Here is a 144,179-nt window from a genome sequence, read left to right as displayed (position 1 = left end):
AAATTACATCCAGACTGCATCAAACATGATTTAGACCTTGTTTTTGGAAAAGTGTTTTTTTCTGTATTTCAATGTATAAATTTGCTGAAAATTGTCCACCAGTGTTCATATCATCCTGTATAAACAGTACAGCAAAAAAATATATCCAGAGTGCATCAAACATGATTTAGACCTTGTTTTTGGAAAAGTGTTGCTGAAAATTGTCCACAGTGTTCATATCATCCTGAATAAACCACAGCAAAAAAATTACATAAAGACTGGATCAAACATGATTTAGACCTTGTTTTTGGAAAAGTGTTGCTAAAAATTGTCCACAGTGGTCATATCATCCTGAATAAACTACTGCAAAAAGAATTACATCCAGACTGCATCAAACATGATTTAGACCTTGTTTTTGGAAAAGTGTTTATTTCTGTATTTCAATGTTGAAATTTGCCGAAAATTGTCCACAGTGTTCATATCATCCTGAATTTTACAGTACAGCAAAACAATTACATCCAGACTGCATCAAACATGATTTAGACATTGTTTTTGGAAAAGTGTAAATTTCTGTATTTCAATGTTGAAATTTGCTGAAAATTTTACAGTGTTCATATCATCCTGAATAAACTACTGCAAAAAGAATTACATCCAGACTGCATCAAACATGATTTAGACCTTGTTTTTGGAAAAGTGTTTATTTCTGTATTTCAATGTTGAAATTTGCCGAAAATTGTCCACAGTGTTCATATCATCCTGTATAAACAGTGCAGCAAAAAAATATATCCAGAGTGCATCAAACATGATTTAGACCTTGTTTTTGGAAAAGTGCTTATTTCTGTATTTCAATGTTGAAATTTGCTGAAAATTGTCCACAGTGTTCATATCATCCTGAATAAACAGTACAGCAAAAAAAAATATCCAGAGTGCATCACCCATGATTTAGACCTTGTTTTTGGAAAAGTGTTTATTTCTGTATTTCAATGTTGAAATTTGCTGAAAATTGTCCACAGGTTCATATCATCCTGAATAAACAGTACAGCAAAATAAATTACATCCAGACTGCATCAAACATGATTTAGACCTTGTTTTTGGAAAAGTGTACATTTCTGTATTTCAATGTTGAAATTTGCTGAAAATTGTCCACAGTGTTCATATCATCCTGAATAAACAGTACATTAAAACAATATATCCATAGTGCATCAAACATGATTTAGACCTTGTTTTTGGAAAAGTGTACATTTCTGTATTTCAATGTTGAAATTTGCTGAAAATTGTCCACAGTGTTCATATCATCCTGAATAAACAGTACAGCAAAAAAAATTACATCCAGACTGCATCAAACATGATTTAGACCTTGTTTTTGGAAAAGTGTACATTTCTGTATTTCAATGTTGAAATTTGCCAAAAATTGTCCACAGTGTTCATATCATCCTGAATAAACAGTACAGCAAAAAATTACATCCAGACTGCATCAAACATGATTTAGACCTTGTTTTTGGAAAAGTGTTTTTTCTGTATTTCAATGTTGAAATTTGCCCAAAATTGTCCACAGTGTTCATATCATCCTGAATAAACAGTACAGCAAAAAAAAAATATCCAGAGTGCATCACCCATGATTTAGACCTTGTTTTTGGAAAAGTGTTTATTTCTGTATTTCAATGTTGAAATTTGCCGAAAATTGTCCACAGTGTTCATATAATCCAGAATAAACAGTACAGCAAAAAAAATACATCCAGACTGCATCAAATATGATTTAGACCTTGTTTTTGGAAAAGTGTTTTTTTCTGTATTTCAATGTTGAAATTTGCTGAAAATTGTCCACAGTGTTCATATCATCCTGAATAAACAGTACAGCAAAAAAATTATATCCAGAGTGCATCAAACATGATTTAGACCTTGTTTTTGTAAAAGTGTTTATTTCTGTATTTCAATGTTGAAATTTGCTGAAATTGACCACAGTGTTCATATAATCCTGAATAAACAGTACAGCAAAAAAATTACATCCAGACTGCATCAAACATGATTTAGACATTGTTTTTGGAAAAGTGCTTATTTCCAGTATTTCAATGTTGAAATTTGCTAAAAATTGTACACAGTGTTCATATCATCCTGAATAAACAGTACAGCAAACAAAATTACATCCAGACTGCATCAAACATGATTTAGACCTTGTTTTTGGAAAAGTGTACATTTCTGTATTTCAATGTTGAAATTTGCTGAAAATTGTCCACAGTGTTCATATCATCCTGTATAAACAGTACAGCAAAAAAATATATCCAGACTGCATCAAACATGATTTAGACCTTGTTTTTTAGAAAAGTGCTTATTTCTGTATTTCAATGTTGAAATTTTGAAAATTGTCCACAGTGGTCATATCATCCTGAATAAACAGTAGAGCAAAAACAATTACATCCAGACTGCATCAAACATGATTCAGACCTTGTTTTTGGAAAAGTGTTTTTTTCTATATTTCAATGTTGAAATTTGCTGAAAATTGTCCACAGTGTTCATATCATCCTGAATAAACAGTACAGCAAAAAATTACATCCAGACTGCATCAAACATGATTTAGACCTTGTTTTTGGAAAAGTGTTTTTTGTCTGTATTTCAATGTAAATTTGCTGAAAATTGTCCACCGTGTTCATATCATCCTGAATAAACCACAGCAAAAAAATTACGTAAAGACTGGATCAAACATGATTTAGACCTTGTTTTTGGAAAAGTGTTGCTAAAAATTGTCCACAGTGGTCATATCATCCTGAATAAACAGTAGAGCAAAAACAATTACATCCAGACTGCATCAAACATGATTCAGACCTTGTTTTTGGAAAAGTGTTTATTTCTGTTTTCAATGTTGAAATTTGCTGAATATTGACCACAGTGTTCATATAATCCTGAATAAACAGTACAGCAAAACAATTACATCCAGACTGCATCAAACATGATTTAGACATTGTTTTTGGAAAAGTGTAAATTTCTGTATTTCAATGTTGAAATTTGCCCAAAATTGTCCACAGTGTTCATATCATCCTGAATAAACAGTACAGCAAAAAAATATATCCAGAGTGCATCACCCATGATTTAGACCTTGTTTTTGGAAAAGTGTTTATTTCTGTATTTCAATGTTGAAATTTGCTGAAAATTGTCCACAGTGTTCATATAATCCAGAATAAACAGTACAGCAAAAAAATACATCCAGACTGCATCAAACATGATTTAGACCTTGTTTTTGGAAAAGTTTTTTTCTGTATTTCAATGTTGAAATTTGCTGAAAATTGTCCACAGTGTTCATATCATCCTGAATAAACAGTACAGCAAAAAAATATATCCAGAGTGCATCAAACATGATTTAGACCTTGTTTTTTGAAAAGTGTTTATTTCTGTATTTCAATGTTGAAATTTGCTGAAATTGTCCACAGTGTTCATATCATCCTGAATAAACAGTACAGCAAAAAAATTACATCCAGACTGCATCAAACATGATTTAGACATTGTTTTTGGAAAAGTGTTTTTTTCTGTATTTCAATGTTGAAATTTGCCCAAAATTGTCCACAGTGTTCATATCATCCTGAATAAACAGTACAGCAAAAAAAATATCCAGAGTGCATCACCCATGATTTAGACCTTGTTTTTGAAAAGTGCTTATTTCCAGTATTTCAATGTTGAAATTTGCTGAAAATTGTACACAGTGTTCATATCATCCTGAATAAACAGCACAGCAAAAAAAAAAAAAATACATCCAGACTGCATCAAACATGATTTAGACCTTGTTTTTGGAAAAGTGTTTATTTCTGTATTTCAATGTCGAAATTTGCCGAAAATTGTCCACAGTGGTCATATCATCCTGAATAAACAGTAGAGCAAAAACAATTACATCCAGACTGCATCAAACATGATTCAGACCTTGTTTTTTGGAAAAGTGTTTTTTTCTATATTTCAATGTTGAAATTTGCTGAAAATTGTCCACACTGTTCATATCATCCTGAATAAACAGTACAGCAAAAAAATTACATCCAGACTGCATCAAACATGATTTAGACCTTGTTTTTGGAAAAGTGTTTTTTGTCTGTATTTCAATGTATAAATTTGCTGAAAATTGTCCACCGTGTTCATATCATCCTGTATAAACAGTACAGCAAAAAAATATATCCAGAGTGCATCAAACATGATTTAGACCTTGTTTTGGAAAAGTGTTTTTGAAAATTGTCCACAGTGTTCATATCATCCTGAATAAACCACAGCAAAAAAATTACGTAAAGACTGGATCAAACATGATTTAGACCTTGTTTTTGGAAAAGTGTTGCTAAAAATTGTCCACAGTGGTCATATCATCCTGAATAAACAGTAGAGCAAAAACAATTACATCCAGACTGCATCAAACATGATTCAGACCTTGTTTTTGGAAAAGTGTTTATTTCTGTTTGTCAATGTTGAAATTTGCTGAATATTGACCACAGTGTTCATATCATCCTGAATTTAACAGTACAGCAAAACAATTACATCCAGACTGCATCAAACATGATTTAGACATTGTTTTTGGAAAAGTGTAAATTTCTGTATTTCAATGTTGAAATTTGCTGAAAATTTTACAGTGTTCATATCATCCTGAATAAACTACTGCAAAAAGAATTACATCCAGACTGCATCAAACATGATTTAGACCTTGTTTTTGGAAAAGTGTTTATTTCTGTATTTCAATGTTGAAATTTGCCGAAAATTGTCCACAGTGTTCATATCATCCTGTATAAACAGTGCAGCAAAAAAATATATCCAGAGTGCATCAAACATGATTTAGAACTTGTTTTTGGAAAAGTGCTTATTTCTGTATTTCAATGTTGAAATTTGCTGAAAATTGTCCACAGTGTTCATATCATCCTGAATAAACAGTACAGCAAAAAAAAAAAATATCCAGGGTGCATCACCCATGATTTAGACCTTGTTTTTGGAAAAGTGTTTATTTCCAGTATTTCAATGTTGAAATTTGCTGAAAATTGTCCACAGGTTCATATCATCCTGAATAAACAGTACAGCAAAATAAATTACATCCAGACTGCATCAAACATGATTTAGACCTTGTTTTTGGAAAAGTGTTTATTTCTGTATTTCAATGTTGAAATTTGCTGAAAATTGTCCACAGTGTTCATATCATCCTGAATAAACAGTACAGCAAAAACAATATATCCAGAGTGCATCAAACATGATTTAGACCTTGTTTTTGGAAAAGTGTACATTTCTGTATTTCAATGTTGAAATTTGCTGAAAATTGTCCACAGTGTTCATATCATCCTGAATAAACAGTACAGCAAAAAAATTACATCCAGACTGCATCAAACATGATTTAGACCTTGTTTTTGGAAAAGTGTTTATTTCTGTATTTCAATGTTGAAATTTGCTGAAAATTGTCCACAGTGTTCATATCATCCTGAATAAACAGTACAGCAAAAAAAAATACATCCAGACTGCATCAAACATGATTTAGACCTTGTTTTTGGAAAAGTGTTTTTTTCTGTATTTCAATGTTGAAATTTGCTGAAAATTGTCCACAGTGTTCATATCATCCTGAATAAACAGTACAGCAAAAAAATTATATCCAGAGTGCATCAAACATGATTTAGACCTTGTTTTTGGAAAAGTGTTTATTTCTGTATTTCAATGTTGAAATTTGCTGAAAATTGTCCACAGTGTTCATATAATCCTGAATAAACAGTACAGCCATCCAGACTGCATCAAACATGATTTAGACCTTGTTTTTGGAAAAGTGTTTATTTCTGTTTTCAATGTTGAAATTTGCTGAAAATTGTCCACAGTGTTCATATCATCCTGAATAAACAGTACAGCAAAAAATTACATCCAGACTGCATCAAACATGATTTAGACCTTGTTTTTGGAAAAGTGTTTTTTCTGTATTTCAATGTTGAAATTTGCTGAAAATTGTCCACAGTGTTCATATCATCCTGAATAAACAGTACAGCAAAAAAATATATCCAGAGTGCATCAAACATGATTTAGACCTTGTTTTTGGAAAAGTGTTTATTTCTGTATTTCAATGTTGAAATTTGCTGAAAATTGTCCACAGTGTTCATATAATCCTGAATAAACAGTACAGCAAAAAAAATACATCCAGAGTGCATCAAACATGATTTAGACCTTGTTTTTGTAAAAGTGTTTATTTCTGTATTTCAATGTTGAAATTTGCTGAAATTGTCCACAGTGTTCATATCATCCTGAATAAACAGTACAGCAAAAAAATTACATCCAGACTGCATCAAACATGATTTAGACCTTGTTTTTGGAAAAGTGTTTTTTCTGTATTTCAATGTTGAAATTTGCTGAAAATTGTCCACAGTGTTCATATCATCCTGAATAAACAGTACAGCAAAAAAATATATCCAGAGTGCATCAAACATGATTTAGACCTTGTTTTTGGAAAAGTGTTTATTTCTGTATTTCAATGTTGAAATTTGCTGAAAATTGTCCACAGTGTTCATATCATCCTGAATAAACAGCACAGCAAAAAAAAAATACATCCAGACTGCATCAAACATGATTTAGACCTTGTTTTTGGAAAAGTGTTTATTTCTGTATTTCAATGTTGAAATTTGCTGAAAATTGTCCACAGTGGTCATATCATCCTGAATAAACAGTAGAGCAAAAACAATTACATCCAGACTGCATCAAACATGATTCAGACCTTGTTTTTGGAAAAGTGTTTTTTTCTGTATTTCAATGTTGAAATTTGCTGAAAATTGTCCACAGTGTTCATATCATCCTGAATAAACAGTACAGCAAAAAAATTACATCCAGACTGCATCAAACATGATTTAGACCTTGTTTTTGGAAAAGTGTTTTTTTCTGTATTTCAATGTATAAATTTGCTGAAAATTGTCCACAGTGTTCATATCATCCTGTATAAACAGTACAGCAAAAAAATATATCCAGAGTGCATCAAACATGATTTAGACCTTGTTTTTGGAAAAGCTGTTGTCCACAGTGTTCATATCATCCTGAATAAACCACAGCAAAAAAATTACGTAAAGACTGGATCAAACATGATTTAGACCTTTTGCAAAAAAGTGTTGCTGAAAATTGTCCACAGTGTTCATATCATCCTGTATAAACAGTACAGCAAAAAAATATATCCAGAGTGCATCAAACATGATTTAGACCTTGTTTTTGGAAAAGTGTTTATTTCTGTTTGTCAATGTTGAAATTTGCTGAATATTGACCACAGTGTTCATATCATCCTGAATTTTACAGTACAGCAAAACAATTACATCCAGACTGCATCAAACATGATTTAGACATTGTTTTTGGAAAAGTGTAAATTTCTGTATTTCAATGTTGAAATTTGCTGAAAATTTTACAGTGTTCATATCATCCTGAATAAACTACTGCAAAAAGAATTACATCCAGACTGCATCAAACATGATTTAGACATTGTTTTTGGAAAAGTGTAAATTTCTGTATTTCAATGTTGAAATTTGCTGAAAATTGTCCACAGTGTTCATATCATCCTGTATAAACAGTACAGCAAAAAAATATATCCAGAGTGCATCAAACATGATTTAGACCTTGTTTTTGGAAAAGTGTTTTTTTCTATATTTCAATGTTGAAATTTGCTGAAAATTGTCCATAGTGTTCATATCATCCTGTATAAACAGTACAGCAAAAAAAAAAAAATATCCAGAGTGCATCACCCATGATTTAGACCTTGTTTTTGGAAAAGTGTTTATTTCCAGTATTTCAATGTTGAAATTTGCTGAAAATTGTCCACAGGTTCATATCATCCTGAATAAACAGTACAGCAAAATAAATTACATCCAGACTGCATCAAACATGATTTAGACCTTGTTTTTGGAAAAGTGTTTATTTCTGTATTTCAATGTTGAAATTTGCTGAAAATTGTCCACAGTGTTCATATCATCCTGAATAAACAGTACAGCAAAACAATATATCCAGAGTGCATCAAACATGATTTAGACCTTGTTTTTGGAAAAGTGTAAATTTCTGTATTTCAATGTTGAAATTTGCTGAAAATTGTCCACAGTGTTCATATCATCCTGAATAAACAGTACAGCAAAAAAAAATATCCAGAGTGCATCACCCATGATTTAGACCTTGTTTTTGGAAAAGTGTTTATTTCTGTATTTCAATGTTGAAATTTGTTGAAAATTGTCCACAGTGTTCATATCATCCTGAATAAACAGTACAGCAAAAAAAATTATATCCAGACTGCATCAAAAATGATTTAGACCTTGTTTTTGGAAAAGTGCTTATTTCTGTATTTCAATGTTGAAATTTGCCGAAAATTGTCCACAGTGTTCATATCATCCTGTATAAACAGTGCAGCAAAAAAATATATCCAGAGTGCATCAAACATGATTTAGACCTTGTTTTTTGAAAAGTGTTTATTTCTGTATTTCAATGTTGAAATTTGCCGAAAATTGTCCACAGTGTTCATATAATCCAGAATAAACAGTACAGCAAAAAAAATACATCCAGACTGCATCAAATATGATTTAGACCTTGTTTTTGGAAAAGTGTTTTTTCTGTATTTCAATGTTGAAATTTGCTGAAAATTGTCCACAGTGTTCATATCATCCTGAATAAACAGTACAGCAAAACAAATTATATCCAGAGTGCATCAAAGATGATTTAGACCTTGTTTTTGTAAAAGTGTTTATTTCTGTATTTCAATGTTGAAATTTGCTGAATATTGACCACAGTGTTCATATAATCCTGAATAAACAGTACAGCAAAAAAATTACATCCAGACTGCATCAAACATGATTTAGACCTTGTTTTTGGAAAAGTGTTTTTTCTGTCTTTCAATGTTGAAATTTGATTAAAATTGTCCACAGTGTACATATCATCCTGAATAAACAGTGCAGCAAAAAAAAAAATACATCCAGACTGCATCAAACATGATTTAGACCTTGTTTTTGGAAAAGTGTTTATTTCTGCATTTCAACGTTGAAATTTGCTGAAAATTGTCCACCGTGTTCATATCATCCTGTATAAACAGTACAGCAAAAAAATATATCCAGAGTGCATCAAACATGATTTAGACCTTGTTTTTAGAAAAGTGCTTATTTCTGTATTTCAATGTTGAAATTTGCTGAAAATTGTCCACAGTGGTCATATCATCCTGAATAAACAGTACAGCAAAAAAATTACATCCAGACTGCATCAAACATGATTTCAGACCTTGTTTTTGGAAAAGTGTTTTTTTCTGTATTTCAATGTTGAAATTTGCTGAAAATTGTCCACAGTGTTCATATCATCCTGAATAAACAGTAGAGCAAAAAATTACATCCAGACTGCATCAAACATGATTTAGACCTTGTTTTTGGAAAAATTTCAATGTATAAATTTCCACCGTGTTCATATCATCCTGAATAAACCACAGCAAAAAAAAATTACGTAAAGACTGGATCAAACATGATTTAGACCTTGTTTTTGGAAAATTTGCTAAAAATTGTCCACAGTGGTCATATCATCCTGAATAAACAGTACAGCAAAAAAAATTACATCCAGACTGCATCAAACATGATTTAGACCTTGTTTTTGGAAAAGTGTTTATTTCTGTTTGTCAATGTTGAAATTTGCTGAAATTGACCACAGTGTTCATATCATCCTGAATAAACAGTACAGCAAAAAATATATCCAGAGTGCATCAAACATGATTTAGACCTTGTTTTTGGAAAAGTGTTTATTTCTGTATTTCAATGTTGAAATTTGCTGAAAATTGTCCACAGTGTTCATATCATCCTGAATAAACAGTACAGCAAAAAAATTACATCCAGACTGCATCAAACATGATTTAGACCTTGTTTTTGGAAAAGTGTTACATTTCTGTATTTCAATGTTGAAATTTGCTGAAAATTGTCCACAGTGTTCATATCATCCTGAATAAACAGTACAGCAAAAAAATTACATCCAGACTGCATCAAACATGATTTAGACCTTGTTTTTGGAAAAGTGTTTATTTCTGTATTTCAATGTTGAAATTTGCTGAAAATTGTCCACAGTGTTCATATCATCCTGAATAAACAGTACAGCAAAAAAAAATATCCAGAGTGCATCACCCATGATTTAGACCTTGTTTTTGGAAAAGTGTTTATTTCTGTATTTCAATGTTGAAATTTGCTGAAAATTTTACAGTGTTCATATCATCCTGAATAAACTACTGCAAAAAGAATTACATCCAGACTGCATCAAACATGATTTAGACCTTGTTTTTGGAAAAGTGTTTATTTCTGTATTTCAATGTTGAAATTTGCTGAAAATTGTCCACAGTGTTCATATCATCCTGAATAAACAGTACAGCAAAACAAATTATATCCAGAGTGCATCAAAGATGATTTAGACCTTGTTTTTGTAAAAGTGTTTATTTCTGTATTTCAATGTTGAAATTTGCTGAATATTGACCACAGTGTTCATATAATCCTGAATAAACAGTACAGCAAAAAAATTACATCCAGACTGCATCAAACATGATTTAGACATTGTTTTTGGAAAAGTGCTTATTTCCAGTATTTCAATGTTGAAATTTGCTAAAAATTGTACACAGTGTTCATATCATCCTGAATAAACAGTACAGCAAACAAAATTACATCCAGACTGCATCAAACATGATTTAGACCTTGTTTTTGGAAAAGTGTACATTTCTGTATTTCAATGTTGAAATTTGCTGAAAATTGTCCACAGTGTTCATATCATCCTGTATAAACAGTGCAGCAAAAAAATATATCCAGACTGCATCAAACATGATTTAGACCTTGTTTTTAGAAAAGTGCTTATTTCTGTATTTCAATGTTGAAATTTGCTGAAAATTGTCCACAGTGGTCATATCATCCTGAATAAACAGTACAGCAAAAAAAATTACATCCAGACTGCATCAAACATGATTTAGACCTTGTTTTTGGAAAAGTGTTTTTTCTGTATTTCAATGTTGAAATTTGCTGAAAATTGTCCATACTGTTCATATCATCCTGAATAAACAGTACAGCAAAAAATTACATCCAGACTGCATCAAACATGATTTAGACCTTGTTTTTGGAAAAGTGTTTTTTTTCTGTATTTCAATGTATAAATTTGCTGAAAATTGTCCACCGTGTTCATATCATCCTGAATAAACCACAGCAAAAAAATTACGTGACTGGATCAAACATGATTTAGACCTTGTTTTTGGAAAAGTGTTGCTAAAAATTGTCCACAGTGGTCATATCATCCTGAATAAACAGTAGAGCAAAAACAATTACATCCAGACTGCATCAAACATGATTCAGACCTTGTTTTTGGAAAAGTGTTTATTTCTGTTTGTCAATGTTGAAATTTGCTGAATATTGACCACAGTGTTCATATCATCCTGAATAAACAGTACAGCAAAACAATTACATCCAGACTGCATCAAACATGATTTAGACATTGTTTTTGGAAAAGTGTAAATTTCTGTATTTCAATGTTGAAATTTGCTGAAAATTGTCCACAGTGTCATATCATCCTGAATAAACAGTAGAGCAAAAAAACAATTACATCCAGACTGCATCAAACATGATTCAGACCTTGTTTTTGGAAAAGTGTTTTTTCTATATTTCAATGTTGAAATTTGCTGAAAATTGTCCATACTGTTCATATCATCCTGAATAAACAGTAGAGCAAAACAATTACATCCAGACTGCATCAAACATGATTTAGACCTTGTTTTTGGAAAAGTGTTTTTTTCTGTATTTCAATGTATAAATTTGCTGAAAATTGTCCACCGTGTTCATATCATCCTGAATAAACCACAGCAAAAAAAAATTACGTAAAGACTGGATCAAACATGATTTAGACCTTGTTTTTGGAAAAGTGTTGCTAAAAATTGTCCACAGTGGTCATATCATCCTGAATAAACAGTAGAGCAAAAACAATTACATCCAGACTGCATCAAACATGATTCAGACCTTGTTTTTGGAAAAGTGTTTATTTCTGTTTGTCAATGTTGAAATTTGCTGAATATTGACCACAGTGTTCATATAATCCTGAATAAACAGTACAGCAAAACAATTACATCCAGACTGCATCAAACATGATTTAGACATTGTTTTTGGAAAAGTGTAAATTTCTGTATTTCAATGTTGAAATTTGCTGAAAATTGTCCACAGTGTTCATATCATCCTGAATAAACAGTACAGCAAAAAAAAAAAAAATATCCAGAGTGCATCACCCATGATTTAGACCTTGTTTTTGGAAAAGTGTTTATTTCTGTATTTCAATGTTGAAATTTGCCGAAAATTGTCCACAGTGTTCATATAATCCAGAATAAACAGTACAGCAAAAAAAATACATCCAGACTGCATCAAATATGATTTAGACCTTGTTTTTGGAAAAGTGTTTTTTCTGTATTTCAATGTTGAAATTTGCTGAAAATTGTCCACAGTGTTCATATCATCCTGAATAAACAGTACAGCAAAACAAATTATATCCAGAGTGCATCAAAGATGATTTAGACCTTGTTTTTGTAAAAGTGTTTATTTCTGTATTTCAATGTTGAAATTTGCTGAATATTGTCCACAGTGTTCATATCATCCTGAATAAACAGTACAGCAAAAAAATTACATCCAGACTGCATCAAACATGATTTAGACATTGTTTTTGGAAAAGTGTTTTTTCTGTATTTCAATGTTGAAATTTGCCCAAAATTGTCCACAGTGTTCATATCATCCTGAATAAACAGTACAGCAAAAAAAAAAATATCCAGAGTGCATCACCCATGATTTAGACCTTGTTTTTGGAAAAGTGCTTATTTCCAGTATTTCAATGTTGAAATTTGCTGAAAATTGTACACAGTGTTCATATCATCCTGAATAAACAGCACAGCAAAAAAAAAATACATCCAGACTGCATCAAACATGATTTAGACCTTGTTTTTGGAAAAGTGTTTATTTCTGTATTTCAATGTGAAATTTGCTGAAAATTGTCCACAGTGGTCATATCATCCTGAATAAACAGTAGAGCAAAAACAATTACTTCCAGACTGCATCAAACATGATTCAGACCTTGTTTTTGGAAAAGTGTTTTTTTCTATATTTCAATGTTGAAATTTGCTGAAAATTGTCCATAGTGTTCATATCATCCTGAATAAACAGTAGAGCAAAAACAATTACATCCAGACTGCATCAAACATGATTTAGACCTTGTTTTTGGAAAAGTGTTTTTTTGTCTGTATTTCAATGTATAAATTTGCTGAAAATTGTCCACAGTGTTCATATCATCCTGTATAAACAGTACAGCAAAAAAATATATCCAGAGTGCATCAAACATGATTTAGACCTTGTTTTTGGAAAAGTGTTGCTGAAAATTGTCCACAGTGTTCATATCATCCTGAATAAACCACAGCAAAAAAATTACGTAAAGACTGGATCAAACATGATTTAGACCTTGTTTTTGGAAAAGTGTTGCTAAAAATTGTCCACAGTGGTCATATCATCCTGAATAAACAGTAGAGCAAAAACAATTACATCCAGACTGCATCAAACATGATTCAGACCTTGTTTTTGGAAAAGTGTTTATTTCTGTTTGTCAATGTTGAAATTTGCTGAATGTTGACCACAGTGTTCATATCATCCTGAATAAACAGTACAGCAAAATAAATTACATCCAGACTGCATCAAACATGATTTAGACCTTGTTTTTGGAAAAGTGTACATTTCTGTATTTCAATGTTGAAATTTGCTGAAAATTGTCCACAGTGTTCATATCATCCTGAATAAACAGTACATTAAAACAATATATCCATAGTGCATCAAACATGATTTAGACCTTGTTTTTGGAAAAGTGTTTATTTCTATATTTCAATGTTGAAATTTGCTGAAAACGGTCTTTTGTCCACTTTCGGAGCATTTTTGAGGAAAAAAGTCCACAATTCACTTTCTTGTCCTCTTTTCATCCTCCTTTCACTTTCATTGGATTTCTCAAGATACTAAAGTGCCCCATTGTGACATCATCACTTCCAACTGACATTCTCTGTAAGTGAAATCAACCAACGTTTGACACAAATCAGCTAATAACTCCACTTTGTAGCCACTTAGACAAAATATGTCAAGTTTTCCAGATTCGTCTACTTCTCTGCTACTCAAATCTGGAGTTTGGAGAAAAAAAAGGAGATTCGCATCAAAGCTATAGCAGTTTAAGTAACTGCACCCACATCATTTACTGTAACATTTTGGCAAACAGTGTCCATTTTGACCAATACTGCAACAAGTTAGACAAAAGGTTAGAAATATATGGGATATTCATCTACTTCTCTGCTATTCATAGCTGTGTACAGAATCAAAATACCCATACAGAACTTATGGTACAGCTGTTTTTGTATCTGCATTACCACATGTTTTTCACACTATCACAAACAACTATCGTTTTGACCACTTTCAGAGCATTTTTGAGGAAAAAAAGTCCACCAAGTTAAAATCTTCCCCCGCTTCTCTGCTCTTCATAGACAAAGTCGGATTTGAAATCGGGGCTACCAATCTGTAACTATAGCTGTTTCCGTAACCTATTGCCTCTCTTTCAAGTGTCTGCAAATCATGTCAGCTGCAAGGCAATTCATTACTTTCCAAACAACTATCGTTTTGACCACTAAACAAACAGTTAGACAAACATAGCTTAAAATCTTCCTCTACTTCTCTGCTTCTCAAAGGCGGAAAACCCTTTTTAAAGTGGTTCTACCGTTCTCGAGAGAGAGCGATTTAATTAACTCCTCACCTGCTCTTCACTAACATCTCTCTGTCAATACTGAATTTCCAAAACGGAACCATTGGCTTGGAACCTCGCAGATGCTGCAGGGCCAAAATCATGAGGAGACACTCCTCCTACACCATTTAAGCTAGAAATGCTTTTTCCGTTATTCACTTTCTTGTCCTCTTTTTGTCCTCCTTCCACGTTCATTGGATTTCTCAAGATACTAAAGTGCCCCATTTTGGGGTGCAGGGCGCCAAATACAAATCAACAGGAAACTCATGAATCAAATTTCTCAAACATACAAGTGTTTCACATCATTTTAAAGATAATATTCTCATTAATCCAGCCACAGTGTCTGATTTCAAAAATGCTTTACAACGAAAGCTCCACAAACGATTATGTTAGGTCACCACCAAGCCACAGAAAAACCCAGCAATTTTTCCAGCCAAAGAGAGGAGTCACAAAAAGCACAAATAGAGATAAAATGAATCACTAACCTTTGATGATCTTCATCAGATGACACTCATATGACTTCATTTTACACATTACATGTATGTTTTGTTTGATAAAGTGCTTTTTTTAAATCAAATTTTACATTGGCACATTAAGTTCAGTAGTTCTAAAACATGCGGTGATTGTGCATAGAGCCACATGAATTCACAGAAATACTCATTGTAAATGTTTATGAAAAATCAAGTGTTATGCATGGACATATAGATACACTTCTCCTTAATGCAACCACTGTGTCAGATTTTAAAATAAACTTTATTGAAAAAGCATAATCTGAGAAAGGTGCTCAGAGCCCTAACCAGCCAGAGAAATATCCGCCATGTTGGGTAGTCAACCTTATTAATAAATAGCATTATAATTGTTCACTTACCTTTGATTGTCAGGGATTTCCTCCTCTTCTTCCGAAGAGGAGAGGCGAAAAGGATCAGAGGACCAATATGCGGCGTGGTAAGTGTCCATGGTTCTTTTAATACGTAAACGTACACATGAACAACTGATTACAAAAACAAGAAACGTGTGAAAACCTAAACAGTCCTATCTGGTGCAAAACACAGAGACAGGAACAATCACCCACAAACACATAGTGACACCCAGGCTACCTAAGTATGATTCTCAATCAGAGACAACTAATGACACCTGCCTCTGATTGAGAAACATACTAGGCCGAAACATAGAAATACCCAAATCATAGAAAAACAAACATAGACTGCCCACCCAACTCACGCCCTGACCATACTAAATAATGACAAAACAAAGGAAATAAAGGTCAGAACGTGACATTGATGATCTTCATCAGAATGCACTCCCAGGAATCTCAGATCCACAATAAATGCTTGTTTTGTTCAATAATGTCCATCATTTATGTCCAATAGCTTATTTTGTTAGGGCGTTTGGTAAACAAATCCAAAATCGCGTTCAGGTCCAGTCGGACGAAAAGTTCAAAAAGTTATATTACAGGTCGAAGAAACTTGTCAAACTAGGTATAGAATCAATCTTTAGGATGTTTTTATCATAAATGTTCAATGATGTTCCAACCGGAGAATTCCATTGTCTGTAGAAAAGCAATGAAACGAGAGCAAACTCTCTCGTGACCGCGCGTCACAAGCCTGTGACACTCTGCCAGACCACTGACTCAAACAGCTCCCATCCGACCCCCCTTTACAGGAAAAGCCCAAAACAACGTTCTAACAAACCTCAGATTTCCCACTTCCTGTTTGGATTTTTTCTCAGGTTTTTGCCTGCCTTATGAGTTCTGTTATAGTGGCAGACATTATTCAAACAGTTAGAAACATCAGAGTGTTATCTATCCAATACTACTAATAATATGCATATATTAGCACCTGGGACTGAGTAGGAGGCAGTTCACTCTGGGCACGCTATTCATCCAAAAGTGAAAATGCTGCCACCTATCCCAAAGAAGTTAACCTCTCTGGGATATGTGGTTGCGCTAGCCCACCTGGCCAAAATCCAGTGAAAATGTAGAGCGCCAAATTCAAATAAATTACTATAAAAATGTAACTTTCATGAAAACACACTTGCAAGATACCTAATTAAAGCTACACTAGTTGTGAATCCAGCCAACGTGTCAGATCTCAAAACGGCTGTTCGGGCGAAAGCAAACGATGCTATTATCTGAGGATAGCAGCCCAGTAAACAAAGACAGAAAAGCATATTTCAACCCTGCAGGCTCGACACAAAACGCACATATAAAGATATATTTCGTGCCTTACCTTTGATTCTTCTGTTGGCACTCCAATATGTCCCATAAACATCACAAATGGTCCTTTTGTTCGATTTATTCCGTTGCTTTTTTTCCAAAATGTCCATTTACTTGGAGCATTTTGATCCAGAAAAACACTGGTTCCAAGTCGCGCAAAATGACTACAAAATGTCTCATAAGTTACCTGTAAGCTTCGTTCAAACATGTCAAACTACTTTCCTAATACAACTTTAGGTATTTAAAGTAAATAATCAATAAAATTGATGAAGGGATGATCTGTGTTCAAGCCTGGAGGAAAACAAAGTGGAGCGAGCTTTTCAGGTCACGCGCCTCTATCTAAGAGTACACTTCACTCTACACTCATTCTGAACGGTGTTACTTCTTCATTTCTCAAAGGAAAAACCTCAACCTAAAGGCTGTTGACATCCAGTGGAAGCGATAGGAATAGCAGGAAAGTCGATTCGAAATCTGGATTCCCAATGAATACCCATTGAAAATAGAGTGACATCAAAAAAAAATCTGAACGATTTGTCCTCAGGGTTTTGCCTGACAAATAAGTTATGTTATACTCACAGACAAGATTCAAACAGTTTTAGAAACTTCAGAGTGTTTTCTTTCCGAATTTACTAATAATATGCATATCTTTGCTTCTTGGTGTGAGAAGCAGGCTGTTTACTTTGGACACGCTTTTCATCATGATGTGAAAATACTGCCCTCTGTCCTAAAGAAGTTAAACTAGATGATAGAAACACTGGACAATTTTCAGCAAGTTGCAACTATGTAATACAGAAAAAAAAGTTTTTCCATAAACAAGGTCTACATCATGTTTGATGCATTCTGTAAGTATTTTTTTTGCAGTACTGTTTACTGTGAGATATTTGTCATTAGGATGTCTTCTTTTTGGATGATACTGTTGGCAGTTTGCAGTTATCCCTTCTCTGCCAGGGCTCAGTTACTTGGGGCCCAGAGAGGGGAGAGGTCAGGTTAGTCTTATCTGTGAATGTGTCTGTAACTATTCCTAAACCATGTGAAGGGATGGTGTGATTAAAGGGGAACCAGTTAGTTGGCTCCACAATGTCTGTGTGCCAGTCACTCCTCTCCATGATCTTGTCCAGGAGGGGTTGTATCTGAAATGGGAGTGTCAGAATTGACAATTGATATATGTTATTGGATGAGGTAATGTTTTGGTCCTAAGTGGTACCAAGAACGAGATAGGAACTTCTTTAGGAGACCAAACTGAATGATAATTTATAGCTAATGCTGTCTGGCTATGGGATACTCCTCTCTCAAGGAGAGACTTTATGATAACTCTGACTTGTGTGTGGTTTGCTCTCTTATGATTTGGTAATACAGGAAATTTCCATGACAGACTGATTATAACAATATTTCATGTTTCAATGTGCTGAAAATGGTCCCATAGTGTTTTTATAATCTTTACTACCTGTACTGAACCAGTTTTTACTTATAAATTGCATCAAACATGTTTTAGACCTTGTTTATGGAAAACAGTTTATAACTATATTTCACAGTTGCAACATGCAAAAAAATAGTCTCATAGTGTTTTTATCATCTATACTACCAGCACTGAACCAGTTTTTACTTCAAATTGCATCAAACATGTTTTAGACCTTGTTTATGGAAAACTGTGTATAACTATATTTCATAATTGCAAAACGCTAAAAATGGTCTCATAGTGTTTTTATCATCGCTACTACCAATGCTGAATGAGATTTTACTTACAAATTTTATCAAACATGTTTTAGACCTTGTTTTTTTAAACCTGTTTATAACCCAATTTCACAGTCGCAAACTGCTGAAAATTGTCACATAGTGTTGCTATCATCTCTTCTACCAGTAGTGCAGCAGTTTTACTTATAAATTGAATCAAACATGTTTTAGACCTATTTTATCGAACATTGTTTAACTATTTTTCACAGTTGAAAACTGCTGAAAATTGTAACATAGTGTTTTTATCATCTCTTGTCACGCCCTGGTCTTAGTATTTTGTGTTTTATTTATTTATTTGGCCAGGCCAGGGTGTGACATGGGTTTATTTTGTGGTGTGTTTTTGTATTGGGGTTTTAGTAGGTATTAGGATTGTGGCTTGGTAGGGTTGTCTAGAAAAGTCTATGGTTGCCTGAGGTGGTTCTCAATCAGAGGCAGGTGATTATCGTTGTCTCTGATTGGGAACCATATTTAGGCAGCCATATTCTTTGAGTGTTTTGTGGGTGATTGTTCATGTCTCTGTGTTTGTTTGCACAAGATAGGCTGTTTAGGTTTTCGCGGTATGGTTTCTTGTTTTTGTATTGTTCGTGTTTTTCGTTTATTAAACATGTATCAAAATTACCACGCTGCATGTTGGTCCGACTCTCCTTCGACAGAAGAAAACCGTAACATCTCTACTACCAGTACTGCAACAGTTTTTACTTACAAATGCCATCAAACATGCTTTAGACCTTGTTTTTTGAAAACGGTTCATAACTATATTTCACAGTTGCAAACTGCTGAAAATTGTCTCATAGTGTTCCTATCATCTCTACTTACCAGTACAGTACTAACTTTTAATTACAATTTTGCATCAAACATGATGTTGAATAAATGTGTAATGAATGTGGTATGAATGATCCTGCAACATTCATTAAAGTGTCATGACTGGTTTAATAAAAGTGTTATCAATGCCTTCCTTACGTAATACCCCTTTATATAAAGTGTTACCACTGTTTTATAGTATAAATTAATAAGGGAATGCCATACTTATGTGACTAACCACTCTTTGTTCAATGCTTTTTTTGCATAATTTTAATCTCTCAGCTTCTTGCCGTGGAGATTGACACACCAGAAAGATTCAGAGCCACGGCGGACATCATCATTAATCTCCTCAACACCAATGACAACACTCCCAAGTTCTTCCCCCGATTACTACAATTCCAGAATTCCCGAAAACTCTCTGGCGGCTCCAATGTTGATTCTGTGACGTCTCGTCCCAGTCCCACTCTATCCCGTCTAAAAATACATCCCAAAGCCCATGTACGTCATTCACTCGACATGTAGATAAAAGCTAGGGGAGGTAAGCTGCCAGATGGCTATCACTTTTATTTTGTTGTGTAACACTTAAGTCCCAGATTTGTTTCTCATGCTCAGCAGCACATGCTGCTGCTACAGTCCAGAATTATTTGCTTTTTTATAACAAAGCATGACTGCATTGCTTTAGGACAGGGGTTGCCAAACTTTTTTTTTAATAAATAGCTCTCTAAGGTATGCAATGACCAACATGACAAGAGGAACTGATGATGTACTGATGATGAAATTGCACCCTGTGAATTTTACTATTGTAACTTTCAAGAGTAAGTTTAAAGTCCAACTGAGTTCGTTAAAAAAATACAGATTTTTGTTGGGGGGGTATACAGATTGGGAACTAGTGCTTTAGGATATGGCATTATTAATGTGTGACTATACACGTTCACTCTTAGTCTTCTATCTATCCATCCTCCGATTCCAAAGAACAAACCAACATTTCCATTGGTTTCCTATTTCCATTGTGAACGTCAGCATTATAGATTTTTGAATTAATACTGTTTTAGTTTATATCCTTTTCCAATATCCTTATATACATGTGCCTTGCATAATAGACAGTGCAAGAGAGCTCAAGGGTGTTTGTGCTTGTGGAGGGGAGTAATATTTGAGGGTAGTAGGGTGTTTGTGGTTCATCTGTACACTGAAATTGAGAGCACTGGGTGGTGGGGCTTCACTGGTAAATCCTGCCTTTGTGTGAACGAGACAAAGGCGCACCACTGTGATCACAGGCAATTTCAAACAGCTAAACAAGCAGCTAGCCAGTAACCTTGGCCACATGGAGACAGGCCGTGAACAGAGCAGGCACTCTTGCAATGAGAGAGAAACAGACTAGCCACATAGGCTACTATATGTTCCAATAGAAATGTTCTATTTAGAGATATTCTTTATAGGTGACCCTATGCACATTATGGTCTACCTTTTTTTGTTGATTTTGGGGTCAATACCATTTTGGGGTCAATACCGACTCCTTACAGGAGAGGAATTGAAAGAAATTAATTGAGAAATCATTCTAGAAACTCATATGGTATATTTCTTTGAGTGGAATTGTAATAGTAGTAGTTCCAGTAGTAGTTCCAAATGCTGGGCCTAGTATAAGGTGTCATACAATAACGTTTGTAGTGATTCCTATGTTGATGATGTAAATAATATTTGCTACTCTGTGGTGTGTAATGAGAAGCAACCAGATGCTGTAGTTATGAAATTGCTTATTCCAGTTACTAATAAGCATGCACCCATTAAGAGAATTACCAAAAATGTTGTTAAATCCCATTGGATTTAAAAAAATGTGGTTGAGAGGGATAAGGCAAAAGGAATGGTAAATAAGTAAAATCAAATCAAATTTATTGGTCACATACACGGGGTTAGCATATGTTATTGCAAGTGTAGCAACAGTTCCGACAGTGCAGCAATATCTAACAAGTAATATCTAACAATTAGACAACAAATACCTAATACACACAAATCGAAGTAAATTCATGGAATAAGAATATATAAATACATGTACATGGATAAGCAAGTCTGGCTGCACAACCGATTGGCAAATGTACTTGCAAATTGAGAAATCACGTGACTAAACTGAATAAGAAGAAGAAACTATTCTATAAAATTATATAAAAAATGATAGTAAAAAGCTTTGGAGCACCCTAAATAAAATGTTGAGCAAGAGAGCAAACTTAGCGCCATCATTCATTGAAACAGATGGCTCATTCATCACAAAACTCACTGATATTGCCAACTGCTTTAATGATTTTTTAATTGGCAAGATTAGCAAGCTTAGGCACGACATGCCAGCAACAAACGCCGACACTGCACATCCAAATATAACTGACCAAACTATGAAAGACAAGCATTGTAATTTAGAATTTTATAAAGGGAGTGTGGAAGATTTGAAAAAATGATTGTTGTCTATCAACAATGACAAACCACCAGGGTCTGACAAGTTGGATGGAAAATTACTATGTATAATAACGGGCAATATTGCCACTCCTATTTGGCATATCTTCAATCTAAGACTATTTGAAAGTGCATGCCCTCAGGCCTGGAAAGAAGCGAAAGAGATTCCTCTACTCAAGAATAGTAAAGCCCCCTTTACTGGCTCAAATAGCCAACCTGTCAGCCTGTTACCAACCCTAAGTAAACTTTTGGGAAAAATTGTGTTTGACCAGACACAATGATATTTTACAGAAAACAAATTGACAACAGATTTTCAGCACGCTTATAGGGAAGGACATTGAACACGAATGACTGGTGAATGTCTGACAGAAATTGATGATAAAAAGGTGGTGGTGTCTGTTTTCTTCAGTGCGGCTTTTGAAATTAACGATCAGTCTACTGCTGGAAAAACGAATGTGTCTTTACACCCCCTGATATATTGTGGATAAAGATTTACCTGTATAACAAATGCTTGTCTTGCTTTGGCTGTAAAGCACAATTTCAAAATCTGAGATGGAAGCCTCTCCAACATAGTCCAGGTAGAATCAGGAATACCCCAAGGTAGCTGTCTAGGCCCATTACTTTTTCAATCTTTACTAATGACATGCCACTGGCTTTGAGTAAAGCCAGAGTGTCTATGTATGCAGATAACTCAACCCTATACACTTCAGCTACTACAGCGACTGAAATGACTGCAACACATAACCAAGAGCTGGAGTTAATTTCAGAATGTGTGGCAAGGAATAAGTTAGTCCTAAATATTTCCAAAACTAAAACCACTGAATTTGGGACAAATCATTCACTAAAACCCTAAACCTCAACTAAATATTGTATTGAATCATGTGAGAATTGATCAAGTTGAGATGACAAAACTGCTTGGAGTAACCCTGGATTGTAAACTGTCATGGTTAAAACATGTTGATACAACAGTAGCTAAGATGGGGAAAAGTCTGTCCATAATAAAATGCTACTCTGCTTTCTTAATAACACTATCAACAAGGCAGGTTCTACAGGACCTATGTTGGTTGCACCTGGACTGCTGTTCAGTTGTGTGGTCAGGTGCCACAAAGAGGGACTTTGGAAAAGTATAATTGGCTCAGAACAGGGCAGCACAGCTGGCTCTTAAGTGTACATGGAGAGCTAACAATAATACTATGTATGTCAATCTCTCATGGCTCAAAGTGGAGGAGAGATTGTCAAATGGAATTGATCACATACACATATTTAGCAGATGTCATTGCGGGTATAGCCGAAATGCTTGTGTTCTTGGCTCCAACAGTGCAGTAGTATCTAATAATTCATAACAATACACACAAATCTAAAAGTAAAATAATGGAATTAACTCTTAGAACTACCCCTCCCGGATCCGGGAGAATTGTCATCAACTGACACTAATTAGCATAACGCAACGCACCAAAAATATTACTCGAAAATATTCATATTCATGAAATCACAAGTGAAATATATTGAAACACAGCTTAGCCTTTTGTTAATCACAGTGTCATCTCAGATTTTGAAATTATGCTTTACAGCCAAAGCAAGACAAGCATTTGTGTAAGTTTATCGATAGCCTAGCATACCTTAAGGGAAAATTTTGACATTTTCCATATGGTTAGTGAGAAAGTCCACATTGCAAATGTACGGTCCCTTACTAGACGTCCGAAAACGTTTATAAAATTTGTGGACGGCATCGGGCCGTGTGGCAGGGGCGGATCTTCCAGGAAGTCATCAAACGAACTCCCTCCGACATTCGGTTTCCATTTTATAAACTAATCAAATGTTGGTCATTTTTCCGCTGTCCTGGTAAATCCCACAAGAGGGCGAATGGAATCATATTGCAAATGTACAAAACATCACGAATCACGACGTGGCCTTATCTCCTAAATGGAAAATATTTCGAAGCCGAGCATAGGTTTGGCATAATGGGCAGTTGGCCCCGAACAAGATGGCGTCTAGGCCTCAACGGTTTTTGAGTTATGGCCATTTTTCTGGGATTAAAGGTCCAAAATGAAAATAGTGCAATAATGTTTCCGTTTCACGTCAAAGTAAAGGAACCTATGGTGTCAATAAAAAAAGAACCAGCCATTTATCTATCGTCATTTAAGAGAAATCGTACAATGTCAAATTGGTGATGTTCAAAAATAGTTGTTTTTTTAAACAGTTACAGATCCAATAGCAGCGTGTTCATACGAATCTTTTTAAAGTGTGCTTCGGAGTTCTGCAAGATTTCTGTGATTTTCTGAAATAACACACACTCACTAAACCCTCCGTAAATAAGTCAGTTCTTAACGTAAAGACTTAAAACTCAAAATTCTATAATTGCCTACCCCAAGGAGGATATGTGTTCAATTTCAGCTTCCTGTGTAAACCGGACGTGCCATAAAATGGTGTCATAGGTGCTGTTTCGAAGGGTTAAAAAGGTCAGATATTTTCAAAACGTCATCAAATCACATTTATTTATATAGCCCTTAGTACATCAGCTGATATCTCAAAGTGCTGTACAGAAACCCAGCCTAAAACCCCAAACAGCAAGCAATGCAGGTGTAGAAGCACGGTGGCTAGGAAAAACTCCCTAGAAAGGCCAAAACCTAGGAAGAAACCTAGAGAGGAACCAGGCTATGTAGGGTGGCCAGTCCTCTTCTGGCTGTGCCGGGTGGAGATTATAACAGAACATGGCCAAGATGTTCAAATGTTCATAAATGACCAGCACGGTCCAATAATAATAAGGCAGAACAGTTGAAACTGGAGCAGCAGCACGGCCAGGTGGACTGGGGACAGCAAGGAGTCATCATGTGTGATTAGGCAACCCTCATGAATTGTAAATCAGTCATTTCTCCAAACAGATGTCAAAGAAAAGCTCTCACACACACACACACAAACAGCAAGGATGGAGTGACAAAGTGTGGTGCTTAAAGACACACAGAGCCTGCATTGGCATTTCCATATTTTCAAGGCCGTGCCGAGTTTAAGGAGATGCCCCGCTTGACCGTAGCTCGCTCTGAGTGTAGCGACCGTGAAAAAAGTAGGCCCAAAATGAAGCCTGGCCCTAAATGTCATTTGCTTTTGGGTGACAGTGAGAGAACCGTTAGGGTGAGAAGGACAATTCGACCCCAGGTACGTTCCTGAGGTCCGCCCGATCTGTGCAAGCCTAACCTTGACTGTGTGGCATTAACCCTTAACAGTTAATCAGGGTTTTTTGATCTCACAGATTACAATGACATCTCTCCCCATAGGAATACATTGCCTGCTCCTCTAAAGTCAACCTGAAGCCTATGTGGGTTATGAATGCATTATGAACCTGTCTTCAATGACAGTGTATCAGGACACTATGAGGTCTATCTATGTCGATTCTAAGCTTCCTGAAGCAACCGGAAGTAGTTAATATCACCCTAAAATGTTTTCCCATGCCCAACCAGCAGTTTGCGATAAATAGTGCATTCAACCCTGTGTAAATCGTTCAGTTCTTAATGTAAACACTTAAAACTCAGGATTCTGGAAAGGCATACCCCAATCAGGATATGTGTTTACTTATAGCTTCCTGTGCCAACCGGAAGTGCCTTAAATGGTGTCAAAATGTTACTTTTGGATGTTGACTTGTGTTACATTTGCAATATGAAAAACCACAGTGGAGCGCATCTGTTGGATTTTTAAAGTGTTACACCTGGCATTTGCCATATGGCATTTGCAATCAACTTTGAATGAAACAACGCCGAATTGAGTGGTATTGGACACCGTGTATATGGTCCAGTGCCAATGACTTCCCAATTCATTTTTGTACATTTCAGGGGGTGTTCCCTTACATAGCATAATGTTCAGCTAGCAGCAGGCAACTTGGTCATGAAAATCAGAAAAGCAATCAAATTAAATCGTTTACCTTTGATGAGCTTTGGATGTTTTCACTCACGAGACTCCCAGTTAGACAGCACCTTACTGTGAAGAGACACACACAGGTACAATCACTAATCAGCACACACACTCGTACATTGTAATGTTTTGTATGGTGGTATTATACATTTTGTATTGTAGATATATAGTGGTGTAGTAATAATGGTATATGATGTACTGTTTTATCTTTTATTTTATGTGTGATGTGAGTGCCTTAATGTGTATGGACCCCAGGAAGAGTAGCTTGGCAGCAGCAAATTGGGATCCCTAATATGTGTCAAGAAACATTGGTGTCTAATCACTTATTCTCGGTCATCCTGTCATGCCCTGACCATAGTTTGCTTTGTATGTTTATAGGTTTTGTTTGATCAGGGTGTGATCTGCGTGGGCATTCTATGTCTAGTTTGTCTGTTTCTGTGTTTGGCCTGATATGGTTCTCAATCAGAGGCAGGTGTTAGTCGTTGTCTCTGATTGGGAACCATATTTAGGTAGCCTGTTTTGTCATTGTGGGTTGTGGGTGATTGTCTATGTTAGTTGCTTGTGTCAGCACATTTGGTACATAGCTTCACGGTCGTTGTTCATTTATTGTTTTGTTCAGTTTACTTCGTGTTTTCGTCATCCATTAAAATGATGTATTCACACCACGCCGTGCTTTGGTCCACTTCTTACGACAATCGTGACACATCCATTGGTTTATGTGGAGTGATTATGTAAATAAAGAGCCGACAATTTATCAATAGGGAAATAAATAGGCCCAGGCTCACCACACAAAATGGCCCTTGTCTGGTATTTTTTGTATTTAACCTATTTTAACAGGGAAGACAGGTCTCTTTTTCAAATGCGCCTTGAATAATACAACATAAATAGAGTGCATTTGCAACGTATTCAGACCCCTTGACTTTTCACAAGTTGTTTAATTACAGCCTTATTCTAAAATTGCTTAAATATTTTTTTTTGCCATAATCAATTTACACACTACCCCATAATGACAAAGCAAAAACAGGAACCTGTGATCTATAAATCTCAAATTAACTTAAAATCAAGTGATTTCCCCTTCATAGAATGTATCACAAATTAGGGTTTAGTCAGGAATAGCCATGGACCAAAAGAGAAAATAAACTTTTTGGATGACAAGATCACTGGTAGAGGAGATTGATGGTAGAGGAGATTGAAGAATGGCAACACTTATTATTCGGTGGACAAAGTAGTGGGTTGACAAACAAAGCCACACAGGTAGCTTGGGAGTGTGTCACCACTGCAGTGAGCGAGGTGGGGTAGCAAGACAGAACTGTGGCTGATTTGAAAAAAAAATGGTCTGACCTTAACCTCTTGGAACAACCCATCCTGTATCCGGGAAAATTGTCATCAACTACGCTAAATAGCATAGCGCAACGGTCAAATAATCTTACTCGAAAATATTCATATTCATGATATCACAAGTGAAATATAGCGAAACACAGCTTAGCCTTTGTTAATCACCCTGTCGTCTCAGATTTTGAAATTATGCTTTACAGCGAAAACAATATAAGCGTGCGTTTGTGTAAGTTTATCGATATACCAGCAAAACATGATGTACAATTATGTACATTAGTTTGATGCGTTATGCCTAGGAATCCACCGGAAATAGCGGTCATGACAACGCAGACAAAAATTCCAAATTATATCCATAATATCGACAGAAACATGGCAAACGTATTTTATAATCAATCCTCAAGGTGTTTTTCAAATATCTATTGGATAATATATCAACCGGGACAGTTGGCTTTTCACTAGGACCGGGAGGATAAATGGCAACCTCGCTGTTTAGCGCAAAAATCACACTGAGAGCAAACAACTGACCACCTACACAATGTGGACGTTTACACTCATTCTTCAAAATAAAGGCCTGAAACTAAGTCTAAAGGCTGTAGACACCTTAGGGAACCCAACCTCCACAGATGAGCCCATCGAAAACGTAGTGTCTGTGTGTTACATAGAGGCCGCACTATGTCCAAAGCATCATTAAATACCTACTATTTGAACCGGCCGCTGCCGTCAGACCGAGCTAGCTATGGTCAAGTGTGGCATCTTGAACTCGGCACGGCCTAGTGACTAGGTTCATGGAATTTGTTTCCCTTTCTGTGATGATTTAAACCTGCACATTTCTGGGTTTCAGCCCAATTTGATGGTGAATTCATACATCCCCTTTAGGATATGAAGGGGACCATTCAATCTTTTAATAATGATATCTGTAGAGGTACAGGTGACCCTGAATATGTGGCAACAAGAATTTTGAAAATGTCCTAGACAGAAGCAGAGTTAAATAAAGTTCACCTGTGTGCAATCTAAGTGTCACATGTTCTCAGTATATATACTTGTACCAGAGAGGATAAAGCATAACCTGTAATTCCATGTTATCCTTAGGGAGAAACTTGGATGTGTCAGACTACATGAACTGACACGCTCAGCTAGTATAAATCTTCTTATGGCTGGGTGGAAGTATTGAGTAGCTTGGATGAATAAGGTGCCCAGAGTAAACTGCCTGCTACTCAGGCCCAGAAGCTAAGATATGCATATCATTAGTAGATTTGGATAGAAAACACTCTGACGTTTCTAAAACTGTTTGAATGATGTCTGTGGGTATAACAGAACTCATATGGCAGGCAAAAACCTGAGATAAAATCCAACCAGGAAGTGGGAAATCTGAGGTTTGTAGTTTTGAACTCATAGCCTATCGAATGTAGAGTGTCTATGGGGTCATATTGCACTTCCTAAGGCTTCCACTAGATGTCAACAGTCTTTAGAACCTTGTTTGAGGCTTCTACTATGAAGGGGGAGAGAAAGAGAGCTGTTTCAATCAGGTGTCTGGCATGAGCTGATCACGCTCGCTCCCGTGAGAGTTAGTTGCGTTCCATTGCATTTCTAAAGACAAAGGCATTCTACAGCTTGGAACATTTATTGAAGATTTAGTGTTAAAAACATCCTAAAGATTGATTCTATGCATCGTTTGACAAGTTTCTATGAACTGTAACAGAACATTTTTACTTTTGTCTGGACGTAATGCTCGCTCCTCATGAATTTGGAATTGTGAACTAAACGCACAAACAAAAAGGAGGTATTTGGACATAAATAATAGACTTTATCGAACAAATTTTTTTTATTGTGGAACTGGTATTCCTGGGAGTGCATTCTGATGAAGATCAGCAAAGGTAGGTGAATATTAATAATGCTATTTCTGACTTCTGTTGACTCCACAACATGGCGGGTAACTGTATGGCTTGTTTTGTTGTCTGAGCGCTGTACTCAGATTATTGCATGGTGTGCTTTTTCCGTAAAGTTTTTTTGAAATCTGACACAGCTGGTTGCATTAAGGAGAAGTATATCTATAATTCGACGCATAACAGTTGCATCTTTCATTAATGTTCATTATGAGTATTTCTGTAAATTGATGTGGCTCTCTGAAAAATCACAGGATGTTTTGGAAATTACATGCCAATGTATTGTGTATTTTGTAACATGAAGTCCTATGAGGGTCATCTGATGAAGATCATCAAAGGTTAGTGATTAATTTTATCGCTAATTCTGCTTTTTGTGACTCCTCTCTTTGGCTGGAAAAATGGCTGTGTTTTCCTGTGACTAGGCGGTGACCTAACATAATAGTGTGGTGTGCGTTTGCTGTAAAGCCTTTTTGAAATCGGACACTGTGGTGGGATTAACAACAAGTTTATGTTTAAAATGGTGTACAATACTTGAGGATTTTAAATTATGAGATGCACTTTCACTGGCTGTTGTCATATCGATCCCGGTAGCGGGATATCAGCCATAAGAAGATAACTCTGTGGCTTATCCACAACAACCACCCCCCGATGAGCCCATCGAAACGGCATGTCTCTGTGTGACACAATGGCCGCAATATGTCCAAAGCATCACTAAATCACCACTAGTCAGGCTTCATTCCAATCATACTATTTGCACAGTCGCTGAGGTCAGACCGAGCGAGCTACTGTCAAGTGGGCATCTCCTTGATCACTGCACGGCCTAGAGATTAGGTTGATGACATTTGATTCCTTTTCTGTGATGATTTAAGCCTGCCCTGTTCTGGAACGCATAGGAACGCAGAGCTTTCTAAATAAGAGTCCCTTCCTGATTGGATTTTTCTCAGGCTTTCGCCTGCAATATCAATTCTGTCATACTCACAGACAATATTTTTACAGTTTGGAAACTTTAGAGCGTTTTCTATCCTAAGCTGTCAATTATATGCATATTCTAGCATCTTGTCCTGACAAAATAGCCCGTTTACTTTGGGAACATTATTTTTCCAAAAATGAAAATAGTGCCCCCTAGTTTCAAGAAGTTAATGAATATGATGTCAGTTCGGTTGTCATCTGAGACATTCTCATCAATCATTAGATGACATAAACTCTACAGTGGAAAGTCTACACATCAGAGTTATCGGATTCACATGGAATTGTTGTTCAATTTAAATGTTTGAATATTAAATTATTTGTGATGGGATGAAATGTGATTTTAGCTTCTAAAATGTGAGATGTGGATTTTAATAAGATATTGCTGCTCACTCAGTGGCCTGCCCACGTGAAGACACAGAGGTTGTAAACTATGACACACACCCCTTTTCTCCCTTTCTATATAAAGCCTTGACGACAACATAACTTCCTGTTCCGATGAGGTAAGATGACGGTCCTATGTCAGAATGTTTCAGATAATAACTACAGAACGAAGCCAACATCAGCATGAGCTTTGGTTGCGAATGGTATGAACTTTGAACTCTTATTCACAACAGAAGTGATACCTCCTAGCTGTTGAGTTAGTGACCACAGCTGCAAACGCAAGGTTAGGAAGGAACAGACAGAGTATCCCATCTACCACACAATGACGTTACTACAACTTATCCAAGTGACCACCAGAGACATTCTTCAAATGACAGAGGACTCGGTTTGGCAACACGGTCTACCATCTACCACCAACCTACTGAAGAGTAAATATTTATTGCATTTTCCTTTACCAAATGGAGGGTCATTTAGAATGCATAAGATACTGTATTTACGATAGCCCAGCTTCTACGATAGTCTTCCCGCTCCTTCACTCAAACCCAGCCCCTTTTCTTTTGTGTAACAAGCTGTCACATCTGTTCCGCCCGCTTGGGGCGTTTTTCTTTATGATGTCATTTGTAATCAATTTATGATTAATTGTGTGTATGTGAATTCTGTGTGATTAGTTAGGTATTTCGTAAATAAATAATTCAACCCAATTTTGTATTGCTGATTCAAATTGTTAGCCAGGGTTCTTGCAGATAACCAAGAATTTACAACTTTCAGATTATGAGACTGAAGTAAAATGAAGATTAATGTTGACTGCTATTGATGTAAAATATTACGAGGTCTTTACGAGTTTATTCAGAAGATAACAGCTCTATAAATATTATTTAGTGGTGCCCGACTCTCTAGTTAATTACATTTACATGATTAGTTCAATCAGGTGATATTAATTACGGAGAAATTATTTTATAGAATAGCATGTCATATCACTTAATCCGGCATAGCCAAAGACACGACACTGCACAGAAGCATAGTTAGAGCATGACCTGTAAGCCCTCTTATTCTTAGGGAGAAACTCGTATGTGTCAGAGAACTTGACCGGCGCGCTTAGCTAGAATAACTCTGTGGCTTATCCACCCCAACCTCCCCCTGAATAGCATATTGAAAACGGTGTGTCTCTGTGTGACCCAGAGGCCACAATATGTCCAACATATCATTAAATCACTACTAGTATAAGGCTTCATTCCGGGCCTACTATTTGCACGGTCGCTGCGGTCAGACCGAGTGAGCTATGGTCAAGTGGTTCATCTCTTTGAACTCAGCACGGCCTGGAAACTAGCATGATGCCATGTTTCCCATCCTGTGATGATTTAAGCCTGCACATTTCTGTATTTCAGCCATATTTGATGGTAAAGTTCATACTTCCCCTTTAGGATATGAATGGGACCATTCCGTCTTTTAATGTTGATATTTGTAGAGGTACAGGTGACCCTGAACATGTGCTTGAAAATTGCCTGCACAGAAGCAGAGTTATTGCATAACCTGTGAACCCGTGTTACTCTTAGGGAGACATTCAGATGTGTCAGACTACATGAACTGGCATGCGCAGCAAGAATACCTCTGTGGCTTATCCACACCAACCTCGCACCGATGAGCCCATAAAAAATGGCGAAACTCTGTGTGACCTAGAGCCCTGAATATGTTCAAAGCATCATTAAATTACTATCAGTCAAGCTTCATTCTATGCCTACTATTAGCACGGTTGCTACAGTCAGACAGAGCATGTTACGGTCAAGTGGGGAATCTCATTAAACTAGGCACTGCCTAGAGACTAGGTTGATGCCATTTGTTTCCAGCACAATTTGATGGTAAAGTTAATGCATCCCCTTTAGAATATGAAGGGACCATTAAATATTTTCATGCTGATATCTGTAGAGGTACAGGTGACCCTGAATTTGTGCTAAAAGGAATTTTGAACATTGCCTGCACAGAAGCAGAGTTAGAGCATAACCTGAAAACCCATGTTTTCCTTAGGTAGAAACTGGGATGTGTCAGACTACATGAACCAGCATGTGCAGCTAGAATAACTCTGTGGCTTATCCACCACAACCTCCCCTTGATGAGCTCATCAAAAACGGCATATCTCTGTGTGACCCAGAGGGAGCAATATGTCCAAAGCATCACTAAATCACTACTAGTTAGGCTTCATTCCGGGCCTATTATTTGCACGCTCATAGCAGTCAGACCTCGGTGAACTCGACACATCCTAGAGACTAGGTTGATGACATTTGTTTCCCTTTCTGTGATGATTTAAGCCTGTACATTTCTGGATTTCGGCCCAATTTGATGGTAAAATTCATACTTCCCCTTCAGGATATGAAGGGGACAATTCAATCTTTTCATGTTGATATCTGTAGAGGTACAGGTGTCCCTGAACGTGTGCTATAAGGAATGGGAAAATTGCCTGCTCAGAAGCAGAGTTCGAGCATAACCTGTAATGGAGAAACTCATATATGTCAGACAACTTGTCAAGAGCGCGCAGCTAGAATACCTCTGTGGCTAATCTACACCATCCTTCCACCGATGAGCCCATCGAAAATTGCGTATCTCTGTGTGACTTAGAGGCCTGAATATGTCCAAAGCATCATGAAATCACTATTAGTCAGGCTTCATTCCAGGCCTACTATTAGCTTGGTCGCTGCAGTCAGACAGAGCGAGTTACGGTCCAGTGGGGCATCTCATTGAACTAGGCACTGCCTTGAGACTAGGTTGATGCCATTTGTTTCCCTATCTGTGATGATTTAAGCCTGCACATTTCTGGACCTCATCCCAATTTGATGGTAAAGTTAATACTTCCCTTTTAGGATATGACCTGGACCATTAAATATTTTCATGTTGATATCTGTAAAGGTACAGGTGACCCTGAACATGTGCTAAAATTAATTTAAAAAATTGCCTGCACAAAAGCAGAGTTAGAGCATAACCTGTAAACCCATGTTATCCTTAGGGAGAAACTTGGATGTGTCAGACTACATGAACCGGCACGCGCATCTAGAATATCTTTGTGACTTATCCACCCCAACCTCCCACCGATGAGCCCATCGAAACGGCGTGTCTCTGTGTGACCTAGTGGCCGCAATATGTCCAAAGTATCATTAAATCTCTACTTCAAATCAAATCAAATCAAATTTTATTTGTCACATACACATGGTTAGCAGATATTAATGCGAGTGTAGCGAAATGCTTGTGCTTCTAGTTCCGACAATGCAGTAATAATCCAACAAGTAATTTAACTAACAATTCCAAAAAAACTACTGTCTTATACACAAGTGTAAGGGGATAAAGAATATGTACATAAAGATATATGAATGAGTGATGGTACAGAGCAGCATAGGCAAGATACAGTAGATGGTATCGAGTACAGTATATACATATGAGATGAGTATGTAAACAAAGTGGCATAGTTAAAGTGGCTAGTGATACATGTATTACATAAGGATGCAGTAGATGATATAGAGTACAGTATATACATATACATATGGATGAATAATGTAGGGTATGTAAACATTATATTAGGTAGCATTGTTTAAAGTGGCTAGTGATATATTTTACATCATTTCCCATCAATTCCCATTATTAAAGTGGCTGGAGTTGAGTCAGTGTGTTGGCAGCAGCCACTCAATGTTAGTGGTGGCTGTTTAACAGTCTGATGGCCTTGAGATAGAAGCTGTTTTTCAGTCTCTCGGTCCCAGCTTTGATGCACCTGTACTGTCAGGCTTCATTCCGGGCCCATTATTTGCAGGGTCTCTGCAGTCAGACCATGCGAGCTAAGGTCAAGTGGGGCATCTCCTTGACCTCGGCAAGGCCTAGAAACTAGCATGATGCCATTTGTTTCCCTTTCTGTGATGAATTAAGCCTGCACATTATAATGTGGGTTCAAATGGCAAGTCATTTCAGTAATTCATGATCAGTAACTGGTCAAAAACTGTCATTTGATCTAATGAGTAATAACAGTTTTGTAATTGATAAAAAACAAGTTGGATATAAGCCATATTTTGATTCTGGAATTAGTATATTATTGTTTGTGAAACAACAAAAGTTAAGTATATTATACATAAGAATACCTAATGTTGGAAATATTCAAAAAAGCTGATGCAAATAGTAACCTATTTTTTTTTAATAGAACTCGCACAATATGTTTTACAGTTTTGACAGAATAGTGATTTGTCACAAAAAGCACTTGGGGAAGTCCACTGAAAAGTATCAATAATACATCAATAATAATTTATATGAAGCTGTTTCAAAATACAAACAACTATAGATCAGAGACATCCACAGATCTCATGGGTGTTCACAAGTCACTTGCACCTTTCACTGATTAGACTGTGGGGTTTAAAATTTCAATGCACAAATACCTAATATGTCTCAAATATTTCTTATAACTATGATTTTTACAGTTGATTCAATTCAATAATTTAAATGGACTTTGTTTGATGGCAATTACTCTTTCTTTATACCAATGTGATTCTATATATTGATATTTAACCTTTATTTAACTAGGCAAGTCAGTTAAGAACAAATTCATATTTACAATGATTGCCTACTGGGGAACAGTGGGTAAACTGCCTTGTTCAGGGGTAGAATTAAAGATTTTTACCTTCCAGCAATCTTTCGTTTACTGGCCCAACGCTCTAACCACTAGGCTATAAACATCGTGATGCAAACATTTGAGTGAATTGTACGTAACAGGGAGTTTTACCTCCCCACAAAACACAAAAATACAGCTACTATAAATGTTGCTGTTTATGTTTTGGAATTCTAAGAAGTTGCAATCTTATTAGAAAACAGCACGTAATAGCACTTAAATCGTATTAATGGTTGATTTGGAAAGGTCAGAGTTTGTGAATTTCCAAATGACTGTGCTATTCTGATGATGTCACTGATAACACACGTGACATTGTATAGATGATTGTCAATCAAGGACGGGAATGGAAAGAAGGACCATTTTCACTCTGCATTTTAGATAGTTGAACAGCTTATGTGGTTTCTATGTATTGATGCTTACACATTGCTTACATTTCTCACCCTAGATACCTGAATGAGACTCATAGATACCATAATTTTAGGCCTACACTCTGCATTAGGAGTTATTACAATTGCAAAGCAGATCATCTGAGTTTCTCCTATAATAACAAAAGGATTTTATGTTTGATTATCATCATTGTCATTGATTATCATCTGCTATGGTAACTGTCTCTCTCTCTCAGTCTGACCTATGTTACCCTATCAGCCTGGAGGCATGGTGCATCATAATGGAGTTATAAAACATTGTAAGACTTTTCATAAACATGTATGATAATAATCTTGACTACATAACACCCATTTTTATTCAGTTGAAAGGTTGATATAGAGATATAACATATTATAAGACATTAGAAAGCCTCTTACATGTTATAAAGCAGGCTTTAAGTAAAGTGTTACCACTGTATCAATGAGGTCACCTTATATCTTACTACCTTGTTAGTCTTTATTGTATGTATCTTATCTCCCATACTCTCCTATGAAAGTATTGTATCCATTCTTTCTTTTCTGAGCATCAACCATCAGACAAGGTACGTACGAAGTGTTGTGGGAATAATGTTGAAAAGGAAACAGATGTTAACTGATGCTGGCTGCTAAACTGTTCTCTCCACGTAAACTGAATCATACATAAAACTCGAAGAGTTGGATGGAATGAACGGGTCTCAAACACTACCTTGTGCTCTTTCGTTAGAATCAAGTAATGTCAAGGGACTTTACCTTAGTAACATCACCTTAATCAATGACGTGCAAGGTTTAATGTCACATTTGGTGCATCATAATGAAGGTGATTGTTTACTTTTACTGACCAATTATAACCTCTCTGACCATTTATCACCTGTCAACAATGAACATCTATTTTAGTAGTTTACTTTCTAACAGGAATGATGTGCTAACAAAAAAATACTTATATGTGAAATAGGACAACATTTTACATTACTGCCTTTGAAACTAAGCCTGGAGGAGAGAAGAGCATGCAAAATACATTTCTTTCTTTCTTATAATCTCAGGGTGGCCGGAGGGATGTGTTTTCATGAAAAGCACCCTTTTTGGTAGGATTGCAGAGTGTAGCTGCTCTACTAATTCTGCTTTGTAGCTCAACCAGGACCTTTGCCTGTAATAACCTACAAAGCAAGATTGGAATGCCCAATCTCTGGATGACCATATGGCTTCTACTGGGACTAGAGCTCTAAAGGATTTCTATCAGGGGAGCTCTACTCTTTACATTAACTTATTCAGATTCAAAGGAATGCAAAGTAGTATCATGTTTGATGAGTGAAGCCTGCAAGTATGATGCATTTTGATGTGGTTATAATGTATTGTTAGAGCAACAGTTGTTATACACATGTATGACCCATTATATTAGCATCTCATAATATTAAATGCACATTGCTTTGGGAACCAAAGGACCATGAGTTACAGTGCATTTGGAAAGTATTCAGACCCCTTGAATATTTTCCACATTTTGTTACGTTACAGCTTTATTCTAAAATTAATAAAACATCATTAATCTACACACAATACCTCATAATCACAATGCGAAAACAGGTTTTTAAAAATGTTTGAACATTTATTACAAATCAAAAACAGAAATACCTTATTTACATAAGTATTTAGACCCTTTGCTATGAGACTCGAAATTGAGCTCAGGTGCATCCTGTTTCCACTGATTATCCTTCTACAACTCGATTGGAGTCCACATGTGGTAAATTCAATTGATTGGACATGATTTGGAAAGGCACACACCTGTCTATATAAGGTCCCACAGTTGACAGTGCATGTCAGAGCAAAAAGCAAGCCATGAGGTCGAAGGAATTGTCTGTAGATGATAACAAGACATCATAAAGTGATGAAGCATTATACCTGTCGACTAAAGAAGTGTTAAAAATATATATGTATTTTAGTCAATTTAGAGAATTATGTTCTTGGCTATTTGAGCTGGACAGGAATTCATCATTATATGTCATAATTTATAATATCAATATCTAATAATATAGTTTTTCACCAGTCTGGCATGGCGTGTGTCTACTGCTCATCCTAAACTAGAGGCTGAACATAAATATATCCCAATGCCAGAACAAACACAACACTCCATGTTAACCCCAGACTAAAATGCCACACACACACACACACACACACACACACACAGACAGAAGGCCAGGTCCAGTGACTTTAATGAATCTACAACAACATTCGTACCTTTTGGAAAACCAAGAGGACAGTTTGTGTGTGATTTTCACATGCTTAGTTTATTTGAACTTGTTCTCAATTTGAGGTACTTCAGTCTTTTCCCCAGTGAGGAACTGCCAGATGCCTCCTCTGTAGTTCTCATTGCCCAGGGCGTACACGAAAACGTTGAAGGTGGGAGAGGTCTTTGCCAGAATAGGAGCCAACTTCAAACAGAAGACCAAACAGAGCAATGTCAATGTCTCAGTACGAGCTCAAGAAGAAACAAATGGTACATTTGTGTCAAACTGTACAACAAGTTTGTTAAAATACATATATACATAAAGGGTTGAATGACTCAGGTGATTGGAAACTGACATTTGGCACATCAGAGTTGTGAGTTTGATTCCTGAATGGGCAACACACTATACAAGTATGTGTTAAATGCACATTGCTTTGGGAACCAAAGGACCATGAGTTACAGTGCATTTGGAAAGTATTCAGAACCCTTGAATTTTTCCACATTTTGTTTACGTTACAGCTTTATTCTAAAATGAATGAAACATATAAAAAATCTTCTTTAATTTACACACAATACCTCATAATCACAATGTGAAAATAGTTTAAAAAAAAAATTTGAACATTTATTACAAATCAAAAACAGAAATACCTTATCTACATAAGTACTTAGACCCTTTGCTATGAGATTCAAAATTCAGCTCAGGTGCATCCTGTTTCCACTGATTATCCTTCTACAACTCGATTGGAGTCCACCTGTGGTAAATTCAATTGATTGGACATGATTTGGAAAGACACACACCTTTCTTTATAAGGTCCCACAGTTGACAGTGCATGTCAGAGCAAAAACCAAGCCATGAGGTCGAAGGAATTGCCTGTAGATCACCGAGACAGGATTGTGTCGAAGCACAAATCTAAGGAACGGTACCAAAACTTTTCTACAGCAGGGAAGGTCCCCAAGAACACAGTGGCCTCCATCATTCTTAAATTGAAGAAGTTTGGAACCACCAATACTCTTCCTAGAGCTGGCAGCCCTGCCAAACTGAGCAATCAAGGGAAACGGGCCTTGGTCAGGGAGGTGACCAAGAACCCAATGGTCACTGACAGAGATCCAGAGTTCTTCTGTGTAGATGGGAGAACCTTCCAGAAGGACGACCATCTCTGCATCATTTTATGGATGGAAGCCATTCCTCAGTAAAAGGCACATGACAGCCCACTTGGAGTTTGCCAAAAGGCACCTAAAAATGCTCAGACAATGAGAAACAAGATTCTCTAGTCTGATGAAACCAAGATTGAACCCTTTGGCCTGATACCTAAGCGTCACAGCCAGAGCCCTGACTTGAACCCGATCGAACATCTCTGGAGAGACTTGAAAATAGCTGTGCAGTGACGCTCCCATCCAACCTGACAGAGCTTGAGAGGACCTGCAGAGAAGAATGGGAGAAACTCCCCAAATACAGGTTTGCCAAGCTTGTAGGTGCTTCAACTAAGTACTGAGTAAAGGGTCTGAATACTTATGTAAATGTAATATTTCAGTTTATTTATTTTTTTATAAATTTGCAAACATTTCTAAAAACCTTTTTTTGCTTTGTCATTATGTGGTATTGTGTGTAAATTGATGAGGGGGGGAAACATGTTAATACATTTCAGAATAAGACTAACATGACAAAATGTGGAAAAAGTCAAGGGGTCTGAATAATTTCTGAATGCACTGTATATAATCAAGCAGTGCGATTAATGACTACTATATTACACAGAAACCCTGAGTATTGCATTTGGTAAATGGAGTAAAAGACCTTTGGCATACACAAAGTCATATGACCTTGAGAAATCTATATGAAGTTTTCTGTCAGATTAGATGCGCTGTGTGCGTGTGTGTTGTCCTTACCATCCTAATTTTGGGAGAGACCAAGTTGGCATTCTCAACAGCAGCGTAGAAGGCAAGGACTCCATAGGGTCCCCAGCAGAACAAAAATGTCTTCAGGGGAGTGGAAGTGTTAAACTGTAGAGAGATTGACAGTATATTACTTACAATGCCTTCAGAAAGTATTCACACCCCTTTACTTTTGCAAAATGTTGTTGTGTTACAGCCTGAATTTTAAAATGGATTAAATATGTTTTTTTGTCACTGGCCTACACACAATACCCAATAATTTCAAAGTGGAAATGTTTACAACTGTATTTAAAATGAAAAGCTGAAATGTCTTTAATCAATACGTATTCAACCACTTTGTTATAACAAGCCTAAATAAGTTCATGAGTAAAAATTTGCAAGCCACATAATAAATTGCATGGACTCTGTGTGCAATAGTGTTAAAATAATGTTTTATGACTACTTCATCTCTGTAGCACACACATAGATTTATCTGTAAGGTCCCTCAGTGGAGCAGTGAATTTCAAACACAGATTCAACTACAAAAACCTGCAAGGTTTTCCAATGTCTCGCAAAGAATGGTTGGGTTAAAAAAAGCAGACATTGAATATTAAACCTTTGAGCATGGTGAAGTTATTAATTACACTTTGTATGGTGTATCAATACACCCAGTCACTACAAAGATACAGGTTGGATAAATAACATTGTAGTTACTCCACAATACTAACCTAATAGACAGAATAAAAAGAAGAAAGCCTGTACAGAATAAAAACTTTCCAAAACATGCAAAGGGAGAAAGAGAGAGCAGAGAGATGGAGAGAGAGAGGGAGAGAGAGAAGGAATTGTTACTGTTCAGCCATGAAGAGAACAAAAAAAGAAAGAAAAACATCTCGGATCATGGGGCTTACATGCATGTGACGGTCTGGTCACAAGCATGGGATAACGGCTGGGATAGAAACACAATATCTAGCTTACCATAATTTCATAAAGAACTACATTCCGAGTTCAGCTCGTAAACAAAGACATCATGCACCAAAACAGGTACACAGGGAAACGTTGTTCACTGACCATTGAGTAATCCCATGTTTCATATTCATACTGCAATATACTTGGGGGTAACAGGTTTGTTTATGTATGTGTTATTTGAGTACACATGACACAAAGATTGGATTGCCATGTGTACAACTTTTGTATCCATAAAGGAATGTTAATTACATAGTTTACAGTTTTGTAGACTTTTCTAGAAGAAACCCAACACTCTGTTTGTCAGGGGAGTCTGAGAGGAGAGGGGGCTTTGTTTTTCCAAAATAGTGATAAGGTGATGTGTGGATTTCAGGTCTTGGATGTGTGTGTGTCTGTGTGTGTGTGAGAGAGAGAGAGAGACAGAGAGAGAGCATGTCTGTGTGTGAGTGATGCTATTTGAAGGTTACATAACAGTAACAGTGCTGCCTTAGTGAGAAGAGCTCACGCTTTCCTGCAGCATAGTCACATTTGTGCACCGACTAGCGCGGTCTTAGACCTAACTACAGCACCATGAGTAAATGTCTTATGCAACATATAGAGGCAACCTGATTCAGTCCCTCCAGTCCCGCGGGACGTATGTATAGTGGCTTCCTTTACGGCACAGTGGTTGCTTTTCAAACCAACTCACCTAATCCCTTCTCCCGGGGGCCTTGATGCTCTACACCTTGCATGGGCAAAAAAACTAAATAGATTAACATTGGAACTATAGGGATTGTGCATGTTGACAGAGGGTGTTCTTTAATGGAAGCCTCTCCAACATAATCCAGGTAGAATCAGGAATTCCCCAGGGAAGCTGTCTAGGCCCCTTACTTTTTAAAGTCTTTACTAACAACATACCACTACCTTTGAGTAAAGCCAGTGTGTCTATGTATGCGGATGACTCAACACTATACAATTTTTTTAATTAACTAAATAAATTATTATTTACAATGACGGCCTACCCCGGTGTCATGACGTTGGCTTGGGGGGTAGGCTTATGACAGTCATAAATACCTCTTCCCCCCTTTTTCCTCTCTCTACCCTACTGAGGTTACCCTTGGTTAACATAGAGATTCTGAGAACGTCAGAATGTGAGGGGAAATTAACTATATTCTGGTAATCCGAACGATTGAAAATATGCAGTCGGTTGTCATCTGAGACGTTCTCATCAATGATAAGATGACATAAACTCTACAGTGGAAAGTCTACACATCAGAGTTATCGGATTCACATGGATTTGTTGTTCAATTTAAATGTTTGAATATGAAATTATTTGTGATGGGATGAATTGTGATTTTAGCTTTTAAAATGTGAGTTTTCATGTGTGGGTTTTCATGAGATATTGCTGCTCACTCAGTGGCCCGCCCACGTGAAGAGACAGAGGTTGTAAACCGTCTACCACACAACGACGTTACTACAATATATCCAATTGACCACCAGAGACATTCTTCAAAGGACTCGGTTTGACAACACGGACTTCCATCTACCACCAACCTACTGAAGCTCAGCTCAGAGTAAATGCTTATTGCCCATTTTCCAAAGGGCGGTAATTTAGAATGCATAAGATACTGTATTTACGATAGCACTGCTTTTTCCCTTTGTTCCTCAGTCTCCCACCTTTCACTGAACCCAGTCCCTTTTCCTTTGTGTAACAAGCTGTCATATCTGTTCCGCCCGCTAGGGACGTTTTCCTTTATGACGTAATTTGTAATCAAGTTATGATTAATTGTGTGTATGTGTAATTAGTTAAGTATTTAGTAAATAAATAATGAAACCCAATTTTGTATTGCTGATTCAGCTTGTTAGCCAGGGTTCGTTCAGATAAAAGGATTTAGAACTTTCAGGTGAGACTGAATTAAGGTGACGATTGATATGGACGGCTATTGATGCAAAATATTACTAGGTCTTTAAGAGTTTATTCGGAAGATAACCGCTCTATAAATATTATTTCGTGGTGCCCGACTCTCTAGTTAATTACATTTACATGATTAGCTCAATCTGGTGATATTAATTACAGATCAATTATTTTATAGAATAGCATGTTATATCACTTATTCCGGCATAGCCAAAGACACGACACCAGCCAAACCCTAATGAGGCTGGGCCAATTGTGTGCCGCCCTATGGAACTCCTAATCACGGCCGGTTGTGATACAGCCTGGAATCAAACCAGGATCTGTTAAGACACCTCTAGCACTGAGAAGCAGTGCCTTAGAACGCTGCGCCACTCGGGAGGTACTACGGTGATTGAAATGACTGCTACACTTAAAGCGATGCAGTTAGTTTCAGAATGGCTGGCAAGGAATAAGTTAGTCCTAAATTAGTGACCCGATTCAGTAAACTAGGCATATGTTGCAAGTAATGACTTCGCAGGAGAGCCGTTTGAATGGTAAAAAAATGTTTTTAGCAAAATGCGTTTTTTTTGTCAGAAATGCTTTCTCGAACATGTGCCGTAATATCAAACTTGTACGCTAGTTATTGAGTGTAAGGGGGAATTACTTTTTCAGTAACCTGGTTAAATTATGAGCCTAGTTGGTTTAGCCACAGAAAAAGTCAGCAACCTTCCCGCTAGTCAGGATTGGCTGAGATAAGTGGGCTGGACATGCTGAGAGATGAGGTTGGATTGGTCTGCCATGTAGCAAGCACTTGTCTATTGGAGCTGGTCATTATTTCTAGGTAATCGTGTTGAGCAAGTCTTTAAAAAAATGTATCACGTAGTAAAACTGCATAAACCTAATGTCAAGTTAAAGTGTATTGTTCGCTAGCTAACATTAGCTGGCATGCTCACAAGCTAATGTTGTGTATGCTCTCCACTTTCTGGACGACTGAGTTTTGAAATCAATGGAATTCGAGTATGATAGCTAATGAGATGGAGAAAGCACCCGTCTGGATTACATCTTCAAACTAAGGGCAAACATGACTAGCATCAGACAGAAGACGCATCCAACCATGATGTAAGATAGTCTAGCTAGCTACATTCAGATATTACACATTTCTAATTTTGACAGTATGTTTTAATTTCAAGTGTACTGTTAGCTAGTTAACATTAGCTGGCTGGGTCGCTATGTAATGTTATGTGTATGATCTTATTCTTTGTATCTCAGACACATTTGCTTGACTAGTTATAGCCATAGAACTGGTTGGTTTGCTACCTGCAAATTCATGCAGGGTAGTAATGTCATGAGTTGTGATTATGGTCCGTTGTTTAGCTAGCTACATGTCAAGACTCCACTATGCAAGTATCCATTTCAGTACAATATCACTGCAACTGTTGTTAGACGTACTAGCTGGTAAATTCGCTCTGGCTTCCTACTCCAATTTCAGACCATGGATAAGATATTGTAGCTTGCTATATTTTCAGATTTTACTCGTTTCTAATTTTGACAAAATATTTTTTTCAAGTTACAGTGTACTGTTAGTTAGCTAACATTCGCTGGTTGGCTTGCTAACTAACATTATGTCATGCGTTGGGATTCATTGTTTACCTACCTAGGTATCTAGCTACATTTCTTAACAAAAAACTAATCTTAGTGTGCCAGAAACCAGAATAACTGATACATTTTTTAATGCTGAACACCCATTGAATATGTCCGGTGTCAGTAAACGTAATTCAAATCGTAATTCAATTGTTGCCAGCAGCACTGTTAGAGTCACCAATGCTCTGAATAACATGAAAACAGCCTAACCAGCTCTGCTAGGGTGAGTAAAATGGTCAGAGTGCGGTGTTCTCTCATTATGTGTCTGGAAGTAGCTAGCTAATGTTAGCCAGTTAGCTTGGGTGCTTTCGGCTCAACCCTACTTATTGGCCTGAGCGTACAGTGTGCACCTTGAATGCGAAATGCTCTGCATTTACCAACTGACAATCTGACTGCACAGTTGAAGTCACCAACGCTCTGGATAACATAACAGCCTAACCAGCTCTGCTAGGGCGAGTAATGTTCAGCGAGCTGTTCTCTCTCTCTCTCTTAAATGTCTGGAATTAACTGGCAAGTTAGTACAGAACGCTCGGATCAACCCTTAAAGAGATGGGTGGGGCTAAGGCTTAAGAGGGTGTGAACAATGCTGAATGGGTGTACACAAAGGGCTCTCCAATAGCAGTAGCAAAACATTAAAAGACAGTTATCAAAAGTTAGTTTACATGTTGATCAACTTTCAAAGCAGAATTACTTTCCCATTTTTTCCTCAGATGCAGTGTATGATATTTCACTTTGTAGCTCTGAGTCTCTACTTTTATCCAATGTAAAAAAAAAGAAGGAAATTCCAACGTTGCTCCAAAAGACCAAATCCAGGTGGTGAGTCACATGTATCAAAAACTAAAAGCATTGCATTTGAGAAAAATCATTAACTAAACCCTAAACCTCAACTAAATCTTGTAATATGGAAATTGAGCAAGTTGAGGTGAGTAAACTGCTTGGAGTAACCCTGGATTGTAAACTGTCATTGTCAAAACATATTGATACAACAGTAGCTAAGATGGGGAGAAGTCTATCCATAATGAAACGCTGCTCTTTACAGCACTTTCAACAAGGCAGGTCCTACAGGCCCTAGTTTTGTTGCACCTGAACCACTGTTCTGTTGTGTGGTCAGGTGCCACAAAGAGGGACTTAGGAAAATTGCAATCAGCTAAGAACAGGGCAGCATGGCTTGCCCTTGGATGTCCACTACCGTTCAAAAGTTTGGGATCACTTAAAAATGTCCTTACTTTTCAAAGAAAAGCTTTTTTTTTGTCCATTAAAATAACATAACATTGATCAGAAATACAATGTAGACATTGTTAATATTGTAAATGACTATTGTAGCTGGAAACGGCAGAGTTTTTATGGAATATCTACATAGGCGTACAGAGAACCATTATCATCAACCATCACTCCTGTGTTCCAATGGCATGTTGTGTTAGCTAATCCAAGTTGATCATTTTAAAATGCTAATTGATCATTAGAAAACCCTTTGGCAATTATGGTAGCACAGATAAACTGGTGTAGCGATTAAAAAAGCAATAAAACTGGCCTTCTTTAGACTAGTTGAGTATCTGGAGCTTCAGCATTTGGGTCAGCATTTGTGGGTTCTTTCTTCTGAAACTCGTCAGTATTCTTGTTCTGAGAAATGAAGGCTATTCCATGTGAGAAATTGCCAAGAAACTGAAGATCTCGTACAACGCTGTGTACAACTCCCTTCACAGAATGCAAACTGGCTCTAACCAGATGCTGGCCTTCTAAGCAGAGTTCCTCTGTCCAGGGTCTTTTGCCCATCTTAATCTTTTCTTTTTATTGGCCTATCTGAGATATGGCTTTTTCTTTGCAACTCTGCCTAGAAGGCCAGCATCCCGGCGTCGCCTCTTCACTGTTGACATTGAGACTGGTGTTTTGCGGGTATCATTTAATGAAGCTGCCAGTTGAGGACTTGTGAGGCGTCTGTTTCTCAAACTAGACACTAATGTACTTGTCCTCTTGCTCAGTTGTGCACCTGGGCCTCCCACTCCTCTTTCTATTGCTTGGAAGGCAGCCACTGTTCGTTTAAAAAGAGGGAGATCAAGCTGATCATGACTGTTATAGGCCTATTTCTAATTTACCCTGTTTTTCAAAAGTGTTCGAAAAACTTGTCAATAATCAACTGACTGGCTTTCTTGATGTCTATAGTATTCTCTCTGGTATGCAATCTGGTTTCCACTCAGGTTATGGATTTGTCACTGCAACCTTAAAAGGTCCTCAATGATGTCACAATTGCCCTTGATTATAAGGAATGTTGTGCTGATATTTGTATTGACTTGGTCAAAGTTTTTGATACTGTAAACCATTCCAGTCTTGTGGGCCGGCTAAGGAGTATTGGTGTCTCTGAGGGGTCTTGGGGCTGGTTTGCTGACTACCTCTCTCAAACAGTGCAGTGTATAAAGTCAGAACATCTGTTGTCTCAGCCACTGCCTGTCACCAAGGGAGTACCCCAAGGTTCGATCCTAGGCCCTACTCTGTTCTCAATTTACATCAACAACATAGCTCAGGCAGTAGGAAGCTCTCTCATCCATTTATTGTCTTATACTCAGCTGGCCCCTCCCTGGATTTTGTGTTAAAGGCTCTACAACAAAGCTTTCTTACTGTCCAACAAGGTTTCTCTGCCCTTAACTTTGTTCTGAACACCTCCAAAACAAAGGTCATGTGGTTGGGAAAGAAGAATGCCTCTCTCCCCACAGGTGTGATTATTACCTCTGAGAGTTTAGAGTTTGAGGTAGTCACCTCCTACAAGTAATTGAGAGTATGGCTAGACGGAACACTGTCCTTCTCTCAGCACATATCAAAGCTGCAAGCTAAAGTTAAATATAGACTTGGTTTCCTCTATCGGAATCGCTCCTCTTCCACCCCGCCTGCCAAACTAACCATGATTCAGATGACCATCCTACCCATGCTAGATTACAGAGACACAATTTATAGATCGGCAGGTAAGGGTGCTCTCGAGCGGCTAGATGTGCTTTACCATTCGGCCATCAAATGTGCCACCAATGCTCCTATACTCCTCTGTAAACTGGTCATCTCTGTATACCTGTCGCAAGACCCACTGGTTGGTGCTTATTTATAAAACCCTCTTAGGATTAGGGTATAAAACTCCCCTTTTGGTAGGCCGTCATTGTAAATAAGAATTAGTTCTTTAATGAATTGCCTAGTAAAATAAAGGTTAAATAAAAAGAGTAGCTGCTGCCTTGGCATGGGATCCATAATAAATACAAATAAAAATACAGTATTGGAATAGGGCTTAGCCACGAATGAAAATAATAGCAGACATGCTTCTTACCCTGGGGTTTCCAGTCTTCTTGAATTTCTGGCCGATGGACTGGTAGGAGGACATGACAACAAAGGTCTGGATGGCCATGTTGAAAATGGCCATGGGGATCAGGTAGGATGTATAGTTGCTGTTTAGAAGAAAGAACACAGGATGTTATGAAACAAGTGCACCTGGGGAGCAAAGACGAATGTTTTACCATACAGAAATAGACAATACTCCATAGTGGCTGGCAAAAGTATTAACCCCCCTTCGCATTTTTCCTATTTTGTGGTTTACAACCTGGAATTAAAATAGATTTTTGTGGGGTTTGTATCATTTGATTTACACAACCTGCCCAACACTTTGAAGATGAAAAATATTTTATATTGTGAAACAAACAAGAAATAAGACAAAAAACTGAACTTGAGTGCGAAACTATTTACCCCCAGAGTCAGTACTTTGTAGAGACACCTTTTGCAGCAATTATTGGGGTATGTCGGGGTATGTCTCTATAAGCTTGGCACATCTAACCACTGGGATTTTTGCTCATTCGTCAAGGCAAAACTGCTCCAGCTCCTTCAAGTTGGATGGGTTCCACTGGTGTAAGGCAATCTGGGCTTTGACTAGGCCATTCCAAGACATTTAAATGTTTTCCCTTAAACCACTCAAGTGTTTCTTTAGCAGTTTGCTTCGGGTCATTGTCCTGCTGGAAGGTGAACCTCCGTCTCTCAAATCTCGGAAGAATGAAAAAAAAGTTTGCCTCAAGAATTTCCCTGTATTTAGTGCCATCCATCATTCCCTCAATTCTGACCAGTTTCCCAGTCCCTGCCGATGAAAAACATCCCCACAGCATGATGCTGCCACCACCATGCTTCACTGTGGAGATGGTATTCTCGGGGTGATGAGAGGTGTTGGGTTTGCGCCAGACATAGCATTTTCCTTGATGGCCAAAATGCTCAATTTTACGTCTCATCTGACTAAATGTTTGGGGAGTCTCCCACATGCCTTTTAGCAAACACCAAACGTGTTCTTTTTTTTTGTTGTTAAGCAATGGCTTTTCTTCTGGCCACTCTTCTGTAAAGCCCAGCTCTGTGGAGTGTACGGCATAAAGTGGTTCTATAGACAGATACTCCAATCTCCGCTGTGGAGCTTTGCAGCTCCTTCAGGGGTCACTTTGTTTCCTCTCTGATTAATGCCCTGCTTGCCTGGTCCGTGAGATTTACTGGGTGGTCCTCTCTTGGCAGGTTTTTTGTGGTGCCATTTTCTTACCAATTTTTAATAATGGATTTAATGATACTCCGTGGGATGTTCAAAGTTTCTGATCTTTTTTTATAACCCAACCCTGATCTGTACTTCTCCACAACTTTGTCCCTGACCTGTTTGGAGAGCTCCTTGGTCTTCATGGTGCCGCTTGCTTGGTGGTGCCCCTTGCTTAGTGGTGTTGCAGACTCTGGAGCCTTTCAGAACAAGTGTAAATTTACTGAGATCATGTGACAGATCATGTGACACTGTTAGAAATATTATGAATAAATGAATAAACAATATTCTAATTTTAAATAGAACTGTAACTAAGTAAACTTATATTCTGTTTTATTATATCTGATTCACAATATCAGTTCATAAGAAGGGATTGTGAGACACAGACAAGGAGTAATTAACCTTTTATAACTAGGGGGCGCTATTTAAATTTTTGGATGAAAACGTTCCCGTTTTAAACAAGATATTTTGTCACGAAAAGATGCTCGACTATGCATATAATTGACAGATTTGGAAAGAAAACACACTGACGTTTCCAAAACCGCGAAGATATTGTCTGTGAGTGCCACAGAACTGAAGTTACAGAAAAAACCCAGATAAAAATCCAATCAGGAAGTGCCGCATTTTTTGAAACCGCCTCATGGCAATGACTCCTTATATGGCTGCGGAGGAGCTAGGAGTCAGCTTACGTTTTCCACATTTTCCGCAAGGTGTCTGCAGCATTGTGACGTATTTGTAGGCATATCATTGGAAGATTGACCATAAGAGACTACATCTACCAGGTGGTCGCTTGGTGTCCTCCGTCGCAATTATTGCGTAATCTCCAGCTGCAGTATTTTTCCATTTGCCTCTGATGAGAAACCCACTGCCACGAATGATTTATCATCGAATAGATATGTGAAAAACACCTTGAGGATTGATTCTAAACAACGTTTGCCATGTTTCTGTCGATATTATGGAGCTAATTTGGAAAAAAGTTTGGCGTTGTAAGTAACTGCATTTTCCGGTCTTTTTCTTAGCCAAACGTGATGAACAAAACGGAGCTATTTCGTCTACACAAATAATATTTTTGGAAAAAATGAACATTTGCTATCTAACTAAGAGTCTCGTCATTGAAAATATCCGAAGTTCTTCAAAGGTAAATTATTTTATTTGAATGCTTTTCTTGTTTTTGTGAAAATGTTGCCTGCTGAATGCTAGGCTTAATGCTATGCTAGGCTATGAATACTCTTACACAAATGCTTGTGTAGCTTTGGTTGAAAAGCATATTTTGAAAATCTGAGATGACAGTGTTGTTAACAAAAGGCTAAGCTTGTGTTTCAATATATTTATTTCATTTAATTTGTGATTTTCATAAATAGGAAACATTGCGTTATGGTAATGAGCTTGAGGCTATGATTACGCTCCCAGATACGGGTTTGGAGTCGCAAGAAGTTAAAGTTAATGAACACCATTCCAACCTGGAAGAAACTAATGGGTTGTGGATTAAGTAAATAGATAAGGTAGTTATCCTATGGTTGAACTGACGAAACTGAGCTCTGGGGTGTTTTAGATAAGGCTGTGAGTGCATTCCTAGGTTTTCTGTTAATTAGAACTGTCAGCTAAGTTGTGATCGATAATGGTGACGAGTCAAAAGTTAATTCAGTTGTGTTGTATGTCCTGTGCATGTGCTAGGGGGGTCAGAATGAACTTAGAATTAACTTTTAAAGTTCCCTTTGTCCCAGTCGAAAGGAGGGGATTCTGTTAAGCAATGAAATGATGTCATGTTATTGTATATAAACTGTTGCTCGTGGTAACATGGCAGCGCGCTCCAAGAATAAATTCTGTTTGCTATTATTGATAAGACTGGTCTCCGTCTATTTAATGCAAACAAGAATCTTACAAATTCTCATAAAATAGATTAAGGTAATTCAATTAATGAAAACACATTGGTATATTTAAATTACAGTAACAATTGGCCCTTCGAGCGGATTCCACAAACTTGCCTCTGTCGTCCAAAGGGAAAGCCGAAAGCCGTGCACGGACGGGTCTGGACTCGTTATTTAAAGACCTGGCCTCTGAACGAGGGTTTAAAAGACCAGGCCGGTATAGGATCTAAGGGCGACAGAGAAGGTGACAGAATCGAACCGGCATTGCTTTTCCCAGTCTACAGGACGATGGTAAATAGTCTTTATTCTCGAATTTGGGAGGGATTATTTAAGATATTTTTGATTGAATGTTCTAAAGGAGTTTGGATTTAATCAATGATAGGTGCTTGAATATTCTGGACAAATACACTAGGTTTCTACTGTGTTTTAACCAAAATCGATAGGAAGGAAGGGAAGAGATGTCCGAAATGACCTTGGTAACGAATTCTACCACAAATAAACATAACGGAAGGAAGGGATATAGTAAGTTTTGTTAGATAGGACGGTCGTTCTGTACAAATAGGATAGCCATTAATTCAAAAGACATACCTAAATATAAATTAGGCTTGGTGAGAAGGTAGGGTAATCCTAGGCGAACGAAATAACTGAACCTATTCAATACTGAAAGAAAGTCATATCCATGGAGGTGGTGAGGGAAACATAGTCTAAAGAAGTGAGATATGAGATATTAACGTTGAAAGTCCCAAGGAACAATAGTTTATAATGAGCTTATAATTGTATACGGGTGAAATTTAATGTCCGATCAAAAGTCAAATCTATAGACGAAGTTTCCAGAAAGGAGAAATAAATATAGAAACCCATACACATTGATTATCATTAAAGAGACACACACATAGTCAGACAGGAGAGCAACTAAAGTAACTGAGTAACGGTAAATAGCAGATTCATAGAAATACACACACATAGAAGGTAAAAAAAATTGAAAGGCATAGATAAGTGATTAAATACCATAGCTACTAGTAACGGTAAGGATTTAACTAACATGGGTAGTAAATCCTCAAAGGAGGAATTAACGGGAGAAGGGAAATAATGCAGGGAAGAGATAAGAGAAACACCTATTTTAGCCCGACATGGAGGAGTAAGTTTAAAGAAGGAACGATAATTTGCTCACGTGTGAGACCTAATAACTTATCAAGAGTCACAATAGTAACTATTCCTAATTTCTGATAGAAGAGAGCGAGATTAATGAGAATCCTCGCTGAGGAAAAGCTTGGGCTTTAAAATTAGGGCTATTTTCTGTTGTCCCGATGCCGGAGTTACGAATACAGACAATTTTAAAATGGGTCTATTTGCGGAGAATCTTAGTGATTTACATAGCGTTGGTGGTATAGTGGTGAGCATAGCTATCTTGCAAACTGCAGTCCAGGGTTTGGTTCCCAGCCAAGGCGTTAACTAAAAAATCTGTGTTTTTGATTGTAATTAAAGTAATTGTTTGTTTTGCAGAGAAAGTTATAGTCACTAGTATTGGTATAAGATATAAACAGAACGTTTTAAATAGGTTGTTTGGTTCAAATTGAAAGACTAATTCATTCAACTTAAAATAAGGACGGAGCGAATTGAGGTAAGACGATGTCTGTTCAAAAAATGATCTGTTTGAATAATGTATTGGGAATAGAGTCGTAATTAAAATGCTGAATCAAAGACGAGAGAGTTATTTAAATCTAATGAATTCTAAATAATAATGAAGAGACAATTACGATAGATTTGTGCCCATTGAAATGTTCTTAAATATATTAGCGAATTGAGAGATGAGAGATGTTGATTGTTGTTGTAAGTTCTAATTCAAGATTCAACAGATGTGATAAATTGGGTTTGGTTTATCGAACCTATCTACTACTGTTGCTGTAGACAGTCAACAATGATTTACAATTCATTGAAAGTCGTTGCGGCTTGGGTCTAGGTTGAGCGCTTGTTGATGACATCGCTCGCAAGGCACTTTTGTCACCACAGAAATGATGTTGTGACTGGGGGTGACGGAGAAAATGGTTTGTCTTTAAGAAGAAAAATGCGTGTATTATTGTTTTGAGTCACTTTTCAGAAGTTGATAAAAATTTCCAAATACATTTTGAAAAGTAGCTGTAAGTCGTCAGGGTAGTCAGGAAAGATGCAAAAAACTAGCAGCAGATTCGCTAGGTGGGCATCATTGATTTGTGGCATTTATTTGGACTGTATTTGGCTATGAGAAAGGGAGATCTGAATGTCTGAATCGTAAAACATAGTGATAATGGATTCTGATGGTTATTGATTCCTGGTTTGATTGTTTAAGTAACACCAGTTAATTTGAGCAGGAAAGTTCATGTAGTCTAACATTAAAATCTGTTTCCATTATCTGGAACAATGTTCGGGTATTAATGTTGAAAAGCAACCTCTATAGTAAAAAACAATTGCATATGTTTTGGGAAATTAGCTAGGTTGAATTTGGTTATTTGAGCTTTTCCCCTGATACATAGACATCTGTAACAGGGGCAAGTTGTTCTTTTTTGAGGAACATGCAGACTGTGTTTTGTTTATTTGAGATGTAAACATGAGTCTCTGAGTAATATTGTCATCTGAAGCATTATAGTAGGGAGTTTTTGTATAGTTTGTTTTTTGCTGATTAAAGTGGTTTGTTTATTTGGTTACTGTTTATAGTTTATTTTAGGAGTTGATTTAACTTAATTAAACATTGTATTCTGGTGTGTTTAAGTAGGGTTCCTTCTTCCGGGATGGATGGAAGTTATCTAAAATCTGTACGTTGAAGGAGCCATGGGAGAATACGTTTACATTTTTATTAAATATCTGGCATTAAATTACTGATTTCTTACACTGAGAAATGTACGACATTTGCGACAGAGGGAAAAAGTAATACATTAGATCATAATGTTTTCAGGTTAATTGTATCTAAGGGTAGCATGTTTAGTTAAGTATACATATACATTGACGTTGTTTAAATCTTATGATTAAAGATTTGAGGTAAGAGGAATTATCATTAGGTTTGGTTTATAGTTCACTTTTGAGTTTCTGAATCGATGTAGCATAGTGAATGCTAGTTACGTGTTTTGTGTTCTTCTGGGAGAATGGGAGTTTATTGTCTCTCTTTTAGATGTTTCCTGGGACCATAATCTTGGGGAGAGTGGGTGAGATTGAGGCCATAAACGACCAAATTGAAAAAGGCCTGGAAGTTTTTGTTTATTCATCAAGGTTTGCAAATATACACATATAAAACATTTGTTAGGACTATTTGTTTTAGTGCAAAGGTATTTAAAGAGGCACGCACACATATGGAACTTTATGAGTTTTTATTTTATGAATTTTAATTACACAAGTAATTTTTTTTATTTTAAGGATAAAGGGTTCTTTAATATGTCTAATGTGGTATGGAACATGACTATAAAAGGGTGGTATGACCTTTGACCTTATCATGGCTCTCTCTTGGGGTCTGATCAGCCTCAGGGGAGAGCCATTTGTATAATGAATTTGTGGTCATTTGGGTTACTAGTTTTAAGGTAAATTCATTATAATGGAGTTATAGTTTAGGGTTAGAATTATTGTTTGAACCACAGATAAGAAAGTGGTTCAGGATTCTGTTTTACAACATTAGCTGTGAAGTTTTTGAATTGGCAATTATTGATTTGGTTTTACAACAGAAAAAAATCCTATTTATCATTGAGAATAAATAGGGGGAGATAATATACATTGAGGTATGGATAGGAGATATATTAAGCCAATAGGGCAGGAAATTATATAGAAAAATAAGTTTCAGTTCTAAGGGGTGATAAATTACTGTATATAAGGTATTCCACACGATGCAACATATATTAAATTATTGATGAAACTGATTTTAAGGTTAATTCATGTTATTGTCAGATAAGATATTGTGGATCCCTGAAGGAAAGAGCTTATTAGTGTTGGAAGGATTTGATATGGTTAGCATTTGTTTTGGCTTTGTTTGACTATTAGGAGTTTAAAAAAATAGTATTACATTTAACAGGAATATATGACATCTGTGATGATTTAGGATTATTGTTAGGATCAAGATAGATTGATTAAGGAAATGTAAGGACTTTAGAGATTGCCACTCATAGACATGTTTTTTCTAAAATCAATGATTTTAGATAAAGTCAAACTGTGAGACGCTTAGTGGTATTTGAGAAATAGGAGGGAAAAGGGTTACTGTTTAAATTGATAAATATATATATTTAAGAAAATACATAAGGAGCACAGATACTTCTTAAAATAGATAAGACACTTGACAGAGAATTGGTACAGGATTGACATGAATGGACACCCAAGGGAGAATTGGACATGTGGAGAATGAAAGGGGCGCTCCTACATGATGATGTCAGACATAAGGATAATTTACAAATCTTACCTAAGTCATTGTTTAGAGTAGGCAAGGTTGTTACCTGGGCAGAGCCTCTGGTGGCATATCTTGTGGGGTTTGCGTGGGTGTCCGAGCTGTGTCCCAGTAGTTCAAACAGACAGCTCGGTATATTCGGCATGTCAATACATCTCACAAATACCAATAGTGAGGAAGTCAATCTCTCCTCCACTTTGAGCCAGGAAGAGCTTGACATGCATGTCATTAATGTTAGCTCTCTGTGTACATCCAAGGGCCAGCCGTGCTGCCGTGTTCTGAGCCAATTTCAATTTTCCTAAGTCCCAGATTGTGGCAGCTGACCATACGACTGAAAAGTAGTCCAGGTGCGACAAAACTAGTGCCTGTAGGACCTGCCTTGTTGATAGTACTGTTAAGAATGCAGAGCAGCACTTTATTATGGACAGACTTCTCCCCATCCTAGCTACTGTTGAATCAATATGTTTTGACCATGACAGTTTTACAATCCAGTTACTCCAAGCTGTTTAGTTTCCTCAATTTGCTCAATTTCCACATTATTAATTCAGTCCCTCCAGGATTCTGCGATCGCATAATTCAATGCAAAATCAACCATCAGCGCATATTATGCGAGAGCTCCCAATTTTGACCAATTCCAGCACTTTTAGCACGTAAAAGGGTCCAATAAAAAGCGGGTTTGTAATTTTGACGAATTACTGCACTGTTGCCATGGAAAATGGCCCAATTCAACCACAGAGTTTTCCCCCCCTGGCCTGTAAGCGTATTCACATGTGAAGATGATTGGTGATTGTTGATGGCTGACAGGCAGTACAATGAACAGAAATTTACCAACAAAAATAACAGCTAACGACCGTGCAAATCAATTTCCAAATGTTTTTGGACACTAGAAAAGTCGACAATCAACAGTCCCTCTGAATCAGCAAAGCATATGAGAATGTCAGAACAGTTACCACAGCAGCGGCAGATCACAATGACTGAAGTGGTAGCAGGGAAGACTGTGGCAAGCACTGAAAGAATCAAGGTGAGTGCCGTTTTTACTCAAACTTTTACTCTGCTAACCTTGGCTTAAGTAGGGTGGTCTGCACTCTGCTCTCCCCATTCTGTCTATGGAGAGCGCTGCTCAAATCACAGAGTGCAATTTGTCAGCATTGCCATTTTAAACTCTCTGTAAAACTTAATAAGGATCACGAAAGCACAATCTTTCTGGATTTTTAAAAATTGAGTAATAATCAACCACAACTCTATTATTCTGTGTTCTGTTCTTTATCTCCCTTACAACCCTTTCAGAAAAACAAGACAATTTATTAGAAAGAAATATCGATCCTCAAATTGAAAGTGATTCATCAGCTTTGAATCTATTAGTTTAAGAGAGAGAGAGTGAGTGAGTGTGTGAGACTTTTTGTCTATCTTTAATGAAACTTTCCCTCTACCACACGATACAAAACACAGCACATCACAATAACCAAAAAAAATAAAAAAAATTCTACAACCGTATGTCCAATACACCTTCCCCAGCTATACAGACAGCTCCCCCCAACACTCCATATCTCCTGAAATATCTCCACACTTATCATTCTATAGAACTCAAATTCTACCCTAAGGCGCGCAGAGACTATCCCATTAAATAATAGTAAAGGGTCTGTTATCCCCCCACCTTTGACCCTGTTCCTCCTTGTTAGCCAAATAGCCAACTTCGCCTGAGCAAACAGAAAATTCAACAAAATACATTTGGCCTTCTCCTTATTTGAATACCTGTACCCATTGTAAACATCCCAACAGTAAAAACTACTCCCAACCTCTTACACAGACATTCCAACATAGACATTAATTGCATTAACTTTTTATGGCTGCAGGGGCAGTATTGAGTAGCTTGGATGAAAAGGTGCCCATTGTAAACGGCCAGCTCCTCAGTCTCAGTTGCTAATATATGTATATTATTATTAGGATTGGATAGAAAACACTCTAAAGTTTCCAAAACTGTCAAAATATTGTCTGTGAGTATAACTGAATTGATATTGCAGGCGAAACCCTGAGGAAAATCAAAACAGGAAGTGGCTTCTATTTTGAAAACTCCATGTTCCATAGCCTCCCTTTGCTGGATTTTAAGGGATATGAACCAGATTCCGTTTCCTATTGCTTCCTCAAGGTGTCAACAGTCTTCAGACATAGTTTCAGGCTTTTATTTTGAAAAATGAGCCAGAACGATAACATCGCGTCAAGTGGTCACATGAGTTTTGCTCGAGGCAACAGAATTTGGACAGCCATTGTTTTCCCCTCTCCTACTGTGAAAGACATTTGCGGTTGATATATTATTGATTATATATTTTAAAAACATCCTGAGGATTGATTATAAAAAAACATTTGACATGTTTCTGTGGACATTACAGATATTATTTGGAATTTGTCTGCATTGTCGTGAGTGAAAACATCCGAAGATCATCAGAGGTAAACGATTCATTTGATTGCTTTTCTGATTTTTGTGACCAAGCTTCCTGATGCTAAGTGTACTTAATGTTTTGTAGTGCGATCGATAAACTTACACAAACGCTTGGTTTGCTTTCGCTGAAAAGCATAATTTCAAAATCTGACACAAAAGGTGGATTAACAAAAGGCTAAGCTGTGTTTTCCTATATTGCACTTGTGATTTCATGAATATATTTGTAGTAATATTTATTGAATGTAGCACTATGCTATTCAGCGGTTGTTGATGACACTTATCCCGATATCGAGATTGCAGCCATAACAAGTTAACCTGGCGCACACAGAAAACACATGGATCACAGTTTCTTTCATAACACAGAAAGGACACCCCTGCCCAATTCCCAGTTCAACCTCTACCAACCAGCTGTTAGTGGCCAGGGCTCCATGAAGAACCCTCCACTGAAGGTACCCTGACCTCTTTGGTACTGGGGGTCTGTAAAGACCCCTCCATCTAAAACCCACCATACTCTCCGCCCCACATACCCCCTGCCAATGATGTGCCTTCACTCCTGTTAGGCTCCTAATGTTCCTTACCTTAACGCAGAAGTTGTAGAGGGCTTTACCTCCCACCCCTTCAAACTCCCACAGGTTCAGAGTGTTAAAATCTAACAAGTCCTCCAGACCCCCTTGCCAGTCTCCAGTCTTTGCCGTCACCTGCAGTGGCGGAAACATTGGTGGCCCCTCCCCCTTTGGCCGCTCAAACACCCCCCTTACCGGCTCAGACAGTGCCCCCTGGACCTCCTCCAGGAATCTCTCCAGCAGCCTAAGATACGTTATTCCTGTTTGTTGTGCCAGGACTTCTGGGGTTTTCCACCCCTCCTCTCCCATTAGTCGCAGGTCACCCAGCCTTTGTAAACCCACTGCCATCAGTTGCCTCTGCAGGGTGGCCGACTGAACCGATCTCAAAGGGATGGCTGGGTTGTGGTAGATAGGCTCCTCCCACACCCACAGCTCGGCTCCCCACCCCCTTCTCGTGTGGGCCTTAGCAGCTGCAGAGTAAAAATCTGAGAGACCTGCTGTACTCAGCCTCTCCAGCTTCATGAGGAACAGGTGCCGGTCCAACCCTAATCCGCCAGCTCTCCTCAGCAGTGCGCATGCTGGTTTCCTCCAGCCAACATCAGTATAGTACAGCAGTCTCTGCGCCGACTTTAGTCAGTAAGCAGCCACCCTGCTCTCCAGTTCCACCAGGCCCTGTCCTCCTTCGTGGATGGTCATGTACAACACTGTTGTGGCTCGACCAGAAAAAGTCCACCAACTTGCGTTGCAGGTCTGCGAGCAGACAGACAGTTTATGCCACAGGGAAGATGCCACCAGGTTGTTGATTATCAGCACCCTCCCTCTATATGACACTTGGGACAGGAGCCACCTCCACCTGGCCAGTCTTGACACCACTGCCTGTGACAGACCCTCCCAGTACTTCGTGACCCACCTCTCCGAGCTCAGGTACACCCCCAACACTTTAAGCCCTTCACAACCCCACTGCAAACCCCCTGGAAGCAGAGGGGCCCTATCCCCCCCATAACAGAGCTTTGCTCTTGCCCCAGTTTACCTTAGCTGATGAAGCTCCCTCGTACACCTTCAGACTGGTCTCAAGTGCCTGCATATCCTGACCATCCCTGACCATCACAGAAACATAATCTACATATGCTGACACTGCTATGCCTGTCACCACATCCATGCCTGTCCAGCACACTCCCTGCAGTCTCCTGTGTAGCAGTCCCAAAAAAGGCTCAATGGCTAGTGTATAACTGCCCAGATAGAGGGCACACTTGTCTAATGCCCCGTCTCACTCACTGGCCTATTGAGCCCTCTCCCACCTTGACAATACATGACACCCCAGCATACAACAGCTTCACACAGGTCAAAAAAACTCTACCCAAACACAGACATCACATTAAACAGATACTCATGGTCCACTCTATCAAAAGCCTTCTCTTGATCTAAAGATACCAGTCCAAAGTTCACATTAGAATCGCTCGACAAGTCCAACATGTCCCCGATTAAGAACAAGTTGTCTGTGATTGAGTGTCCCGCTACACAATATGTTTGGTCCTCATGGACTATCGAGTCCAGATGGGACTTCAGTCTGTTAGAGAGGACCTGGCAAATATCTTGTAGTCCGCACAGAGCAATGCCACAGGCCTCCAGTTCACACAAGTCCCCTTTTTTGGGCAGGAGAGTCAGAGCCGCCCGACGGTAGCTCATCAGCTACTCTCCTACCCCGACACATTCACGCAACACGCAAATAAGTCCAGTCCAATTATTCCCCAGAATTTTTTATAAAACTCCACTGGGAGTCCATCGGTGCATGACCAGGGGACATCTGGGTTACGGCCTCTGCCAGCTCATGGGACAACAGAGGAATGTCCATTTCATCCCTCTGTGCCAGAGAGAGCTTAGAGAGTCCTGCAAACAAGACCTGAGCACACATATGATCACACATTTCTGCCCTATACAACTCAGTTGAACCTTTTGTGACTAGGGGGTAGTATTTTCATTTTTGGAAAAAGAACGTTCCCGTAGTAAACAGGATATTTTGTCAGGACAAGATGCTAGAATATGCTTATAATTGACAGCTTAGGATAGAAAACACTCTAAAGTTTCCAAAACTGTAAAAATATTGTCTATGAGTATAACAGAGCTGATGTTGCAGGCGAAAGCCTGAGAAAAATCCAATCCGGAAGTGCCTCATGTTTTGAAAGCGCTGCGTTCCAGATTACTTTTTCTCCGTATTCCCCAAGGTGTCTACAGCATTGTGACGTAGTTTTACGCATTTATGTTGTAGAATACCCGTAAGCGGCTACATTGCGCAAGTGGTCACCTGATGCTCCCAAAGTGATTCTTGCGTAAAATACAGAGGTAGCCATTTTTCCAATCGGTCCTACTGAAAAAATAATTGTCCCGGTGGATATATTATCAAATAGATATTTGAAAAACACCTTGAGGATTGATTATAAACAACGTTTGCCATGTTTCTGTCGATATTATGGAGCTAATTTGGAATATTTTTCAGAGTTTTCGTGACTGCAATTTCAGGGCGATTTCTCAGCCAAACGTGAAGAACAAACAGAGCTTTTTCACCTACAAAAATAATATTTTTGGAAAAAAGGAACATTGGTTATCTAACTGGGAGTCTCGTGAGTGAAAACATCCGAAGCTCATCAAAGGTAAACAATTTAATTTGATTGCTTTTCTGATTTCCGTGACCAAGTTACCTGCTGCTAGCTGGACAAAATGCTCTGCTAGGCTATCAATAAACTTACACAAATGCTTGTCTAGCTTTGGCTGTAAAGCATATTTTGAAAATCTGAGATGACAGGGTGATTAACAAAAGGCTAAGCTGTGTCTCAATATATTTCACTTGTGATTTTCATGAATAGGAATATTTTCTAGGAATATGTATGTCCGTTGTGTTATGCTAATTAGTGTCAGTCGATGATTACGCTCCCTCATGCGGGATGGGTAACTAGAGGATAACACTCCACAGTTTGCTCCCGCATCTCTCCCACCACAGAGGTCACCCGCCCATTAGACAGCTGTAGACAATGCATACCCTTGGCTTCACCCCTCTGTCTTTCCAAACCAAAGAAGAAGGAGCTGGAAGCATCCATCTCATTGAGCATGGAGAACCTAGCTCTTACAAGTGCTCCCTTTGCTTTAACCTGGAAAAAACTACCCAGGTCCCTATGTAGTTCAGATAAAATTAGTCTGGAGGCCTTCATTGCCTTCCCCCACCATCTCTACATCCATCTCACTAATACAATGATCTAGTTCCCCCAATAGTCTCCTACCCTCTGAGAATGAGAGAGCTGTGTACTGTTGACAGAAAAGCCGAATTTGGACTTTTCCCACATCCCACCATTGACTCAGACTCATACTCCTCTCTTCGCTGCCCCCACCGTTCCCAAAATGTCTGGAAACCTTAACAAAAAGTGGCATCTTGTAAGAGCTTTACATTAAACTTCCAATAGGATGCATGCCGGGGCCCTGGTGAAATAGACAGTCAAGCCATGGTTATGTGGTGATCCGAAAACCCAACCAGTAGAATGGTAGCGCCCAACAGCCTATTGCTCAGATTCCTGGACATGTAAAACCTTCATCCATGTATACTGTCTTGTGTTGGGATGTTTAGTTCTCCAAACATCCACTAGATCAAACTGATGAATGATGTCCCTTAACACTCCAACGGACACTGAATGAGGCTCTTCCCCATTTCTGTCTTTCATAAAAATCCATTGTACAGTTCCAGTCCCCGTCAATCACCAGGTGCTGTGAGATTTCCTGTCTAAGACACCCAAATAGAACCCTCCTCTCTCTCCCTGTGTTAGAGGCATACACATTTATAAATGTGTAAATGTGTATTGTTGATTTCTACTTTTACAACAAGCAGCCTACCCCTACATACCTCCTTTGAGGAGCAAATTTTTCAGACAGAACTGATACAAACAGGACTGCCACCCCTGCACTAAAATGTGTCCCATGGCTAGACACATTTGCCCCTTTCCACCAGAGCCCCCAATCGACTTATTCAACACATCACTATGCGTCTTCTGCAGAAACAACACCAGTACTTTTTTGGTTTTACATATTCACCCAACACACTCTTTCCCGCATCCCTGGCACCATTTATATTAAGCGAGCCTACCCGAAGAGTCTCCATAAGAGGTGGGAGAAAAGCCAGCAAAGAAAGAGACCAATAGCAAAGCTCAAAAAGCCCCAGTGTCAGAAAGAAACTATACATCTAAACAGTGTCTGAAGGTAGACCCTTACGCACTGTTGTGACCCATTTCCTCAACCTAAACCGTTTCCTGGGTGCGAGGACACCATGCCCCTCGTTTTTTATAGCATTTGTACTGATCTTACAAACTTTCCCAGATAAGATAAAAAGCCTAAAGATTAAATTGTACCCCTTGGTCTCATTCAAGAACCTTGTCAGTTCTCTCAACATGTACTTTGACCCCTCTGCCTGACTGGCTGTCAGCTCCCATTGAAGAGGAGTTTGAAAAAAATAACTCTGTATCCTTTTTTTAAATTTAATTTTTTATTTATTTCACCTTTATTTAACCAGGTAGGCTAGTTGAGAACAAGTTCTCATTTACAACTGCGACCTGGCCAAGATAAAGCATAGCAGTGTGAGCAGACAACACAGAGTTACACATGGAATAAACAAATTAACAAGTCAATAACACAGTAGAAAACAAAGGGGGAGTCTATATACAATGTGTGCAAAAGGCATGAGGAGGTAGACGAATAGTTACAATTTTGCAGATTAACACTGGAGTGATAAATGATCAGATGGTCATGTACAGGTAGAGATATTGGTGTGCAAAAGAGCAGAAAAGTAAATAAATAAAAACAGTATGGGGATGAGGTAGGTGAAAATGGGTGGGCTATTTACCAATAGACTATGTACAGCTGCAGCGATCGGTTAGCTGCTCAGATAGCTGATGTTTGAAGTTGGTGAGGGAGATAAAAGTCTCCAACTTCAGCGATTTTTGCAATTCATTCCAGTCACAGGCAGCAGAGTACTGGAACGAAAGGCGGCCAAATGAGGTGTTGGCTTTAGGGATGATCAGTGAGATACACCTGCTGGAGCGCGTGCTATGGATGGGTGTTGCCATCGTGACCAGTGAACTGAGATAAGGCGGAGCTTTACCTAGCATGGACTTGTAGATGACCTGGAGCCAGTGGGTCTGGCGACGAATATGTAGCGAGGGCCAGCCGACTAGAGCATACAAGTCGCAGTGGTGGGTGGTATAAGGTGCTTTAGTGACAAAATGGATGGCACTGTGATATACTGCATCCAGTTTGCTGAGTAGAGTGTTGGAAGCCATTTTGTAGATGACATCGCCGAAGTCGAGGATTGGTAGGATAGTCAGTTTTACTAGGGTAAGCTTGGCGGCGTGAGTGAAGGAGGCTTTGTTGCGGAATAGAAAGCCGACTCTTGATTTGATTTTTGATTGGAGATGTTTGATATGAGTCTGGAAGGAGAGTTTGCAGTCTAGCCAGACACCTAGGTACTTATAGATGTCCACATATTCAAGGTCGGAACCATCCAGGGTGGTGATGCTAGTCGGGCATGCGGGTGCAGGCAGCGATCGGTTGAAAAGCATGCATTTGGTTTTACTAGCGTTTAAGAGCAGTTGGAGGCCACGGAAGGAGTGTTGTATGGCATTGAAGCTTGTCAGACTCACTTTCTTCCTCATCTCCATCTCCCATCCTGACCACCTGCCCTTCCTCTCTGGTCAGGGCCTTCCCGCCAGCACCAGGCAAAGGTTCCATGGTGCCTTTGACCACACCCTTTTTCCTTTTCTGCTTGACACCCTCCTCCTCCCCCCTAGTCTCTTACACTTCCCCACTATACTCTCCTCATCAGCTAGCATAACCTGACTAGACCCAGCCTAATCTACACCACCCTCCATAGCATGACTACACCCAGCCTCAGCTACCCCACCATCTCTAGCCTGACTAGGCCCAGCCTCATTTACACCACCATCTCTTGCATGACTAGGCCCAGCCTCATTAACACCACCATCCCTGGCATGACTAGACCCAGCCTCTGCTGTCTGCATCTCATTACCCCCTGCATGTTGATTTCCCCCACAAGGTGCCCTCACCTTGTCTACAGCCTTTATGATGGCACGCAAAGCTCTTATGCCCAAATTCCTCACACTCAAAACATCATAGACTATCTGTGCTGGCAAACCCTGCATAGACCTTCCTATGCATCACTTTAATGAGCTGTTGCTCATTGTTATTCAGAAGCATAAACACTTGCCTTTTTGCACTTTTTATATTATGTATTCTGCTTAAAATCAACCTAAAATTGAGCACATTTGACTTTTATTGCTTTATGTCAAAAAAACATTGCAAAATGTATTGCAGAATTTCAGAAAAGCTGCAGCAAAATCAAGCATTTTTGGCCGCAGAAATCCCAAAATGTAGAAATCCCAAAATGTTCATAAATCCTGGAAGGACTGTTCATTACAATATTTAGTTGAGATATGGTTTTGTGAATGATTTGTCCCAAATACAATGCTTTTACTTTATGAAATAGTTTGGACAAACTTATTCCTTGCCACCCATTCTGAAAGCCAGTCTCATGTCATTAGTAAAGACTGAGAAAAGTAAGGGGCCTAGACAGCTACCCTGGGGAATTCCTGAATCTACCTGGATTTTGTTGGAGATGCTTCCATTAAATAACACCCTCTATGTTCTGTTAGACAGGTAACTCTTCATCCATAATATAGCAGTTGGTGTACAGCCATAACACTTTTGGTTTTTCAGTAGTAGACTATGATCGATAATGTCAAAAGCCACACTGAACAAAACAGCCCGACAATCTTTTTATCATCAATTTCTCTCAGCCGTCATTTGTGTAAGTGCTGTGCTTGTTGAATGCCCTTCGTGCTTAAAGTCTGTTACTGTAAAATGGCATTTTATCTGGTGAAACACCATTTTTTCCAAAAGTTTACGAAGGGTTGGTTGGCTATTTGAGCCAGTAAATGTGGCTTTACTATCCTTAGGTATGGGAATAACTTTTTCTTTCCTCCAGGCCTGAGGGCACACACTTTCTAGTAGGCTTAAATTGAAGATATGGGAAATAGGAGTGGCAATATCATCTGCTATTATTTTCAGTAATTTTCCATTCAGGATGTTAGACCCAGGTGGCTTGTCAGTGTTGATAGACAACAATATACAATCTCTTATACACTAGATTAGGCCCAGTCTTTGGAACTTTGGTTTTCCTAGATATGGCTACTATATTGTCATCACTACATCCGATGGATTTGAATACTGCTTTCAAACAAATTTCTGCAGCATTAGTAAAGATGTGATCAATACATGTTGATGATTTAATTCCTGTGTTGTTTGTAACTACCTTGGTTGGTTGAATGATAACCTGAACCAGGTTGCAGGCACTAGTTACCGTTTGAAGCTTTCTCTGGAGTGAGTAGCCAGAAAATCACCGAGAAAATATAACTCTATTGTTTTCACACACACTACCAACCATTTCACACATGTTATCCAGATAACACCAACAGGCTCCTGAAGAGCTTCTATTCCCATGCCATAAGACAGCTAAGTAGCTAACGAAGTAGCTAACAAAATGGCTACACAGACTGAGTCTACCTTTGTATTTTATTCTTATTTTTGCACTCTCTATGCACACTCACAGGGCCCTATACACTTCGCACACAGATACTTCAACACTCACTACATAATTTGCTCATACGCACATATATTTGTACTGACTCTACACACACCCACTCACATGCAATCATCATATACACTGCTACTATCCTGATGCCAAGTCACCTTACCCCTATACATATCTACCTCTATCACTCCAGTATCCCTGCACATTGTAAATATGGTTCTGGAACTGACCGTGTATATAATATGCTTACTTACATAATTGTGTTATTATAATTATTATTTTTATATTGTGTGTTTTTGTTCTACCTTGTTATTTGTAGTATTATATTGTTATTGATTACTGCAATGTTGGGTTTAGAGATTGCAAGAAAGGCATTTAACTGTACTTGTGCATGTGACATTAAAAACTTGAAACCTGAAACTTGAAACATGGGTGTCTTTGTCACCTGTCTCCTTTGCTGTAGTCCAGGGTACAGCATGTCCTGAGGGGTTCGTAGTCATACTCTCCCCAGCCGATGAGGGGCATGGCTGACCAGAAGGCGGTGAACAGCCAGATGAAAATAGCCAGAGTGATGGCACTGCTCCACTGTAGCTTTGTCCCTGATGAAAAGCACAACCATAGAAATACAATAATTATGATAGAATATATTACAATAATCTATAGAAGCCATGGAAGTAGAACGATTAGACTAGATTCTATTTCCAATTGAAATGGAGAGGGAGAGTAAAAGTGTGTGCTATGCTATTAGAAACACACAGTTACTCTCCATCATTCCAATGGAAAAATGAAATATCCCATCAGGCTTATGATTTTCCAGGACTAGACATATGTACAGTGCATTCGGAAAGTATTCATACTTTACAGCCTTACTCTAAAACGGATTAAAAATACACTACCGTTAAAAAGTTTGGGGTTACTTAGAAATGTCCTTGTTTTTGAAAGAAAAGCACATTTTTTGTCCATTAAAATAACATCAAATTAATTAGAATGTAAATGACTATTGTTGCTGTAAACGGCAGATTTTTTAAGTGGAATATCTACATAGGCGTACAGAGGTGCTGTCACGACATCTGCCGAAATCGGTGCCTCTCCTTGTTCGGGCGGTGTTCGGCGGTCGACGTCACAGTTCTTCTAGCCAACTTTGATCCATTTTTCATTTTCCATTTGTTTTGTCTTGTCTTCCTACACACCTGGTTTCAATCCCATTCATTACCTGTTGTGTATTTAACCCTCTGTTTCCCCTCATGTCTTTGTCAGAGATTGTTTTTATGTCAGTGTTGTATATGTATTTGTATAGGTGCGCGATGGTTCCTCGTACCCATTTTTGTTATTTATGTACATTTAGTGTTTGGAGTATGTTTAGTGGACTGATATTAACCTCTCTAGGGTATGTGGGATGCTAGTGTCCCATCTGGCCAACATCCAGTGAGGTTGCAGGGCGCCAAATTCAATTACAGAAATGGTCATTATAAAAATTCAGAAAACAAAACATATTTTACATAGGTTTAAAGATTAACTTCTTGTTAAACCAACCACAGTGTCATATTTATAAAATGGTTTTCGGTGAAAGCATACCTAGCTCAGAACATAGCCCAGTTGACAAATTATTACAAACAGTAACCAGCCAAGCAGAAGCGTTACAGAAGCGTTGCATTTGCGACCAAGCTTTAACTTCCTGACTGATTTGGAAGCTGTTGAAAATCAAATGATAGTCCCACAGCCCAAACCAGATGGGATGCGTATTGCTGCATGTCCCTGTTCCCATGCTGGTTAAGGGTGAATTCTTAAATCACTGCAGTGTCACCTGCAAAGCACCCCCCACCCATAATACCATACATTTCTGCTCATGGAAGTTAGGTCCTTCTTCCTATTGGTGTCCTTTGAAGGCATTTGCAGTAATTCCATGAACGCCTGATTCAACAGTGAACTGATAGTTGAGATGTTGCTTCAATATATCAACAGAATTTTCCTCCCTCATGATGCCATCTATTTTGTGAAGTGTACCAGTCCCGCCTGCAGTAAAGCAACCCCAAAACATGATGCTGCACCGCTGTGCTTCACGGTTGGGATCGTGTTCTTCGGCTTGCAAGCCTCCCCCTTTTTCCTCCAAACATAACAATGGTCAAAAAGTTATATTTTTGTTTCATCAGACCAGAGGACATTTCTCCAAAAAGTACGATCTTTGTCCCCATGTGCAGTTACAAACCAGTCTGGCTTTTTTATGGCGGTTTTGGAGCAGTGGCTTCTTCCTTGCTGAGCGGCCTTTCAGGTTGTGTCGATACAGGACTTGTTTTACTGTGGATATAGATACATTTGTACCTGTTTCCTCCAGCATCTTCACAAGGTCCTGCTGTTGTTCTGGGATTGATTTGCACATTTCGCACCAAAGTACCTTCATATCTTGGAGACAGAATGCGTCTCCTTCCTGAGCGGTCCCATGGTGTTTATACTTGCATACTATTATTTGTACAGAGAAACGTGGTTCCTTCAGGCGTTTGGAAATTTCTCCCAAGAATGAACCAGACTTGTGGAGGTCTACAATTTTTATGAGGTCTTGGCTGATGTCTTTTGATTTTCCCATGATGTCAAGAAAAGAGGCACTGAGTTTAAAGTTAGGCCTTGAAAAAAAAGCCAAAGCTTCTAAAGCCATGACATCATTTTCTGGAATTTTCCAAGCTGTTTAAAGGCACAGTCAATTCAGTGTGTGTAAACTTCTGACCCACTGGAATTGTGATACAGTGAATTATAAGTGAAATAATCTGTCTGTAAACAATTGTTGTACAAATTATGCACAAAGTAGATGTCCTTACCAACTTGTCAAAACTATAGTTTGTTGACAAGAAGTTTGTGGAGTGGTTGAAAAACAAATTTTAATGACTCCAACCTAAGTTTATGTAAACTTCCGACTTCAACTGTATATATCAAAAACATTCCACAGGGATGCTGGCCCATGTTGACTCCAATGCTTCCTACAGTTGTGTCAAGTTGGCTGATGTCCTTTGGGTGGTGGATCATTCTTGATACACACAGGAATCTGTTGAGCGTGGAAAAACCCAGCAGCATTGCAGTTCTTGATACAAACTGGTGCACATGGCACCTATTACCATACCCCGTTCGAGTCCACTTAAATATTTTGTCTTGCCCAGTCACCCTCTGAATGGCACACACACACAATCCATGTTTCAATATTCTTAAGGCTTAAAAATCATTCTTTATCCCGTCTCCTTCCCTTCAACTACACTAATTGAAGTGGATTTAACAAGTGACATTAATAAGGGATCATAGCTTTCACCTGGATTCAACTTGTCAGTCTATGTCATGGAAAGAGCAGATGTCCTTAATGTTTTGTACACTCAATGTATAGTTTGACAAGGTCATAACACAATAGTAAGTGTGTCAGTGTGGGTATAGTCTGCAGATTATGTCTTTGTGAGAGGTCATTAAAACCATATAGATGAGTGACCTCATAACAGACCAATAGACTCTTAGGCCAGATGGCCTTTTAGGATGCTGTGAGGCCCCAAGAACAGCTGCACACAAAGATTAGTCATGTTTAGTATGTGCTTGTTTGTGCATTTTTTGTTGGGGATAGAAGTGTGTGTGTGTGTGTTTTGTGTGTGTGTGTGGTGTGTGTGTGTGTGTCTATGGAGATGTATGAGACCTAAGAAACCTATGAGACTCATGCCACTTACTTGTGCAGTACTGGTGGTATCTGTCCCATGCAATGGCAGCAATGAAGTGGATGCTGGCGAGAGCTGTCACGAAACCCTGGAAGCCATGAGTCTGGCAGCCATCAGAGCCATAGGGCCAGTACCTGGAGAAGGGCATACAGTAGTAAAGAGGGGGAAAGACAATACATTAGGCCTTAACAGTATGGTATTATTTTTATTGTGTTCAACAATGAATTGATAGACTGGTAGAGCACAATGTAACAGAAAACTGTAATTTATTGGTCATTTTTAGTATTATCAACAGTAAAAATAAACTTTAAAACATTTTACTGCAGCATACTGTAAATGATGGTGCATTGTGGGAAAATTGGCATATTTCAAATGGTACTGTAGTTCCACCCCACAGAATGCAGTACCGTACCGTATTGTTTCGTTTGAGCCCTAAAAACCTTTATGACCATTAGGAGATGCATGGTATGTTTGTTTCTGGCCCATTAACATATTTTGAGGTGTTACCTTGTAAGAAGCTATATTTGTTGCACCCATGAGTGAGAATGCTGTACCAATTTAACTCATATGTAGTTATAGTGTTCTGTCAATTTAAAATGTGTAGTCAACAGATTGAAATGGCAGCAAGTCTCAAAGCTTAAAGTGTTGAGCGTTATGTCATGTCCTTTTGGTCTGTTCTACCCTGTAGTCTCTGTTGGTTTGGAAGTCTTTGAGAAAGCCTCTAGAAGTGCAAGTGATTTAAAAGGCAAAATATGAAATAATATACTGTAATATACTAGCAGCAACCCGCTTGCACTAATCACTTGTTATTACAGTGAAATACAAACTCTTCCCCTTAATGAATTTCCTTCATTTGTCCATTAATGAATTCATTCTGATTACGGTAGCAGTTACATACTTATAGTATAATATAGGCAAGTGTACAGTCAATTTGTGGTAGTGTACTGTGTGTCATTGCACAGTACTTGCTTTGATACTGTATTTATATTACAGTAGGTGTACAGCATGTAAGATACTGTCAAATTAATGGCAAACACTTTACAGTGCATAGAACTAGACTGCAGGGAAGGCCAGTGTCTGTTTATGATATTTTGCATTGGCCATGGTCATCTATTAATACACATTTGAAGTGAATCTGGTGCCTGTTTTAATCCTAAACCACCTAGACGCCAACCCAGAGCATCATCGTTCATCCCCCCCGATTAAAGAGTTCTAAATCCTCCGCCTTTATGCATCACAGCACAGTCCCCGGAAGGTCTGTTATGACTCTACCTCGTTGGTGTACTACTCTAAAACTATGCAGAGATATTGATTAGCCAATTGATTGGAATATGTCAGAGAGAGAGACATATTCTCCTTTGAGTTGGTCCGCTATGGTATTGAGAACCCCCAGTATATAATATTCCATATTCAATTCATGGTATTTTGCAGTGGCAAAACGTTGCAACAATGAGTCAGTGTAAGTCAAAACTGAATAAGGCGATGGAGAGGATTAGTATGCTATGTCACTCACCTCAGAAAACTGGAGAAAGCAGCAATGGTTGCATTCGTAGAGATGCCCATATCGGCCAATGCCAAACTCAAGACTAGGAAATTGCTGGGGGTTCTCAGTTCTCTTATTTTGAGGAAAGCAGCGACTGTCACAGCATTCAGGAAGAATCCCAGAAGACCTTTAAGGGACACACACAGAATAGGTTATAAACACAGTGGCAGTGTGCATAGCACACTGAAAAGTTTTCTTTTGAAAGGCTGTTTAAACAATAATAATGTGTTATTCCAGACTATTAAATGTAAAATTATATCATGCAATTTTCTGGACAAAATCAGCATTTCATTCATATTGCATCAGGTCACATAACTGCGCTGCTACCACTCCTTGTTAAAGAGTGCGTAAACAGGCCACCAACCCTGAACACAGAGCATCAGGTCTAACATTGCATATAGAAGCATAGCTACCGCATTTATGGATGAATTCCATCACTCACCCTCCACTAGCAGACAAGATCCCAAAGAGAATACATCAAAGTCTGAGAAACCATCCGGTAAAGGGTAGGAAGACACCATCTTCAGTGCGATTTTTCACACCAGTAAAGCGCAAATCACAGATCTACTTACTCTTCACTGTCCGCTTGCTTTACAATGTGCCTCTAACCTAACTGATCCCACTTTTAAAGGGGCATTTCACGTGAAAAAGCATGCATGCAATTATGTAAAGCTCTCTCACTCTCTTGCCCCAATCCGCACAAGAATGTATTAATGAACATAACAACACAACCCACTGTCCCCTAATACGTATTTACACACCGCTACTCTAAAGCTCTCTATTAGTTATACAACAAGCCTTTCTGTCTGTGTGAGACCACCGTCTGGAGAAGCATGACCTTCATGTCAAATGCACATGTTTGATGTAGTCTATACAACTCTGTTGAAAGGATGTTCTGTTACTAGTTACCTGTCCAAAATAACGTAACTTTTGGATTAGCCAAACATAATCGGATTACTTTCAGTTACTATTGGATGACTTTCCCCTTAAGAGGCATTGGAAGAAGACAAAAAGGAGCCGTCAAACACATTTGGTGTGTCATCATAGTGGTCTCTGACTGGTGGTCAGACTCACTCAAGTTTCCATCCAGTTATGTTTGTAAAGTCATACTGTATAAAAATCATAATTTATTTGTTCCATATGGTGGGATATTTTTGCATCTGTAAAATGTATTATGGCAGTGGAAATGTGGCCGTGAATATGTTAGCCATAGCTAGAAGGCTAGCTAGCAGACAAAAATAGGCCACATGTTTAAAAAATATAGAATTAGTTAGTGATTTAGTTATTTGTCATGTTAAAGTTCTTCACTATGCTAATTGTATGTGTCCCCTTCTTTGGGTCTGATAGCACAACCAAAGGAGAGAATCACTCAAAATAAATCCACTTCAGGAGATGAAGTGAGTGAGTAAGACTGGAGCACTCCACAAAGGATGTGATGATTTACATATAGTGTCAAATCTTCTCAAATCATTGGATTCATGTTTAGGAAAACTGACTGCAAGATTTGTTCACACAATAGGCAAGTTATATTAATTATTTAAGGGTTTTTGTGCATTATTTTGTGCATCATTAAGTAATTCATTGTTTCCCTTACATTTAAAAATGGTAACTGACATGCACACACACACACACATAAACACACACATTTCAGACACTCATCTCAGTGAGACACTGACCTCACTGCGAAACTGAAACAATGAACTATTCTTAGATTTGACTGGAACAAAGCAGGAGAATCAAATAACTGCAGGATGTTTTAAAGGTATGAGATCTATGTTCATAAATTCATGAATAAACAAATCTAATGGGAAAGTCAACTCTGTAAACTTTGCTATAGTTCCGTAATACAAAAGGAGGCTTAGTTGAGCGAGATGACGAGATGCTTTCTGACAAAGGTGTGAGAGATACAAAAGCCACAACTTGCCATAAATTATACCATCTATTCTTTAGTGGAACATGCTATAATTGCAACATCGTAATTGGCAGCTTTTCATACCATAGGGTTAGAGGGGAGAACAATGGTCATATTGTTTGCCTACAAAACTGGATTATCAGATTGGGAAACCTTGGGAAATGTCATTAAGAACCTGAAGCCCAGTGCAGTCAAAAACATTATTTTCCTGTGTTTTATATATATTTATTTCCACACTATGAGGTTGGAATAATACTGTGAAATTGTGATGAAATGATGATAATTCCCTTTTTAGTGTAAGAGCTGTTTGAAAAGACTGCCTGAAATTTAAGCCTGTTTTGGTGGGATGGAGTTTTGGCCTGCCCGGTGACACCGCCAGGCGATAAATTGGAAAGAGAGTTTCAAACCTCTCTGCCAATAAAAGCTCATTTTAAGTTTTCCCATCCCCAGTTAGACCAATCCTAGCAAAATTCTTGCTTGAGAAATTGCTCTTTTGCTAAGAAGATATTTTTTTTATTTAATTTTACCATTTTAATAGATACTTCATTTTTACCCAGAATGCATTTGATATTGAGATAAAATGGCTGCATATGATCACACAAATCATCATTACTAAATGAGGTCATTTAGGATTCTGTAATGTTTCACGTATTGTGTATTTTAATAAACTGATTTAGATGTGTGCTTTCGGTTTCTGTTTTGGTCTGTGACCAAAATAAATACACTACATGTTTTAATGCATGTTTGTTCAGATCTGAGGCTATGGAATTTGTGATAAAAACTAGGCTATGTATGAGTCTCTAATATGACTTGTCTGACACAGATTTGTGTTATTATGAACTGATCTGTTTATAGCATAGCTCTTAGTTGTCTCTAATATTAAAGCCAAGCTCACAAATCCATCTGTCCATTGCTGACCTCAGTATGGCTGGCTTTAGGTGTACAGAGAAATTGCCATCTGCACATGGGTTTTTGGCTGTCATGGAAAAACAAATTTTTCATGAAAAAAACAACAATATTTTCCTCTAATTATATCTGACCCACAAATAAAATGTAATTCCAACATTTGACTCTGTCAAAATATATCACTGATCATTTTTAACCTATGCAATTTTGTTTGGCACTTAACATTTTGATATTTTCCATGTATATATATAAAGAAAATATGCCAAAAGTCTCTGCCCAAAATGTCAAATTGTATCTGGCTAATTTAGATTTCATATTTTCCTCATTGAGCTTGAATAAGGTACAATTTTAAGGCACACTTGATAGAAAAGTCTCAATTTGTCAGGCCATGGACTCTACAAGGTCTTGAAAGTATTCCACAGGGATGCTGAGCCCACAGTTGTGTCAAGTTGGCTAGATGTCCTTAGTAGTGCATGAAGTAATAATATTTTACTGTCAGCCATTGTTGCCATTAATGCTAGTTTGACCACTAGAGGGCATTTTTGGAAGCAACCGGGCTGTGGGTAAGCACAGGAGATCTAGTGCCTGCTACGCGCACCTCTCACTTAGGCTCCACTCCCACATTTGCCCGGCACGAGCGGAGCATGGACAGGCGGGAGACTCTGGCAGCGCCGGGGTGAAGGACGACTCCGGCAGCTCCGGAGTGAAGGGCGATTCTGGAATGCCGGCGTGACAGGCAGCTCTGGCAGCTCCTGGCTGACTGGCGGCTCTGGCAGGTCCTGGCTGACTGACGGCTCTGGCAGGTCCTGGCTGACTGACGGCTCTGGCAGGTCCTGGCTGACTGACGGCTCTGGCAGCTCCTGGCTGACTGACGGCTCTGGCAGGTCCTGGCTGACTGACGGCTCTGGCAGCCCCTGGCTGACTGACGGCTCTGGCAGCCCCTGGCTGACTGACGGCTCTGGCAGCCCCTGGCTGACTGACGGCTCTGGCAGCTCCTCGCTGACTGATGGCTCTGGCAGCCCCTGGCTGACTGACGGCTCTGGCAGCCCCTGGCTGACTGACGGCTCTGGCAGCCCCTGGCTGACTGACGGCTCAGGACAGACTGGCGGCTCTGACAGCTCAGGACATACGGGAGACTCTAGCAGCTCTGGACAGACGGGAGACTCTAGCAGCTCTGGACAGACGGGAGACTCTAGCAGCTCTGGACAGACGGGAGACTCTAGCAGCTCTGGACAGACGGGAGACTCTAGCAGCTCTGGACAGACGGGAGACTCTAGCAGCTCTGGACAGACGGGAGACTCTAGCAGCTCTGGACAGACGGGAGCAGAGAGACAGCCTGGTGCGTGGGGCTGCCACAGGACCCACCAGGGTGGGGAGACCTCCAGGAGGCTTGGTGTTAGGAGGCACCTGAAGGACCGGGCTGTGGGGGAGCACTGGAACTCTGGTGCGCAGCCTTGGCACTACTCCCCCAGGCTTTTTAACTACTCTAGCCCGGACCCTCCAGAGTGCAGGCACAGGTTGAACCGGGCTGTGGGTAAGCACTGGAGATCTAGTGCCTGCTACGTGCACCTCTCCCTTAGGCTCCTCTCCCACATTTGCCCTGCACGAGCGGAGCGCAGGCATAGAACGCACTGCACCCTTCCAGCGCCCTGGAGACACAGCACGCAGAGCCGGTGCAGGATACCCTGGACCGAAATGGCGTACCTGCGACCAGACACGCTGAGCAGGCACCATACACCCTGGCTGGATGCCCACACTCGCATGACACTTTCGGGGGGCTGCCCTATAGCACACCGGGCTATGGGCACATACTGGCGACACCTTGCGCTTAACCGCATAACCCGGTGCCTGACCAGTAACGCGCTGCTTATAATAAGCACGAAGAGTGAGCTCAGGTCTGCTACCTGGCTTAGCCACACTCCTCGCGTGCCCCCCCCCAAAAAAAAAAAAATTGTGGGGCTGCCTCTCGTACTTGTCGCGCTGCCGTGCTGCCTCCTTATATCGCCGCCGCTCAGCTTTCGCTGCCTCCTGCTCTGCTTGGGGCTGCGATATTCCCCAGCCTGTGCCCAGGGTCCTTCTCTGTTCAAAATCTCCTCCCATGTCCAGGAGTCTTGTGATGCTGGCCACTGCTGCTGCTGCTGCTGCTGCTGCTTGGTCCTTAGTTGGTGGGTGTTTCTGTAAGGCTTTTCCTCCTCCTCTTCGTCTGAGGAGGAGAAGTGAGAAGGATCGGAGGACCAATGCGCAGCGTGGTAAGTGTCCATGGTTGTTTATTTAAAAAAACATAAACTGAACACTATGAATACAAAAACAATAAACGTGAAACGAACGAAAACCGAAACAGTACCGTGTGGTGAAAAACACAGACACGGAAACAAACACCCACAAACAAACAGTGAAACCCAGGCTACCTACGTATGATTCTCAATCAGAGACAACTAACGACACCTGCCTCTGATTGAGAACCATACTAGGCCGAAACATAGAAATCCCCAAATCATAGAAAAACAAACATAGACTGCTCACCCCAACTCACGCCCTGACCATACTAAATAACGACAAAACAAAGGAAATAAAGGTCAGAAAGTGACAAGGTGTGATATAGTTTTCATTTGTATATGTATGTTTTGTATTGTCTAAAAAGATCAAATAAAATCTTACTATAAAATCAAATAAGGAAAAATGACAAACTTGCAACATGCATCTGATTATTCATTATGATTAGTATTTATTTGATTTACGCTACCGGTTAAAAGTTTAAAAACTCATTCAAGGGTTTTTCATAATTTTTTACTATATTCTACTATATTCTACATGTAGAATAATAGTGATGACATCAAAACTATGAAATAACACATATGGAATCATGTAGTAACCAAAAATAGTGTTAATCTCTCTGCGTACGGAACCTGCTAGCAGGCTGAAACTCCACAACATACAGTTATCGCTACATATATGGTCATATTAAACATTCATGAAAATACAAGTGTCTCACATGTATCGAAAGCCTAGAATTTTGCTAATCCAACTGCGTTGTCAGATTTAAAAAAGGATTTACTGCGAAAGAATACGATGCGATTATCTGAGCATAGAGCCCCATAAAAAAAAACAATTTTAACCAGCACAGGCGTAACATAATCACAAACTGCATTAAAATAGATTGTTTACCTTTGACGATCTTTATCTGTTTGCAATTCCAATGCTCATTGTTACACAATGAATGATCTTTTGTTTGATAAATTCCATTTTTATAGCCTAACACGAAACATTTTGTGAACCGCTTGTGGCGTGAATTCCGTCTCATTCCATTTTTGACGACACATTACAGGTAAATAACCCACACAGTACGTGACTTTTCCAGTCGTGTTTGGTTTCACTGCAATCAACTGGTTGTGTTTGTAACACAATCAAACCTGATGGGCCATTTTGCGGGACGTATTGACTGAAAGAAACCGATTTGAAGACAACAAGTCATGACATCATTGTGCACCAATGATTTGCCCGCTGTTTCGTTGATTGACTGTCTTTTAACCCAATGACCACTGATCGTCTTGAAATCTAGCTGGGTAGATAGCCAATGAGCTGAGCTAAACGAATATACGTCATGTTTATGTGTTGCAAGACCAACCCATGTAGTAAGCTCCAGCTTAACGAGTCATTCGCTATTGAAGTTTCATACCGGAAGGAGAAACACATATTACGCACTGCATTGTTTGGTAATTGCGCAGATTCAGCTGTTTATATATTAATCATTATGGCGACTAAGTCAGGGAAAGCTAAATCTAAGTCTAGATATACAGATGTACACACAATTTTAGAATAAATTGATTGGGAAAGTGAGACCGAGATTGTTGTAGGACGATTCATTTAGCGATTGTGGAGGAATATTTTTTGAACAGGAGAGGACATCGTTTTGGACTGGTAAGTTCTTATCATGCTAATGCCCTTGTTTGAAATTAATAATATAAAATATTATTTGTGATTTTTATTTTATTTTAGAAGTAATATATAAACATGTAATGTTATGAAATGTGAGATGCGTGTGTCTGCCACCCCCAACCCACATCAAATAGCCTATTTAAGGCTGTTGAGGGGAGGGCAGGCCCACAACAATGGCCAAAGTGAAGCGGAGACAGAAGATACAGCTGGCCTGTTGTAATATAATAAAGACAGTAGATCTAGCTGGTCTGTCATAATATAATAGAGACAGTAGATCTAGCTGAAATGTCATAATATTAACATTTCCACAAACTTCAGAATGTTTCCATTCAAATGATACCAAGAATATGCATATCCTTGCCTCTGGGGCTGAGCTACAGGCAGTTAGATTAGGGTATGTCTTCAGGCAGAAATTGAGAACAAGTGATGCAGCCATAAGAGGTTATTAAACTAATAACACACAAACAATTATATGTTGTCATGTCTTTATTGAACACACCGTGTAAGCATTCACAGTGCAGGGTAGAAAAAGTATGTGAACTCCTGGATTTAATAACAGGTTGACCCTCCTTTTGCAGCAATAACCTCAACCAAATGTTTTCTGTAGTTGCAAATCAGACCTGCACAAAGGTCAGGAAGAATTTTGGACCATTCCTGTTTCCAAAACTTTTTCAGTTCAGCAATATTCTTGGGATGTCTGGTGTGAACCGCTCTCTTGAGGTCATGCCACAGCATCTCAATTGGGTTGCAGTTAGGACTCTGACTGGGCCACTCCAGAAGGCAAATTTTCTTCTGTCTTCTGTTGAAGCCATTCTGTCCAGGTTAGCTTTTGGAGAAGTCATTAGCCGAGATTTTCAGATACTTTTTCCAACCTACACTGTGAATGTTTAAATTATGTATCAATATAGACAAGAAAAATACAACAATTTGTGTGTTATTAGTTTAAGCACACTGTGTTTGTCTATTGTTATGATTTAGATGAAGATCTGACCAAATTGTGTGACCAATTTATGCAGAAATCCAGGTAATTCCAAATGGTTCACACTTTTTCTTACCACTATGTAAATGTGATATTTTTGCTTTGTCAGTATGGGGTATTATGTGAAGATTAATTAGAAAAAATGAATTTAATCCATTTTAGAATAAGGCTATAATGTAACAAAATGTGGAAAAAGTCAAGGGGTCTGAATAGTTTCTGAATGCACTGTACAGTACAAGTCAAAAAGTTGGACACACCTACTCATTCAAGAGTTTTTCTTTATTTTTACTATTTCCTACATGATAGAACAATAGTGAAGACATCAAAACTGTGAAATAACATTTATTGACCAAAAAAGTGTTAAACATGTCAAAATATGTTATTTTGGATTCTTCAAAGTAGCCACCCTTTGCCATGATGACAGCTTTGCACACTCTTGGCATTCTTCAACAAGCTTCACCTGGAATGCTTTTCCAACAGTCTTGAGGGAGTTCCCAAATATGCTGAGCACCTGTTGGCTGCTTTTCTTTCCCTCTGCAGTCCAACTAATCACAAACCATCTCAATTAGGTTGAGGTCGGGTGATTGTGGAGGCCAGGTCGTCTGATGCAGCACTCCATCACTCTCCTTCTTGATGAACTAGCCCTTAAACAGCCTGGACATGTGTTGGGTCATTGACGTCCTAATGAAGCTGGTTGAGAGAATGCCTAGAGTGTGCAAAGCTGTCATCGAGGCAAAGGGTGGCTACTTTGTTTTGGTTACTACTTGTTTCCATATGTGTCATTTCTATGTTTTCACTATTAGAAAATAGTACAAATAAAGAAAAACCATGGAATGAGAACAGTTGAAGTTGGAAGTTTACATACACCTTAGCCAAATACATTTAAATTAAGTTTTTCACAATTCCTGACATTTAATCCTAGTAAAAATTCCCTGTGAAATGTCAGAATAATAGTAGAGTGATTTATTTCATCTTTATTTATTTCATCGCATACACTCAATTAGTATTTGGTGGCATTGCCTCTAAATTGTTCAACTTGGGTAAAACGTTTCGGGTAGCCTTCCACAAGCTTCCCACAATAATTTGGGTGAATTTTGGCCCATTCCTCCTGACAGAGCTGATGTAACTGAATCAGGTTTGTAGGCCTCCTTGATCGCACACACTTTTTCAGTTCTGCCCACAAATATTCTATGGGATTGAGGTCACGGCTTTGTGGTGGCCACTCCAATACCTTGACTTTATTGTTCTTAAGCCATTTTGTCACAACTTTGGAAGTATGCTTGGGGTCATTGTTCATTTGGAAGATCCATTTGCAACCAAGCTTTAACTGATGTCTTGAGATGTTGCTTTAATATATCCACATCATTTCCCTCCCTCATGATGCCATCTATTTTGTGAAGTGCACCAGCCTCTCCTGCAGCAAAGCACCCCCACAACAAATGGCTGCCCTTCCCAGAACATCAAGGTTGGGATGGTGTTCTTCGGCTTGCAAGCCTCCCCCTTTTTCCTCCAAACATAACGATGGTCGTTATGGCCAAACAGTTATATTTTTGTTTCATCAGACCAGAGGTCATTTATCCTAAAAGTACAATCTTTGTCCCCATGTACAGTTGCAAACCTTAGTCTGGCTTTTTATGGCGGTTTTGGAGCAGTGGCTTCTTCCTTGCTGAACGGCCTTGCAGGTTATGTCGATATAGGACTCGTTTTACTGTGGATATAGATACCTTTGTACCTGTTTCCTCCAGCATCTTCACAAGACCCGTTTCTGTTGTTCTGGGATTGATTTGCACTTCTCGCACCAAAGTACCTTCATCTCTAGGAGACAGGACGTGTCTCCTTCTGGAACGGTATGACGACTGCATGATCCCATGGTGTTTATACTTGCGTACTATTGTTTGTACAGATGAACGTAATACCTTCAGGTATTTGGAAATTTCTCCCAAGGATGAACCAGACTGGTGGAGGTCTACAATTTTTTGGCTGATTTCTTTTGATTTGCCTTTGATGTCAAGCAAAGAGGCACTGGGTTTGAAGGTAGGCTTTGAAATACATCTACAGGTACACCTCCAATTAACTCAAATTATGTCAATTAGCCTATCAGAAGCTTCTAAATCCATGACATCATTTTCTGAAAATGTTCAAGCTGTTTAAAGGCACAGTCAACTTAGTGTATGTAAACTTCTGACCCACTGGAATTGTGATACAATTAATTATATCTGAAATTATCTGTCTGTAAACAATTGTTGTAAAAATTACAACAATTAGTAATGTCCTAATCGACTTGCCAAAACTAGTTTGTTATCAAGAAATTTGTGGGGTAGTTGCAAAACGAGTTTTAATGACTCCAACCTAAGTGTATGTAAACTTCCGACTTCAACTGTATGTATATATAAATCAAATGTATAATTTTATGAGAACTAAAGAGAGTGCAAAATGTCTCTCTATTCAAGGAACAATGGGCAGTTAAAATGAGGTTGCTAAGTCACGTGAGCCATTGGACTTCTAAAGTTTCATAAAACCGTGTAAGCGCTTAATGAGACCAAAGGGCATACTTCGTGTGTCTCTTTGAACAATACAACATTGTTTTGAGGTGTCTAGGTCATGTGATCAACCGGATATTTAATTGTAAGTGTTTTTTATAAATATATATATATATATTTAATTTAATCATTTTATGAGAAAACAAAAGAGTGTGCAACATGCTGCTCTATGTGAGGAATAATTGACAGTTGAAACCTGGTTGCTAAATGACGCGGTTGAGGAGATATTGCAATTTGTATATTGTGATCATGCACTTTGTTGATGGTCCCTAACTATTAGCTTTCAGGTCAAATCCGAACCCAGTTTCATAATCCAACGGCCTTTTGATTGTGAAACTAGGGTCGGAATCGGTCAAATAAAACCTGTGCAATGCTGTACACCTTTTTTCTTTCATAAAGAGCCTAACCTGAGTTATGTAGGTCAAGTCGTTTGCGAGCTGTTAAAGTTTAAACGTCCGAATGTCTGGCCAACATCGAATCTCAAACCAATTTTACCACGGTGCCACACCTTGGCAAAACCAGCGCAGCCCAACAACCAGTCACGGCAGGGTTCAAATTAACAAACTGAATTTGTGGGGGAGAAAAAAGACAAACAATATCACAGTGGATTATGACAATTTCGGATGTATTTTGTGTGATAATAAATAGGGACGTCTCTGCGCAGCCTATCGGATTCCAGGATGAAATATGCATCCAGATGAAAAGACTGCAGTCCTTTCGCTAATCCTTGTCTATCCTTCTTATCTCGGGACTCATAGCAGTCTGATCGCTATGGGACAGCGAAGCCGTGGGACAAAACCGTGCAAATGATATTTCAGTAAATGACAAACGCGGATCTGTTTGGCTTCAGTGGGTGCTGACTGGGTGCATGCAGGCTAGCTGTGCAGTGCACGCATAAAAGTGGGCCAAAATGTTCCTCGCATTCGTTTTGGGACTCTACCTGGCGACAGGTGCGCTACCCTCCTCGGTGAGCGCGTGCCCGTCACAGTGTAGCTGTTTTTTTCACAACCTAAGTGATGGATCTATGGCCAGGTGAGTAGAAGAAACTAATGACAAAATCAACCAATGTATCGCTTTATGTGCATGTTTTTATTTGTTTGTGCAGACGCATTCCGTTTAATTTAAGATACTTTTCTCGCACGATTACAGATGTTGGACCTTCACTGCGAAATCAGCATGTGGACAAAGTAAATTATTGGGAGTGCATGATGTCCAATTTTATTTAATGCAGGATTATCTTGCAAAGGCACGTTGACCAACTCTCTATCTCTGACAATCTCTCTGAGTTGAGTTTATAGTGAGAGTGTTAGGTCCTACATGTAGGCTTTTGAATTAATTTACTATAATTGACACAGCCTGTATTAAATAGCCTGTATCAAAACCCAATTTGACATTTCACATAAATAATTCACACCAAATATGTCAGTTTCTTTTTACAAAAAGTTCAAATAATAATAATATTTGTGTTCCTTTCCTCCCACATTTTTATTTAAACAACATAAGCCTAGGTATAACACATCCCGTTGTTTCCTCAGGAGTGTAATTTGCAATGACCCCGAGATCTCCATTGTGCCTGCCAGTTTCCCCGTGGACACGTCCAAGCTGCGAATTGAGAAAACAGCCATCCATCGTATACCGAGCGAAGCCTTCAATTACCTCCCCAATCTGGAGTTCCTCTGGATGTCCTTCAATGTGCTGTCCTCTCTCAAGCCGGACAGTTTCCGTGGGTTGCTAAATCTGGAGGAGCTGCGACTGGATGGGAATGCCCTCACCGCGTTCCCCTGGGAGTCTCTTATGGATATGTCAAGCCTCACGCTGCTCGACTTGCACAACAACCAGTTGACCTCAGTTCCCGCAGACGCCACAATTTATTTAAAAAACCTGACCTACCTGGATCTGTCCAGCAACAACCTTCTGACTGTTCCGGCTGAGGTGCTCGCCACCTGGCTAACAGTTAAACCTGTGCAGGGCCCAGAGAACTCCAAAATGATACTTGGTAAGGGAGAGAGATTTGTTAACATTTCTTTTCCTTTTTCCTTTTTTTCCTCATAATTTACCAGGTGATCGCATGTACCGTTGAGATGCACTCTCATTTACAAGGGAGATGTGGCTAGAAGTCATCCCTAATATAAAACCACAAGACAATCATACAATCAGATCAGGCATGTTTTCCATCATAAATAATTGCTTAAGTAAAGTAAGCCACATCTTTTTCAGTCACTCAGAGTTGTTGGTTGAAAAATCCCTCGAAATGGAGAAAAAAGGAGATACTGTATACAAACGAATGTGTGATATGTTTCCAAATCCTCTGAAAAAGTCAACATGATCTGAGTATTGTGAAATCACTCCCTAAATCTCAATTTAACCATCATCATCGCCGTCGTCATTATTGTTGTCATCATCATTGTCATCATCGTTGGCCAGCAGCATACCAACCTGCATACCACTGCTGGCTTGCCTCTAAAGCTAAGCATGGTTGGAGGGTGTCTTGTTTTGAATGGGATGTTAAACTGGTGTCCTGACTTTCTGTTGTCTCTAAAGATCACATGGCACTCATTGTAAGAGTAGGGGTGTTAGCTCTGGTGTCCTGGCTAAATTTCCAAACTGGCCAACTAATCATCCCCAGCTTCCATTTGGCTCATTCATCTCCCCTGTAACTATTCCCCAGGTTGTTGCCGTAATTGAGAATGTGTTCTCAGTCAACTTACCGATCCTAAAAACACTTGAGTTTTTAAAAAATGGCTTAAGTAAACTACATCTATTTTAGTCACTCAGAGTTGTTGATTGAAAAATCCCTCGAAATTGAGAAAAAAAAGCGATATAAAGACAAATGTGTGTGCTAAGTTCCTAAATCTTCTGAAAAAGCCAACATGATCTGAATATTGTTCAATAACTGCCTAAATCCCAATTTAACCATCATCGTTGCCGTGGTCATTATCGTTGTCATCAGCACACCCGTCATTGTAGTTTATTTTAGAATGTAAGTAATCCTCACACAGACATCCACAGCAGTCATCTGTAGCCATATGTGTAACCAGAGAGACACTGTCATTCCTTTCATTCACGATGTGTTTGTAAACAGACCAGGCCAAGGAGTTTTTCATTACCCAACCAGGAAAAACTCTGGTTCCTTCTTATATTGTGTACCCCACTTCATACTGTAACTCTTACGTTCTCCTCTGACCCCACCAATCCCCATTAGTATCCTTTTTTATTTTATTCATCACAGAATTCAGAGTTCAATTTTATTTTGCCATGTGATTTAATGAGTTGACCTTGAACCATCCAGGTCTCCATGACAACCCCTGGCTGTGTGACTGCCGCCTGTATGACCTGGTCCAGTTCCAGAAGTTGCCAACGTTCTCTGTGGCATTAATCGACACACGCCTCCGCTGTGCAGCTCCCGAGAGCCTGTCAGGTGTTCTGTTCAGCGATGCCGAGCTGCGGAGGTGCCAGGCGCCACGCGTCCACACAGCGCTGGCGCACGTCCGCAGCGCCGTGGGAAACAACGTGCTGCTGCGCTGCGGGACCATTGGCGTTCCCAGCCCGGATCTGGCCTGGCGCAGGGCGGAAGGGAAAGCCCTGAACGGGACAGGTGAGTCAGCAAGGGATTTGTGTATGTTTGCTTCTCTTCCTTTCTCTCTATGTCTGTGTGACTGTAACACTTCAGCTCCACTATAACGCTTTAGCTCCACTACACACGTTGCATTTCTTTGCCATCAGCGTCGTATCAATGTGCTGTTCTACCTGCTGCACAGAGCACGTTGTTTTGAGAGCGGAGAGGAGCACAGGGGAAGAGCATATTTATTATATTTTCTACTGTACCATATCCATCGATTATGTATAACTACAATATATTTTGTCCAGTGTTTTTCAAATACTCATTCAATTGTTGCTAGTGTTTGTACTAAATGATCCTCTAATTACACAAGTTGCTTTTGTTTACATTGTGAACCTAGCTAATCAATGTAGCTAGCTAGCTAGTAGTCCTAGCTTCTTGACTTCATAAATCTTACTTAAATAAGCAGTAATGCAACTGTAACTGCCCTACAAAGGCCCTACAAAGGCAAAATGCAGTAAAAGCCTTTTTTTAAGCTTTTTTTTCTAGCCAGCTAAATATGTTGTAGGTAGTTAAGTGATAATGCACTAATGTATCATCTCATTATGAAGTCATTTTTATGCATATCAACTTAAAATGATCCACACACAAGTGCACTGTCACGCCCTAGTCTAAGTATTTTGTGTTTTTCTTCATGTATTGGGTCAGGCCAGGGTGTGGCATGGGGTTTTTGTATTGTGGTGTGTTTTGTCTTGGGGTTTTGGTGTGTATGTATTGGGATTGTAGCTAGTGGGGTTATCTAGCAAAGTCTATGGCTGTCTGGAGTGGTTCTCAATCAGAGGCAGGTGTTTATCGTTGTCTCTGATTGGGAACCATATTTAGGCAGCCATATTCTTTGAGTTTGTCGTGGGTGATTCTGTTACGGTTTTCTAGGTGTGAAGGAGAGTCGGACCAAAATGCAGCGTGTATATTGCGATCCATGTTTAATAACGAACGTAAAACACGAATCAATAACAAACACTACAAAAACAATAAACGTAATGAAAACCGAAACAGCCTATACTTGTGAAACCTAACACATAGACAGGAACAAGGACACTAAGGACAATCACCCATGACAAACTCAAAGAAGATGGTGCTACAGAGGGTGGTGCAGACAGCCCAGTACATCACTGGGCTTAAACTCCCTGCCATCCACGGAAGTCTGCTTCCGTATGGCAACCGGTACTGGTGCATCAAGTCTGACACCAAGGCTCCTGAAGAGCTTCTATCCACAAGCCATAAGACTACTAAATGGCTAACTAAATAGCAAACAACTGGCTACATGGACGATCTGAGTTGACCCTTGTATTTATTTCATTTTTTTGCTCTGTCTCTATACACACTCATAGGGCCCTACACACTCACACAAACTGACACAACAACACACACAGACAAACACTCACTCCATCATTATCTAACGCACACATAATATTCACATACATTTATACTGACTCACATACAATCATCATATACACTGCTGCTACTCTGTTTATCATATATCATTGTCATGACGTGACTATCATTAAAGTGAAGACTGTTATATTATCAAATCAATTCTCCATGTGTAATTATTATGTGATTAAATTAATCATGTACACATTAATTAACTAGGAAGTCAGGGCACCATGGGAAAATGTTGTTTAGAGTTATTATTTCCCGAATTTAACTCTCTTCAGATATTTTCATATCTTATCGATTACAGTGTATTAATGTATTATTACCTCATCAGTCATTCTGAACCTCGTAATTTTCTGTAGTCTGCACTTTATTGATGAATCAGCGATACACAAATTGGCTCAATGATTTATTTACTAACTAATTAAACAATTACAAAATACACACTAACATAATACAGTAAATAGTCTCTCGAAGATTAACAGAACAGTTTGGTTATACACGGTGGAGATTTCAGAGAGAGGAGTGGGAGGAAAAGGGAGACAAAGGAGAAACTCTACCGGACTATGGGAGGCTACGCTCATGAAAATAAAACATCTTAAGCACTCTAATAACCGCTCATTCAGAAAAAGGAATGCAATTTATACATTCACGATTGAGCTGTCCTTGATTGTCCAAATCCTTTGGTCACAGTTGTTGGGTGTACGACTCTGGTTCGGCCACCAGAGATCAACATATCCTTAGGTAGAGCTCCTGCTCGTGGTGGTAAGAATAGATACTTCGACATAACCTGTACAGTAGTTCTTTTGAGTTCATCCCGTTAGAATGCTTCAGAGGTTGTTGGTGTTCTCATCCTAGGCTACGTACGTTTTCATCTGCAGACTGATAACGCGATGTCTAGGATTTGCTTCTTCTGTAGTGATCGATAGTTTGAGTTTATAACCATTTTGCAACATTCGGCTTATACCTCAGTCTGCTTGGTCTATAAAGTGGTAACCATTTCAATGTGGTGACCAGGGTCCTCACGTTCTCTAGTCTTGTCCTTTGGTAGAGTTGTAGTTTTAAACCATTTTGCAACATCCGGTTCACGTCTTAGTCTGCTTGGTCTATAGAGTGGTAGATTTCTTAACCATTTAATGTATTCAGCTAGCGATACATGCGCAGTTGAAGTCAGAAGTTTAAATACACCTTAGCCAAATACATTTAAACTCAGTTTTTCACAATTCCTGACATTTAATCCTAGTAAAAATTCCCTGTCTTAGGTCAGTTAGGATCACCACTTTGTTTTAAGAATGTGAAATGTATAGAATAAGAATAAGAGTAGAGAATGATTTATTTCAGCTTTTATTTCTTTCATCACATTCCCAGTGGGTCAGAAGTTTACATACACTCAATTAGTATTTGGTAGCATTGCCATTTAATTGTTTAACTTGGGTCAAAAGTTTCGTATAGTCTTCCATAAGCTTCCCACAAAAAGTTGGGTGAATTTTGGCCCATTCCTCCTGACAGAGCTGGTGTAACGCACGCTGTCAGGTTTTAGGCCTCTTTGCTCGCATACGCTTTCTCAGTTCTGCCCACACATTTTCTTTGGGATTGAGGTCAGGGCTTTGTAATGGCCACTCCAATACCTTGACTTTGTTGTCCTTAAATTCTTATTAAGGTATAGGGGGCAGCATTTTCACTTTTGGATAAATAGCGTGCCCAATTTCAACTTCCTGCTACTCATGCCAAGAATATAAGAAATGCATATTATTAGTATAGTTGGATAGAAAACACTCTGAAGTTTCTAAAACTGTTTGAATCATGTCTGTGATTATAACAGAATTTATGTAGCAGGCAAAACCCCGAGGACTAACCGTTTTTTTTTTTGAGGTCTCTGTCTGTTCACTGATTTCTCATTGGCAAACAATATTTCTTAGGAACTAGTTTTCAGTTCCTACCACTTCCACTGGATGTCACCAGTCTTTGCAATTTGGTTGAGGTTATTCATTTGTGCAATGAAGAAGTAGGGCCATCCTGGAAAAGGGTAATGCTGTTGAGAGTTGGCCAAGACTTGAAAAATAGCGTTAGTTTCCTCTCGTCCTCTAATGAAAACAGATAGACCCGTCTTCAATTTGATCGATTAGTAACGTTTAAAAATACCTAAAGTTGTATTACAAAAGTAGTTTGAAATATTTTGGCAAAGTTTATAGGCAATTTTTGAAATATTTTGTAGTGACTTTGCGCATTTTGGAAGCTGTGTTTTTCTGGATCAAACGCGTCAAATAAATTGACATTTTGGATATATATGGACGGAATTAATCGAACAAACGGACCAATTGTGATGTTTATGGGACATATTGGAGTGCCAACAAAAGAAGCTCGTCAAAGGTAAGGAATGTTTTATATTTTATTTCTTCGTTTTGTGTAGCACCTGCAGGGTTGAAATATGCTACCCTCTTTTTTACTGTTTTTACTGCTATCATCAGATAATCGCTTTTTATGTTTTCGCCGAAAAGCCTTTTAAAAATCTGACATGGCTGGATTCACAACGAGTGTAGCTTTAATTGAGTATCTTACATGTGTGATTTAATGAAAGTTAGATTTTTATATCAATTTATTTGAATTTGCCGCGCTGCATTTTCCCTGTTTTTATGGCCAAGTGGGACGCAAGCGTCCCCTATACCATAAGAAGTTAAGTAATTTTGCCACAACTTTGGAACTATGCTTGGGGTCATTGTTCATTTGGAAGATCCATTTGCGACCAAGCTTTAACTTCCTCACTGATGTCTTGAGATGTTGCTTCAATATATCCATATAATTTTCCTCCCTCATCATGCCATTTTGTGAATTGCACCAGTCCCTCCCACAGTAAAGCACACCACAACATGATGCTGCCACCCCCGTGCTTCACAGTTGGGATGGTGTTCTTCTGCTTGCAATCCTCCCCCTTTTTCCTCCAAACATAATGGTGGTCATTATGGCCAAACAGTTCTATTTTTGTTTCATCAGACCAGAGGACATTTCTCCTTGTGGAGGTGTACAATTTTTTCTGAGGTCTTGCCGATTTCTTTGGATTTTCCCATGATGTCAAGCAAAGAGTCTGAAGGTAGGCCTTGAAATACATCCACAGGTAGTGTAGACAGGGTCAGGGCGTGACACCAAAGGTGCGGACTCCGGCCGCAAAACCTGAACCTATAGGGGAGGATCTGGATGGGCATCTATCCACGGTGGCGGCTCAGGTATGGGACGTGGACACCGCTCCACCTCGCCGCTGATCCCGGACTGGGGACCCTTGCAGCGGGCCCCGGACAGGAGGTCGACTCTGGCAGCTCCGGACAGGAGGTCGACTCTGGCAGCTCCGGACAGGAGGTCGACTCTGGCAGCTCCGGACAGGAGGTCGACTCTGGCAGCTCCGGACAGGAGGGTCGACTCTGGCAGCTCCCGGACAGGAGGTCGACTCTGGCAGCTCCGGACAGGAGGTCGACTCTGGCAGCTCCGGACAGGAGGGCGACTCTGGCAGCTCCGGACAGGAGGGCGACTCTGGCAGCTCCGGACAGGAGGGGCCGCACCGGACAGGAGGGCGACTCTGGCAGCGCACCGGACAGGAGGGCGACTCTGGCAGCTCCGGACAGGAGGGCGACTCTGGCAGCTCCGGACAGGAGGGCGACTCTGGCAGCTCCGGACAGGAGGGCGACTCTGGCAGCTCCGGACAGGAGGGCGAGCTCAGGGCAGCTCCGGACAGGAGGGCGACTCTGGCAGCTCCCGGACAGGAGCTCCGGACAGGAGGGCGACTCTGGCAGCTCCGGACAGGAGGGCGACTCTGGCAGCTCCGGACAGGAGGGCGACTCTGGCAGCTCCGGACAGGAGGGCGACTCTGGCAGCTCCGGACAGGAGGGCGACTCTGGCAGCTCCGGACAGGAGGGCGACTCTGGCAGCTCCGGACAGGAGGGCGACTCTGGCAGCTCCGGACAGTAGGGCGACTCTGGCAGCTCCGGACAGGAGGGCGACTCTGGCTCTGGGAGCAGGCACAGGACTCACCAGGCTGGGGAGACATCCATGAGGCCTCTTGCTTGGCCGAGGCACCGGATTCACTGGGCCGTGGAGGTGCACTGGCGGTCTCGAGCGCAGAGCTGGCCCCACCCATTCTGGCTGGATGCCAGCTTCCACCCGGCAAATGCGGGACACTGGCACCAAGCACACCGGCCTGTGAATGCTCCGCCTCGACACCGTGAGCATCACCCCGTAGCACAGGGCCTGACCAGTCCCATGCTCGCCACGGTAAGCATGGGGAGTTGGCTCAGGTCTACTACCTGACTCTGCCACACTCCCCGTGTGCCACCCCAAAAAAAACATTTTTGGGGCTGCCTCTCGGGCTTCCTTGCCAGCCATTTTCGTGTCGCCAACACCATTCTCCGGTATCCCTACTCGCACTGTTCTAGAGAATCCCAGGCGGGCTCCGGCACTCTCCCTGGGTCAACCGACCACCTCTCTATCTCCTCCTAGGTTGTCTCATACTCCAGATAGCGCTGCTCATCTGTCCAGGAGTCCCTTTCACCACGCTGCTTGTTCCTTTGGTGGTGGGAGGTTCTGTCACGGCTGTTGGAAGGAGCAGACCAACGTGCAGCGTGGTGAGCGTACATGTTCTTTAATTAAGATAAGCCGCCGAACAAAACAATACACACTACATAACAAAACCGTGAAGCTTAAGGCTAAGTGCCATAAAGAATGTCAACCTCCCACAAAGGCTACCTAAGTATGGTTACCAATCAAAGACAACGATAGACCAGCTGTCCCTGATTGAGAACCATACCCAGCAAACACAAAGAAATAGAAAACATAGAACACAAAACATAGAATGCCCACCCCAACTGACCAAAACAAAATAGAGACATAAAAAGGATTTCTAAGGTCAGGGCGTAACACAATGCCTCGTTGCAATTAGTTATTCCCCTTTATTTGGGGCTCCCGAGTGGCACAGTGGTCTAAGGCGCTGCATCTAAGGCACTGCACAGAGAGGCTGCTGCCTACATACAGACTTGAAATAATTGGCCACTTTAATAAACGGAACAGTAGTCACTTTAATAGTGCCACTTTAATAATGTTTACGTATGTTTACATATATATATATATATATATATATACTGTATTATTTACTATATATTGCATCTTAGCCTATGCCGTTCTGACATTGCTCATCCATATATTTATATATTCTTATTCCATTCCTTTACTTAGATGTGTGTGTATTAGGTATTTGTTGTGGAATTGTTAGATATTGCTCCACTGTCGGAACTAGAAGCACAAGCATTTTGCTACACTTGCAATAACATCTGCTAACCATGTGTATGTGACCAATACAATTTGATTTGATCTCAGCGCAAGATCTCAGTGCTGTCACTAAAGACCCTGATTTGATCCCAGACTGTATCATGATTGTGCGCCGCCCTATGGGATTCCCAATCTGCCTAGCGTTGGTGGGTTAGGGGCGGGTTTGACTGGGGTAGGCCGTCATTATAAAAGAAGAATTTGTTTTCAACTGACTTGTCTAGTTAAATAAAGGTTAAATAAAAACAATAACAAAATTGCAACAATGTCAATGAGCATCATCACTATCTTTCCTTTGTAGTACCTTAAACTGTCGTGATTACCAGCTGAGATAAACTTTAACAAATTGATATTATTCAGAGTTTGTCTTAAAAGGTTTTAACAGGATTCCTAGGACCTTTTCTGAGACGCTTTGTGGATATGGCCCCTGCATTAAAAAACACTTTAAATGGGAATCTCCCCTGTCTTTGTATTACTTTTTAGTATTTACATTTTTTTACTCTGACTAATAATGTGTCCATGTCTCTTCTCTTGCTCTACAGTCCAGCAGGAGAACTCCAAGGAAGGCATTATCTGGTCCATCCTCAGTGTCCCAGCCGTGTCCTACCGTGACTCAGGGAAGTATGTCTGCAAGGCCACTAACTACGCCGGAAATGCAGAGACCATCATCTCCCTGGTTGTCTCTGATGCTCCCCCAAAACCCGACAATAACAACAACCAAACCAGCGTGGTTGCTGCTACTGTAAAAAAAAACAAAGTCAACAAACCCAACGGGATGGGGAAGGCAGCATACCAGGAGAAACTGGTGGATAGGTTAGTGGTTCCCACCCCCAACCCTCAACCCCCACCTGCTGTTGTGGACTCCAGCCCTGAGCCTGAAGGTGTGGTAGTGGGAAGTGTGGCAGATAGAGCCACCCCTGGACCAGCCAAGTTGCCCAGTCCAGACGGACTCCTGGAGCTGGAGAAGACTAACCTGAGCAACCTGGCCCAGGCCCAGTATGACCCGGACCGGATAGTTCGCTCGGTCAAGGTGTTGGGCGATACGGAGAACACCATCACCCTGAACTGGCGGGCGCCCAAGGCCAAGAACACCACAGCCTTCAGTGTGCTCTATGCCGTCTTCGGCGAAAGAGACATGCGCAAGATCAACGTGGCAGCGGGTCAGAATCGGGTCTTCATCGAGGGCCTGGTGCCCAAGACTAAGTACATTGCCTGTGTGTGTGTCCGAGGCCTGATCCCCAAGAAGGAGCAGTGTGTCATCTTCTCCACCGACGAGGCGGCCAGTGCCGCTGGCACCCAGAAGCTCATCAACGTCATCGTGATTACCGTGGCTTGTGTCATTGCTGTGCCACTCACCGTAATCGTCTGCTGTGGTGCGCTCAAGAGGCGCATCCAGAAGATTTGGGGCAAGAAGTCCAAGGACATCCAGGACTCGTATGTGACTTTTGAGACGCTGTCCCCCGGAACCAAGGCTAAAGGGTTGGAGGGTGAGTACCTGACCAGACTCAACCCTGAGGAGTCCAACCGGCTGCTGTCGGCCCGATCCAGTCTGGACTCTGAGGCCACGGCAAAGATAGAGGGTCAGCCCAACGAGTACTTCTGCTGACTTCATGCTCCAGCTCCCTCCCCATGCCATCTCCCACACTCGCACCCTCTGGCTCAACACATCTCCACACACACAACTCCTCTACAGCATAGCCCCAGACATACACATCATCCCCATCATAGCCCCAGACACACACATCATCCCCATCATAGCCACACACACACACCTCATCTTCATCATAGCCACACACACACACCTCATCTTCATCATAGCCCCACACACACTCCTCACCCTCACCATTGCTCCACACACACTCCTCTCCCTCTCCATAGCTCCACACACACTCCTCACCCTCACCATAGCCCCACACACAAACCTCGTCCCCACACACCTAATCCTTTCTCTCAGCCTCACCAAAGCCACCCACACATATCCTATACTCTCCCTCACTCTCAGCACAGTCCTAAACACACATCTCATCTTCACCATAGCCCCAGAAACATACATCGTCCTCACCCCAACCACAGCCCCATACACAAACCTCACCCTCTTACTAAGTTTCACCACAGCCCCACACACACACCTTGTCGAAATGCTCATCACAGTCCAACACACATATCTGGTTGTCTCCCTTTCTCTCACCGTGTTCCCCCCCACACACACAGGGCACAGGACTCTCCCCCACCTCTCCCACCATGTTGGGTGCCACCATATCGGGGGTTCTATGAGAGGACGCTTGGACGATGCACCGTCATGGAAATATCCGTTTAAAGGAGTTTTGAAATTTTTATCCTTAATTTTTTTACATCTGAAATGTATACTATTTCAACAGAGAGAATGCTAATTATGTAATTTCTTTTTACACTTCTGGGGGACTATCAGTTGTAAATGAGCCCTCAAATGAGCCCTACAGATAGTATTTAATTTAAATACATTTAAGTTATCAAGTAAAAGTCTGAAAGAAGGACATCTGGGCCAATATTCATTAGTCTCAAAGGAGTGCTGCTCTAGGAACACTTTAGCCTTTTGGATCATAATAAATGAGATAACATGGACAGTGGGGACCTGGGGCCATATCCACAAAGTGTTCCAGAAAAGGGCCTAGGAATCCTGTTAAAACCCGTTTTAAGACAATAATAAAAAAATCCCAGCTCAGAGTAGGTTTAAACTCTGAGCCAGGACGAAAATCAACTCATAAAAGTTTATCTCAACTGGTAATTACACAAAGAAAATATAGTCATGACACTCATTGACATTATTGCAAATTGGGGGAATAACCAATCACGTGTCACCGTCTGTGAAATCTATAGCACACTTCAGACCCCCACAGTGTATGTCACTGTACATCAAGTAATATGAATTTGAAATTATTTTCAAAAATGCAAGAGATACTGGTGCAGGTACTTCTAGATAATTTATGGGTTGCTTATATAAAAATATCAAAACATTCTTTCATCAACTCCAAAGCAATTTTCTGTATAGCTAGTTAGGACCGCACATATGATCTCCTAAATATCTGTCGACTAGGTAGGACTCTTCCCACTGGGCACAGGCGTCAATTCAACATCTAGTTTTGATTTAACTTTGGTTGAGTTGTCACCTAACTTGAATTGAACAAAAAATGGCACCATGTCATTGGATTTAGGTTAGGTGAAAAAGAGTTGGGTGAAAAAAATACAAAATTCCCTTACGTTGACCACTTCATCTCATTTCTTTGTTGAAATGATGTGGAAACAACATTGATTCAACCAGTTTTTGCCCAGTGGGTTATGACTAAAATGGCTTCATGCATAGATTTGTGAATACAGCCCCTGATTCTAGATTAGAACTCCTACTCTGAAGGTCTTTATGAATCCTGGCCCTGGGCCCGAATCCAAAAAGCATCTCCGAAAAGGTAATAGGAATCCTGTTATTTTATTTAACCTTTATTTTAACATGGAAGACATATTGAGTCCTAGGTCTCTTTTACAAATGTGCCCTGTATATACAACATAAATATAGACATTATACCAAAACTAAACAGTATCAGTCAAAAGTTTGGACACACCTACTCATTCCAGGGTTTTTCTTTATTTTTACTATTTTCCACATTGTAGAATAATAGTGAAGATATCATCACTATGAAAAAACACATATAGCATCATGTAGTAACCAATTTTCTTTTAAACAAATCAAAATACATTTTATATCTGAGATAATTCAAAGTAGCCACCCTTTGCCTTGATGACAGCTTTGCACAATCTTGGCATTCTCTCAACCAGTTTCTTGATGCATTCACCTGGAATGCATTTCAATTAACAGGTATTTGTATTTATTATGGATCCCCATAATAAATGGTGTTCTTCCTTGGCCTAGCGTTGTCCATGCTTGGCCAGAGTAGGCCGTCATTGTAAATAAGAATTTTTCTTTACTGACTTGCCTAGTTAAATAAAGGTGCAATTTTAAAATTTAATTTAAAAATATATATCATCAATTTCTCTCAGCCAATCATCTGTCATTTGTGTAAGTGCCATGCTTATTGAATGTTCCCTATATGTGTGCTGAGCCAGTAAAGGTGGCTTTACTATTCTTGGGTAGCAGAATTACTTTAGCTTCCCTCCAGAACCGAGGGCACACAATTTCTAGTAGGTTTAAATTGAAGATGTGGTAATATCATCTGCTATTATCCTCAGTAATTTTCCATCCAGATTGTCAGACCCCAGTGGTTTGTCATTGTTGATAGACAACAATTTTTTCACCTCTTCCACACTGACTTTACAGAATTCAAAAGTACAATTCTTGTCTTTCAAAATTTGGTCAGATATACTTGGATGTGTAGCGTCAGCATTTGTTGCTGGCATGTCATCCCTAAGTTTGTTTATCGTGCCAATGAAAAAGTAATTAAAGTAGTTGTGCCTTGTAAAAGTAAATTTGTGGAATTTCTTTCCTTGTTAATGCATTTTAACCTATCAGTTGTGTTGTGACAAGGTAGGGATGGTATATAGAAGGTAGCCCTATTTGGTAAAAGACCAAGTCCATATTATGGCAAGAACAGCTCAAATAAGCAAAGAGAAATGGCAGTCCATCATTACTTTAAGACATGAAGGTCAGTCAATACGGAAAATGTTAAGAACTTTAAAAGTTTCTTCAAGTGCAGTCGCAAAAAACATCGAGCGCTGTGATGAAACTGGCTCTAATGAGGACCGCCACAGGAAAGGAAGACCCAGAGTGTCCTCTGCTGCAGGGGATAAGTTCATTAGAGTTAACTGCACCTCAGATTGCAGCCCAAATAAATGCTTCACAGAGTTCAAGTAGCAGACTCATCTCAACATCAACTGCTCAGAGGAGACTGCGTGAATCAGGCCTTTGTGGTCGATTGCTGCGAAGAAACCACTACCAAAGGACACCAATAATAAGAAGAGACTTGCTTGGGCCAAGAAACACGAGCAATGGACATTCAACTGGTGGAAATCTGTCCTTTGGTCTGATAGTCCAGAGTCCAAATTTGAGATTTTTGGTTCCAAACGCTGTGTCTTTGTGAGATGCAGAGTAGGTGAATTGATGATCTCTGCATGTGTCGTTCACACCGTGAAGCATGGAGGAGGAGGTGTGATGGTGTGGGGGGTGCTTTGCTGGTGACACTGCCAGTGATTTATTTAGAATAAATAAATCACACTTAACCAGCATGGCTACCACAGCATTCTGCAGCGATACGTCATCCCATCTGGTTTGCGCTTTGTGGGACTATAACACACCTCCAGGCTGTATAAGGGCTATTTGACCAAGAAGGAGAGTGATGAAGTGCTGCATTAGATGACCTGGCCTCCACAATCATCCGACCTCAACCCAATCGAGTTGTTTTGGGTTGGACCGCAAAGTGAAGGAAAAGCAGCCAACAAGTTCTCAGCATATGTGGGAACTCCTTCAAAGCTGTTGGAAAAGCATTCCTCATAAAGCAGATTGAGGGAATGCAAAGAGTGTGCAAAGCCATCATCAAGGCAAAGGTTGGCTACTTTGAAGAATCTCAAATATAAAATGTATTTTGATTTGTTTGATTTGTTAGATTTGCTTAACACTTTTTTTTTTGCTACATGATTCCATGTGTTATTTAAACTCAGTTTTTCACAATTCCTGACATTTAATCCTTTAAAAAATTCCTTGTCTTAGGTCAGTTAGGATCACCACTTTATTTTAAGAATGTGAAATGTCAGAATAATAGAGATAAAGCTTTTATTTCTTTCATCGCGTTCCGAGTGGGTCAGAAGTTTACATACACTCAATTAGTATTTGGTAGCATTGCCTCTAAATTCTTTAACTTGGGTCAAATCTTTTGGGTAGCCTTCCACAAGCTTTCCACAATAAGTTGAGTGAATTTTGGCCCATTCCTCCTGACCAGAGCTGGTGTAACGGAGTCAGGTTGTAGGCCTCCTTGCTCTCACACACGCTTTTTCAGTTCTGCCCACGAATGGGATTCACTTTGTTGGGATTGCCTTTGTTGTCCTTTTTGGCCATTTTGCCATGACTTTGGAAGTATGCTTGCGGTCATTGTACATTTGGAAAACCCATTTGCGACAAGCTTTAACTTCCTGACTGTCTTGAGATGTTGCTTCAATATATCCACATAATTTTCCTCCCTCATGAAGCCATCTATTTTGTGAAGTGCACCAGTCCCTCCTGCAGCAAAGGACCCCCACAACATGATGCTGCCAACCCCATGCTTCACGGTTGGGATGGTGTTCTTCAGCTTGCAAATCTCCCCCTTTTTCCTCCAAACATAACGATGGTCATTATGGCCAAACAGTTATATTTTTGTTTCATCAGAACAGAGGACATTTCTACAAAAAGTACGATCTTTGTCCCCATGTGCAGTTGCAAACCTTAGTCTGGCTTTTTTTATGGCGGTTTTGGAGCAGTGGCTTCTTTCTTTCAGGTTATGTCGATATAGGACTCGCTTTACTGTGGATATAGATACTTTTATACCCGTTTCCTCCAGCATCATCACAAGGTCCATTGCTGTTGTTCTGGGATTGATTTTCACTTTTCACACCAAAGTACGTTCATCTCTAGGAGACAGAATGAGTCTCCTTCCTGAGCGGTATGAAGGCTGCGTGGTCCCATGGTGTTTATACTTCCATACTATTGTTCGTACAGATGAAAGTGGTACCTTCAGGCGTGTGGAAATTGCTCCCAAGGATGAATCAGACTTGTGGTGGTCTACAATTGTTTGTGAGGTCTTGGCTGATTTATTTTGATTTTCCCTTGATTTTAAGCAAAGAGGCACTGCGTTTGACGGTAGCTCTTGAAATACATCCACAGGTACACCTCCAATTGACTCAAATGATGTCAATTATCCTATGAAAAGCTTCTAAAGCCGTGGCATAATTGTCTGGATTTTTCCAAGCTGTTTAAAGGCACAGTCAACATAGTGTATGTAAACTTCTGACCCACTGGAATTGTGATACAGTGAAATGATCTGTCTGTAAACAATTGTTGGAAAAATGGATTGTGTCATGCACAAAGTAGATATCCTAACCGACTTGCCAAAACTATAATTCATTGAGTGGTTGAAAAAATAGTTTTAATGACTCAAGTTTTTGTAAACTTCTGACTTCCAATGTAAATGGCAATTTCAACTCCAACCACAACCCCTTAGGATAACCGTCTCCCAACTGACATGCTTAAAAGGGAACTTATTGACATCATTGTTTTTTTCTTCGTATACTGTATATGATATGTATGTGTATGATTTGTAAATCATTGTCTGTACGATTTAAACTTACATTTATAAACATATGCATCTGTATTTTTCAATTGTATGTTCTTGAAGAATATATACAAAGGCATGGTTCATCACAATGAGGAATGGAAGAATACTGGCTGGAGCTGGAGTGAAGTACACAACAGACTGAAATATGTAAATAAATAAGGTGAAAATGATGCATGATGAGAGTTGTTTAGGATTGAAAAAAACATAACTATGTATTTCTACTTTACCTATTTTGTCACCTACATTTCAATGTATAATTATCCATTGTATGTATTCCAAATATGCTATTTTAATTTAAATATATTAAAATACACTTTTATATTTATTTATTCAGCATCTGTTGTGTTTTTATACCCCACATATTTTCCGCAAACATTTTCAATCTCAATCAGTGGCCCTAACTTCCAATTTAATAATGTGAAATACAATTAAAGAGGAATGATTCCAATGTGAAATGTCCGAGTCCTACAATTAAAGGGGAATTAATTCAATTTGAACCGTTGGAGGCCTAAACTAAAACGAATCTGCTGTCAATATCAGAATATGATTAGAGAGCTCTAGTTAGCACTGAATGTGGTTAGTAGCTTTTGACTGCATGCTGACACTGCATTACCAGTCAAATATTTGGACACACCTACTCATTCAAGGGTTTTTCTCATTCAAGGGTTTTTCAAGGCTGTTTTCTACATTGTAGAATGATAGTGAAGACGTTGAAACTATGAAATAACCCATATGGAATCATGTAGTAACAAAAAAAGTGTTAACCTCTGACAGCTCCCCCCTACTTTGTGCAATTTCCGCCTGAAGACATACCCAAATCTAACAGCCTGTAGCTCAGGCACAGAACCAAGGATATGCGTATCCTTGGTACCATTTGAAAGAAAACACTCTGAAGTTTGTGTACATGTGAATTGAATGTAGGGGAATATAACACAATATATCTGGTTTAGGTAAAACAATGAAAAAAAACATACATTTTTATTTTTGTATCATCGTCTTTAAAATGAACAAGATAAAACAAATATTCAGATAGGATGATGGGGACAATTTCAGTGAAAAATATAAGAGGGCAACAGTACTTGTGCAAAGTTTCAGAATGATAACTTCCAAAATGAGTGTGCTACATGACATTTATCATGAAGTCACCCAGGTGTCCCACCTAGAGCGGAACCAGGCTATGAGGGGTGGCCAGTCCTCTTCTGGCTGTGCCGGGTGGAGATCACAGTGGTTGTAGAGGGTGCAACAGGACAGCACCTCAAGAGTAAAAATGAACAGTTTAGGGTTCCATAGCCGCAGGCAGAACAGTTGAAACTGGAACAGTGGCAAGGCCAGGTGGACTGGGGACAACAAGGAGTCATCATGCCAGGTAGTCCTGACGCATGGTCCTAGGGCTCAGGTCCTCCGAGAGAGAGAAAGAGAGAATTAGAGAGAGCATACTTAAATTCACACAGGACACCGGATAAGACTCCCTTTCGGAGTCAGTGTCACCTTGAAAGAAAATGTTCAGTTAGAATAGTTTCACATATGAGCCCTGTATCAACAGGTATAATAAAAAGATATATATAGAGAGTACAGGGAACATAAGGTTGAATATATTATTATCACCTGCTCGATCTACTGTCTCTTTCATATTATGACATTTCAGCTAGATCTACTGTCTCTATTATATTATGACAGACCAGCTAGATCTACTGTCTTTATTATATTACAACAGACCAGCTGTATCTACTGTCTCCATTTCACTTTGGCCATTGATGTGGTCCTGCCCTCTCCTCAACAGCCTTATATAGGCTATTTGATGTGGGTTGGGGTGGGGCGGCAGACACACGCATCTCACATTTCATGACATTACATGTTTATATATTGCTTTTAAAATTTAAAAAAATCACAAATAATATTTTATATTATTCATTTCAAACAAGGGCATTAGCATGATAAGAACTTACTAGTCCAAAATGATGTCCTCTCCCTTTCAAAAAATATTCCTCCACAATCGCTAAATGAATCGTCCTACAACAATCTCTGTCTCACCTTCTCAATCAATTTATTTTAAAGTTGTGTGTACATCTGTATATCTAGACTTAGATTTAGCTTTCCCTGACTTAGTCACCATAATGATTGATATACACTGCTCCAAAAATAAAGGGAACACTAAAATAACACATCCTAGATCTGAATGAATTAAATATTCTTATTAAATACTTTTTTCTTTACATAGTTGAATGTGCTGACAACAAAATCACACTAAAATGATCAATGGAAATCAAATGTATCAACGCATGGAGGTCTGGATTTGGAGTCACACTCAAAATTTAAGTGGAAAACCACACTACAGGCTGATCCAACTTTGATGTAATGTCCTTAAAACAAGTCAAAATGAGGCTCAATAGTGTGTGTGGCCTCCACGTGCCTGTATGACCTCCTTACAACGCCTGGGCATGCTCCTGATGAGGTGGTGGATGGTCTCCTGAGGGATCTCCTCCCAGATCTGGACTAAAGCATCCGCCATCTCCTGGACAGTCTGTGGTGGATGGAGCGAGACATGATGTCCCAGATGTGCTCAATTGGATTCAAGTCTGGGGAACGGGCGGGCCAGTCCATAGCAACAATGCCTTCCTCTTGCAGGAACTGCTGACAAACTCCAGCCACATGAGGTCTAGCATTGTCTTGCATTAGGAGGAACCCAGGGCCACGCGCACCAGCATATGGTCTCACAAGGGGTCTGAGAATCTCATCTCGGTACCTAATGGTAGTCAGGCTATCTCTGGCGAGCACATGGAGGGCTGTGCGGCCCCCCACAGAAACGCCACCCCACACCATGTCTGACCCACCGCCAAACCGGTAATGCTGGAGGATGTTGCAGGCAGCAGAATGTTCTCCACGGCATCTCCAGACTCTGTCACGTCTGTCACATGTGCTCAGTGTGAACCTGCTTTCATCTATGAAGAGCACAGGGCGCCAGTGGTGAATTTGCCAATCTTGGTGTTCTCTGGCAAATGCCAAACGTCCTGCACGGTGTTGGGCTGTAAGCACAACCCGCACCTGTGGACGTCGGGCCCTCATACCACCCTTATGGAGTCTGTTTCTGACCGTTTGAGCAGACACAATGCACATTTGTGGCCTGCTGGAGGTCATTTTGCAGGGCTCTGGCAGTGCTCCTCCTGCTCCTCCTTGCACAAAGGCGGAGGTAGCGGTCCTGCTGCTGGGTTGTTGCCCTCCTACGGCCTCCTTCACGTCTCCTGATGTACTGGCCTGTCTCTGGGTAGCGCCTCCAATGACTCACTTTACGCTGGATCTTACTACAACACATAAACATGGCGTATTGCCGTTTAGCTCAGCTCATTGGCTATCTACCCAGCTAGATTTCAAGACGATCAGTGGTCATTGGGTTAAAAGACAGTCAATCAACGAAACAGCGGGCAAATCATTGGTGCACAATGATGTCATTCCTTGTTGTCTTCAAATCGGTTTCTTTCAGTCAATACATCCTGCGAAATGGCCCATCAGGATTGGTTGTGTTACAAACACAACCAGTTGATTGCAGTGAAACCAAACATGACTGGAAAATTCACGTTCTGTGTGGGTTATTTACCTGCAATGTGTCGTCAAAAATAGAATGAGATGGAATTCACGACACACGCGGTTCACAAAATGTTTCGTGTTAGGCTATAAAAACGGAATTTATCAAACAAAAGATCATTCATTGTGTTACAATGAGCATTGGAATTGCAAACAGACAAAGATCGTCAAAGGTAAACAATTTATTTTAATGCAGTTTGTGATTATGTTTATGCCTGTGCTGGTTGAAAGAGTTGATTTTTATGGGGCTCTATGCTCAGATAATCGCATCGTATTCTTTTGCAGTAAATCCTTTTTTAAATCTGACAACGCAGTTGGATTAGCAAGATTCTAAGCTTTCGATACATGTGAGACACTTGTATTTTCATGAATGTTTAATATGACTATTTATGTAGCGATCACCGAATGTTGTGGAATTTCAGCCCGCTAGCGGGTTCCGTGCTCAGAGAGGTTAAAGCTTTGTGCTTGACAGTTATATTGAAATTAGTATCTGTTTCAGTGAATTACAGTATACTGTTGTGACTTGAATAACACTTGTACCCTAAAAACTATCTATTTCCTGTAGATCTGTTGTTCTGTAAAATGTGTTACTTTTGTAAAATCATTGCACTAAAAGTTATTATTGAGGAAACAAGATCCTATCACTCTCGTGATTATTTCTCCCCTTTTTCAGGGACCTAACAGTATGTCTTGTCCCGTCAAGTCTTGCCAGCGTTTTTCTCCGTGGTTTTTCCTCTTTCTGGTTTTTGTTCTAGTCTCCCCGGTTATGACCTTTTGTCTGTCCTGACCCTGAGCCTGCCTGCCGTCTACGTCTGCCAACTATTTACCAGGATTGCGAAACCATGCCTGGCCTCGACCTGCCTTTAGCCTTTCCCTGTGTACTCAATAAATCTCTGAGACATGAACCTTCTGCCTCACGCGTCTACATCTGGGTCTCACCCGGAGTCATGATAGTACAAACTAACCATGACTGACCCAGCAGACTCAGACCAGCTCTGCAACACTGTCTTCTCACAAGGAGACACCAATGGAAGACACGAGGAGTTACTACATAAGCTTATGGAAGGATGCCACACCTTGGCAGAAAACCATGGCCATGCCGTCAGTGCATTTTTGGAACCAATTCTGTGAACTATCTATTAGGCAGTAAGCCACAATGGAAACCTCTCAGACTCTCAGTAACCCCGCTACCAGTAACACCGCTACTTGTTTTCTCTACTTTTAAGTAAATGATTAAACTCCTGTGTAAGACCATGTGAAACTAAAATGTTAATCCATGTTCTTTCTTTGTGAGTAGGACCCATTTGGAAAAACCCTGCCACCCATGATTCCACAGATGAGTGGGTCCAGATTCAGACCTGTAACCTGTTACCTGAAAGGGACCTCCGATTGTAAGGGAATACCCCCCTGAAATGGACAAAAATGAATGGGAAAACATTGGCATTGGACAAACCATATACACAGTGTCCAATACCACCCAATCCGGAGTTGATTCGTGTAAAGTTGATTGCAAATGCCATATGGCAAATGCCAGTTGTAACAGTTTAAAATTCCAACAGGTGGCAAGTGCGCTCCACCTTGGTTTTTCATATTGGAAATGCAACACAAGTCAACATCCAAAAGCAACATTTTGAAAAAGTGATTTTTTTTCCCAAAAACTTATCACCCCCAAAAAAGTGCTTTCTGGACCGTTTTTCGAAATTCTTTTGATTTTCTTTTGTCAATTACACATGTGTAAGAACTGTATGAATATACTTTTGTCCAATTTTATTATCATATTTTTTTTAAATTGTACTTGCGCACAAGGAATATGTTTTGTCCATTTGCAATATGATTTCATAGGAAGTCAAAAGTCAAAAATAGCAACATTTTATAAAAAACTTCACACACCCTTAAAAAAGTGCTTTCTGGACCGTTTTTCAAAATTCTTTCGATTTTTGTGTCAATTACACACGTATAAGAACTGTATCAACATACTTTAATCGTATTTTATGTGGCGGGGCAGGGCCTTATATGCATCGCGGAAGTTAGAGTAACAATGATCCAAGGTCTTTCCACCCCTGGTTGCGCAATCGATATGCTGATAAAATTTAGGGAGTCTTGTTTTCAGATTAGCCTTGTTAAAATCCCCAGCTACAATGAATCCCCAGCTACAAAAAATCCCCAGCTATGCCTCCGGATAAATCGTTTCCAGTTTGCAGAGAGTTAAATAAAGTTCGTTCAGAGCCATCGATGTGTCTGCTTGGGGGGGGATATATACGGCTGTGATTATAATCGAAGAGTATTCTCTTGGTAGATAATGCGGTCTACATTTGATTGTGAGGAATTCTAAATCAGGTGAACAGAAGGATTTGAGTTCCTGTATGTTTCTTTCATCACACCATGTCACGTTAGTCATAAGGCATACGCCCCCGCCCCTCTTCTTACCAGAAAGATGTTTGTTTCTGTCGGCGCGATGCGTGGAGAAACCCGCTGGCTGCACCGCTTCGGATAGCGTCTCTCCAGTTAGCCATGTTTCCGTGAAGCAAAGAACGTTACAGTCTCTGATGTCCCTCTGGAATGCTACCCTTGCTCGGATTTCATCAACCTTGTTGTCAAGAGACTGGACATTGGCAAGAAGAATGCTAGGGAGTGGTGCACGATGTGCCCGTCTCCGGAGTCTGACCAGAAGACCACTTCGTTTCCCTCTTTTTCTGAGTCGTTATTTTGGGTCGCTGCATGTAATCCACTCCGTTGTCCTGGTTGTAAGGCAGAACACAGGATCCGCGTCGCGAAAAACATATTCTTGGTCGTACTGATGGTGAGTTGACGCTGATCTTATATTCAGTAGTTCTTCTCGGCTGTATGTAATGAAACCTAAGATGACCTGGGGTACTAGTGTAAGAAATAACACGTAAAAAAACAAAAAACTGCATAGTTTCCTAGGAACGCGAAGCGAGGCGGCCATCTCTGTCGGCGCCGGAAGTGTAATGTTTCGTATTGCGTCAGATAACAATATTGACGAATACGCTGATTCGGTGTGCGAGTTCATTAGAACGTGCGTTGAAGATGTCGTTCCCATAGCAATGATTAAAACATTCCCTAACCAGAAACCGTGGATTGATGGCAGCATTCGTGTGAAACTGAAAGCGCGAACCACTGCTTTTAATCAGGGCAAGGTGTCTGGTAACATGAATGAATACAAACAGTGCAGCTATTCCCTCTGCAAGGCTATCAAACAAGCTAAGCGTCAGTACAGAGACAAAGTAGACCGACAAAGTAGATCCGGACCAGGATGTCTTGCTCCCAGGCAGACTAAATAACTTTTTTGCCTGCTTTGAGGACAATACAGTGCCACTGACACGGCCTGCAATGAAAACATGCGGTCTCTCCTTCACTGCAGCCGAGGTGAGTAAGACATTTAAACGTGTTAACCCTCGCAAGGCTGCAGGCCCAGACGGCATCCCCAGCCGCGCCCTCAGAGCATGCGCAGACCAGCTGGCCGGTGTGTTTATGGACATATTCAATCAATCCCTATACCAGTCTGCTGTTCCCACATGCTTCAAGAGGGCCACCATTGTTCCTGTTCCCAAGAAAGCTAAGGTAACTGAGCTAAACGACTACCGCCCCGTAGCACTCACTTCCGTCATCATGAAGTGCTTTGAGAGACTAGTCAAGGACCATATCACCTCCACCCTACCTGACACCCTAGACCCACTCCAATTTGCTTACCGCCCAAATAGGTCCACAGACGATGCAATCTCAACCACACTGCACACTGCCCTAACCCATCTGGACAAGAGGAATACCTATGTGAGAATGCTGTTCATCGACTACAGCTCGGCATTCAACACCATAGTACCCTCCAAGCTCGTCATCAAGCTCGAGACCCTGGGTCTCGACCCCGCCCTGTGCAACTGGGTACTGGACTTCCTGACGGGCCGCCCCCAGGTGGTGAGGGTAGGCAACAACATCTCCTCCCCGCTGATCCTCAACACTGGGGCCCCACAAGGGTGTGTTCTGAGCCCTCTCCTGTACTCCCTGTTCACCCACGACTGCGTGGCCACGCACGCCTCCAACTCAATCATCAAGTTTGCGGACGACACAACAGTGGTAGGCTTGATTACCAACAACGACGAGACGGCCTACAGGGAGGAGGTGAGGGCCCTCGGAGTGTGGTGTCAGGAAAATAACCTCACACTCAACGTCAACAAAACTAAGGAGATGATTGTGGACTTCAGGAAACAGCAGAGGGAACACCCCCCTATCCACATCGATGGAACAGTAGTGGAGAGGGTAGCAAGTTTTAAGTTCCTCGGCATACACATCACAGACAAACTGAATTGGTCCACTCACACAGACAGCATCGTGATGAAGGCGCAGCAGCGCCTCTTCAACCTCAGGAGGCTGAAGAAATTTGGCTTGTCACCAAAAGCACTCACAAACTTCTACAGATGCACAATCGAGAGCATCCTGGCGGGCTGTATCACCGCCTGGTACGGCAACTGCTCCGCCCTCAACTGTAAGGCTCTCCAGAGGGTAGTGAGGTCTGCACAACGCATCACCGGGGCAAACTACCTGCCCTCCAGGACACCTACACCACCCGATGTTACAGGAAGGCCATAAAGATCATCAAGGACATCAACCACCCGAGCCACTGCCTGTTCACCCCGCTATCATCCAGAAGGCGAGGTCAGTACAGGTGCATCAAAGCTGGGACCGAGAGACTGAAAAACAGCTTCTATCTCAAGGCCATCAGACTGTTAAACAGCCACCACTAACATTGAGTGGCTGCTGCCAACACACTGACAACGACACTGACTCAACTCCAGCCACTTTAATAATGGGAATTGATGGGAAATGATGTAAATATATAAACAATGCTACCTTATATAATGTTACTTACCCTACATTATTCATCTCATATGCATACGTATATACTGTACTCTATATCATCGACTGCATCCTTATGTAATACATGTATCACTAGCCACTTTAACTATGCCACTTTGTTTACATACTCATCTCATATGTATTAAACTGTACTCGATATCAGCTACTGTATCTTGCCTATGCTGCTCTGTACCATCACTCATTCATATATCCTTATGTACATATTCTTTATCCCCTTACACTGTGTATAAGACAGTAGTTTTGGAATTGTTAGTTAGATTACTTGTTGGTTATTACTGCATTGTCGGAACTAGAAGCACAAGCATTTCGCTACACTCGCATTAACATCTGCTAACCATGTGTATGTGACAAATAAAATTTGATTTGATTGGATTTGATTTGAGTTAAGCTGCCACATAGGTAAGACAAAGCAAACCTGCTAGCCAGTACATGCAGCCCTGCCCCACTTCTTCTTCTTTGGGTTTTATGCTGCCACCAACTGGACGGGTGTAAAACATTTTACAAATGAAAAATAATACTACCTTTCAAAAGTTGGGGTCACTTAGAAATGTCCTGTTTTTGAAAGAAAATCACATTTTTTGTCCATTTTAATAACATCATATTGATCCGAAATACAGTGTAGACATTGTTAATGTTGTAAATGACTAGCTGGAAACGGCAGATTTTTTATGGAATATCTACATAGGCGTACAGAGGTCCATTATCAGCAACCATCACTCCTGTGTTCCAATGACACGTTGTGTTAGCTAATCAAAGTTTATCATTTTAAAAGGCTAATTGAAACCTTTTGCAATTATGTTAGCACAGCTGAAAACCGTTGTCCTGATTAAAGAAGCAGTACAACTGTTGAGTATCTCGAGCATCAGCATTTGTGGGTTCGATTACAGGTTCAAAATGGCCAGAAACAAAGAACTTTCTTCTGAAACTATTCTTGTTCTGAGAAATGAAGGCTATTCCATGCAAGAAATTGCCAAGAAACTGATGATCTCATACAACGCTGTGTACTACTCCCTTCACAGAGCAGCACAAACTGGCCCTAACCAGAATAGAAGGAGGAGTAGGAGGCCCCGGTGCACAACTGAGCAAGAGGACAAGTACATTAGTGTCTAGTTTGAGAAACAGATGCCTCACAAGTCCTCAACTGGCAGATTAATTAAATAGTACCTGCAAAGCACCAGTCTCACCATCAACAGTGAAGAGACAACTCCGGGATGCTGGCATTCTGGGCAGAGTTGCAAAGAAAAAGCCATATCTCTGACTGGCTAATAAAAATAAAATATTAAGATGGGCAAAAGACACTGGACAGAGGAACTCTGCCTAGAAGGCCAGCATCTAGGGGTCGCATTTTCACTGTTGACGTTGAGACTGGTGTTTTGCGCGTACTATTTAATGAACCTGCCAGTTGAGGACTTGAGTTGAGGCTTCTGATGTTATTAACATGCATGAAACCAAGGCTTTTACTGTTACAGAAGTCAACAAATGAGAGTGCCTGGGGACACAGGTCCTGGGTTAACCTCTACATCACCTGAGGAACAGGGGAGGAGTAGGATGAGGGTTCGGCTAAAGGCTATCACAACTGGTCATCTAGTGGGTTGGGGACAGAGAATAAAAGTAGCAGATTTCTGGGCATGGTAGGATAGATTCAGGGCATAATGTACAGACAGGTATGGTAGGGTTTAGATAAACCTAGGCATTGAGTGACGATAAGAGAGGTTTCATCTCTGGATGCACTAGTTATGCTAGATGGGGTCACCGCATGTGTGGGAGGTGGCAAAAAAGAGCTCTCTGAGGCATGTTATTGAGACTAAGGGCTCCGCAGTAAAATAAAACAATGATAACTACCGGAAACAACATTATACAAGGCATATTGACATTAAAGAGAGACATAAAGCAATCACAGGTGTTGATTGGGAGAGCTAGCTAAGACAACAACGGGTGAGACAACAGCAGCAAATATTAGACAACAACAACAGGTAAAATGGCGATGAATGGGCAGAGACGGTCAGTTAACTACACACAGGGCCTGACAGATAAACAAAATTATCAAACTGGAGTACCGTGATTAACCTCTAGTGACACCCCATCCCAGATCCGGGAGCGTAATCATCGACTGACACTAATTAGCATAACGCAACGGACATAAATATTCCTAGAAAATATTCCTATTCATGAAAATCACAAGTGAAATATACTGAGACACAGCTTAGCCTTTTGTTAATCACCCTGTCACTAGAGGTTAAGCCTGATGAATTTACAGTGTTAAATGAGGCCTCTCCTCCTGGTTACACTAGTGACCATTATCCTCTGCACATCCTGCAAAGGCAGATGTGTTAATAACATTTAAATACCTTTCCCGACATTTAAATACAATTAAAATAATGATTGTGTTTTCATCTCATGAAATCCATGCAGCCTTCTCAATCACTTGTTATAGCTAATGTTGACATGCCTCCTGGGCGGTATACAGCGTTACCCACAGAGTTACCTGAATTCCTATCAGACATATTGTTGACTTCAATATTCACATGGAAAAGTCGAAAGACCCACTCCCACTCCAAAAGGCTTTCAGGGCCACTCAGTGAGTCTTGTCCAATATGTCTCTGGACCTACTCATTGCCATTCCACAGTCCTACCCTGAATCTAGTTTTGTCCCATGGAAATAAACGTTGGAAAAAATATTGTGGATCTGAATTTATTTCCTCATAATGCTAGACTATCGGACCACCATCTTATTACGTTTGCAATCGCAACAAATAATCTGCTTAGACCCCAACCGAGGATCATCAAAAGCCGTGCTATAAATTCTCAGACAACCCAAAGACTCCTAGATGCCCTTCCAGACTCATTCCACCTACCCGAGGACACAGAAACCAGTTAACCACCTAACTGAGCCTCTAAACTTTCCGTCCAGTGGCGCCCTCCATGATGATCTTCAGTCCGGGGCCCACTGCGAGGGTCCACGTCCCGCACCTGAGCCACCGCCATGAAAAAGGCCCACCCGGACCCTCCCCTTTAGATTAGGTTTTTGCGGCCGGAGTCTGCACCTTTGTGGGGGGGTCCTGTCATGCCCTGACCTGAGTATTCTTTGTTTTCTTTATATATTTTGGTTTGGTCAGGGTGTAATGAGGGTGGTATGTGTGTTTTTGTCTCATCTAGGGTTTTTTGTATGTCTAGCTGTGTGTGTCTAGTCTAGGCATATTGTAGGCCTATGGTGGCCTGGATTGGTTCCCAATCAGAGGCAGCTGTTTATCGTTGTCTCTGATTGGGGATCCTATTTAGGTTGCCATTTTCCAGTTTGGGTTCGTGGATTTTTGTCTATGTTATGTTGCATGTTAGCACAGAGTTTCTATAGCGGTCACGTTCGTCTGGTTAGTTTGTTTTGTTTGTTTAGTGTACTTCGTGTTTTTTCATCTTTATTAAAAGTATGTATTCACACCATGCTGCGCTTTGGTCTCCTCAATACGACGATCGTGACAGAAATGCTTACTTACAAGCTCTTAACCAATGATGCAGTTTTAATAAAAACCAGTGTTAAAGTATTTACTCAATTAAATTGAAGTAAAAAATAAAATGAAATAGTCTGGGTAGCCATTTTAATGAGCTTTTCAGGAGTCTTTTGGCTTGTGGTAGAAGCCCGGCCCTCATTTTCCTGTTGTCCACAATCATCTAATTTTTCTTGATTACCTTGAGAGGGTGTTATCCTGGCACCACGCTGCCAGGTCTCTGACCTCCTCCCTATAAGCTGTCTCGTCATTGTTGGTGATCAGTTGTGTTGTCGGCAAACTTAATAATGATGGTGTTGGAGTCATGCTTCACCATTCAGTCATGTGTGAACAGGCAGTACAGGACTGGACGGAGCACACACCCCTGAAGGGCCCCCATGTTGAGAATCAGCGTGGCAGATGTTGTTACCTACCCTTACCACCTGGGAGCGGCGTTTCAGGAAGTCCAGGATCCAGTTTTAGAGGTAGGTGTTTAGTCCCAGGGTCCTTAGCTTAGTGATGAGCTTTGAGGGCACTATGGTGTTGAACGCTGAGCTGTAGTCAACGAATAGCATTCTCACGTAGATATTAATTTTGTCCATGTGGGAAAGGGCAGTGTGGAGTGCAGTAGATATTGCACTGTGGATATGTAAGAGTGGGTCTAGGGTTTCTGGGATAATGGTGTTGATGTGAGCCATGACCAGCCTTTCAAAGCACTTCATGGCTACAGACGTGAGTGCTACGGGTTGGTAGTCATTTAGGCAGGTTACCTTGGTGTTCATGGGCACAGGGACTAAGGTGGTCTGCTTGAAACATGTTGGTATTACAAACTCGGTCAGGGACTGGTTGAAAATGTTAGTGAAGACACTTGCCAGTTGGTCAGGGCAAGCTCGGAGTACACATCCTGGTAATGTGTCTGGACCTGCGGCCTTGTGAAAGTTGACCTGTTTAAAGGTCTTAATGACCTTGGTTACGGAGAGTGTGATCACACAGTCATCTGGAACAGCGGGTGCTCTCATGCATGCTTCGGTGTTGCTTGCATCGAAGCGAGCATAGAAGTAATTTAGCTCGTCTGGTAGGCTCCTGTCACTTGGGCAGCTCGTGGCTGTGCTTCCCTTTGTAGTCTGTAATGGTTTAGCCCTGCCACATCCGATGATCATCGGAGCGGATTTAGTACGATTCACTCTTAGTCCTGTATTGATGCTTGCCTGTTTGATGGCTCGTAGGTGGGCATAGCAGGATTTCTTATAAGCATTTGGGTTAGAGTCCCGCTACTTGAAAGCGGCAGCACTACCCTCTAGCTCAGTGTAGATGTTCCCTGTAATCAATGGCTTCTGGTTGGGGTATGTACAGTTGATGAAGGAAGTTTTCATACTCTTAGATTGGAGTTATTAAAACTCGTTTTTCAACCACTCCACAAATGTCTTGTTAACATACTATAGTTTGGGCAAGTCGGTTAGGACATCTACTTTGTGCATGACACAATTTTTCCAACAGTTGTTTACAGACAGATTATTTCACTTATAATTCACTGTATTACAAATCAGCTTGGACAATTCCAGAAAATGATGTCACGGCTTTAGAAGCTCCTGATAGGCTAATTGACATCATTTGAGTCAATTGGAGGTGTACCTGTGGGTGCATTTCAAGGCCTACCCTCAAACTCAGTGCCTCTTTGCTTGACATCATGGGAGAATCTAAAGAAATCAGCCAAGATCTCAGAAAAAAAGCGTCAACCTCTACAAGTCTGGTTCATCCCTGGGAGCAATTTCCAAATGCCTGAAGGTACCACGCATGTCTGTTCAAACAATAGTTTGCAAGTATAAACACCATGGGACCACAGAGCCATCATACCGCTCAGGAAGGAGACGCGTTCTGTCTCCTAGAGATGAATGTACTTTGGTGCGAAAAGTGCAAATCAATCCCAGAACAACAGCAATGGACCTTGTAAAGATGCTGGAGGAAACAGTTACAAAAGTATCTATATCGACAGTAAAACGAGTCCTATATCGACATAATCTGAAAGGCCGCTCGGCAAGGAAGAAGCCACTGCTCCAAAACCGCCACAAAAAAGCCAGACTACGGTTTGCAACTGCACATTGGGACAAAGATTTGTACTTTTTGTAGAAATGTCCTCTGGTCTGATGAACCAAAAATAGAACTCTTTGGCCATAATAACCATCATTATGTTTGGAGGAAAAAGGGGAATGCTTGCAAGCCAAAGAACACCATCCCAAACGTGAGCACGGGGGTGGCAGCATCATGTTGTGGGGGTGCTTTGCTGCAGGAGGGACTGGTGCACTTCACAAAATAGATGCCATCATGAGGGAGGAAAATTATGTGGATATATTGAAGCAACACCTCAAGACATTAGTCAGGAAGTTAAAGCATACTTCCAAAGTTGTGGCAAAATTTATTAGGGACAATAATGCCCTGACCTCAATCCTATAGAAAATTTGTGGGCAGAACTGAAAAGAAGCGTGCATCAAGGAGTCCTACAAACCTGACTCAATTAAACCAGCTCTGTCAAACCAAAACCTTTGACCCAAGTCAAGCAATTTAAAGGCTGTGCTACCAAATACTAATTGAGTGTATGTAACCTTCTGACCCAATGGGAATGTGATGAAAGAAATAAAAGCTGAAATAAACCACACTCTACTATTTTCTCTACTATTTCACATTCTTAAAATAAAGTGGTGATCCTAACTGACCTAAGACAGGGATTTTTACAAGGATAAAATGTCAGGTATTGTGAAAAACTGAGTTTAAATGTATTTGGCTAAGGTGTATGTGAACTTCCAACTTTAACTGTGTCTGTGTCCAGTATGAGGAAAGTTAGAGGTAGTTTCACAAGCCAATGCTATCAGATACCACAGACTTCCAATCATTGTGCTAATGCTAGTTAGCAATTGCACTAGCGCTAGTAAGCAGTTTCCTTCAAATTACATGCATAGACATAAAATTGTATCCATAAGTTCATCTGACTCTGGGGAAGTAGATAAAGGGCTTCCTTGCCAAAATCTTATAGTACCTTTTAGGTATTTCCACAATTTCCCCATACACCATTTTACCTAGCCTATCTGGCTGTAGCAGGCTGCGTAGTAAATTAAATGTCTTTGGCCCATTTCTCAAAAAATGTTGGCACATTTTTCCTCATTGCCATTGGCAAGAACAAAATATTCAAACTGTTCTCTTGAGTTTCATAACCACATCTTTGTAACAATTAAATAATGACAAGACGGGAATCAGTTCAACCATTTATCTAGAAAGTGCTCATCTCACATTGTGCTGTGCAGCTCTACCCCAATACACCAAATGTTTCATTGTATTTTGCAGCTAAATTTCACTAATGCTACCCATAGGGGCAGATCCCGAGGAGACAGCCATACCCTCTGCCCGAGAGGATAGCGGGGAGCCAGGGTCGGTGGCGAGCTCTCTTCCAGGTACGCCAACAGCGGCGCTTGAATATCTGGGCAGAGGTTATGTTGACCTCTTGCTCCGGGAAGAGTGGGGACTGATAACGCACGGCGAACTCGAAGGGCGAGAGCCCAGTGGCCGAGCAGGGAAGAGTGTACCGGGCGTACTCCACCCACACGGGTTGCTGACTCCAGGTGGTAGGGTTGGTCGGGGCGAGGTACCGAAGAGTCGTCTCCAGGTCCTAATTGGCATGCTCAGACTGGCTGTTGGATTGGGGATGAAACCCGGGGGACAGGCTGGCCGACGACCCAATGAGTGTGCAGAATGCCTTCCAGGACGAGAACTGAGGACCATGGTCGAAAACCATGAACACCGAAAGTCCATGGATCCAGAAGTCGTGTTGCACCATGAGCTGGGCCGTCTCCTTGGCTGATGGTAGCGTGGGGAGGGGAATGAAATGGGCGGCTTTTGAAAACCTGTCCACCATCATGCGGATAGTGGTGTTGCCATCAGATGGAAGGAGACCAGTGAAATTTGAAGTCCAGGGATATTTGTGACCAGGGACAGTGAGGGACAGGAAGAGGTTGAAGGAGGCCAGACGAAGCTTGCCAAGGAGTCTGTTCTGAGCACAGACAGCGCAGTTGGCGATGAACGTGGAAACGTCCGGAACCATCGTGGGACACCAAAAGCATTGTCTCACATAGGTCAGGGTCCAACGGGAGACAGGGTAGCAGGCAAGCCTGGAGGTATGAGCCCATTCCAGGACTGGGGAGCAGGCGGCATCTGGGTCAAACATCCAGGTTCCTGGACACATGCAGATGGGTAGGAGTAGTATTGTGGGTAACCCTGCCTATAGAGCACCCATCCAATGTTATAACATCCAGGGGACAGGAGAGGGGCTGAGTGGGGATGCCCAGCTCAGACACCATCGTGGCGTCCATGAAATTCTTGTCGGCCCCAGAGTCAATGAGAACCCCACAGTGGGTTGGCATGGAGAGGGGTGAGAGTAAGGGGAGAAAAACTCTCAGAATGGCCCACCCTCTTTAAAGGACAGGTAGACACATAATGACCAGCAGTTCCACAATACAGACAACTGTTAAGTCTGCGTAAGCGTTCGGCTGGAGACGGCCTAGCTCTGCTGTGTTGCATTGGCTCTGAAAAAGGCGTGTCGGCAGATCTCGGGGGAACTCGGGTAAGCTCGCAGTCTCTCAGCGACGTAGACACCGGGGACTTCCGGAGTTCCTCGGAGACAAGGTGGGATCCTTGGGCTAGAGATTGGGATTGGAATCAAATCTCTCCCTCCTATGTTCCCGTAGCCGCCCATCGATCCAGATGGTCAAGGCGAGGAGCGACTCAAGATCCGTAGGCAGCTCCCGGACAGCAAGCTTGTCCTTAACCTCTCTGGGATCATTCGGGACGCTAACGTCCCACCTCGCCAACAGCCAGTGAAATTGCAGAGCGCCAACATCAAAACAATAGAAATCTCATGATTAATATTCCTCAACCATACAAGTATTTTACACCATTTTAAAGATACACTTCTCGTTAATCCAACCACAGTGTCCGATTTCAAAAAGGCTTTTCGGCGAAAGCAGGACATATCATTATGTTAGGTCAGCAACTAGTCACAGAAAGCATTCAGCCATTTTCCAACCAAAGAGAGGTGTCACAAAAAGCAGAAATATAGAAACAAAATGTATCACTAACCTTTGACGATCTTCATCAGATGACACTCCCAGGACTCAATGTTACACAATACATGTATGTTTTGTTCGATCAAGTTCATATTTATATCCAAAAACCTCAGTTTACATTGGCGCCATGTTCAGAAATGCCTCCAAAACATCCAGAGAAATTGCAGAGAGCCACATCAAATAACATAAATACTCATCATAAACTTTGATGAAAGATACATGTTTTACATAGAATTAAAGATAAACTTGTTCTTAATGCAACCGCTGTGTCAGATTTCAAAAAAGCTTTACGGCAAAAGCACAACATTCAATCATCTGAGAACCGCATTCAGCCACTAAAGCAAGCCATACAGTTACCCGCCAAATTGTGGAGTCAACAAAAGTCATAAATAGCATTATAAATCTTCACTTACCTTTGCTGATCTTCATCGGAATGCACTCCTAGGACTCCCACAAGAAATGTCATTTTGTTCGATTACGTGCATATTTATATCCAAATACCTCAGTTTTTTTCACGCGTATAGTTCACTATTCCAAAGGCACAATGCGCGAGCACAAAATCCAGACGAAAAGGTAAAAGAGTTCCATTTACAGTTTGTAGAAACATGTCAAACGATGTTTACAATCAATCCTTAGGGTCTTTCATAATGAATCTTCAATAATATTCCAACCGGACATTAGCATATTCATTACAGAGGAAAAAGAAGGAACGGCGCACCCGCGTGACCAAGGCAGTAAACAACTGATTGGCCTCAGCCTAGTCCACTTGTTGAAACAGCTCTTATTTGACGCCCTTCCACAATAGAAGCCTCAAACAACTGTTGACATCTGCTGGAAGCCTTGGGAAGTGCAATCTGGCCCCATAGACATAGTATATTGGATAGGCAATCACTTAAATGAAACTAAAAACCTCAGATTTCCCACTTCCTGGTTGGATTTGTCTCAGGTTTTCGCCTGCCATATGAGTCCTGTTATACCTCACAGACATCATTCAAACCGTTTTAGAAACTTCAGAGTGTTTTTTCTATCCAATACTAATAATAAAATGCATATATTAGCATCTGTGACAGAGTAGCAGGCAGTTTACTCTGGGCAACTTATTCATCCAAGCTACTCAATACTGCCCCCCTGTCACCAAGAAGTTAACCTCTTCCGATAATCCATGAAGGAATGTTTCGAACAGGGATTCTGGATTCTAGGCACTCTCGGCAGCCGACGTGCGGAAATCAACCGCATAGTCCGCCACAGTCTTGGCGTAGCTGGAGTAACTCCTGGGCAGCCTCTCTCCCGGACAATGAATAATCAAAAAACTTTTTCACCTCAGCCACAAACTCCTCTAGGCTGAAACGGCAAATTGTTGTTCCCACACCGCAGGAGCCCAGGCCGAGAACCCTCCCAGACATTAGTGTTAAGAGATACGCTATCTTCGCGTGGTCTGAAGGGAAGGACGAGGGCTGCACCCCAAGATGAGAGAACACTGGGAGATAAACGCCCAACAGGTTCCTGACCCTCCAGCGAAGCATTCCAGATGAGGTAAGTGGGGTTCTCGGAAAGCCAGGATGGCCTGGAGATACATACTGCTGACAGCAGTGTTACTGGGGGCTGGGAGGCTACTATCGTGGCCAGCGGCCTCACAGATAATCTGCGGAATTGCTCCGGCAATGTAATCAAGTCACAGTCATGGCGTTCTGCCAAGGTCTGGAATCCGTTCATAAGATCTCAGAGTAACACTTTGTGTGTACCAATGGTGGCTCCTTTGGAGGAGATGGTTTTGCAGAGCTGGTCTGAGTCTGCTGAGTCAGTTATGTTCGTACTATCAGACCTCAGGATAAGACCCAGATGCAGACCGTTCCAAGTAACAAAAGTTTATTACAAAAACAGGGGGCAGGCAAATGACAAGTAAAGGGCAGGCAGAGGTCAGTAATCCAGAGCAGAGTCTGAAAGGTACAAATGGCAGGCAGGCTCAGGGTCAGGGCAGGCAGAATGGTCAAAACCGGGAAAACTAGAAAACATGGACTAGAGAGAAAAACAGGAGTACAGGAAAAACGCTGGTAGGCTTGACAAGACAAAACCACTGGCAACAGACAAACAAAAACACAGCTATAAATGCACAGGGGATAATGGGGGAAATGGGCGACAACTGGAGGGGGGTGGAGATGAGCACAAGACAGGTGAAATAGATCAAGGTGTGAAAATACCATCAAGTAAAATCTAATGAGAATGAATTATTAGTGTTTAATTAAACAATAAATCAGTAAATAGATGTAGGCTATTGTTCCTATTACTCTGTGATTGAAGTGTTATTTTCTGAATTGCGATGATATTGTCCAGTTTCGCCTCAAGAGCATCTCTTTTGGTCTTTTTGGGGGGGTTGAGTGCGGGGATTGGTGTTAGCATGAGGGTTATAAGGTGTTTTAGTAGAGGGAGAGGGTGTCAGTGTTACTATAGGGTGTCTGGCTCAGTAGGGTTCCATCCTCGAAGGGGTCTCCCCCTTCCCTGGAGAACGGAGCTGTTCTCCACCCAACCAACCAGCCATGGAGATACGTCATCTGCTGCGTCCTCTTAGATAATACCTTTGATGATACAGTGGTAGCAATACATGGTTATAACATAACCGGAAAGACAGAAATGCCAACGGGGGCGGTGTTGCGGTCTATATAAAGACACATTCCTGTAAACCTTAGAGACACACGGCAATGTTAAATACTGTTGAAGTAATACGGCTACAGGTTCATCTGCTTTACCTAAAGTCCATTCTTGTGGGACGCTGCTATAGACCACCAAGTGCTAAGTCAGTATCTGGGTAATATGTGTGAAATGCTTGATAATGTATGTGATATCAACAGAGAAGTATATTTTCTGGGTGATTTAAATATTGACTGGCTCTCATCAAGCTGCACACTCAAGAAGAAACTTCAAACTATAACCAGTGCCTGCCACATGGTTCAGGTTGTCAGTCAACCTACCAGGGTATTCACAAACAGCACAGGAATAAAATCCTTAACATGTATTGATCACATCTTTACTAATGCTGCAGAAATGTGCTTTAAAGCAGTATCCAAATCCATAGGATGTAGTGATCACAATATAATAGCCATGTCTAGGAAAACCAAAGTTCCAAAGGCGGGGTCTAATACAGTGTATAAGAGGTCATACAAGACATTTTGAAGTGATTCTTATGTTGATTATATAAAGAATATTTGTTGGTCTGTGGTGTGTAATGAGGAGCAACCAGATGCTACACTTGACACATTAATGAAATAGCTTATTCCAGTTACTAATAAACACACACCCATTAAGAAAATGACTGTAAAAACAGTTAAATCCCCTTGGATTGATGAGGAATTTAAAAAATGTATGGTTGAGAGGGATGAGGCAAAATGTATGGCAAATAAGTCTGGCAGCCCAACTGATTGGCAAACGTTCTGCAAATTAGGAAATCATGTGACCTAAACAAAATGAAAAGAAACTATACTATGGAAACAAAGATAAATAACATAAAGAATGTTAGTAAACAGCTTTGGAGCACCTTATCAGATGGCTCATTTATCACAAAACCCACTGATACCCACCAACTACTTTAAATACTTTTTCATTTGAAAGATAAACAAACTTAGGGATGACATGCCAGCAACAAATGCTGACACTACACATCCAAGTACATCTGCCCAAATTATGAAAGACAAGAATTGTACTTTTGAATTCCATAAAGTTAGTGTGGAAGAGGTGAAAAAAATATTGTTGTCTATTAACAATGACATGCCACCGGGTTCTGACAATCTGGATGGAAAAATACTGAGGATAATGGAGGATGATATTGCCACATCTTCAATTTAAGCCTATGAGAAAGTGTGCCCTCAGGCCTGGAGGGAAGCCAAAGTCATTCCGCTACCCAAGAACAGTAAAGCCCCTTACTGGCTCAAATAGCAGACCAATCAACCTGTTACCAACCCTTAGTAAACTTCTGGATAAAATGGTATTTGACCAGATACAAGGCTATTTCACAGTAAACAAATTGACAAAAGACTTTCAGCACACTTTCAGCACCGGGGCAGCAGGTAGCCAAGTGGTTAAAGCATTGGACAAGTAACCGAAAGGTTGCAAGATTGAATCCCTGAGCTGACGAGGTAAAAAAAAAAATTCATTCTGCCTCTGAACAAAGCAATTAACCCATTTTTCCTAGGCCGTCATTGAAAATAAGAATTTGTTCTTAACTGGCTTGCCTAGTTAAATAAAGGTTAAAAAAAAATAATATATATATATATATATATATATACGCTGCTCAAAAAAATAAAAGGAACACTAAAATAACACATCCTAGATCTGAATGAATGAAATATTCTTATTAAATACTTTTTCTTTACATAGTTGAATGTGCTGACCACATAATTACACTAAAATTATCAATGGAAATCAAATTCATCAACCCATGGAGGTCTGGATTTGGAGTCACACTTAAAATGAAAGTGGAAAACCACACTACAGGCTGATCCAACTTCGATGTAATGTCCTTAAAACAAGTCAAAATGAGGCTCAGTAGTGTGAGTGGCCTCCACATGCCTGTATGACCTCCCTACAACGCCGGGGCATGCTCCTGATGAGGTGGGGGAGGGTCTCTTGAGGGATCTCCTCCCAGACCTGGACTAAAGCATCCGCCAACTCCTGGACAGTCTGTGGTGCAACGTGGCGTTGGTGGATGGAGCGAGACATGATGTCCCAGATGTGCTCAATTGGATTCAGGTCTGGGGAATGGGCGGGCCAGTCCATAGCATCAATGCCTTCCTCTTGCAGTGCTGACACACTCCAGCCACATGAAGTCTAGCATTGTCTTGCATTAGGAGGAACCCAGGGCCAACCGCACCAGCATATGGTCTCACAAGGGGTCTGAGAATCTCATCTTGGTACCTAATGGCCCCCCAAAGAAATGCCACCAGACACCATGACTGACCCACCGCCAAACCGGTCATGCTGGAGGATGTTGCAGGCAGCAGAACGTTCTCCACGGCGTCTCCAGACTCTGTCACGTCTGTCACGTGCTCAGTGTGAACCTCTCCCTTTTTTAAAAATCTGACACAGCAGTTGCATTAACAAACTATAGTTTTGGGAAGTCTGTTGTTAGGACATCTACTTTGTGCATGACGCATTGTTTAGACAGAGTATTTCATTTATAATTCACTGTATCACAATTCCAGTGGGTCAGAAGTTATCTGTTGGCTAGACGTGCCACTTGCGGCACTCAACAACATCCGGTGAAATTGCAGAGCGCCAAATTCAAAATACAAAAATTGTAATATTAAACATTCATGAAAATACAAGTGTCTTACATCATTTAGAAGTTTAACTTCTTGTTATTCCAGCTGCCTTGTCAGATTTCAAAAAGGCTTTACAGCGAAAGCATACCATGCTATTATCCGTGGACAGCGCCCCGCGTACAAAAGCATTAAACATTTTCCAAACCAGCAGAGGCGTCATGAAAGTCAGAAATAGCGAAGAAATAAATTACTTATCTTTGAAGATCTTCCTCTGTTTGCAATCCCAAGAGTCCCAGCTACATAGCAAATGGTTGTTTTGTTCGACAAAGTCCTTCTTTATATCCCAAAAAAGTCAGTTTAGTTGGCGCGCTTGATTCAGTAATCCACCTGTTCCCCTCGTTCAAAAATAAACTTCATCCAAACAAGTCAAACAATCTTTCTAATCAATCCTCAGGTACCCTAAAATGTAAATAAATGAAACAATTCATAGTGTGTTCAATACCGGAGATAAATAACGAAGTGAGCGCCCTCATCCACACGCGCCACAACACTACAGTCAAAATGAGAGCCACCTAGAACAACTACAAATTCTAGATCATTTATCAAAAAACAAGCCTGAAACCCTTTCTAAAGACTGTTGACATCTAGTGGAAGCCATAGGAACTGCAAACTGGGAGGTAGTGTCCCACCTCCCCCAAATAGAATAAACAGAGATTTGAATGGGCTGTGACCTCAAAAAAAAAAAAATTCTGGATAGATTCTCCTCGAGTTTTCACCTGCCATATCAGTTCTGTTATACTCACACACAATATTTTAACCATTTTAGAAACTTCAGAGTGTTTTCTTTCCAATACTCCAATTATATGCATATCATAGCTTCTGGGCCTAAGTGACAGGCAGTTAACTTTGGGCACCTCAGTCATCCGAACTTCCAAATACAGCCCCCTAGTCCGAAGAAGTAAACTGTGCCTTTAAACAGCTTGGAAAATTCCAGAAAATTATGCCATGGCTTTAGAAGCTTCTGCTAGGCTAATTGATATAATTTGAGTCAATTGGAGGTGTACGTGTGGATGTATTTCAAGGCCTACCTTCAAACTCAGTGCCTCTTTGCTTAATATCATGGGGAAATCAAAAGAAGTCAGCCAAGACCTCAGAAAAAGAAATAGATGGCATCATGAGAGAGGAAAATTATGTGGATATATTGAAGCAACATCTCAAGACATCAGCCAGGAAGTTAAAGCTTGGTCACAAATGGGTCTTCCAGATGGACAATGACTCCAAAGCATACTTCCAAAGTTGTGGCAAAATGGCTTAAGGACAACAAAGTCAAGGTATTGGAGTGGCCATCACAAAGCCCTGACCTCAATCCTATTGAAAATGTGTGGGTAGAACTGAAAAGGCGTGTGCGATCAAGGAGGCCTACAAACGTGACTCAATTACACCAGCTGTCAGGAGGAATGGGCCAAAATTCACCCAACTTATTGTGGGAAGCTTGTAGAAGGCTTCCCGACACGTTTGAAGTTAAACAATTTAAAGGCAATGCTACCAAATCCTAATTGAGTGTATGTACACTTCTGACCCACTGGGAATGTGATGAAATAAATTAAAGCTGAAATAAATCATTCTCTCTACTATTATTGACATTTCACATTCTTAAAATAACGTGGTGATCCTAACTGACCTAATACAGGAATTTTACTAGGAATAAATGTCATTGCTACATCATTGTTTGGTTCTTGTAGATATTGCACATACCATTTATTCCTACGAGTATTATATGTTTCCCAGGGCCAACATGGATGGTGCTTGTCAGGCAACCACATATCACCTCTGGTACATCCAATGGTAAGAAACAATCTAGGGACAATATTTATATACATCAATAAACAAGAATACATTTGAACTTTGATATAATACATTCAGCCGCAAAAAAAATATAAAACACACGCTGTTCATGAAGTGTATATTTGCCATCACTGTGGAGAGAGATATGGCTATAGTTGGAGGAAGGGGTGTGTAGAATTCCTCGATCATGGACTTTCTGTTGTGCAAGGGGAACTTTACATGTGTAGAGACATCGCAGTAAAGCTGTTAACTTCTCAACAAAGTATGGCTTTTTTGTAAACACAATAAAAATGGGAAAAGGATTCAATTAAGAAACGTAAGTAGGTGACAGCAAATATATCTCTGCAGATTCTATGGTGTGACAAGCCAAACACCTCAGCTTTGATTCTACAGTAAATTAAATTACAGGGCAGACCAAAATATTGAGTATTAGGTCTAAAATGGAATATCAAACAATAGAACTTGATCCCATTGTCGAATAGAAATTCAGAATGTTCTTAAAACAGCAAAAACACACTGAGCGTACAAAACATTCTCTTTCCCTGACAGACTGACCAGGTGAAAGCTATGATCCATTATTGATGTCACCTGTTAAATCCACTTCAGTGTAGGTAAAAGGGGAGGAGACAGGTTAAAGGAGCATGTTAAAGCCTTGAGACAATTGAGACATGGATGTGTGCCATTCAGAAGGTGAATGGGCAAAACAAAATATTTAAGTGCCTTTGAATGGTGTATGGTAGTCGATGCCAGGTCCAACGGTTTGTTTCAAGAACTGCGACCCTGCTGTGTTTTTCACGATCAACAGTTTCCAGTGTATTTCATGAATGGTCCACAACCCAAAGGAGGCATTTGAGGAGAGGTGGCATTTGAGGCATTTGAGTCAACATGTGGATCCCTGTGGAACGCTTTCGACATCTTGTAGTCCATGCCCTGATGAATTGAGGTTGTTCTGAGGGCAAAAGGGAGTGCAACTCAATATTAGGAATATTTTGTACACTCAGTGTATTTTGACTACAGAGTAAGCTCTCCTCAAAGGCAAATGCTTCCAGCTTCCACAATTACAGACAGTGGTTACAAAAAGGAACGACACTGTGTAAACATTCCAATAGTGGATTTGAATGAATTCAACTAAGACTATGGCAGATTGCTTCATATTAAAGGAAATGTGCAGGAAAAAACTTTGAACAGAAGTATTTGGACAGTGATGCTAAAATGTTGAAATTGTCTCTATACCCTAGCATTTTGAATTGCATTGTTGAGAAACAACCTGCAAGTAAGCATTTTGTTGGATGTTGTTACCATCAGTATCCTGTAAATCCAAGTAATACAACTTACAACTAGCCCCACCATTTGACAATGTCATAAGTATTTAGACACATTTCATGTATGTATTAAAGTTGTTAAAAGTTTAGTATTTGGGCCCATATTCCAAAAACACAATGACTACATCAAGCTTGTGAATCTACAAACTTGTTGGATACATTTACAGCTTGTTTTGGTTGTGTTTCAGATTATATTGTGCCCAATAGGAAATTAATGGTGAATAATTTACGTCATTTTGTAGTCACTTTTATTGTAAGTAAGAATAGAATATCTTGATGTAGTCATTGTGTGCAAGGAATATGGGACCAAATACTAAACTTGTGACAACTTTAACCCAGTAAGTAATATGTGTCCAAATATTTGACATCTTCAAATGGGGGGGAAGACATATAAAGTGCTTTCATTTTTAAATGGTAAATCAGATAAGTCTGGAAATTCCCTGAAATAAAAGGTGACATTCTGTACAGTAATCTCATATCAAACATTTTATCTCAAATCCGAAACTCTGGAGAATAGAGCCACATTTAAAAATGTTGCATCACTACCAAAATAAAGATGCAGTGCAGTATGATGTAGTAACACCAAGATGACCCCAATTTTGACAGTGAAACAATTTAAACATACCTATTTCTTCATCAATGCTGAAAACTGGAGTGGATTCCAATCCACTGGTCCTTGTCTCTAAAATAAGATGTGCAAAAAAAGGATTACACATAAAGGGGCCTTCAGAAGTTGATGAAGCCATTTTTGGACTTATATTAATGATATGTAGCCATTGATTCTTGAAGATTATAACTTATTAATGCCTCATGAGTTTAATTCAACTGTCAGACCCCATCAGAACCCAAAATTGTTTTACCCAAACTATAAGCTTGTTTTAATCAAATGTTTGCAAACAAAGTAAATGTAAAAAAAAAACACTGTATAGCATGGTTACAATTATTATTTTAATAACATTGATGGTAAGTTATTGCATCCATAGCTCTGTCTATAAATTGAAAGTTGTTACATTTCCCCAACCCCATCACTCAGCTTTCAACCAAAACAGGGGAGGGGTGTGTACTTTGTTATTGTTTCAACTACCGATTACGGCTTTAATAAAAATAAAAATACAATAAATTAATTACAAGGCCACTGAATAACAAGGAATGGTATAGATTAATCTATTCAATCGCTCATCAAACCTGATTCTTCCTCCTCAGTGACTGGCACAAATGTTTTCACTGGTCTGGCTCTTGATGTACTGGCCCTTGAACCTGAAAAAAATATTAATAAAAAGGTTTTGAATTCAAAAGATTTGCTGGAGTTCTGACTCTCCTTTCATTAAATATTTACTTTCATCTGAGACAGAGACAGTTAGAGACAGGGAAAGGTGGGATCAGACCTGCATGTAATGTATTATGTGCTGTGGGTAGATGGTACTAGACCGGCCTATGGCACGGCAACAAACGTTTGATATGCTATGATACAGTATGTTTGAAAGGAAAAAGTCAGATCAGGGACAAATAAAATTAAACACAGAGAGAACTGAATGTAGCCTTCCTGGTTTGAGGAACAATATGTCCTCTCTCATCCCTTTGTCTCCATCTGAACCTAATCCCTGGAGGCTTGTCTTTTTCTTCTTAATTTCCTAAAAGGTGCATTTCAATTATCATCGCTGGCCCACTAATAAAAGTCTCCCACAAGCATGGCTTGCATGTGGACTACAGAGCACAAGCAAGAAGGTTTATTTTCACATAAGGTGAAGTGAGTTGTCAGCTGAGGAAAGGCACCTGCAGTAGACCCACATTCTGGCCTGTGATCAGGTCTTATCACAGAGTCTACATTTAAATGTACATGTGCCATGTGGGCTCTACTTTGACAAACTAAATGCAATGATAAATCATAACGCTGTGGTGTGCACGTACAGTGGGGCAAAAAATAATTTAGTCAGCCACCAATTGTGCAAGTTTTCCCACTTAAAAGATGAGAGAGGCCTATAATTGTCATCATAGGTACACTTCAACTATGACAGACAAAATGAGAAAAAAAATGCAGAAAATCACATTGTAGGATTTTTAATGAATTTATTTGCAAATTATGGTGGAAAATAAGAATTTGGTCACCTACAAACAAGCAAGATTTCTGGCTCTCACAGACCTGTAACTTCTTCTATAAGAGGCTTCTCTGTCCTCCACTCGTTACCTGTATTAATGGCACCTGTTTGAACTTGTTATCAGTATAAAAGACACCTGTCCACAACCTCAAACAGTCACACTCCAAACTCCACTATGGCCAAGACCAAAGAGCTGTCAAAGGACACCAGAAACAAAATTGTAGACCTGCACCAGACTGGGAAGACTGAATCTACAATAGGTAAGCAGCTTGGTTTGAAGAAATCAACTGTGGGAGCAATTATTAGGAAATGGAAGACATACAAGACCACTGATAATCTCCCTCGATCTGGGGCTCCACGCAAGATCTCACCCCGTGGGGTCAAAATGATCACAAGAACGGTGAGCAAAAATCCCAGAACCACACGGGGGGACCTAGTGAATGACCTGCAGAGGCAGAGAGCTGGGACCAAAGTAACAAAGCCTACCATCACTAACACATTACGCCGCCAGGGACTCAAATCCTGCAGTGCCAGACGTGTCCCCCTGCTTAAGCCAGTACATGTCCAGGCCCATCTAAAGTTTGCTAGAGAGCATTTGGATGATCCAGAAGAAGATTGGGAGAATGTCATATGGTCTGATGAAACAAAAATATAACTTTTTGGTAAAAACTCAAAGTTTGGAGGACAAAGAATGCTGTTTGGGGCTGTTTTTCTGCAAAGGGACCAGGACGACTGAGCCGTGTAAAGGAAAGAATGAATGGGGCCATGTATTGTGAGATTTTGAGTGAAAACTTCCTTCCATCAGCAAGGGTATTGAAGATGAAACGTGGCTGGGTGTTTCAGCATGACAATAATCCCAAACACACCGCCCGGGCAACGAAGGAGTGGCTTCGTAAGAAGCATTTCAAGGTCCTGGAGTGGCCTATCCAGTCTCCAGATCTCAACCCCATAGACAATCTTTGGAGGGAGTTGAAAGTCTGTGTTGCCCAGCAACAGCCCCAAAACATCACTGCTCTAGAGGAGATCTGCATGGAGTATGGGCCAAAATGGGCCAAAATACCAGCAACAGTGTGTGAAAACCTTGTGAAGACTTACAGAAAACGTTTGACCTCTGCCATTGCCAACAAAGGGTATATAACAAAGTATTGAGATAAACTTTTGTTAGTGACCAAATACTTATTTTCCACCATAATTTGCAAATAAATTCATAAAAAATTCTACAGTGATTTTCTGGATTTTTTTTCTTCTCATTTTGTCATAGTTGAAGTGTACCTATGATGAAAATTACAGGCCTCTCTCATCTTTTTAAGTGGGAGAACTTGCACAATTGGTGGCTGACTAAATGCTTTTTTGCCCCACTGTATGGGACTATAGGGGTTACTTTACCGGTAATGTACAACTTGTTACATGACCCATTCTGGGTTGAGCTACTCAGCCAGCTTTTTTGCCTCATTAATGGCTTCTTCCAGGTGGGCTTGTGGGTCCTTCTCTTGCCTGAGCTTCTCAGCAAGCCATTCTGCCTTTTTTAATAGCCTTATCCAGTTGGTCTTGGAGGTCCTCAGAGGCCATAAAATCTCAAAAGAAACCTAAAAGAGACAACTTCCAATCCTAACACATTCCTTCACATAGTAACCTCCCCTGTCTATGAGAAAAGCTGCATGTCATTGATAGCGTGTGTGTTTTACTGTCCTGTATGTAACTAAATGTCTTCATCCTTCTCCACACGCAGACTGACTGATCTACAACACTTTGCATAACAAATACATATTTATTATTACTTGCAGATCAGTCAGTCTGTCACCATTTACCAACTATGCATTATTAGTCTGTCACTTTCTTTTTCATGTTGTTCTATGACGTGTGCAACTCCAGTCCTTAAAGGCTACATTGTCTACAGGTTTCGATCAAATCTACATCATTGACTAGTTAGGACCTCCTCTCACCTGATTGTCTGTCTTAACAGGATTTCATCAAGTCCTTTACGTCCCTCCTTGGGTCCCTCTTTCCGTCTTTGGTCATTTTGGTTGGCAAACAATATTTTAAGACTACAATGACTGCATACATTTCCCAAAATTTTATACGAAAATAATATATATGTGGTATTGATGGACAATGACAAGGCTGTGATTGTATTTTCAGTTACATTCTGGTAAAAAAAAAAAAAAATTTGCATGTTTGTTTTTTGTAAGAAATACATGGAACCACAACACCATTATGTCACGTCTTTGTGATTGTCTCCACCCACCTCCAGGTGTCTCCTGTTTTCCCCGGTGTATTTATCCCTGTGTGTCCTGTCTCTCTGTGCCAGTTCATCTTGTTTTGCCAAGGCAACCAGCATTTCGCCCAGCTCCTATTTTTCCTAGTCTCTGTTTTTTCCTAGCCCTCCTGGTTTTGACGCTTGCCTGTCCTGACCCAGTATCCGCCTGCCTGACCACTCTGCCTGTTTAATAAGGATTAAAGACAAAAATGTCTATATATTCCTAACGTTAAAATAAATATGGGCTATCATGTCTGTGGTAGTTGCAATGGCTTGTTTGTAGCCTAATGGTGAAATTTGTGTCTTTTTGCACAAATTAAGTAGCACATAAATTAGTGTCTTTTCTCATGAATTAAACCACACAAAAATTCACAAAATCTGCTGAAATACGTTATGTACATATATGCACAAATAATCTGAGGTTGGGCTGAAAAAGCATACCTCCATAGAGACCTCCAATGTATTTATGTATAGAAGCTGCATTGACCTACTGTACTACTTGTCCCTCCTATAAAGGAAGGAGGGCAGAAACTGGTGTAGGGTGAAGTTGCCTCTTGACGCTGATCTTGTGTCAGTTTAGCATTTTCTCTTCTTATGGTTAAGGGAATTTATAGGCTACATATCTCTGGACGCTTCTGGAAGATTTCACTGTGCCTTCTGTTTTCACACTAAGCACTCCCTCCCTTGAGGTTGGCCTCATAGTGAAACCAGTGAAGACAGTTTGTTAGTTGCTACTTTCCACATCTATTGACTGAAAATTATCCCTAAAAGTTACAATTTCCCTAATCTGGGGCCGTGCTGATCTAGTATCAGGTCCCACCTGCCTGTGTAAACTTATTTAATGTGATCGAAAAGGCTAAACTAATCCTAAATCATCACTCTGACTCTGAGGAGTATGCTACAATACAGCCCCCTGCTTTTGGGTTCAATATTTCCCACAATATGGCAACTAGGAGTCCCCATAGACATACACATTTTTTTATGAATAATAACCTTCATGAAGCAAACCTCTACAACACAATATGTAGGAATTCCTGCTGTTCTATAGTAATTTAGTTTAAAAATATAGTAATTGTCTTTTGATGTTGATAAAAAATATTATGAGTTTAAGGTTCTTGCCCTATCTTAACCACAGTTCTTAGGTTGTATTACTATGGTTTTGTCTGTGTAAACAAAAAATGTATAGCGTTAAAATATGTTATGTCGAACAGTCCTGTCATGCCCTATCTTTGTTTTCTTTATTATTTTGGTTAGGTCAGGGTGTGACAAGGGTGGTCTGTTGAGTTTTTGTACTGGCTAGGGGTTTTTGTATGTCATGTTTTTTTTTTAGGTCTAGGTGTTTCTATGTCTATGGTTGCCTAGATTGGTTCTCAATCAGAGGCAGCTGTTTATCGTTGTCTCTGATTGGGGACCATATTTAGGTAGCCATAGTCTTTGGATAGTTTGTGGGTTATTATTCTATGTTTAGTTGCCTGTTCTGCACTAGCCATATAGCTTCACATTAGTTTGTTTAGTGTTCTTTCTTTCTTTATTAATAAACATAATGTGAATATTCAAAATACTGAGTTATAGTTGTGGAAAATACTTGTGACTTTTATGACATCCTCACCAAGAGGATTTATTGGCCAATTATAGCTTTACTTTTTTCTAATTCAGTGTCATGTGTTCATAATGTAGTGTTGAACAATCCAATACGGATTATAATCGATGACACCATCACCATGTAGGGCATTTAATCTTGAGATATATTGTCCATGCATAGTACCCAAATAAATAAAAATATTCCAAAATTATTCTAAATGTAACCATGACTTTGTACATTATGTGCATCATATATTATCCATATCTTCACGCATTTGTGTAATACCGGGACCTGTAGTCATTGACATCCAAAAAACGCCTCATGGTGTAATAATTACGCAACAGCTTTACTTGTTGGCTGACATTCCAATTTCTTTACAAAAAATGTAAATCCCACAAGACATAAAATATGTGACAAAATAGTGAGTACAATTCAGTAGTCTGTGAGGAATAGCCAAGTCAGCCAAGGCTTCATTATAATCCCTGGATCCCCTCTGTAATTCTCTGCCCTGGCTGTATAAGGAAGGGTGGAGCTCAGCCCTGTCTCTATAACTGGATTGGCTGCATCAGAGGATCAACATTTTTGCTGTTTTCCTTGCGACTCGGCTATGACCTGATTTGAACCAAGCTCCGGAGATGCAATATCACCATGTGATCTTGTACGCTTGCCAAAGTATTCCCTTGCCAGTGCAGCCCAAACCTCGCATCCAAAACAGCAGAATTAATGTCACGACTTCCGCCGAAGTCGGCCCCTCTCCTTGTTCGAGCGATGTTCGGCGGTCGACGTCAACGATCTTCTAGCCATCACTGATCCATTTTTCATTTTCCATTGGTTTTGTCTCATCTTCCATCGCACCTGGTTCCACTCCCATCAATGTTGTGTATTTAACCCTCTGTTTTCCCTCTTGTCCTTGTCGGTCATTGTATGTTTGTGAAAGTTATGTGTTGGTGCGCATACAGTTTTGTACCCACTTTAATTATTTTATATATTTTGTTTTTGGAGTTTTGTTTAACTTTTATTAAACGACTCCATTTATACCAAGTTCGTTCTTCTGCGCCTGACTTCCCTGCCACCAACACGCACCCATTACAATTAATGCCTGGATGGCCTTTCAATTACTATAGAATATGGGCTATGTTTTTATGTGAATTAATATTTGTAGAAAAATTGTCACACTCAATAAAGTACTACTACAACACTCTTAGAAAACATGTGGTGTTAAACAACACAACTTACACTGAGTGTACAAACATTAAGAACAACTGAGGTGCGTTCAACAAAAATCTCTAAGTTTGCTGTTGGCCGTGAACGTTTGCCAACGTTAGCTAACAGTTTGAAAAGGTTGTGTGCGTGGTGCAAAATCATTTTGAAGATGGGCTACAATATCCGGACCCCTTCTACAGCCGGTACGGGGCATGGAACCCTGCAGATCCCCTACGACTGGAATACCGACATAATCTGCCCGAGGACTCAGGCGCGACGCCCGCTGAAGGCCCATTATGCTAACCAGCTAGGCCTGCTTAGCTACCTAGAGCTACTTGGAACCCTACTAATTCCACGACCGGTCTATCGACGTCACCGCATGAAGAGGCATAAACAGACTTAACCCCATCGCGACGTCCCCCAAAGGCCAACGTTCTAGCCCTTGCTATCTGCTTGCTTGCTAACCCGGCCTGCTAACTGCTAGCCTGCCCCGGTCTACTAACTGCTAGCTTGTTTAGCCCCGGTCTGCTAACTGCTACCTTGTCTAGCCCCGGCCTACTAACTGTTAGCTTGTTAGCACAGGCCTGCTAACTGTTTGAATCGCCGTGTCCCCAGCCAGCCCAACCAGTCACTGGACCCATATTTATTTTCAATCTCTTTTCGTGCCTCACCCAATGTGATACGGAATCGCTGTTATTTTTAATTTTAGAACACATTCAAGAACCTCCAGAAGCTAACCAGCTAACTAGCTACAAGCTATTTAGTCATTGTTAGTCACTGCTAGCGGCTTTTACCTTCTGCACAGCCAGCCCTGTTTTTTTAGCCTGGATAATACTCGCCAGTCTACCAGTATCGAACTGTCTCTCCACAACAACGCCGGATTCTTGCCGTAATCCCTGGACCACTACTTCTGATCTTCACAGCTAGCTTGCACCCAGTACTGAAGCTATCCCTGAGGCGTCCCTCCCGGCCTACTCAGCTGTTCACCCGAACCACACTCATACACGGCTAGAGCCCAAAACTCCACCAGATCCTTGCTGTAAACTCTGGACCTTGGCTAACGCCACTGCCACAAAGCTAGCACCAGTTAGCCATGAGCCAGGCACATCTCCCTGCTAGCAGGCACATCTCCCTGCCAACCCTGAGCAGACCCCCCCTACCACCCCCGGGCTACTAACTCTAAACGCTGTGTCGCTAGCGAATTGGCGGCTTCCCTGTCCCATCTACTGCTGCCCCCTGGACACTGTGATCACTTGGCTACATAGCTGATGCCTGCTGGACACTGTGATCACTTGGCTACATAGCTGATGCTTGCAGGACTGTCCATTAATCACAGTACTCCATTCTGTTTGTTTATGTTTTTATCTGTTCTGTGTGTAGTTAATCTGACCCTCTCTGCCTAGTCAACGCCATTTTACCTGCTGTTGTTGTGCTAGCTGATTAGTTGTTGTTGTCTTACCTGTTGTTTTAGCTAGCTCTCCCAATCAACACCTGCGATTACTGTATGCCTTGCTGTATGTCTCTCTCAAATGTCAATATGCCTTGTATACTGTTGTTCAGGTTAGTTATCATTGTTTTAGTTTACAATGGAGTCCCTAGTTCCACTCTTCATACCTCTGATACCTCCTTTGTCCCACCTCCCACACATGCGGTGACCTCACCCATTATTACAACCAGCATGTCCAGAGATACAACCTCTCTTATCATCACCCAGTGCCTGGGCTTACCTCCGCTGTACCCGCACCCCACCATACCCCTGAATATATTCTACCACACCCAGAAATCTGCTCCTTTTATTCTTTGTCCCCAACGCTCTAGACGACCAGTTTTGATAGGCACCCTCATACTACTCCTCCTCTGTTCCGCGGGAGGTAAACCCAGGCCCTGCATGTCCTCAGGCACACTCATTTGTTGACTTCTGTGATCAAAAAAGCCTTGGTTTCATGCATGTCAACATCAGAAGCCTCCTCCCTAAGTTTGTTTTACTCACTGCTTTAGCACACTCTGCTAACCCTGATGTCCTTGCCGTGTCTGAATCCTGGCTTAGGAAGGCCACCAAAATTTCTGAGATTTCCATACCCAACTATAACATTTTCCGTCAAGATAGAACTGCCAAAGGGGGAGGAGTTGCAGTCAACTGCAGAGAGAGCCTGCAAAGTAATGTCATACTTTCCAGGTCCAAACCCAAACAGTTCGAACTACTAATTTTAAAAATCACTCTCTCCAGAAATAAGTCTCTCACTGTTGCCGCCTGCTACCGACCCCCCTCAGCTCCCAGCTGTGCCCTGGACACCATTTGTGAATTGATCGCCCCCCATCTAGCTTCAGAGTTTGTTCTGTTAGGTGACCTAAACTGGGATATGCTTAACACCCCGGCAGTCCTACAATCTAAGCTAGATGCCCTCAATCTCACACAAATCATCAAGGAACCCACCAGGTACAACCCTAAATCTGTAAACAAGGGCACCCTCATCGATGTTATCCTGACCAACTGGCCCTCCAAATACACCTCCGCTGTCTTCAAACAGGATCTCAGCGATCACTGCCTCATTGCCTGTATCCTCTACGGGTCCGCAGTCAAACGACCATCCCTCATCATGTTCAAACGCTCCCTAAAACACTTCTGTGAGCAGGCCTTTCTAATCGACCTGGCCCGGGTATCCTGGAAGGATATTGACCTCATCCCGTCAGTTGAGGATGCCTGGTCATTCTTTAAAAGTATTTTCCTCACCATTTTAGATAAGCATGCTCCGTTCAAAAAATGCAGAACTAAGAACAGATATAGCCCTCGGTTCACTCCAGACCTGACTGCCCTCGACCAGCATAAAAACATCCTGTGGCGGACTGCAATAGCATCGAATAGTCCCCGTGATATACAACTGTTCAGGGAAGTCAGGAACCAAAAGCAAAGGCCAGCTTCTTCAAGCAGAAATTTGCATCCAGGTAGCTCTAACTCCAAAATGTTCTGGGACACTGTAAAGTCCATGGAGAACAAGAGCACCTGCTCCCAGCTACCCACTGCACTGAGGCTAGGTAACAGGGTCACCACCGATAAATCCATGATTATTGAAAATCCTCCCCCCCCCGCAGCTACTCGCCCAAGCCTCCCCAGCTTCACCATTACCCAAATCCAGATAGCAGATGTTCTGACAGAGCTGCTAAACCTGGACCCGTACAAATCAGCTGGGCTTGACAATCTGGACCCTCTATTTCTGAAACTATCCGCCGCCGTTATCCGCCCCCATTACCAGCCTGTTCAACCTCTCTTTCATATCGTCTGAGATCCCCAAGGATTGGAAAGCTGCCACAGTCATCCCCCTCTTCAAAGGGGGAGACACCCTGGACCCAAACTGTTACAGACCTATATCCATCCTGCCCTGCCTATTTAAGGTCTTCGAAAGCCAAGTCAACAAACAGATCACTGACCATCTCGAATCCCACCGTACCTTCTCCACTGTGCAATCTGGTTTCCGAGCCGGTCACGGGTGCACCTCAGCCACGCTCAAGGTACTAAACGATATCATAACCGCCATCGATAAAAGACAGTACTGTGCAGCCGTCTTCATCGACCTGGCCAAGGCTTTCGACTCTGTCAATCACCATATTCTTACCGGCAGACTCAGTAGCCTCGGTTTTTCTAATGACTGCCTTGCCTTGCCTGGTTCACCAGCAGACGAGTTCAGTGTGTCAAATCGGAGGGCATGTTGTCCGGTCCTCTGGCAGTCTCTGGCAGTGCCACAGGGTTCAATCTTCGGGCAGACTCTTTTCTCTGTATATATCAATGATGTTGCTCTTGCTGCGGGCGATTCCCTGATCCACCTCTACGCCGATGACACCATTCTGTATACTTCTGGCCCTTCCTTGGACACTGTGCTACCTAACCTCCAAACGAGCTTCAATGCCATACAACTCTCCTTCCGTGGCCTCCAACTGCTCTTAAACGCTAGTGAAACCAAATGCATGCTTTTCAACCGTTCGCTGCCTGCACCCGCACGCCCGACTAGCATCACCACCCTGGATGGTTCCGACCTAGACTATGTGGACATCTATAAGTACCTAGGTGTCAGGCTAGACTGTAAACTCTCCTTCCAGACTCAAACATCTCCAATCTAAAATCAAATCTAGAGTCAGCTTTCTATTCCGCAACAAAGCCTCCTTCACTCACACCGCCAAACTTACCCTAGTAAAACTGACTATCCTACCAATCCTCGACTTCGGCGATGTCATCTACAAAATAGCTTCCAAAACTCTACTCAGCAAACTGGATGCAGTTTATCACAGTGCCATCATTTTTGTTACTAAAGCACCTTATACCACCCACCACTGCAACATGTATGCTCTAGTCGGCTGGCCCTCGCTACATATTCGTGGCCAGACCCACTGGCTCCAGGTCATCTACAAGTCCATGCTAGGTAAAGCTCCGCCTTATCTCAGTTCACTGGTCAATGGCAACACCCACCCGTAGCATGCGCTCCAGCAGGTGTATCTCACTGATCATCCCTAAAGCCAGCACCCAATTTGGCAGCCTTTCCTTCCAGTTCTCTGCTGCCTGTGACTGGAACTAATTGCAAAAATCTCCCTCACCAACTTCAAACATCTGCTATCTGAGCAGCTAATCGATCGCTGCAGCTGTACATAGTCTATCGGTAAATAGCCCACCAAATTTGACCTACCTCATCCCCATACTCTTTATATTTATTTACTTTTCTGCTCTTTTGCACACCAGTATCTCCACCTGTACATGACCATCTGATCATTTATCACTCCAGTGTTAATCTGCAAAATTGTAATTATTCACCTACCTCCTCATGCCTTTTGCACACAATGTATATAGACTCTTTTTTTTCTTTTTTCTACTGTGTTATTGACTTGTTAATTGTTTACTCCATGTGTAACTCTGTGTTGTTGTCTGTTCACACTGCTATGCTTTATCTTGGCCAGGTCGCAGTTGTACATGAGAACTTGTTCTCAACTAGCCTACCTGGTTAAATAAAGGTGAAATAAACAATAAAATAAAAATGGAGAACAGCAGAAATGCTACGGGTGAGTAAAGGCCCTATTTGTCAATTAACTTTTAAATAAACGCTAGCAAATATTGAATGTTGTTAGTTATGATGCAATAAGGGCCACTCGAGTGGCGCAGCTGTCTAAGGCACTGATCAGTGCTGTGTTGCACCTGGCTGCGACCGGGAGACCAATGAGGCGGCGCACAATTGGCCCAGCGGTGTCTGGGTTAGGGGAGGGTTTGGCCGGCTGGGATGTCTTTGTCTCATCGCGCTCTAGCGACTCCATGTGGAGGCCAGGCGCATGCACGCTGGCGTCGGTCACCAGCTGTACGGTGTTATCTCCGACACATTTGTGCTGCCGGCTTCCGGGTTAAGCGGGCAGTGTGTCAAGAAGCAATATGGTTTGGCGGGGTCCTGTTTCGGAGGACGCATGGCTCTCGACCTTCGCCTCTCCTGAGTCCGCACGGGAGTTGCAGCGATGGGACAAGACTGTAGCTACCAATTGGATATCACGAAAAAGGGGTATTACATGTTTTTAAATAACTAATGCAACATGCAAAGTGTTGGTCCCATGTTCATGAGATTAAGCCTGATGAATTTACTGTGTTAAATGAGGACTCACCTCCTGGTTACACTAGTGACCATATCCCCCGTGCATCCCGCAAAGGCGGAGGTGTTGCTAACATTTACGATAGCAAATTTCAATTTACAAAAAAAAAAATGAAGTTTTCGTCTTTTGAGCTTCAAGTCATGAAATCTATGCAGCCTACTCAATCACTTTTTTATAGCTAATGTTTTCAGGCTCCGGGGCCATATGCAGCGTTCCTCATCGAGTTCCCTGAATTCCTATCGGACCTTGTAGTCATAGCAGATAATATTAAAATGTTTGGTGACTTTAATATTCACATGGAAAAGTCCACAGACCCACTCCAAAAGGCTTTCGGAGCCATCATCGACTCAGTGGGTTTTGTCCAACATGTCTCTGGACCTACTCACTGTCACAGAATAAATGTTGTGGATCTTAACCTCTGGAAACTAGGGGCACTATTTTTATTTTTGGAAAAATAACGTTCCCAAAGTAAACGGCCTATTTCTCAGGACCAGATGCTAGAATATGCATATAATTGACAGCTTAGGATAGAAAACACTCTAAAGTTTCCAAAACTGTCAAAATATTCTCTGTGAGTATAACAGAACTGATATTGCAGGCGAATCCCTCAATTGTCCCGGTTGATATAGTATCGAATAGATATTTGAAAAACACCTTGAGGATTGATTATAAAAAAACCTTTGCCATGTTTCTATTGATATTATGGATATAATTTTAAAAAATTTTCCGGCGTTGTCTGCGTTTTTTCCGGCGTATGTGGATTTCTCCACATAACGTGACCAACAAACGGAGGTATTTTGGGTATAAAAATAATCTTTATGGAACAAAAGGAACATTTGCTGTCTAACTGGGAGTCTCGTCAGTGAAAACATCCGAAGATCATCAAAGGTAAATGGTTAATTTGATTGCTTTTCTGATTTTCGTGACCAAGCTTCCTGCTGCTAGCTGGACATAATGCTTTGCTAGGCTATCGATAAACTTACACAAACGCTTGTCTTGGCTGTAAAGCATAATTTCAAAATCTGAGATGACAGGGTGATTAACAAAAGGCTAATCTGTGTTTCGCTATATTTCACTTGTGATTTCATGAATATTCATATTTTCTAGTAATATTTTTTGACCGTTGCGCTATGCTAATTAGTGTAGTTGATGACAATTCTCCCGGATCCGGGATGGGTAGATCCAAAAGGTTAATGTTTTTCCTCATAATCCTGGACTATCGGACCACCATTTTATTATGTTTGCAATTGCAACAAATAATCTGCTCAGACCCCAACCAAGGAACATCAAAAGCCGTGCTACAAATTCACAGACAACACAAAGATTCCTTGATGCCCTTCCAGACTCCCTCTGCCTACCCAAGGACACCAGAGGACAAAAATCAGTTAACCTGTCACGTTCTGACCTTAGTTCCTTTGGTATGTCTTTATTTTTGTTTGGTCAAGGCATGAGTTGGGGTGGGTAGTCTATGTTCTTTTTTCTATGTTGTGTTTATGTGTTTGGCCTGGTATGGTTCTCAATCAGAGGCAGGTGTCGTACGTTGTCTCTGATTGAGCATCATACTTAGGTAGCCTCTTCCCACCTGTGTTTTGTGGGTGATTATTTTTCCATGTCAGTGTTTGTTCCACACGGGACTGTGTCGGTTTTCATTTTTTTCTCTTGTTCCTTTTGTTTTCTGTGTCCAGTGATATTTCATTAAAATATATCATGAACACATACCACTCTCCTCCTCTTCTTCCACCGAAGACAACCGTTACATAACCACCTAACTGAGGAACTCAATTTAACCTTGTGCAATACCCTAGATGCAGTTGCACCCCTAAAAACTAAAAACATTTCTCATAAGAAACTAGCTCCCTGGTATACAGAAAATACCTGAGCTCTGAAGCAAGCTTCCAGAAAATTGGAACGGAAATGGCGCCACACCAAACTGGAAGTCTTCCGACTAGCTTGGAAAGACAGTACCGTGCAGTATCGAAGAGCCCTCACTGCTGCTCGATCATCCTATTTTTCCATCTTAATTGAGGAAAATAAGAACAACCCGAAATATTTTTGATACTGTCGCAAAGCTAACTAAAAAGCAGCATTCCCCAAGTGAGGATGGCTTTCACTTCAGCAGTAATAAATTCATGAACTTCTTTGAGGAAAAGATCATGATTATTAGAAAGCAAATTACGGACTCCTCTTTAAATCTGAGTATTCCTTCAAACTCAGTTGTTCTGAGTCTGGAAAACTCTGCCAGGACCTAGGATCAAGAGAGACACTCAAGTGTTTTAGTACTATATCACTTGACACAATGATGAAAATAAGCATGGCCTCTAAACCTTCAAGCTGCATACTGGACACTATTCCAACTAAACTACTGAAAGAGCTGCTTCCTGTGCTTGGCCCTCCTATGTTGAACATAATAAACGGATCTCTATCCACACGGATGTGTACCTAACTCACTAAAAGTGGCAGTAATAAAGCCTTTCTTGAAAAAGCCAAAACTTGACCGAGAAAATATAAAAAACTATCGGCCTATATCGAATCTTCCATTCCTCTCAAATTTTTTTTAAAAGGCTGTTGTGCAGCAACTCACTGCCTTCCTGAAGACCAACAATGTATAGAAAATGCTTCAGTCTGGTTTTAGACCCCATCATAGCACTGAGACTGCACTTGTGAAGGTGGTAAATGACCTTTTAATGGCATCAGACTGAGGCTCTGCATCTGTCCTCGTGCTCCTAAATCTTAGCGCTGCTTTTGATACCATCGATCACCACATTCTTTTGGAGAGATTGGAAACCCAAATTGGTCTACACGGACAAGTTCTGGCCTGGTTTAGAACTTATCTGTCGGAAAGATATCAGTTTGTCTCTGTGAATGGTTTGTCATCTGACAAATCAACTGTACATTTCGGTGTTCCTCAAGGTTCCGTTTTAGGACCACTATTGTTTTCACTATATATTTTACCTCTTGGGGATGTCATTTGAAAAAATAATGTTAACTTTCACTGCTATGCGGATGACACACAGCTGTACATTTCAATGAAACATGGTGAAGCCCCAAAATTGCCCTCGCTAGAAGTCTGTGTTTCAGACATAAGGAAGTGGATGGCTGCAAACTTTCTACTTTTTCGGAAAAAACTGAGATGCTTGTTAAAGGTCCCAAGAAACAAAGAGATCTTCTGTTCAATCTGACAATTTATCTTAATGGTTGTACAGTCATCTCAAATAAAATGGTGAAGGACCTCGGCGTTACTCTGGACCCTGATCTCTCTTTAGACAAACATATCAAGACTGTTTCAAGGACAGCTTTTTTCCATCTACGTAACATTGCAAAAATCAGAAACTTTCTGTCTATAAATGATGCAGAAAAATTAATCCATGCTTTTGTTACTTCTAGGTTAGACTACTGCAATGCTCTACTTTCCGGCTACGCATATAAAGCACTAAATAAACTTCAGTTAGTGCTAAATACGGCTGCTAGAATCCTGACTAGAACCAAAAAAAAGTATCATATTACTCCAGTGCTAGCCTCCCTACACTGGCTTCCTGTTAAGACAAGGGCTGATGTCAAGGTTTTACTGCTAACCTACAAAGCATTACATGGGCTTGCTCCTACCTATCTCTCCGATTTGGTCCTGCCGTACATACCTACAAGTACGCTACAGTCACAAGACGCAGGCCTAATTGTCCCTATAATTTCTAAGCAAACAGCTGGACTCAGTGCTTTCTCCTATAGAGCTCAATTTTTTATGGAATGGTCTGCCTACCCATGTGAGAGACGCAGACTCTGTCTCAACCTTCAAGTCTTTACTGAAGACTCATCTCTTCAGTGGATCATATGATTGAGTGTAGTCTTGCCCAGGAGTGTGAAGGTGAACGGAAAGGCTCTGGAGCAATGAACCGCCCTTGCTGTCTCTGCCTGGCTGGTTCCCCTCTTTCCACTGGGATTCTCTGCCTCTAACCCTATTACAGGGGCTGAATCACTGGCTTACTGGTGCTCTTTCATGCCGTCCCTAGGAGGGGTGCGTCACTTGAGTGGGTTGAGTCACTGGTGTGATCTTCCTGTCTGGGTTGGCGCCCCCCCCTTGGGTTGTGCCGTGGCGGAGATCTTTGTGGGCTATACTCTACCTTGTCTCAGGATGGTAAGTTGGTGGTTGAAGATATCCCTCTAGTGGTGTGGGGGCTGTGCTTTGGCAAAGTGGGTGGGGTTATATCCTTCCTGTTTGGCCCTGTCCGGGGGTATCATTGGATGGGACCACACTGTCTCCTGACCCCTCCCATCTCAGCCTCCAGTATTTATGCTGCAGTAGTTTATGTGTCGGGGTGCTAGGGTCAGTTTGTTATATCTGGAGTACTTCTCCTGTCTTATCCGGTGTACTGTGTGAATTTAAGTATGCTCTCTCTAATTCTCTCTTTCTTTCTCTCTCTCGGAGTACCTGAGCCCTAGGACCATGCCTCAGGACTACCTGGCATGAGGACTCCTTGCTGTCCCCAGTCCACCTGGCTGTGCTGCTGCTCCAGTTTCAACTGTTCAGCACCTGAGGTGCTGACTTGCTGCACCCTCGACAACTGCTGTGATTATTATTATTTGACCATGCTGGTCATTTATGAACATTTGGCCATGTTCTGTTATAATCTCCACCGAGCACAGCCAGAAGAGGATTGGCCACCCCTCATAGCATGGTTCCTCTCTAGGTTTCTTCCTAGGTTTTGGCCCTTACTAGGGAGTTTTTCCTAGCCACCGTGCTTCTACACCTGCATCGCTTGCTGTTTGGGGATTTAGGCTGGGTTTCTGTACAGCACTTTTGATGTACAAAGGGCTATATAAATTCATTTGATTTGATTTGATAATGCATGTTAGAACCAGGTATAAACGGAGCTAAATAGAGGTAGGAAGGGCTCAAGGAAAGGGTGTGAGTATGTGAGTGAGACAGCAGGTGAGTGAGCGAGCCAGTGTTACATGTATGTGTGAGTGTGTGAAACAGAAGAGGTGTGTGTGAGAATAGTGGAGCGGGAGGTAAGGGTTGGCCATGGTGAAGAGGTGGGTTTTTAGGCGGGACTGAAGGATGATGATGGACTCAGTCATGGACGGCTGGAGGGAGGGAGTTCTAGAGCCTCGGAGCAACCCTGGAGAAGGCCCTGTCACTGAAACTCTGGACCTTGGACCTGGGGTTGAAAAGGTTGAACTGTGGTTGAGCAGAGAGAGCATGAGGGCTGATAGGAGAGAGGAAAGTCAGAGAGGTGGGTAGCAAGGTGGGGGAGAGCTTTTTAGGTCAGGAGGATCTTGTAATTAATGCGGTGGGAGACAGGGAGCCAGTGGAGTTCACAGAGGATGGGGGTGATATGCTGCCAGTATTTAGTGTGGGTTAGGAGATGGGCTGCTGAGTTTAGAACCATTTTGAGCTTATCGAGGGAGTTTCTGTTAGTGCCAGGGAGTAGTGAGTTGCAATAGTCTATTCGAGAGAAGATGAAAGCATGGATGAGAGTTTCGGCCCCGTAGGACAGGAGAGGAAGGGGCTGACTTTAGCGAAATAGCGTAAGTGGATAAAAAAATATACATTGTGTGGTGTGGTGGTTGAGGGATAGGGTATTAAGGTAGACAAACATACATATTTCTGTCCAAATACCTTTCACAATTGCCTCATACAACCTTTTGATTGCTGCCATTGTGAGGTCTGATTCATCATACCACTGAGGACAACATTTATCCTTCTTCCTCTTGCTGAGGAGTAGAAGGGGGTACACTTCTAAAAGGATTCATCCCCTTGGCATTTTTCCTTTTTTGTTGCATTACAACCTGTAATTTAAATGGATTTTTATTTGGATTTAATGTAATGGACATACACAAAGAAATGCCATATTGGTGAAGTGAAATGAAAAAGAGGAACTTCTTTCAAAAAAATTCAAAAAAATACAAAAACACCCCCTTTGCAATGAAACCATTAAATAAGATCTGGTGCAACTAATTACCTTCAGAATTCACATAATGAGTTATTCTCATTTTGCATGTGTGCAATCTAAGTGTCACATGATCTCAGTATATATACACCTGTTCGGAAAGGCCCCAGTGTCTGCAACACCACTAAGCAAGGTGCACCAACAAGCAAGCGGCACCATGAAGACCAAGGAGCTCTCCAAACAGGTCAGGGACACAGTTGTGGAGAAGTACAGTTCAGTGTTGGGTTATAAAAAAATATCAGAAACTTTGAACATCCCACGGAGCACCATTGAATGCATTACTAAAAAATGTAAAGAATATGGCACCACAACAAACCTACCAAGAGAGGGCATTAAAACACGGAACTCACGGACCAGGCAAGGAGGGTATTAATCAGAGAGGCAACAAAGAGACCAAAGATAACCCGGAAGGAGCTGCAAAGCTTCACGGTGGGGATATTTAGCATCTTCAAAGTGGTAGGCATGTTGCGTAAATCAAATGATACAAACCCCCCAAAAATCTATTTTAATCCCAGGTTGTAAGGCAACAAAATAGGAAAAATGCCAAGGAGTTGAATACTTTCGCAAGCCACTGTACCTGGAATCACTAATGACAAAATAACTTCCAGAAACACAACAAATATCAGTCAAATAATAACATTTTGATTTTCAGTCTTAAATGACACAATGAGACAACAGCAAATAAGTGCATAGAGCCTATCATTTCACTAAGCTAGAAATATTTTTAGAGGAAAACATGATAAAGCTTACCAGCTTGTTTGCTGCATTTAATCAAGGTTGCATATCTTCCATGTTTCATTGTCTTATTTGCCCATTCAACTGTTGTCTTAATTTTATGGGCCTCTAACTTTCAAATACACCTTCAGCTGTATTTTTGCACTACAGAATTTGCACTTCTTTGATGCTACTCCTATGGATGTTTTACAACTTGTGCATGAAGGTGGATACGAAAGTGTCAGAAAGAATAGCCCTATACACATACAGTAACTTTGACTGATGGAATACACAAGGGAGGTCCACTATGGCTTAGGGCTTGAATTGACAAGGAGAACTAGAGATTGTGAGATAAAAACTGTACTAACAATAGCAATTAATAAAGAGAGTTTGGCCAATTAAGGAGCTGACGTTGAGTTCACCATATACGTCAAGCCCTGACCCTTCTCAATCCCATTAAAGAAGTGATAAGTGTGTGTTTGAAGGTGACATGGGTTTCAATGACTCAATCATATGGGTCAGATCTGATAATGGAACTCGCCTTGACTAAAACTAATCCTGAGGCTTTGACATTACCCCACATGCCACACTGTAATGTAAAAATGTGTCATACTAACTGTTGACTACTATTGTAACCTAGATATAGGCTACCTGCCATAGCCTCAGGTGCATAGTGCAATGAGTGTCGTTAGTTGACAGATGAAACAGTACATGGGGATTTGTGGGATTTGGTTACTTATTTTATTAAGATACAATGTTTGAGTAATCTCCTCCAGAT

The 144,179-nt window shown here is 40.4% G+C and overlaps 2 protein-coding genes across 2 annotated transcripts; one reads left to right on the top strand and one right to left on the bottom strand.

Moving 5' to 3' along the window:
• Positions 1-37,193: 37,193 nt before the first annotated feature.
• On the bottom strand, positions 37,194-71,244 carry LOC112223327 (RPE-retinal G protein-coupled receptor-like). Its single transcript, XM_024386326.1, has 7 exons — positions 71,079-71,244; positions 70,607-70,763; positions 69,106-69,227; positions 65,859-66,012; positions 47,281-47,398; positions 39,515-39,628; positions 37,194-37,835 (listed from the first exon to the last, which is right to left on the bottom strand). The coding sequence occupies exons 1-7, from the start codon at positions 71,155-71,157 to the stop codon at positions 37,692-37,694; spliced, it is 888 nt and encodes a 295-aa protein (XP_024242094.1). The 5' UTR covers positions 71,158-71,244; the 3' UTR covers positions 37,194-37,691.
• Positions 71,245-81,252: 10,008 nt separating this feature from the next.
• On the top strand, positions 81,253-92,976 carry LOC112223329 (leucine-rich repeat, immunoglobulin-like domain and transmembrane domain-containing protein 1). The gene is made up of 4 exons (XM_024386327.2): positions 81,253-81,941; positions 82,445-82,905; positions 84,199-84,504; positions 91,755-92,976. Exons 1-4 carry the CDS (start codon positions 81,820-81,822, stop codon positions 92,816-92,818), a joined length of 1,953 nt encoding a protein of 650 aa, XP_024242095.1. The 5' UTR covers positions 81,253-81,819; the 3' UTR covers positions 92,819-92,976.
• Positions 92,977-144,179: the final 51,203 nt, after the last annotated feature.

The sequence above is a fragment of the Oncorhynchus tshawytscha genome, linkage group LG24 (genome assembly GCF_018296145.1).
Source record: "Oncorhynchus tshawytscha isolate Ot180627B linkage group LG24, Otsh_v2.0, whole genome shotgun sequence".
NCBI lineage: Eukaryota > Metazoa > Chordata > Actinopteri > Salmoniformes > Salmonidae > Oncorhynchus > Oncorhynchus tshawytscha.
This window is presented reverse-complemented; position numbering and strand designations above follow the sequence as displayed.

Coding starts and splice junctions, on each gene's coding strand:
- LOC112223327 (XM_024386326.1), bottom strand. CDS start 71,157: ATGGTGTCTTCCTACCCTTTACCGGATGGTTTCTCAGACTTTGATGTA. Junction 70,764..71,078: donor ATCTTGTCTGCTAGTGGAGG/GTGAGTGATGGA, acceptor TGTCCCTTAAAG/GTCTTCTGGGATTCTTCCTG. Junction 69,228..70,606: donor GCTTTCTCCAGTTTTCTGAG/GTGAGTGACATA, acceptor GCCCTTCTCCAG/GTACTGGCCCTATGGCTCTG.
- LOC112223329 (XM_024386327.2), top strand. CDS start 81,820: ATGTTCCTCGCATTCGTTTTGGGACTCTACCTGGCGACAGGTGCGCTA. Junction 81,942..82,444: donor AGTGATGGATCTATGGCCAG/GTGAGTAGAAGA, acceptor TTGTTTCCTCAG/GAGTGTAATTTGCAATGACC. Junction 82,906..84,198: donor GAACTCCAAAATGATACTTG/GTAAGGGAGAGA, acceptor TGAACCATCCAG/GTCTCCATGACAACCCCTGG.